The following is a 141605-nucleotide window of genomic DNA, read 5'->3' as shown; positions in this document are numbered from 1 at the left end:
CCATTCACAAGGTAAAACCACAGATATATATTTAAAACAAAAGCAAAAAATTGGCCTCCTGTAATACACTGTGGCTTCGTTGTAATGCGCATGTAGTCGTCCATTTGCTAAGCAGAAACAGCCCTGGTCTGTATCTGGATGGGTGCCTACATGGGAGTGCAATGTGTCGCATAAATATTAGGGACGCGGGTGGCGCTGTGGGTAAAACCTCAGCATCTAGGACTTGCCGATCGTCAGGTCGGTGGTTCGAATCCCCGCGGCGGGGTGCGCTCCCGTTGTTCGGTCCCAGCGCCTGCCAACCTAGCAGTTCGAAAGCACCCCCGGGTGCAAGTAGATAAATAGGGACCGCTTACTAGCGGGAAGGTAAACGGCGTTCCGTGTGCTGCGCTGGCTCGCCAGATGCAGCTTGTCACGCTGGCCACGTGACCCGGAAGTGTTTCCGGACAGCGCTGGCCCCCGGCCTCTTGAGTGAGATGGGCGCACAACCCTAGAGTCTGTCAAGACTGGCCCGTACGGGCAGAGGTACCTTTACCTTTACAGTCGTACCTCGGGTTAAAGTTGCTTCAGGTTGAGCGCTTTTGGGTTGCGCTCCACGGCGACCCGGAATGCGTTACTTCTGGGTTTCGCCGCTCGCGCATGCGCAGATGGTCAAAATGATGTCATGCGTAGAAGCGTTGAATTGCGACCCATGCAGACACGGGTTGCGTTCGCTTCAGGATGCGAACGGGGCTCCAGAACGGATCCCGTTCGCATCCAGAGGTACCACTGTAGTGTCCCAGGCCAGTCGGTTTAACTCATTTCTAGGTTGCAAAATTGACCAGAATTCTGACATGGTGCAACCAGTTCCCTTTACTCTGAAACACGGACTCCCAAAAAATTTACTTCGGTTTCCATTGTGGCTCTTCGAACTCTGAAAGGCCAGGGCTCGATTTCTCTCGCATCACCTCAGCTGCTTTCTTTTTAATATTGTTCTTGTTCTTGTTTTTTATTTATTTGCATTTCTGATATAATTCCCTATCGACAAAAGATAAAGAAAAACGATGCGGAAGGAAAAGAATCTCTGAAATAAAATAAGAAGTAGCGTTTTCGGATATCAAAGAATAGACAGAAAAGAGACTTCCCACCCTCTCCTTCCATGATTCTCTTTTTCCTGCCTTTTCTTGCCCCCCCCCCCCCCGTCTATCGCAACTCCTTTTTTAAACTTTAGTTATTTCTTACACTGCTGAAACTCTTACCATCTGGCCAGGCCACCTCATCTGTTTTCAGACAGAATCCTAGAATTGTCCGACCAAAGTGGGATGGCTTCTAAAATGGATGGATTATGCAAAATCGGCTGTAAAACTAAGAGATCGAAATGATGAACTGTGGAAAATTGTAGGCATCCCCCCCCCCCCCGTTTCCATCAGGAAAATGTCGGAGGGTATGCGATATGAAATTGCAAGCAGGGTTTGAGATACGAGCGGCGGAGCCAAAACGATAAGGTGGAGTTAGCGGGGTTAGCGACGAGTTGAATGCAGCAATAAAGGATAAGGAAAAAAATGTCAGGGTGGGAAGTAAGAAAGCATCATGGAAGCATGGAATTGTAGCGTTGGAAGGGACCCCAGCGGTCATCTAGTCCAACCCTCTGCAATGCAGGAATCTCAGCTTAAAGCGTCCATGACAGATGGCCGCACGACCTCTGCATAGAAACCGCCAAGGAAGGCGAGTCCACAAATGTGTGAATGATATACTGTAGGTGAAGTCAATTTGTTAAAACCTTTGAATAATCTAATAAACAATAGTAAAGGTAAAGGGACCCCTGACCATTAGGTCCAGTCATGGCCGACTCTGGGGTTGCGGCGCTCATCTCGCTTTACTGGCCGAGGGAGCCGGCGTACAGCTTCCGGGTCATGTGGCCAGCAGGACTAAGCCGCTTCTGGCGAACCAGAACAGCGCACGGAAATGCCGTTTACCTTCCTGCCAGAGCGGTACCTATTTATCTACTTTCACTGGCATGCTTTCGAACTGCTAGGTTGGCAGGAGCAGGGACCGAGCAACGGGAGCTCACCCCGCCCTGGGGATTCGAACCGCCGACCTTCTGATCGGCAAGCCCTGTGGTTTAACTCACAGCGCCACCCCTTATGATATACTGCAGGTGAAGTCAATTTGTTAAAACCTTTGAATAATCTAATAAACAATAATATTCCTTTAAAAAAGAACCGTAGAGTTGGGAGGGAATTGCGAAGGTAAACCAGTCCAACCCCTTTGCAGTGCAGGAATATTTTTGCCCCATGCGGGGCTTGAACCCACGAACCTGAGATGAAGCATGCTCTATTGACCGAGCTATCCCACTTGGGACGTTACAACGCACACTGGCCTGCAGGTTCAGCAGAGGCTTGGGTATAGGCCAGGGCACAAGGCGTTGTTCTGGAACTTGATATGTCCCCCTGGTTTTCCTTTTGAAGAGCAGAATGGGCACATTCGTAGGTGCGTTTGTTGTCCCAAGGACCGGAATGGTGCAAGGCCAGTGAACGTTTCCCTTGAGTCAGCAGGGTTTGCTAAAAAAAATTTTGCTGTATAAGACTCGCTTTTCCTCTCCTAAAAAGTAAGGGGAAATGTGTGTGCGTCTTATGGAGCGAATGCAGGCTGCGCAGCTATCCCAGAAGCCAGAACAGCAAGAGGGATTGCTGCTTTCACTGCACAGCGATCCCTCTTGCTGTTCTGGCTTCTGAGATTCAGAATATTTTTTTCCTTGTTTTCCTTTTCCAAAAACTAGGTGCGTCTTGTGGTCTGGTGCGTCTTATAGAGTGAAAAATACGGTATACATTTCAAGGGTTGAAAACATGCTTCAGACACCGTCGTTTTCATCCTTACAACAGCCTGGGAAAGCAGAACAGGCTATGTGGTCCCCTGCCATGGCAGGTGGAAGGGAAACAGGACAATCGCAGGTTGCGAGAACAGATGTTCTCAGCTAAGGCGTGACAGCAATCTCTCCTGGGTTGATGTTATCACAGTCTCAGTGAGGCAAGGGAGGGGCGGATCTGTCAATCCCCATTTCTGATTCCCTCCCCCTCCCCCGTCTTAAACCCAGTACTCCACACTTCCACATCAAACTGAGATTTTATTTCCCCTCGTGAAAATTCATCAGCACCGTTTTCTCCAAACCGTTGCAATTTTGCTCCGTGTAAACGTTTTTGCAAAGCATAAGGCAATGGAGCTACTATGTTGTCATTTCCACCCGCGCTTTCACCCCAGAATATGCCTTTTTTAGATGCATCCCTTTGGCAGGATAATTGCACGGCAAAATTCGGAGAAGGGCGGATTTTGAAAGAGGGCTGTGTTCGGATTTGTGTATCATTCTGCAGAGCAGTTGCCTTTAAACGTGGACGGAATCGAATTCCTTCCCCATCCATCTTTGACAGTGTGAACTCTGCCCTGCTCTCCTAAGCACCTTGCAATTGGCCTGATGAAACCGACTGCTTGGCAGTAAAATGTGAATTGCCACCAATTTGCGATTAGCTAGCTCTACAAAACTCGTTTACAGCCACCCCTGTCCACCGCCTTCATTCTTGTGGAGAGGGAGGCGTGGGAGAATCTCTTATCTCAATGCAGAGAGAGAGAGAGAGAGAGAGAGAGAGAGAGAGAGAGAGAGAGACTCTTGCATAATTCCAGGAATATGTAATCTGAAACAACAGCTTGTCTTTTCCTTCGCCGATCCCAGGTGTAAGGGAACTGCAGGCTGCAAACCTTTTCCCCAAACCATGCCCACCCACCAGGAGTTCCAGCTTGGCCCCGCAACTGTGGGTGCCCGGAGGCACGGGTGCCATGCAGCATGCATGGCCCTGGCACCAAAATTTGTGGGTGCCTGGCCCCTTCATGGGGATTTTATGGGTGCTTGGACCCCAAGGGAGTTGGCACCTATGCCCCTCACCCAGCTTATCGCAGCAAACGTGATGCCCGGCATCGTTGTTGCTTAGTCGTTCAGTCGTGTCCGCCTCTTCGTGACCCCCTGGACCAGAGCACGCCAGGCCCTCCTGTCTTCCACTGCCTCCCGCAGTTTGGTCAAACTCATGCTGGTAGCTTCGAGAACACTGTCCCACCATCTCGTCCTCTGTCGTCCCCTTCTCCTTGTGCCCTCCATCTTTCCCAACATCAGGGTCTTTCCCAGGGAGTCTTCTCTTCTCATGAGGTGGCCAAAGTCTTGGAGCCTCGGCTTCAGGATCTGTCCTTCCAGTGAGCCCTCAGGGCTGATTTCCTTCAGAATGGAGAGGTTTGATCTTCTTGCAGTCCATGGGACTCTCAAGAGTCTCCTCCAGCACCAGAATTCAAAAGCATCCATTCTTCGGCGATCAGCCTTCTTTATGGTCCAGCTCTCACTGACAGGAGTCAGATGGGTCCAAATTGAGGAAGGGCCATAGCTCAGCGGGACAGCACCTTCCTTGTAAGCGGAAGGTGGAAGAGACTTCTCCCCAAAATCATGGAGAGCCTCTGTCAGTCAGTGTAGACAACCCTGAACTAGGTGGACCAGATGTTCAGCCTCTGCATAACACAGCTTCCTAATAGTCTCACTCAGGAGGTGGCAGGCTCTCCTTCGTTGGAGATTTTTAAGCAGAGGTTCAGTGGCCATCTGCCAGGGATGCTTTAGCTGAGATCCCTGCATTGCAGGGGGTTAGGATAGAGGACCTCTGGGGATCCCATTCCAACTCTACCATTCTATGATTCTACATTCCTACAGGTAAAGATTCCAAGGGACAACCGGGAGCTCACTTTGAGCTCCTGGTCATTCTTTTGCTCGTTCCCACTGGTCCAATCATCTCTTTCTTCCCCTCTGCCTGATCCGAGACCGGCCAGGTCCATGGGACCCACCCTCTCGCACAGATTCTCTTTCTCTCCTTGCCTGCTGCCACTTCCGTCCGTCAAATTTCTCTGTCCCTATGGGCAGTTGCATGGCTTTTGCCTGGGATGCTTCCAGATCCGTGCATTAAAGATCTGTGCTGGATACCAGTCTATTGCTAAGCTAATTTCAAGGCGTTACTGTTCAGGTCTTAAACCGCCTGCGACCTGCCTTGCCCCTCGTAAACCGGCCAAACCGCTGCACTCCTCTTCTGACCATCTCCTGGTCCCGTGTCCCTATGGAGGTTAAAAAGGTAAAGGTAAAGGACCCCTGAGGGACGTGGGTGGCGCTCTTTTGTTTTCATTTTGGATGCTTATCGTTAAAATGCCTAATAAAAAAGCTTCAGGTTTCTTTAGGAATGTATGTTTTAGCATTTATTTTTATTAGTGCCTCATAAATCATGTCCCAATTTTTTTTTATTCCGGGACCAGTCCACCACATGTGGAATAAGGATTCCTTCATTTTGCTTGCATCTTTTAGGCAGATTCTTGTACACCAGCTCAGATCCGTCGCCAGGCACAAAAGTGTGCGCTGCAATATTTCAGAGGGAAGAAGATAATGGAAAATCTGGATAGGCAGGTTCTTTTTCTCCACTGCAGGTACTAAGGTGTTGTGTTCTTCCTTTTTGAAAGGTGTTGCCAGCATGCCTAGTATATTTGCCTACCAAAGCGCTGAAGTAGACTGGTGCGAAGAGAATTTTGCACAGTCAGAGTACATTGCAGAATACTACAACACGGTAAGCCGCCTTCCTGCCTGCCCTTGTTTATTTCATCTTATTTATTTATTCAATAAACAAAATGTACTTGTTCACCAGGACCTGGCGAGGATGTGCTGAGAACCTTGGCTATGGTCTAGTCAAGGAGATCCGAATTTTCAGATGCTCCCTTGCAAATGAAATAAAAAAATATCAGGGTTCCATCGAGGCATCAGAGTTGCTTTTGTGGTCTGGGCGAGGAGGAACCAAGGCCGCGAAGCAGCTCTCAGAAGCTGTACATGTTTTCTTCCAGACAATACAGTGGTACCTCGGGTTAAGTACGCAACTCGTTCCGGAGGTCCGTTCTTAACCTGAAACTGTTCTTAACCTGAAGCACCACTTTAGCTAATGGGGCCTCCTGATGCTGCTGCTGCGCCACCGGAGCACGATTTCTGTCCTCATCCTGAAGCAAAGTTCTTAACCAGAGGTAATACTTCTGGGTTAGCGGAGTCTGTAACCTGAAGCGTATGTAACCTGAAGCACATGTAATCCGAGGTACCACTGTATTTCAATTTCAGAAAGGCTTTTGACAAAGTGCCCCATGGTATTCTTGCGAGGAAGCTGGTAAAATATGGGTTGAACGAGGCAACGGTTAGGTGATTGACTGACCAAACTGAAATATACTCAGAGTTGAGTGTTGATTTTGTGCTCTTCATTTCAGCTCATGGTAAACAGTGGGTGACTGCTTTCCCCCAAAACCTCTGGCTAAATATACATTATTTTCACAATGGGTCCGGTGTGATTGGCTGATTCAACTCCACTCCTGGAGCCTGATTGGACTGTTCCTGCAGGCCAATCAGGTTGCTGGTTCACTTCCTCCTGGAGCCGGATTGGGCTGCTCCTGCAGACCAATCAGGTTGCTGCCTTCTAGGATCCCACCTGTCTATTGTTCTAGGATCCAAGCATAACACAAACCCAAAGTTTTCTTTGTCATCCTGGGAAAAAGTGACAAGTGAGGTGCCACAGGGTTCTGTCCTGGGCCCGTTGTTGTTCAACGTCTTTATAAATGACTTGGATGAAGAATTGAGGGGATGCTGGTCAAATTTGCAGATGACACCAAACTGGGAGGGGTAGCTAATGGCGCAGAAGACAGAATCAGGATTCAAAATGACCTTAATGGATCGGAGAACTGGGCGCAAGCTAACAAAATGAATTTCGATAGGGACAAATGTAAGCTACTGCGCTTAGGCAGGAAAAACCAGATGCACAAATATAGAATGGAGGAACCTGGCTTTCTAGCAGTAGATGTGAAAAGGATATAGGGGTCTTGGTGGACCACAAGCCGAACATGGGTCCACAGTGTGATGCAGCAGCGAAAAAAGTGAATGCTATTCTAGGCTGCATCAACAGAAGTCTAGTGTCCAGATTAAGGGAAGTCACAGTCCCGCTCTATTCTGCCTTGGTCAAACCACACCTGGGATACTGTGTCCAATTCTGGGCACCGCAATTTAAGGAGGATGTTGACAAGCTGGAAGGTGTGCAGAGGAGGGTGACTGAGATGATCAAGGGTCTGGAAGCCAAGCCTGATGAGGAACGGTTGAAGGAGTTGGGCATGTTTAGCCTGGAGATGGGGAGATATGATATCTCTTCTTCAAATATCTCAAGGGAAATGGGAGCAAGCTTGTTTTCTCTTGCTCAGGAGGGGAGGACTTCAAGTTACAAGCAAGGAGATTTCGACTAAACTGAAGGTTCAAGCCAGGCATAGGCAAACTCCGGTCCTCCAGATGTTTGGGACTACAATTCCCATCATCCCTGACCCCTGGTCCTGTTAGCTAGGGGTGATGGGGATTGTAGTCCCAAACATCTGGAGAAGAAGAAGAAGAGTTTGGATTTGATATCCCGCTTTATCACTACCTGAAGGAGTCTCAAAGCGGCTAACATTCTCCTTTCCCTTCCTCTCCCACAACAAACACTCTGTGAGGTGAGTGGGGCTGAGAGACTTCAGAGAAGTGTGACTAGCCCAAGGTCACCCAGCAGCTGCATGTGGAGGAGCGGGGAAGCGAACCCGGTTCCCCAGATTACGAGACTACCGCTCTTAACCACTACACCACACTGGCTCTCAAGGATATATTGTTTATTAATATCCTTCCTAACTTGCGCTAGCAAGTTCCTTTTTCGTAGCAGAGTTACATTCCCCCTTCTTACCTGCACAGCAGATAGCTGGTCGCAGGCTCGTGTGAGCCTCTCGCTATTATACAATTCACTCTGTCTCAGACTGTCTCACCCAGCAGCTGCATGTGGAGGAGCGGGGAAGCGAACCCGGTTCCCCAGATTACGAGTCCACCGCTCTTAACCACTATACCACACTGGCTTTCTAGAGGGCTGGAGTTTGCCTATGACTGGTTTGAGCCGAAGGTTTCCTGGGCCCGAGTCGCCGCGGCCATTTGCACCTCGAATCCGGACCGGTAGCATATTGCACCAGCCACACACGGACCGCTCCCTGCAGAGACTGAATATTCCGACTGCAAATTCCACGCCACGCCGAGGGATGGGAAATATTGCAAAGGTGCATCCCAGGTGAAGAAGCTCCCCTCTCCCTCAGTCCCGAAGCTCCAAATTCTGGCTCGAGGCCAAAAAAGGAAGGAGGGTGTGGTGTTTGCCTCAGAAGTGCTTCTCCTGGCACAGAGAAAGTGGGGCGCCCATTTAAGCAGCTGAGCACCCACACACCTTCACAGAGATCCAGAAAATAAACCAGCTTTACCTGCTCAGCTTCTGGAGCTGGCTGGCGTCTGCCCCTCGGCAAGGCTTGGGGAGGCGTGAAGAGGGCAGGGTCTCCGGGAGCCCCTGACTTCACCTCCTCCTCGCTGCGATCTCGCGTTTAGGCTGCAGGCGCACTGCGGAGCACATCTGAAAGCATCTCCACCACAGCTCCCCCAACCCCCGCCTCCAAGCAGATAACAGGGAACTGTGATGCGCTGACATGTCAGGTGAAGCATTTACTAAAGACCGGGGAAAGAAAACGACGCTTGCATCACTTGGCTTGAGGAGCGACGGTAACGTTGCTTGAGAGAAAGAGTTTTCGCTGGGTGTTATCTTGGAGTGGGTGGGTGGGTGAAATAACATTTACCGTATTTTTTGCTCTATAAGACTGTTTTTCCCTCCTAAAAAGTAAGGGGAAATGTGTGCGCGTCTTATGGAGCGGATGCAGGCTGCGCAGCTATCCCAGAAGCCAGAACAGCAAGAGGGATTGCTGCTTTCACTGCGCAGCGATCCCTCTTGCTGTTCTGGCTTCTGAGATTCAGAATATTTTTTTTCTTGTTTTCCTCCTCCAAAAACTAGGTGCGTCTTGTGGTCTGGTGTGTCTTATAGAGCAAAAAACACGGTATATCGAGCTGACGGACAAAGAATTGGAAGTTCTCTATATTTCTTCTTTCTCTGTTTCCTCTCTTATGTTCCCCCTTGTACATTCTATCTTTCTAGCTCCCTCATCTCTTCTCTCTTTTTGTTTTTTGTGCTTTTGTTTAGATTAACATTTTTGTTTTGATTTTTTTTTTTAAAAAGTTTGATAATAATCTTGACATCCCTTTCCCCCCTAATTCTAATGAGATCTATTTTTGAAAAGGAGCTGGGATGGGTTAAAGGTGCTGGGAAATGGAGCTTTGTGAGGGATGCGGGTGGCGCTGTGGGTTAAACCACAGAGCCTAGGGCTTGCCGATCAGAAGGTCGGCGGTTCGAATCCCCACGACGGGGTGAGCTGCCATTGCTCGGTCTCTGCTCCTGCCCACCTAGCAGTTCGAAAGCACGTCAAAGTGCAAGTAGATCAATAGGTACCTCTCTGGCAGGAAGGTAAACGGCGTTTCCATGCGCTGCTCTGGTTTGCCAGAAGCGGCTTAGTCCTGCTGGCCACATGACCCGGAAGCTGTACGGCCAGGAAAGTGAGTTGAGCGCCGCAACCCCAGAGTCGGCCACGACTGGACCTAAAGGTCAGGGGTCCCTTTACCATGTTTACTAAGGGGTAAACATGGCTAAAATATACTCGGCGTTGAGTGTTTATTTCATGCTCTTTATTTCAGTTCATGGTAAACAGTGAGCGAGTGCTTTCCCCCAAACCCCTTGCTATATATACATTATTTTCACAATGGGTCTCGTGTGATTGGCTGATTCAACTCCCCTCCTGGAGCCTGATTGGACTGTTCCTGCAGGCCAATCAGGTTGCTGATTCACTTCCTCCTGGAGCCGGATTGGGCAGCTCCTGCAGACCAATCAGGTTGCTTCCTTCTAGGATCCTACCTGCCTATTGTTCTAGGATCCAAGCTCAGTACATAGCAGTGGCATAGCGGGGTTGCCAGGACCCGGGGCTGCACAGAGGGTTGGTGGGGTGGGATCAGACAGCATACGCATGCGCATACAACCGCTTCACTGCGTCCGCATCACCGAGAAGATCACAGCCACAGAGATAAGAAGAGTCATTCCATTGTTTGGAGAGGTCACTTCCTGGTTCGCATGGAGAATCCATTTTGAATGGAGCCTAGCTTTATTGTAATATGGTCTGAAGCTCAACATCAAAAAAACGAAGATCATGGCCACTGTTCCCATCACCTCCTGGCAAATAGAATGGGAAGAAATGGAGGCAGTGAGAGATTTTACTTTCTTGGGCTCCATGATCACTGTCTCCTTTCCAATTTGAAACCATACCGGACCCTGCTTAGCTTTGTAAACGTGCTAGCACTTTTATGGCTGTGCCACTGGGAGAACAAAAAAAAACCCCAACGCTCCTCAAAAGTTGATTGTGAACTGATCTTAATATACATAATAAAGAACTAATTGTCCGATTTCGGATGGCCGCTGGAGCCACAATGGCTTGCTTCTGGAGACAGACCTTAGCAGAGCCCAATTTTCTTCTAGATATTCCCAGGGTTTGGGAACCGACTTTACTAGAAAAGATGACCCAAAAACGATGTGTTTCTGGGGGACAAATAAAAAAATGGATAGATTTGTAGAGGTCATGTTTGATTTTATTACACATGCCAGAATGTGGCCTGTCCCCTGCTTATCAGTGGATTTGGTTAATTCACAAATATTCTCTTTAATTCGCTTTTCTTTCTTTATTCTTAACAATGCTTTTTTCCCCTGGAGGTACGCATGACCCTAAACATTTTGCAAATCTTTGTACTTTTGTCCATTCACTGTATTTATCCCCCCCCCCCCGGTTCGAACTATAAAATGGCGATTTTCCTGAATCAAAATGAGAGTACCCCCTAAACATTTTTTTAAAGGGAAAAAAAGCACTGATTCTTAATAAGGGGGTTTGTTGTTTTTTGTTTGCTTGTTTTTTTGAAGTTGATGGTTGCAACCCAGCGATTCAAAGTGTGGAACGTTCCAAATTGCACGTTAAAAACGAGAATGACAAGAAAACTCTCTGTTTGCTGCTGTTTTGCAGATCAGCAATGTTGGTTTCTTCATCCTGCCGCCGATCATGATGTTCCTGAACCCCCAGTACATCCAGTACCGACCAGTTCCCATCCCGGGTCTTACTATCATGTCAACATTGATTGGTACGTTCCCTGGGGGGAATCAGAAGGGAAGGGACGCCCCCTCCAGATCAAAAGAATTTATTTCTTTACGCAATCACGGCATCCCGAATTATACATGCCCAGAAACGGAGAGACGGAACAATGCCAGCAAGAGGAGGAATTGCAAGTGAAATGGTAGAATTAGCAAACATAGCTTATAGAATAGGTAGCGCTGTGGTCTAAACCACTGAGCCTAGGACTTGCCGATCAGAAGGTCGGCGGTTCGAATCCCCGCAATGACGGGGTGAGCTCCCGTTGCTCGGTCCCTGCTCCTGCCAACCTAGCAGTTCGAAAGCACGTCAAAGTGCAAGTAGATTAATAGGTACCGCTCCGGCGGGAAGGTAAACGGCGTTACCGTGCGCTGCTCTGGTTTTGCCAGAAGCAGCTTAGTCATGCTGGCCACATGACCCAGAAAAACTGTCTGCGGACAAACGCCGGCTCCCTCGGCCAGTAAAGCGAGATGAGCGCCGCAACCCCAGAGTCGTTCACGACTGGACTTAACTGTCAGGGGTCCTTTATCTTTTTTTATATTGATATTGAATTTGGGGGGGGCAGGGCCAAGTGTGGGGGGCCCTAAGCTATAGCTTGTTTAGGTAAAGGTAAAGGGACCCCTGACCATTAGGTCCAGTCGTGGCCGACTCTGGGGTTGCGGCGCTCATCTCGCATTCTTGGCCGAGGGAGCCGGCGTACAGCTTCCGGGTCATGTGGCCAGCAGGACTAAGCCGCTTCTGGCGAACCAGAGCAGCGCACGGAAACGCCGTTTACCTTCCCGCTGGAGCGGTACCTATTTATCTACTTGCACTTTTGACGTGCTTTCGAACTGGTGGGTTGGCAGGAGCAGGGACCGAGCAACGGGAGCTCACCCCGTTGTCACAGGGATTCGAACCACCGACTTTCTGATTGGCAAGTCCTAGGCTCTGTGGTTTAACCCACAGCGCCACCCGCGTCCCTAGATAGCTTGTTTAGCTTATACGTAAATCCGGCGCTGATTCAGACTAAACATCAGAAGGAACTTTCTGGCAGTAAGAGCCTTTCAACAGTGGGAACTGTCTCTCTCGGAAGCTGCCGGGCTCTCCCTCCTTGGAGGTTTTTAAAGAGAGTTTGGATGGTCACCTGTCAGCGATGCTGCAGCCAGGATTCCTGCCTTGCAGAGGGTTAGAATCCTAGAACTGTAGAGTTTGAAGGGAACTCCAAGGGTCATCTAGTCCAACCCCATGCAATGCAGGAATCTCAGCTAAAGCATCCATGGCGTTTAACCCTCGGGGTCCCTTCTAACTCTACCATTCTGATGAAGGTGATGGACTACATGGAATTGGCAGAAATGACTGGTAGAATCCGAGACCAGGGAGAAGAGTCGGTGGAAGAAGAATGGAAGAAATTTAAAGATTATCTACAGAAATATTGCAAAATTAATGAATGTTAGAATGATGTTGGATTGAAATTAAGTGGTTTCTAGCTGTAATGGTATAAAAGAATATGAAAAAATGGTTTTTTATAAGTAAAGAGTTAATGTCATAATAATTTAAGATTAAAGATCAGGGTAAAATAAAGAGGGAAAGAAACTGCTGAACTAATAAATTGAACTGGAATACAAAAAAGGGAGGTATGGGAAACAAGTAAATGAAAAATAATGTGATGAAAAGATTGATTGTTTTTAACTACTTTATTTTGTATTTTTTCCTTTTCCTTTTTCTACTTTGTAATGTAAAAACCCTAATAAATTTTTTTATAAAAATAATAATAAATACAATTCTGTGGTTCTACTATTCTTCTGGGAGCCCAAAGTTCTGGACTCACAGAACTGTAGAGTTGCATGGGACCTTGTGGGCCATCTAGTCTGACCCCCTAAAGAAAGGACCAGCCGCAGCCCCGTGGGAGAGAACCTGCTTTGAGTGCAGAAGGCGCCAAGCTAGATTCCCCCTATTTTCATCCTGCAGGTCTGTTCTCCGGCTACTTCCACATGACTCTCAGCTACGCAGGGCAAATGCTGGACGAGCTCTCCATCCTCTGGGCAATCGCGCTCTGCTACGCTTTCTGGTTGCCTGTTCACTATTACCCACCGTTCATCAAAAACAGGTAAGTGGGGGGAATAAGGAACTGCTGGGGCAGCTGGAGAACCAGGCAGAGGGCCTTCTCGGTGGTGGCGCCCTCCCTGTGGAATGCCCTCCCATCATCAGATGTCAAAGGAAATAAACAACTATCTGACTTTTAGAAGACATCTGAAGGCAGCCCTGTATAGGGAAGTTTTGATGTTTTATTGTATTTTTAACATTCTGTTGGAAACCGCCCAGGGTGGCTGGGGAAACCCAGCCAGATGATGATGATGATGATGATGATGATTTATTGGTACCCCGCCCATCTGGCTGGGTTTCCCCAGCCACTCTGGGCGGCTTCCACAAAGACCAAACATACACTAAGATATCACACATTAAAAACTTCCCCGAACAGGGCTGCCTTAAGATGTCTTCTGAATGTCAGGTAGTTGTTTATCTCTTTGACATCTGATGGGAAGGCGTTCCGCAGGGCGGGCGCCACCACCAATAAGGCCCTCTTCCTGGTTCCCTGTAACTTTGCTTCTTGCAATGAGGGAACTGCCAGAAGGCCTTCAGCGCTGGACCTCAGCATCCGGGCTGAACAATGGGGGTGGAGACGCTCCATCAGGTATACTGGGCTAAGGCCGTTTAGGGCTTTAAAGGTCAGCACCAACACTTTGAATTGAATGATGAGCAGGTTATAAATTATTATTATTATTATTATTATTATTATTATTATTATTATTATGTCTCTGCAGCCCTCCAGATTGCAAATAGAACTTTTTCAAACACACTTTCTATTCCTACGAAAACAAACAAACCCCAAACCCCACATGCATAAACATTCCAACGGCTGCAGAGAGATCCTGGACTATTAAGAGCAACGGGTGTCCTGGTTCAATAAAGACTGGCTGATCTTTGCTAACTCATTCTGTCAGATCCACAGTGACTTCTCCACACACTTGGCTTCATTTCTTCCTGCCCACGAGGAGAGGGCTCATGGAAATCTTCCCGTCTGTTCTGTAAAGGACACCTGAGCTCTTCAGCGCTCAAACTGTGTCTTTTGTTTTTCTTCTCTTTTGACCTACTCAGAGATCAGTTCATGTGGCTGGTGGGCATCGTGACCGTCTTGAGCACCCTGATGTCCTTTGTGAAGCCGACCCTGAACGCTTACGCCCTCAACTCCGTCGCCTTGCACCTTTTATACTTGAGTAACCTGGAATTCAGAAAGTAAGTTGTGGGCAGAGAACCCTGAAAGCGTTGAACAGGCAATTCTAAGGGCCCCCGAGTGCAGAGTCTGCCTCCCGCTTCAGTAGCTTCACAGATAAGAATTAGCAAGCAGTTTCTATTTTAGGTAAAGGTAAAGAGACCCCTGACCGTTAGGTCCAGTCGTGGCCGACTCTGGGGTTGCGGCGCTCATCTCGCTTTATTGGCCGAGGGAGCCGGCGTACAGCTTCCGGGTCATGTGGCCAGCAGGACTAAGCCGCTTCTGGCGAACCAGAGCAGCGCACGGAAACGCCGTTTACCTTCCCACTGGAGCAGTACCTATTTATCTACTTGCACTTTGACGTGCTTTCGAACTGCTAGGTTGGCAGGAGCAGGGACCGAGCAACGGGTGCTCACCCCGTCATTGCAGGGATTCAAACCGCCAGCATTCTAATCGGCAAGTTCTAGGCTTGGCAAGGCCAAAGCTCTGTGGTTTAACCCACAGCGCCACCTGTAGCACCTTAGAGACCAACTAAGTTTGTTCTTGGTATGAGCTTTCGTGTGCATGCACACTTTTTCAGATACACTGAAACAGAAGTTGCCAGACCCTTATATATAGTGGGAGGGTGGGGTGGGGTATTTCTCAGGAGGGTAGTGGGAGATGGGTGATTGACTCAATGGGTATTGTAAACCTGTTGACGACTGTTAATGAGTGCAGGTTTACCATACCCATTGAGTCAATGCAGTCATTAACCGTAGTCAACAGGTTTTTATTCTTATCCTTAATTGCTGCATTGTACTTGACGCGGGTGGCGCTGTGGGTTAAACCACAGAGCCTAGGACTTGCCGATCAGAAGGTCGGAGGTTCGAATCCCTGCGATGGGGTGAGCTTCCATTGCTCGGTCCCAGCTCCTGCCAACCTAGCAGTTCGAAAGCACATCACAGTGCAAGTAGTTATATAGGTACCACTCCGGCGGGAAGGTAAACAGTGTTTCCATGCGCTGCTCTGGTTCGCCAGAAGCAGCTTAGTCATGCTGGCCACATGACCCAGAAGCTGTACACCGGCTCCCTCAGCCAATAAAGCGAGATGAGCGCTGCAACCCCAGAGTCGGCCACGACTGGACCTAATGGTCAGGGGTCCCTTTACCTTTAGCTTTACTTGATGCTAAAAATCCAGCTCCATTTTATTCCCCCCAGGCCTTTGGTTGATCTTATTGAAATTCGACACCCTTTTAGAATGTGGCTTTTTTTGTGGGGGGGTGTATTGAGTTACCTCTTTCGGTTTGATTTTATATGTTGTGGTCTTCTTGTGAACTGCCCCAAGACCTCCCGGTCTAGGGCGGTGTATAAGTTAAATTAATAATAATAATAATAGGTAAAAGATAAAGGTAAAGGACCCCAGACGGTTAAGTCCAGTCAAAAGTGACTATGGGGTTGCAGCGCTCATCTCGCTTTCAGGCCGAGGGAGCCGGCGTTTGTCCACAGACAGCTTTCCGGGTCATGCGGCCAGCAGGACTAAACCACTTCTGGCACAATGGGACACCGTGATGGAAACCAGAGTGCACGGAAGTGCCGTTTACCTTCCCGCCATAGTGGTACCTATTTATCTACTTGCACTGGTGTGCTTTCGAACTGCTAGGTTGGCAGGAGCTGGGACGGAGCAATGGGAGCTTACCCCGTTGTGATCATAGTTATAATGCCCATTTTGTCAATGTAACCCCTCCAGCCTCAGGCGAGTGCGCCAACTATTCCTGATTGCAACCTTTTCCGCAGGTGCAAAAACGTCCGCGTTCACCGTCTCATCAGGACCATGGTCGTGTGGTGGTGCATCGCCATCACCTGTTGGCTGACGGATAAGTTTTTGTGTGGCCTCTGTCAGAAGGCCAATTTCGCCTACCTTCACAGCATCTGGTAAGAAGGACCTGCTCTTGGCTGCCCTGGAGGGCTAGACGAGATGGAATGGTCTTCATTTATTGGGTAGTGGTGTCAGAAGCCAGCTGAACGTTGGCAAAAGCTTTGAGGTGGTAAGCACTGCTGGGACAAGGGAGCCCATAACCTAGCCATCTCGGCCATCTCACAATGAAGCAGTTGCGTCAGGCGGCAAACGAAGAAGAATCTTTATTTGCTTTGGCCACTAGACATAAAAAGGTAAGGGTAAAGAGACCCCTGACCATTAGGTCCGACTCTGGGGTTGCAGCGCTCATCTCGCTTTACTGGCCGAGGGAGCCGGCGTACAGCTTCCGGGTCATGTGGCCAGCAGGACGAAGCCGCTTCTGGCGAACCAGAGCAGCGCACGGAAACGCCGTATACCTTCCCGCTGGAGCGGTACCTATTTATCTACTTGCACTTTGCCGTGCTTTCGAACTGCTAGGTTGGCAGGAGCAGGGACCGAGCAACGGGAGCTCACCCCGTCGTGGGGATTCGAACCACCGACCTTCCGATCAGCAAGCCCTAGGCTCTGTGGTTTACATAGCAATAAAATAAAATGTACTGAAGATTCAGTGGTACCTCTGCATACGCACACCTCTAGTTGCGCATCCTTCGGGTTATGCATGCGGCAAACCCAGAAGTATTTTTCTGGGTTTCGCCACATGCGCAGAAGCACTCTATGTGCAGCACATGTGCAGAACAGGCACCTCCGGTTGCAAATTCCTCGGGATCTGACCAGAGCTCCGGAACGGATCCCATGCGCAACTGGAGGTACCACTGCAGAGGTAACAACTTAACTGTAGAAAATACATTTTGGGGGCTTCATCAAATGCTTCTCAGTGGCAGCAAATTCTTCTCAGAGGTTGCTCCCAGTCTTGGGAACTCTCTCCCTGGAGAAGCCAGACAGGCTCCTTCCTTGATGTCCTTCTGCCAGGGCCTTCTCGGTGGTGGCTCCCTCCCTGTGGAACGCCCTCCCATCAGATGTCAAGGAAATAAACAACTATCTGACTTTCAGAAGACATCTGAAGGCAGCCTAGTTTAGTGAAGTTCTTAGTGTTTGATGTTTTATCGCTTTATTATTATAGCCGTACCTTGGTTCTCGAACGCCTTGGTACTCGTACATTTTGGCTCCCAAATGCCGGAAGCCCGGAAGTAAGTGTTCCAGTTTTCAAACGTTCTTCGGAAGCTGAACGTCCGACGCGGCTTCTGCTTGAGCTCAGGAATCTCCTGCAGCGGATCGGAAGCTGCGCCTCTGTTGTCGAACATTTTCTGAAGTCTGGCAGACTTCTGGAACGGATTACTTCCAAAGTACAACTGTATTTTCTGCTGGAAGCTGCCCAGAGTGGCTGGGGAAGCCCAGGCAGATGGGCGGGGTATAAATTATAAATGATGATGATTATTATTACAGTGGTACCTCAGGTTACATACGCTTCAGGTTACAGACTCCACTAACTCATAAATAGTGCTTCAGGTTAAGAACTTTGCTTCAGGATGTGAACAGAAATCGTGCTCCGGCGGCGCGGCAGGCCCCATTAGCTAAAGTGGTGCTTCAGGTTAAGAACAGTTTCAGGTTAAGAATGGACCTCCGGAACGAATTAAGTACTTAACCCAAGGTACCACTGTATTATACAGTCATACCTCGGGTTAAAGTTGCTTCAGGTTGAGCCTTTTCGGGTTGCGCTCCATGGCGACCCGGAAGTAACGGAACGTGTTACTTCCGGGTTTCGCCGTTTGCGCATGTGCATTCGCTCAAAATGATGCCACGCGCATGCGCAGAGAATCGCAACCCGCGCACACACAGACGCACAGACGCATTTTGCGTTCGCTTCAGGATGCGAACGGGGTTCCGGAACAGATCCCGTTCGCATCCAGAGGTACCACTGTATTTCAAAAAGCAAGACACCCCTGGCAGCCCTAGACAACATTCTCTCCTTTTTAAAAAAACTCACAGGCATCTTTGTATCGTCGTTACCATTTTCTACTGCGCCACCACGGTCGTCTACTTCGATGTCTTCTACGAACTCCCTAGCTCCGAGCCCGATGTGGTTTACTGGCCCAGCGAGGGTAGCTTCTTTTCGCTGCCGTACATCAACCTTCCAAAATTCAAGAAGCAGTGCTAAGGGACTGCGAGACCGCTGAGGATAACAGGAGCCCGGCACTGATCCGACGGGTTCGACCCATCGCGACGACTGAGCCCTATGCTTGTTTGGCCGGCGAAAGGCTTCGCGCCGCCAAACCCTTGTTGCCTGGGAGACCGCGCATGCAGGTCGCTTTGTCGCATGGCTTGTCGCCCAACCCTGTTGCGCAGCGAGTTTTCCCGCCAGCCCGGCCATACTGAACGGGATGCCTCCGTTATGCAACACTGAAACTTGCCCGTTCCCCAGAGAATGGCGGACACCGTATTTAAGCTATTTATAGAGGACGTGTGGAGGGAATGAGAGAACGAATGGATCTCTCGCTTTATGGACATTCTGCGCATGTTCACCACTGCCTTGCTCCGACCTGTATTAAACTGCACTTTGAAAGAAAGAAATCGGCACGTTCCTTTGTACCGAAATGTTGTTTGCTCTCAAAACGATGCGTTTTAAAACACAACTTAGTCTCCAAAAAAGGAGAGGGCATTTGGATACTTTTTCAGTTTTTCAGCACCAGACCATCCACAGATATGCAAAATCCGATGTATAGTTCTGGTTCGGTCTGGACATTAATCTGAGAGATGTAGATCATTGGTGCTGCAGGGCTGGTGTTTCACAACCTGGTGTTTTGACACAATAATTGCACGGAATAAATCCATGATGGGTTTGTTCTGCTTTGTTCATTGTTATAACAACAACAACAACAACAACAAAAATTTATGATTTATACCCCACCTGTCTGATTGGGCTTCCCCAGCCACTCTGTTGGCGGCTCCCAACAGAATATTAAAAACACAGTAAAGGTAAAGGTACCCCTGCCCGTACGGGCCAGTCTTGCCAGACTCTAGGGTTGTGCGCTCATCTCACTCTATAGGCCGGGAGCCAGCGCTGTCTGGAGACACTTCCGGGTCACGTGGCCAGCGTGACAAGCTGCATCTGGCGAACCAGCACAGCACACGGAACGCCGTTTACCTTCCCGCTGGAGCGGTCCCTATTTATCTACTTGCACCCGGGGGTGCTTTCAAACTGCTAGGTTGGCAGGCGCTGGGACCGAGCGACGGGAGCACACCCCGCCGTGGGGATTCGAACCGCCGACCATGTGATCGGCAAGTCCTAGGCGCTGAGGTTTTACCCACAGCGCCACCCGCGTCCCACATTAAAAACACAACACATCAAACATTAAAAAGTTCCCTAAACTTTTCCCAACTCACCTGCCTTACTTTACCTATACAGACAATCAGTGGCGTAGCGTGGGTTGTCAGCACCCGGGGCAAGGCAAGTAATTTGCGCCCCCTAACCCGTGGATTTGCGCCCCCTAACCTGTGGATTTGCCCTAATCCCAGATGTTGCGCCCGGTGCGGCCGGCACCCCCTGCACCCCCCACGCTACGCCACTGCAGACAATACCATCCCAAGGTGGAACAATGACCAGATGGTTTCCTGTACAACTTAAGAAAAGAACACTTCACATGCTCAGAGGCACTTTGCCCAAAGTTGCTGTTGTTGTTGCTTTAAATAAAATATAATGACTTCTTCCTATTCAAGAAAAAACAACACAACAAATTCTGACTTAGGTACAGTGGTACCTCGGGTTACATACGCTTCAGGTTACAGACTCCACTAACCCAGAAATAGCACCTCAGGTTAAGAACTTTGCTTCAGGATGAGAACAGAAATCGTGCTCCGGCGTAGCGGCAGCAGCAGGAGGCCCCATTAGCTAAAGTGGTGCTTCAGGTTAAGAACAGTTTCAGGTTAAGAACGGACCTCCGGAATGAATTAAGTACTTAACCCGAGGTACCACTGTATCAGAATTCTGCAAAGGTAAAGGGAACAAGCTCGCGCTCATTTTTATTTCCATCCCCCACCACCATACTCATTCCCAACTCTCCCTCTCGCATCTCTGAAGGAAAGCTCAGTCGGGAAAAGTGAGAGACTCTTCGTGCCGGCGAGGTTGCGGGTTCGATTCCTGCATCGCAGCGGGTGGGACTAGATGACCGTGGGGACCCCCCCTCCACCTCTACAATTCCAATGCCCCTTTCTCTGCCTCAGAACTTGAGTGGGCCAACCTGGAACGCTTTCCCGAGTAACCATCCAAACAGAACTTTTTCTCCGTGGCGACGGCTCCAGGAAGTCAGTCCTCGGGCAGGTGCCCCTAGGCAAAAGGGGTCCAGATGGGCAGACTGCCCTTCAGCTCAACGGACGGATTATGCAGCAACCGAAACTGTTTTACCCCCAACATGAGACGTACACCCCTCGGCCTTTAGAGAGACCCGACGGACAGTCAAACCGGCCCTTCCCGGCTTTTGTCCTCCCTGAAAACCTTGCCTCCGTAGGTAGGATCGGTTTACGCCAGTGGGGTTTTCTTACCGCGTTTTTTTCTGGGATGAGGCCAACCCCACATCTAAGGACGACAGCCCGTATGGCAAGTCCCCGGGGGGGTGCTTGGCTTGTTGGCTCAACAGCATATTACGGGAGGACAGGTTTCCTCCTTACAACTAATTTTACACCCCATATTATTGCAAGGGCAGGGACATGGGTGGCGCTGTGGGTTAAACCACAGAGCCTAGGACTTGCCGATCAGAAGGTCGGCGGTTTGAATCCCCGCGGCGGGTGAGCTCCCGTTGCTCGGTCCCTGCTCCCGCCAACCTAGCAGTTCGAAAGCACACCAAAAAGTGCAAGTAGATAAATAGGTACCGCTCTGGTGGGAAAGTAAATGGCGTTTCTGTGCACTGCTCTGGTTCGCCAGAAGCGGCTTAGTCCTGCTGGCCACATGACCCGGAAGCTGTACGCCGGCTCCCTCAGCCAATAAAACAAGATGAGTGCCGCAACCCCAGAGTCGGTCACGACTGGACCTGATGGTCAGGGGTCCCTTTACCTTTATTATTGCAAGGAGGTAACCTGTCCTTCGGTCGCGGCCTCCCCATCCCAAGCCAACCTCAGTCCCTATTTTCCTTTCCCTTCTCTCACATCGCTAGCAATGGCTCCTGTGCCCTCGCAGGCCTCTTTTCCCCTTGGCGTTCATATTTTGAGGATAAGTGTTCTCGCACATGGGTGGAGCACCGTTGCTGAAACATGCGCCATCTTGGTACGGAAGGAAGTGTGCCGCCGCTGCCGCCGCAGCACATTCCTTCAGACCCATGGCTTTTTGAATTATATTCTGATCTTTGGGGTGAGGAATCAGGATTGTGTGTGTGTGTGTGTGTGTGTGTGTGTGTGTGTGAAATTCCACGCGGAATAGAGCCCTGATATCTAGCTGTTGCTGAAATTCGGTCGAGCAGCACAGCTACTACGAAGCGCACAGCAAAATTGTGCACAGATGCTCAGCAGCTTTCGGGTGCACAGAGCGTCCGAGAGCAAGGGGCAGTGGACTCGCCTCTGAGCTGTTGCAGAACTCATGGAAGGAAAAAGAAGGAACCCTCAATGCAAAACACACACGCACACGCACACACACACACACACAGAGAGAGAGAGAGAGAGAGAGAGAGAGAGAGAGAGAGAGAGAGAGAAGGGCCCACAGAAAAAGCACAATGGATTTGAGTTTCCGGAAGGCAGACTACAAAAGGTACAGTCAAACCTCGGTTGTCAAACGGAATCCGTTCCGGAAGACTGTTTGCCTTCTGAAACGTTTGACAACCAAGGCACGGCTTCCGATTGGTTGCAAGAGCTTCTTGCACTCAAGCGGAAGCCACGTCAGACGTTCGGCTTCTGGAAAGCGTCTGAAAACCAGAGCATTTACTTCCTGGTTTTCGGCATTCAGGAACCGAAATATTCCAAAACGGAGCCATTCGAGAACTGAGGTTTTGACTGTACAGTATAGCAAACTGACTCGGGTGGCGCTGTGAGTTCAACCACAGAGCCTAGGGCTTGCCGATCAGAATCGGAAGCCGCGATTTGGTTTCCGAACGTTCGACTTCCGTTCAACCTCTGAGGTACGGCTGTACAGTGGTGCCTCGCAAGACGAAATTAATCCGTTCCGCGAGTCTCTTCGTCTTGCGGTTTTTTCGTCTTGTGAAGCACGGCTATTAACGGCTTAGCGGCTATTAACGGCTTAGCGGCTATTAACGGCTTAGCGGCTATTAGAGGCTTAGCGGCTTTAAGAAAAAGGAAACAAACTTGCAAGAACTCGCAAGACGTTTTGTCTTGCAAAGCAAGCCCATAGGGAAATTCGTCTTGCGAAGCACCTCAAAAAACGGAAAACTCTTTCGTCTAGCGAGTTTTTCGTCTTGCGAGGCATTCGTCTTGCGGGGCACCACTGTATTTTCATCCGAGGAATGTTGGAGGGCATGGCATCGTTGCTAAGGGGCGAAACCCAAAGGGGTTGCTCAGCCCTTTGGAGCCCAACCGGAAGTAGAGGAGGAAATTCCTGGGAGACAGAACGAGAGAACGACGCAGCTGGCAAAAGCAGAGGGTAGAGCATGAATTTTTTTCTGTGTGTTGACGTTACAGGGACACCCAGTTTGTACCACGCCCCCAGCCAAGAGAAAGAGCTATTTGCAACACCCCCGGCAGGTAACGCTTACGTGGTGCGTAGAAAGGAGCAACTCTCGCGGGTGTGTGGGTGGGCCTTCGCGGATTGTGGCCTGTTAATCTCGACTCGGGACAGGGCGGGACGATGCCTGGCTAGGTTTCTGACGGACTAGAGCTGAGATTTGGTCGGCAGCTATTGCTATAAGAAAACTGAGCCAATTGACGTTCCGCCACCTGCTGCCAAGTAATGGAATTCATCACTTCAAAGTACACGAGCATGATTAGCTTTGATTTTGCTTGCCGTTGGGATGGGACACAGAAGCCCATCTGCTGCACACACAGGGATAATAATAATAATAATAATAATAATAATAATAATAATAATATAGTTATATCCCGCCCTCCGCAGCCGAAGCCGGGCTCAGAGCAGCTAACAACAGTAAAACGATACAACATTCTAAAATCATTTCATTATAAAATCAGTTCAAATCAGATTAATAGCAACCATTGGGCTAGAGTTCTGTGGGGATTACAAAGGAGGGGGTCAGGCTGTGTCAAAGGCCTGGTGGAACAGCTCTGTCTTGCAGGCCCTGCGGAAAGATGTCAAGTCCTGCAGGGCCCTAGTCTCTTGTGACAGAGCGTTCCACCAGATCGGGGCCACAGCCGAAAAAGCCCTGGCTCTGGTTGAGGCCAGCCTAACCTCCCTGTGGCCCGGGACCTCCAAGATGTTTTTGTTTGAAGACTGTAAGGTCCTCCGTGGGACATACCAGGAGAGGCGGTCCCGTAGGTACGAGGGTCCTAGGCCGTATAGGGCTTTAAAAGAAGCTCCGGGTTCGAGTTTCTCGAGGTAGGGAACAGACTCCTTCCCTGAAACCCTGCAAAGCTGTTACCAGACAGTGAAGACAAATACTACGCTAGCTGGACTAAAGGCCTGGCTCGGAAAAAGGCTATTTCCCAGTGTTAGAAACTCAGATATATAAGCTATGCGCCAAATGGCTCCTTAAACCAAGGTTGCAGTCACCAAGATGGAACACCCAGAGTTGCCATTTTGGGGCAAGATGGCTCAAAAGCAGCGGTTCTCAACTTGTGGGTCCCCAGATGTTGTTGGACTACAATTCCCATCATCCCTGAGCTCTGGCCTTGCTAGCTAGGGGGGATGGGAGTTGTAGTTCAACAACATCTGGGGCCCCACAGCTTGAGAAAGGCGGCTCTAAAGTCTTATTTTTCAAAGGCTGTGATTGATTCTCAGATAAACATCTGGCCAGTTCAGCTGACAAACCTAGACAGCATCATAAAAAGCAGAGACATCACCTTGCCAACAAAGGTCCGTATAGTTAAAGCTCTGGTTTTCCCAGTAGTGATGTATGGAAGTGAGAGCTGGACCATAAAGAAGGCTGATCGCCCAAGAATGGATGCTTTTGAATTCTGGTGCTGGAGGAGACTCTTGAGAGTCCCATGGACTGCAAGAAGATCAAACCTCTCCATTCTGAAGGAAATCAGCCCTGAGGGCTCACTGGAAGGACAGATCCTGAAGCTGAGGCTCCAAGACTTTGGCCGCCTCATGAGAAGAGAAGACTCCCTGGAAAAGACCCTGATGTTGGGAAAGATGGAGGGCACAAGGAGAAGGGGACGACGGAGGACGAGATGGTGGGACAGTGATCTCGAAGCTACCAGCATGAGTTTGACCAAACTGTGGGAGGCAGTGGAAGACAGGAGGGCCTGGCGTGCTCTGGTCCAGGGGGTCACGAAGAGTCGGACACGACTAAATGACTAAACAACAACAACAACCAAAGTTCAGATGACAGCCTTGAGCTAGGTTAAGAACTTTGAGAACTTAAAGAAGAAAAGTCACTTGATGCAGGGACAGTCTATATATATATTGGCCCATTCCGACCTCTTTTTCTTAATGGTGACACGGAACATTCATAACGTAAGAATAATCTTCACAACTGTGAGCAGGGCATTGTTCACTGCTTCTGCAGTTTGGAAGAGAGATTCTCGCAGCAGAGTTAGCACAATGGTGACTGCACCAAGCACATTAAAACTTGACTAGATTTTTACATCTTCCCTCCTCCACCTTTAGGCAAGCATTCCACACAAAAATACTTAGGCTAGAATAAATCACAGACACTTAGCTTTGCAAATAAGTGAGTATTTTACACGCAGAGTTTCAGAAGTTACAGAAAACAAGTCTCCGTCCGCTGGCAGTAAAATAAGGAAGAAAAAGGTTCCAAATGGCTTTAAAAGAAAGAACTTGTTTCTTTCAAAAGAATAATGCGGGCTTTGTGTTATGCAGGCTGTAAAAATCTCCTTTAGAGAGATTTTATTCACGTGGTTATCCTTCAGCTGGGAGCCATTCTGCATGGCTCCTTTCTTCCAGGAAGACACAGAAAGAGAGGGAGGGAGGGAGAGAGGATGCAAAGGCTGCTACCCACGCACTGGCAACTTGAGCTCAGGGCTCAGCTTAACCCTTTCATGCATGCAAGTGTGAGTCAATAGCCGTATATTACAACAGGAATTACTCTTTGAGCTCCTCCTCCTGATCTGGCCCCTCCAGGGCACCTCCATGGGACTCGTGACCATGGCTATGTTGTGATCACCAGTGTGGATACAACATAAGAAGATGCACACAGACACTCTGCACACAACGTACAGAAAATCACTGCATGCAAATAGTGCTTAGAGCTGAAGAGCCAGGATTGGGTAGCCCTATTTGCTGCCCACCTGAAAATGCCCCAAGATTCTAGGTTTTTTCTTGATTTCATCTTCGTAAAACATCTTCAGTAACTTAGCCCAATACCGCAGTTGGCGGGTTTTTGCACAGAAACCATAGGATATCAGCCTTGATAGAAGCTAGTTCCATATAGCTTAGTATTGTTCACACTGACTGGCAGAGACTCTCTGGGGTTTCAGGCATGGGATGCCCCTGGGTGGGATTTGGGAAGGTGGCAGGAGGGCTCTTGGACCCGTCAGAGCAAAGTGCCCCCCTCCCTAAGCCCGGCAGAAGCTTCCTGGGCTTTGCGAAGGGGGCGCCAGGCTTCAATACTTGAATACAATGGTACCTTGGTTCTCAAACTTAATCCGTTCCAGAATTCTGTTCCAAAACCAAATTGTTCCAAAACCAAGGCACGCTTTCCCATAGAAAGTAATGCAAAATGGATTAATCCGTTCCAGACTTTAAAAACACCCCCCCTAAAACAGCAATTTAATGAGATTTTTACTATCTAACGAGACCATTGATCCATAAAATGAAAGCAATAAACAATGTACTGCAGTCACACAATCAATCACTAGCTGAACTGAGTTCCACACAGTCACAAAAACAAAAAAGAGCCGCTGAAACAAAAACGCAAAATAAATAGCAAAAACAGACAGACTTCAGCGTAACACTTAAAAATGGAAGTGTGGCACTCAAATTGGAAGCATAGCACTCAAATCAGAAGTGTGACACTCAAGCATAACACTCAAAATACTGGCCAACGGATCATCAACTCTTCTCAGTTGCGGGTTTTTATATACAGTGGTACCTAGGTTCTCAAACTTAATCCGTTCCGTAAGTCCGCTCCAAAACCAAAGCGTTCCAAAACCGAGGCGCGCTTTCCCATAGAAAGTAATGCAAAACGGATTAATCCGTGCCAGACTTTTAAAAACAATTTGACGTGAATTTTACTATCTAACAAGACCGCTGATCCATAAAATGAAATCAATAAACAATGTGCTGCAGCCACACAATCAATCAGTCAATCAGTAGCTGAACTGGGTTCCACACAGTCCCGAAAACAAAACAAAAAGAGCCAGAAAAACACAAAATAAATAGCAAAAACGGACAGACCTCAGCGTAACACTCAAAATGGAGCACTTTCGGCTTCCGAAAAAAGTTCGCAAACTGGAACACTTACTTCCGGGTTTGCAGTGTTTGGGTTCCATGTTGCCTGAGTACCAAGGCGTCTGAGAACCAAGGTACCACTGTAATTCAGTGTTCCCCAACCTTGGGCCTCCAGCTGTTTTTGGACTACAACTCCCATCATCCCTCACTAGCAAGACCAGTGGTCAAGGATGATGGGAATTGTAGTCCAAAACAGCTGGAGGCCCAAGGTTGGGGAACACTGCTCTAATTTATCGGGAATATTTAGAGGAGTAGCCTAGTCCCTCTAGGCCACTGACTGCACACCACTTCTGGGGATTGTGTCTCAGGGAGTGGGAGCTGGGGGGGCGGGTCTCAGCAGCACCCTTAACACTTTTCCCAGGAGCATTTTGTGGGGGGTGTAGGGGAGCGCCATGGCCATTTACCTTTCCCGCCCCGACCTGGCCACAGTGATCCATGCGACGGTCACCTCCAGGCTTGACTACTGTAATTCGCTCTACGTGGGGCTGCCCTTGAAGCTGTCCCAGAAACTCCAGCGGGTACAGAATGCAGCAGCGAGGCTCCTCACGGGGTCTCTGCCATGGGAGCATATTTACCCAGTGCTTTTCCAGCTGCACTGGCTCCCGGTGGAGTACAGGGTCAGGTTCAAGGTGCTGCTTTTGACCTTTAAAGCCCTTCACGGCCTAGGACCCTCGTACCTACGGGACCGCCTCTCCCGGTATGCCCCACGGAGAGCCTCAAGGTCCATAAATAGCAATACCCTAGTGGTCCCGGGCCCTAAGGAAGTTAGATTGGCTTCAACCAGAGCCAGGGCCTTTTCAACACTGGCCCCAACTTGGTGGAACGCTCTGCCTCATGAGACCAGGGCCCTGCAGGATCTGATTTCTTTCCGCAGGGCCTGTAAGACAGAGTTGTTCTGCCTGGCCTTTGGCTTGGAGCCAATTTGATCCCCTCCCTCTTTCTTTTTTCTTTTCCTTTCTCCTCCTGCGATGAGGCTACATTTCAGTGTTTTAATGTTGTATATTAATCTTGTTTTTTAAGTTGTATTTCAATCAACTTGTTCTTATTATTGCTTGTTAGCCGCCCTGAGCCCGGCCTTGGCTGGGGAGGGGAGGGTATAAATAAAAATTATTATTGTTATTATTGTTATTATTATTTGAAGTGAGATGATGGAGTGCAAGAAGGAGCCAGGCACTGCTCTCCATTCTCCATCCAGACAAGCAGGAGGCATCACAAGAGCTCAAGGGCGCCTTCTAGTGGTGAAGCCCTGGGGGAGGGTGTGTGGCCTGGACAGAGCCCCTAGGGCCATAGAGAGAGGGCTTGGGGGGCTGCGCCAAGGTTCAGCTCCTTAACTAATTAGTAATAATAATAATAATTTATTATTTATACCCCGCCCATCTGGTTGGGTTTCCCCAGCCACTCTGGGCGGCTCCCAACAGAATATTAAAAACACATTAAAACCTCAAACTTTAAAAACTTCCCTGAACAGGGCTGCCTTCAAATGTCTTCTAAAAGTCAGGTAGTTGTTTATTTCCCTGACATCTGATGGGAGGGTGTTCCACAGGGCAGGCGCCACCACCGAGAAGGCCCTCTGCCTGGTTCCCTGTAACCTCACTTCTTGCAGGGAGGGAACGGTCAGAAGGCCCTCAGAGCTGGACCTCAGTGTCCGGGCTGAACGATGCGGGTGGAGACGCTCCTTCAGGGATTCTGGGCCGAGGCTGTTTAGGGATTGAAAGGTCAGCACCAACATTTGGAATTGTGCTCGGAAAGGTACTGGGAGCTAATGTAGGCTTTTCTGGGTGGGTGTTAAATGGTCTCAGCAGCCGCTCCCAGTCGCCAGTCTAAAAGCCACATTCTGGGTTAGTTGTAGTTTCCGGGTCACCTTCAAAGGTAGCCCCACGTAGAGCGCATGTCAGTAGTCCAAGCGAGAGATAACCAGAGCATGCACCACTCTGGCCAGACAGTTCATGGGCAGGGAGGGTCTCAGCCTGCGTATCAGATGGAGCTGGTACACAGCTGCCCTGGACACGGATTTAACCTGTGCCTCCATGGACAGCTGTGAGTCCAAAATGACTCCCAGGCTGCGCACCTGGTCCTTCAGGGCACAGTGACCCCATTCAGGACCAGGGAGTCCCCCACACCTGCCCGCTGCAGTCAAAGCAAGTGGCAGCCAGCCTTGCCTTGGTAGATTTGAGCAGGACACACGTTGGAGGGTCTCCTCGTCCGCCCCTCATTTTCCTCTCTCCTCGCCCCCTGCCAGGCTTCCACATGGCTCCGTGCGGGTGCTTCTTCGACCCCCGGATCTACCGCATTGAGTGGGCTACGGCCAACTTCGTCCAGCCCTCCGTGTACAAACTCTCTGGTGCGCCGGGCCCGCAAAACACCTACCTGCTGGACGGCCAGAAATACCTCAAGAGCCCTGTCCAGCCGGTCGCATACCCGCCCTACCAGCCGGTCGCCAGCAACCCCCCGTTCGTCTTGCCCTTCTTCAAGCCCGAGGGGCCCTCGAGCCACTTGGCGGACCACATGGGCTTCGTGGGGAGCCCTGCCCACAGCTCCCCCTTTGCAGAGGTGGTCTCTCTCCACAGCGAGGGCCCGGGGCAGAGCAAGGAGCGCAAGCTTCTCTCCACGCTTCCTGGGTTGAACCCGAGCGAGCGGCCAGCCCTGGCAGCGGCCTATGAACCCCTGAAAGACTGCCACAACTTGGCCTTCCAAGCTTTCAAGGACTTCCAAGCGGACGAGGCAGACGACGTCCGGAACCCAGATTTCGCAGAGGACCCTCCAGCCCTGCCGAACGTCTCTCCTGAAGACCACCAGGCCATCCTCGGTGCGCCGACTGCAGACATCATGCCCGAAGCGGAGTCTTGCATGGACCTGGAGAGCATCATCGCGGCCGGGAACGCATTGATAGAGGAGGAGGAGGCGTCCTTCAACCTTCCGGAAAAGGTCCTCTTAGAAGACGCCATGAAGTTGTTTGACTGCTCCCCGGTGAACTCAGACACCGAGGCCTCGTTGGACGGCTTGGGCAACGGACGCCACAGCCGGCACTGCGGAGACAGCCTGAGGGACAGTTGCTTCTCCGGCGAAGATTCAACCAGCGACATCCGGTCCCTCAACTTGCCCGACGAGCTGTTATCTTTCGATTACAGCGTGCCGGAAATCCTCAGCGCGGTGACCAGCCTGGACTACCTCTACGACGTGAACGCTTTCGGGGAGGAGTCGCAGTGGGAGGCCCGGCCGCCCTCGCAGCCCCCCCTGCAGCACGAGTCCCACATGGGCCTCGAGGAGAAAGCGAAGAGCGGTGTTGCCAAGAAAAACAAGCCTGCGGCCGGCCAGTCCAAGGCGGCGTCCGTGCAGGGAGGCGACGGTGAACCCCAGGGACAGGATTCCACCTCACTGGCAATCTGACCAGTGCATCTAACTGGACAGGGGTTTGTGCCACTAGATCAAGGATGGGGACAGAGTTCCTGCCATTTTGTCTATTAAAAAGAGAGAGAGAGCTTTTTAGAACTCGAACTGTGTGCCTGTCTCTCCAGGAGGACTCGCTATGTATCTTTGCAAAGTTAAAACTGCATGTGTGCTGGTCCTGGGGGGAGGTTACCGTGGGGCGAGGTCCAGGACCTGAGTCGAGGGTCGGCAGATAGTCCTCCACGGGCGAAGCGGGGTCCACAGCTAGGAGCCGGGCAAGGACAGGAACACTGGAGGAACAGGACTGGATGCTGGCCGAAACAGCTCTTCAATGACGACGTTGCTCCCGCAACCTGGGACCGGGCTGACTGGCCTTTATCTTCTCTAAGGCCAGGGGCTGTCCCGGCCCCCAGGAGCCCCGCCTCTCCTGGCCTTAAGGCGAGCACTCCTCCTGGGAGAAACCAGTTCCCTTCACCTCTCTGCCCTGAGCCTCTGCAGTTCAGGAGAGGCTGAAGGGTTACTGGGCCCAGGGGGAGACTCACCTGTAGGCACTGAGTCCTCAAGCACCTCTGGAGCCAGAATGGATTCACCTGGTGCCTGCTCCTGAGGATCCAGCACAGGTGCAGGCACCTCAGAATCAAGGCCCTGCCCCAGTTCAGCCGGCCCTGGAGGCGGGGACTCCTGTGCCGGCTGGGATTCCTCCGGTTCACTCTCTGAATCGGATTCCCAGGTCATCACAGCATGGAAACCTGGTTTTAGGTCACACAGGTAGAACTGTAGTTGGTGGGGGGAGTCTTCGTCGTGCTCGGACTGCAGTGGTACCTTGGTTGTCAAACGGTTTGGTTCCCAAACAAATCAGCTCCCGGACGCCGCAAACCTCACTGGGTGTTCCAGTTTGCAAACATTTTTTGGAAGCCAAACGTCTGATGTGACTTCCGATTGAGTACCGGAAGCTCCTGCAGCCAATTGGAAGCCACGCCTTGGTTTTTGAACGGTTTTGGGAGTCGAATGGACTCCTGGAACGGATTGAGTTTGACAACCAAGGTACCACTGTATGTGTGAAGTTGGGACTTGGGAATAACTCACAAGGTGTCAAGAAAAGTTAACTCTTTATTCAAAGAATCCAAAACAGTGCAGGCCTAGTGGTCCCAGCAACATTTCCCAGTAGATCTTTTCCCAATGAGGCAGTTGCGAGGACTGCCGCTCTCTAAGGCTCCTCCTCATCCCATTCCTTCCCAAGCAATCTGAGACGTCTCCATCTTGCCTGCCTCTGCTCTGCGCTTTTCATACCTCTTCTGGTTCTGGGAAACCATGAGGAGGGGAGCTGGTTGCAGCAGGAGAGGGAGACCCCCTGGCTTCTTCAGCAACCTGCCTCATCTCTGCCTCTGGGCCTCCCTCCTGTTTCAGCTTCTGCCGCCGAGTCTGGACTTCTGTCTGCCATTTTAAGCTTAAGTTACAGCAGGAGTAGCGGCAGCTAAAAAAGCCAATGCAATTCTGGGCTGCCTCAATAGGAGTATAGCATCTAGATCAAGGGAAGTAATAGTGCCACTGTATTCTGCTCTGGTCAGACCTCACCTGGAGTACTGTGTCCAGTTCTGGGCACCACAGTTCAAGAAGGACACTGACAAACTGGAACGTGTCCAGAGGAGGGCAACCAAAATGGCCAAAGGCCTGGAAACGATGCCTTCTGAGGAACGGCTAAGGGAGCTGGGCATGTTTAGCCTGGAGAAGAGGAGGTTAAGGGGCGATATGATAGCCATGTTCAAATATATAAAAGGATGTCATATAGAGAAGGGAGAAAGGTTGTTTTCTGCTGCTCCAGAGAAGCGGACACGGAGCAATGGATCCAAACTACAAGAAAGAAGATTCCACCTAAACATTAGGAAGAACTTCCTGACAGTAAGAGCTGTTGGACAGTGGAATTTGCTGCCAAGGAGTGTGGTGGAGTCTCCTTCTTTGGAGGTCTTTAAGCAGAGGCTTGACAGCCATATGTCAGGAGTGCTCTGATGGTGTTTCCTGCTTGGCAGGGGGTTGGACTCGATGGCCCTTGTGGTCTATTCCAACTCTATGATTCTAGGAGCAGGCTGGAGCACCTCCTACCACATCCGCCCTGAAATCTACGGGGAATAGGGCAGCATATACCGGTAAATTGAATAATCTCAGTTGTCATAGCTAATGGCTAGGGACGACGGGAGCGGTATTATGACTTCAGGAGGACCACATATACCCTAGCTTCACACTTTGTTGTTGTCGTTTAGTCGTGTCCGTCTCTTCGTGACCCCCTGGACCAGAGCACGCCAGGCACTCCTGTCTTCCACCGCCTCCCGCAGTTTGGTCAAACTCATGATGGTAGCTTCGAGAACACTGTCCAGACATCTCGTCCTCCGTCGTCCCCTTCTCCTTGTGCCCTCCATCTTTCCCAACACTAGGCATTGGTATTTAGTGCACAGGTCGGTTGTGTATGTAGAAAAGGCTCCATTTTTATTTCATTCACTTTCTAGTTAACTGTGCAAGTTATGGTTCCTAGCCGAAATGCATGAATTAGGAGGTTATATTGGGACGCGGGTGGTGCTGTGGGTTAAACCACAGACTAGGTCTTGCCAATCAGAAGGTTGGCGGTTCGAATCCCCGTGACGGGGTGAGCTCCCGTTGCCCGGTCCCTGCTCCTGCCAACCTAGCAGTTCTAAAGCACGTCAAAGTGCAAGTAGATAAATAGGTACCACTCCAGTGGGAAGGTAAATGGTGTTTCTGTGTGCTGCTCTGGTTCGCCAGAAGCGGCTTAGTCCTGCTGGCCACATGACCTGGAAGCTGTACGCCGGCTCCCTCAGCCAGTAAAGCGAGATGAGCACTGCAACACCAGAGTCGGCCACGACTGGACCTAATGGTCAGGGGTCCCTTTACCTTTATTGGCATCAAAACTTTCCCCAGAAACTGTCTTTACCCGACGGTGGCCTGCTCCCCAACCCTTCCTGCTCCCTCAGTGAGAAATGTCTCAATGCCTTCGGAAGAAGAAGAAAAAGAAGAGTTTGGATTTGATATCCCGCTTTATCACTACCCGAAGGAGTCTCAAAGCAGCCAACAATCTCCTTTCCCTTCCTTCCTCACAACAAACACTCTGTGAGGTATGTGGGGCTGAGAGACTTCAGAGAAATGGGACTGGCCCAAGGTCACCCAGCAGCTGCATGTGGAGGAGCGGAGACGCGAACCCAGTTCCCCAGATTACGAGTCCACCGCTCTTAACCACTACACCACACTGGCTCTCTTCGGAATGTGGTTTCGGAAGAAGCCCACACTTCATGCCGGCCAATGGCTCAACAGGGGCCATGAAGGAAAACTGGCACTGTGCAAGATCTGTGGGAAACAGAAGAGGCCACAGTTTTTAAGTCCCAGCTTCTCACATGGCCCGCCTGCAGCCAGAAGCAGCTTAGGTCCATGCCCAAAAAAGTGCTTCATGGAAGGGGAAAAGATTTCCCATCAGCCACAGGGGCACATTTCATTGGGGCAACATTTCATTTGTGTGTGAGGGGTGGGGTGGGAAGAGGACAAGAGGCAGAAGTGGCCAGACTTCTGTAAGTTTTACTTTCTTACGTTGGGTCACACCTGCATCATGCATTTAAAGCACATGGCATCGCCCACCCCCCCAAAAATCCTGGGGACCGCAGTTTAAGAGTGCTGGGAATTGTAGCTCTGCAAGGATCCTTTGTGGTTCATAGTGCAGGTGTAATAATAATAATTTATTATTGATACCCCGCCCATCTGGTTGGGTTTCCCCAGCCACACTGGGTGGCTCCCAACAGAATAAAAAGGCAATAAAACATAAAACTTTAAAAACTTCCCTAAGCAGGGCTGCCTTCAGATGTCTTCTAAAAGTCAGGTAGTTGTTTATTTCCTTGAAATCTGATGGGAGGGCGTTCCACAGGGCGGGAGCCACCACCGAGAAGGCCCTCTGCCTGGTTCCCTGTAACCTCACTTCTTGCAGTGAGGGAACCGCCAGAAGGCCCTCGGAGCTGGACCTCAGCGTCTGGGCTGGACGATGGGGGTGGAGACGCTCCTTCAGGTATACTGGGCCATTTAGGACTTTAAAGGTCAGCACCAACACTTTGAATTGTGCTCAGAAACGTACTGGGAGCCAATGTAGGTCTTTCAAGACTGGTGTTATATGGTCTCGGTGGCTGCTCCCAGTCCCCAGTCTAGCTGCCGCATTCTGGATTAGTTGTAGTTTCCGGGTCACCTTCAAAGGTAGCCGCACGTAGAGCGCATGGCAGTAGTCCAAGCGGGAGATAACCAGAGCATGCACCACTCTGGCCAGACAGTCTGCGGGCAGGGAGGGTCTCATCCTGCGTACCAGATGGAGCTGGGAGACAGCTGCCCTGGACACAGAACTGACCTGCTCCTCCATGGACAGCTGTGAGTCCAGAATGACTCCCAGGCTGCGCACCTGGTCCTTCAGGGGAACAGTTGCCCCATTCAGGACCAGGGCGTCCTCCACACCTGCCCGCCTCCTGTCCCCCCAAAACAGCACTTCTGTCTTGTCAGGATTCAACCTCAATCTGTTGCCGCCATCCATCCTCCAACCACCTTTCTCTTCAATCTCTCCTCTCTTCTAATGTGCATCTCTCTCCCCCTGATACCTTCAAGACAGGACTAGCCACAACCAAAGAGTGCCCTGCCCTCTGCTCAGCTGCCAAGACCCTCACTTTAAAAACCGCACAATTCCCAGCTTTGATGGGTTCAGCCCGAGCTGGTTGTGGGACCACCGAGAACGACACCTGTCTCGCTTGTAGCCCCTCGATGCGCAGAATGGGGGCGCAATGCACATCTGGCCAGCGGGGCGGGCGAAATCCCTTCCACCACGGAGCAATTGAAAAGAAGAACCACAACAGGCTATGTGCCACATTGTAAATTTATTTGGCAAGTAGGGGGAAGCACGGGGGGGCAGACCAGAGGCCCCCCCCCCAACTTCTGCCTCCCCACGAGGCGCAGTGGAAAGGAAAGGGGTCTTTCAGGGAGGCAAGCAGAGCTTCATCACAGTGGTAATCTAGGGAGCCCTAGAGGAGATGGCTGGGTTTGGGGCTGTCACGGCCAACCAAGCACCCGGTCTCCGCGGGTTCCGCAATCCATTCAAAGAGTCAGTTAAGGCCAAGAGCACGAGGATACGAGGGAGAGGGGAATTGAGAGAGAGACAGACAAGACAGACAGAAAGCTCCACGTTCAGGGCAGAAGGGGCCAGGCACCCCCCCCCCCATCGGAAGGGAAGAGCTGGCCGCTGATTCCCTTTGCCGCAACTGGGCCAGCTTCTGCCCGCGCAGCTGACCGGGCAGCCGCCAGGGACCCCGTCTGTGAAGACAAGTAAACGTTAAGAGGAGCTAAGAGGCACTCGGATTGTGGAGGAGGTGGAAACCCAGCCTTTGGGGGTTTCCAGAAAGCTTTGGAAACTTTTGCTTCCGGAGCTGGAACGCGACGGGAGTTGGGCGCCTCCCGCCGTGCCAACTCTTATTAGATCTCTTGCAGCGAGGGGCCGGGATCGCTGCGTTCGCGCTTCACGAGGGGCTCGCCGGCGCATCGGGAGTCCGCCTCCGCCTCGCTGCCCAGGTCGCTGATGTCGTCTGCGGGGAGAGAGGAGAGACAGAAGTCACAGGGCTGTGTCCAGCAGGAGTCACGACTCGGAGCAGACCCACTGGAAGGACTGGGCATGGCTGACTTCGGTCCACTCATTCTAGCAGGTTCACTCCAAGTTGAGCGTAGCTGAATACAAGCCGCAGGGTCCGGGTTGCAAGACCCTGCAGCTGCCAACCCCCCCCCCCCTTTTCTCCAACCAGCCACCAATGACCCAACGGCCCCCCAAACGGTTTATCAACGTATTGTTTTTCTGCAAGTGTCTATAATCCATGTACTGTGAATTGAGAAGCAACGCATTGGAGAACCAACAGCTAATCCACTTTCTGTTGTGTCCGGGAAGCATCCTGCCAATAGTTACTATGACTTGCATTAATTGCTTTGATGGATTGGTTGTTCGTCCAGCAATTGCTGAGGGTTGGACTCTACAACCCCATGATTCCATATGCTATTGTGCCTGACATTACGGTGGTTGTCCGTCAAGGGCACCGCAGTTCTCGTGAGCTGCTTCGAGCTCAGCCTTTGTTGCTGGAGAAGCGGGATAAAAAGGTAAAGGGGCCCCTGACCATTAGGTCCAGTCGTGGCCGACTCTGGGGTTGCGGCGCTCATCTCGCTTTACTGGCCGAGGGAGCCAGCGTACAGCTTCCGGGTCATGTGGCCAGCATGGCTAAGCTGCTTCTGGAGAACCAGAGCAGCGCACGGAAACGCTGTTTACCTTCCCGCCGGAGTGGTACCTATTTATCTACTTGCACTTTTACGTGCTTTCGAACTGCTAGGTTGGCAGAAGCAGGGACTGAGCAACGGGAGCTCACCCCGTCATTGCGGGGATTCGAACCGCTGACCTTCTGATCGGCAAGTCCTAGGCACTGTGGTTTAACCCACAGCGCCACCCGCAAATATTTAATCGACTCAGCCCCAACCCCCTCCCTACCTGGCCCATGACCAGAAGGAGCAAAGAGAAGAGGAGATCTGAGGCAAGAAATACCTTTATCGAGCAAGGCTGGAGACATGGAGGCGAGGTCGCTGAACTGCAAGAGAAAATGGGCGGGGGGCATTTGGTTGTGAGCGAATCTGGAGACACACACACACACACCCGCTTTGCTCATCAATTCCCCACTGCTCCCTTGTTAACCCCCCCCCCAACTGTGGAGCGTCCAAAGCTGCTCGTGCGTTAAAGCTCTTGTTCTGATGCACAAACGCCCTGAGCGATTCGGGTCCGGTGTACTTTCTCGACTGCCTGAGGCCAAGCAGCTTGATCTCTGAGACCAGTGCCGGATTAAACCCTTTGGCGGTCAAAATCACGGGGGGCTCCCTCGCAAGTTATCTCCCAGTACTTTTTATTTTATTTTACTGACTGACAATTCTAATAAGCCAATTTTATTACACAAAACGAACAGCACTTATTTTGATCTGTTGTCGGAGTGGGAGGGCCCTAGGTAAAGGTAAAGGACCCCTGGAGGGTTAAGTCCAGTCAGAGGTGACTCTGGGGTTGCGGCGCTCATCTCGCTTTCGAGGGAGCCGGCGTTTGTCCGCAGACGGCTTTCCAGGTCATGTGGCCAGCAGGAGTAAACCGCTTCTGGCGCAGTGGAAACCAGAGTGCACAAAAACACCGTTTACCTTCCGACCAGAGTGGTACCTATTTATCTACTTGCACTGGCGTGCTTTTGAATTGCTAGGTTGGCAGGAGCTGGGACAGAGCAAAGGGGATTCAAACCACCGACCTTCTGATCAGCAAGCCCAAGAGGCTCGGTGGTTTAGACCACAGCACCACCCGCTCCTAAGCTAAACCCATATAACTCGTAGCAAACTCATTCTTTTCTCAGGCGGTTTAGAAACTTCAGCTGGTGCAGGATTCAGCGGGCAGACTGCTCACCGGGGCAAGGCAGTTCAAGCTTGACATGAGCCAACAGTGTGACGCGGCAGCTAAAAAAGCCAATGCAATTCTGGGCTGCATCAATAGGAGTATAGCATCTAGATCAAGGGAAGTAATAGTGCCACTGTATTCTGCTCTGGTCAGACCTCACCTGGAGTACTGTGTCCAGTTCTGGGCACCACAGTTCAAGAAGGACACTGACAAACTGGAACGTGTCCAGAGGAGGGCAACCAAAATGGTCAAAGGCCTGGAAACGATGCCTTATGAGGAACGGCTAAGGGAGCTGGGCATGTTTAGCCTGGAGAAGAGGAGGTTAAGGGGTGATATGATAGCCATGTTCAAATATATAAAAGGATGTCACATAGAGGAGGGAGAAAGGTTGTTTTCTGCTGCTCCAGAGAAGCGGACACGGAGCAATGGATCCAAACTACAAGAAAGAAGATTCCACCTAAACATTAGGAAGAACTTCCTGACAGTAAGAGCTGTTCGACAGTGGAATTTGCTGCCAAGGAGTGTGGTGGAGTCTCCGTCTTTGGAGGTCTTTAAGCAGAGGCTTGACAACCATATGTCAGGAGTGCTCTGATGGTGTTTCCTGCTTGGCCGGGGGTTGGACTCGATGGCCCTTGTGGTCTATTCCAACTCTATGATTCTATGATTCTAAGCCTATTGCAACAACCCTCTGGGTTTGTGCAGCCCTGTGGGTGCACCAAGGGGCAGCTTCCTAGTCTTTGTCTCCTCTCGGAGGAGGCTCAACCCACCCTCACCTCTCCCATCACGGCGATGGGCGTCTCCCCCGTCGCTTGAGCCACGCGATGCTCCACCAGGTAGAACATGTACTCGTCGTAGAGCAGGCGGATCAGGTGAAAGGAGCCGAAGCTGGCAGCGCTGCGCAGGGTGAGGTCTCGGATCACCATGGAGCTGTCGAGGGACAACACACACACACACAAAACCCGCTATCAACGCGATGCAGAGTTAACTTGCCGCAGCACGCAGGGGGTCGGAAGGAAAGCGGCCGGGGGTTTGACCCCGGGTGGCAACAGGGCCTGACCTGTAGAAGGACCACTTCAGCAAGAACTGCCGGGCTGCCTTTGGGAAGCCGGCCCCTCCTTCGTGGTGCTTCAGGACCTGGGTCACCACGTTGTCCAGCCAGCTGGCCCACTGGTCCAAAGAGCTCTGCTGCTGGAGGGTCAGCTTGAAATCATGCTCCAGTTTCTGCACCAGGCCCTCCTCGCACTGGCACACCCATGAGGCTTGCTCCTGGACCGGCGAAAGAAAGAAAGAAAGAAAGAAAGAAAGAAAGAAAGAAAGAAAGAAAGAAAGAAAGAAAGAAAGAAAGAAAGAAAGAAAGGTGTACATATACAGTCATACCTCGGGTTTAAGTTGTTTCAGGTTGAGCGTTTTCGGGTTGTGCTCCGCAGCGACCCGGAAGTAACGGAACACGTTACTTCCGGGTTTCGCCGCTCGCACATGCGCAGGCGGTCAAAACGACGCCACGCGCATGCGCAGAAGCGGCAAATTGCGACCCACACGGACGCGGGTTGCGTTTGCTTCAGGATGCGAACGGGGCTCCAGAACGGATCCCGTTCGTATCCAGAGGTACCACTGTAATAAATAATAAAACTTTTACTTGTATCCCGCACTCCCCAGCCGAGACCGGGCTCAGGGTGGCGAACATCAAATATAAACATTGATTTAAAACCAAACAATACTTAAATCACCTCTTAAAAGCAAGTCAGGGTAAAAGTTAAAATCTGAATTAGATGGGTTTCCGCAGGATTTGGGTTGAGTAAGTGCTCACTGGCCCAACTGTTTACGCTGATTTTAGATGGGCCTGTGAGAATGCTGGGAGGCCTCTTTCGTACTAGTTCTTATACAAAAAGGGGAGTCTGGCTGAGCCCAGACCAAAGGCCTGGGCAGAACAACTCCGCCACAGGCCCTGCGGAAACATGTCAAACCCTGCAGGGCCCTGATCTCTTGTGGCAGAGCGTTCCACCAGGCCGGGGCCAACGCCGAAAAGGCCTTGGCTCTGGTCGAGGCCAGCCTAATCTCCCTGAGGCCCGGGATCCCCAGGATGTTATTATTTGCAGACCGTAAGGTCCTCCGTGGGGCATACCAGGAAAGGCGGTCCCGCAGGTACGAGGGTCCTATGCTCATGCACGGGTGCTCAGCTCTGCCAGCATGGGGGAGCCTCAGTGATGGAGCATAAAAACAAAAGGGGAAAAGGAGGAACAAAATAATAAAAATTCCTTCCAGTAGCACCTTAAAGGTAAAGGTAAAGGTACCCCTGCCCGTACGGGCCAGTCTTGCCAGACTCTAGGGTTGTGTGCCCATCTCACTCAAGAGGCCGGGGGCCAGTGCTGTCCGGAGACACTTCCGGGTCACGTGGCCAGCGTGACATCGCTGCTCTGGCTAGCCAGAGCCGCACACGGAAACGCCGTTTACCTTCCCGCTTGTAAGCGGTCCCTATTTATCTACTTGCACTTTGAAGTGCTTTTGAACTGCTAGGTTGGCAGGCGCTGGGACCGAACGACGGGAGCGCACCCCGCCGTGGGGATTCGAACCGCCGATCTTTCGATCGGCAAGCCCTAGGCGCTGAGGCTTTGACCCACAGCGCCACCTGCGTCCCAATAGCACCTTAGAGACCAACTAAGTTTGCTCTGGGTATAAGCTTTCGTGTGCATGCACACTTCTTCAGATACACTGAAACAGAAGTTACCAGACCTTTATATATAGTGGGAGGGTGGGGAGGGGTATTACTCAGAAGGGTGGTGGCAATGGATGATTCTATGAGGCGTCCACAAAGTAAAGGAAGGATTGAACTCTGATTAATAAGAATACACACAGAGGCTTGAACCAGCAAGACTCTGGGAAGGGTGCGTATAATAATCTCTCTGTGTCTCTCTACCCCTCGGCCCAGGTCGTTTTATTCACAAAAGAACTTTTTACAGAGTGTCCATAAGAACCAATCAGATTTCTTCTGAGCTTTTCAACAAACCCCACGTGGGGACAAAGTTAAACTACAAACACTAGTTAGGCATGCATACTTTTGGGTAAATGAATGAAAACTACAAAGGACTGTACAGTGGTACCTCGCAAAACGAATGCCTCGCAAGATGAAAAACTCACAAGACGAAAGGGTTTTTGGTTTTTTGAGTTGCTTCGCAAGACGATTTTCCCTATGGGCTTGCTTCGCAAGACGAAAACGTCTTGCAAGTTTGTTTCCTTTTTCTTAAAACCATTAATACAGTTGCGACTTGACTTTGAGGAGCAACTCATAGCACGCGGTGTGGTAGCCTTTTTTGAGGTTTTTGAAGCCTTTCGTGATTTTTGAAGCTTTTCCAAAACTTTTCCGAAACCGTGCTTCGCAAGACAAAAAAATCGCAAGACGAAAAAACTCGCGGAACGAATTAATTTCGTCTTGCGAGGCACCACTGTATTCAGCAACCCGGAAGGTCATAAACAATCAATACACATGATAAGAAGGATGTCCAGGAGGACAGCGATCATTATCACCTTTATGTGAAACCTGTTCCCTAAGATTAACATCCTAAGATTAACATATCAGAAAAGCTACAGCAAAGAAACTGCCCACTGTCTTTGATGACCTAGGAGCCTGCCTGTCTAAGTGTGTACGTGACTTGTGAAGAAAGAGAAATGGAACAGGGATGCAGAGGTGTGGACTGATCAAGAATCAAATCAAAATAGTTTAAACCCAGTCAACGCAATGCTTTCATTGCTGACACAGAAGGCTTACTCTATGTTTGTTATAATTCCTCATAGCAATCCCACCCGATCACTACAGTTCTATGATGCTGCGATGCTTTGGCTCACCTGGACGTTAGCAAAATCCACCCGGTTGAGGTCGCTGAGCATCTGGTTGATCTGCGAGGTGTTCTGGAGGACGGCGCGAGCCGCCTGCGCCAGGTGGTTGAGGGAGGTGTACCTGCGGAGAGTCTGTGCAAAGGCGCTCACCACACCCACCTGGTGTGTTTGGGAGGTGGTGACAGGGATTGGGGATGAGAGAGAGAGAGAAAAACGAAAAGTGAGGCCAAACTCGGAGAACGCGAAGCAGAGAGCGGATGAAATGCAAGAGATGTGGGGTTGTGCTTCGTTTATTTATTAAATTTATACAAAGGCAAATATAAAAATGGGACGCGGGTGGAGCTGTGGGTTAAACCACAGAGCCTAGGACTTGCAGATCGGAAGGTCGGTGGTTCAAATCCCCGGGACGGGGTGAGCTCCCGTTACTCGGTCCCTGCTCCTGCCAACCTAGCAGTTCGAAAGCACGTCAAAGTGCAAGTAGATAAATAGGTACCACTTTGGCGGGAAGGTAAACGGCATTTCCGTGCGCTGCTCTGGTTCGCCAGAAGCGGCTTAGTCATGCTGGCCACATGACCCGGAAGCTGTACGCCGGCTCCCTCGGCCAATAAAGTGAGATGAGCGCCGCAACCCCAGAGTCGGCCACGACTGGACCTAATGGTCAGGGGTCCCTTTACCTTTACCTTAAATATAAAAATATTGGGGGGGACACGCAGGTGGTGCTGTGGTCTAAACCACAGAGCCTCTTGGGCTTGCTGATCAGAAGGTCGGCGGTTCGAATCCCCGCGACGGGGTGAGCTCCCATTGCTCAGTCCCTGCTCCTGCCAACCTAGCAGTTCAAAAGCACGCCAAAAGTGCAAGCAGATAAATAGACACTGCTGTGGCAGGAAGGTAAACGGTTTTCTCTTTTTGAGACTTTGAAAAAAAGTTTTTCTTAAAAAAGGAAATTTGTGCTGCTGGAAAATCCGCTTTCAAAAACTCTAGTCAATTGCCAGGGGTTTGGATAACAGAGGCTAGGCTCTGAGGACCCAGGGACTGGTTCCAAACGCAGCTGCCCCAAAGCTGTTCAGACTGTAATAATAATAATGATAATTTATTATTTGTACCCCGCCCATCTGGCTGGGTTTCCCCAGCCACTCTGGGTGGCTTCCACAGAGACCAAAAATACACTAAAATGTCACACATTAAAAACTTCCCTGAGCAGGGCTGCCTTAAGATGTCTTCTGAATGTCAGGTAGTTGTTTATCTCTTTGACATCTGATGGGAGGGCGTTCCACAGGGCAGGCGCCACTACCGAGAAGGCCCTCTGCCTGGTTCCCTGTAACCTCACTTCTCGCAATGAGGGAACTGCCAGAAGGCTCTCAGCGCTGGACCTCAGCATCCGGGCAGAACGATGGGGGTGGAGACGCTACTTCAGATATACAGGACTGAGGCCGTTTAGGGCTTTAAAGGTCAGCACCAACACTTTGAATTGTGCTCGGAAACATACTGGGAGCCAATGTAGGTCTTTCAAGACCGGTGTTATGTGGTCTCGGCGGCCAGTCCCAGTCCCCAGTCTAGCTGCCACATTCTGGATTAGTTGTAGTTCCCGGGTCACCTTCAAAGGTAGCCCCACATAGAGCGCATGGCAGTAGTCGAAGCGGGAGATAACTAGAGCAGGAAGGAAAGGGATGCAACTCGCCGCACCCGCTGCTTACCTTTGTCTGGACGATCTGCTGGGGGAAGTCGCTCATGGCGTTTATTAGCCAGCCTTCCAAACTTTTGGCGAAGTTGCGGATGGCCTGAGTCAGCGTGCCTGCAGGGACAAAGCGAGATTTAAACAGAGCAGCCTCGTCAGGCTGGCAAAACCTTCACAGCACCCCACATTCCCCCCTCCCTCTTTAAATTCTAAGGTTTCGCCCAAGAAAGCAAAATCTGCAGAAGATCAACGATTAGCAAGGGAGGAAACGAGGCCAGGGTGCTGCCAGTGAAGTCACAAGAGAAGAAGAAGAGATATAGAATCCTTCTGAATAATGCAGGGCCTGGGGGGGGGGGGCGGTGAACTTTAATCCAGCCGAAGAATATGAAAATGCAATCCAAGTAGATACTAAGGTAAAGGTAAGGGGACCCCTGACCATTAGGTCCAGTCGTGACCGACTCTGGGGTTGCGGCGCTCATCTCGCTTTATTGGCCAAGGGAGCCAGCGTACAGCTTCCGGGTCATGCGGCCAGCATGACTGAGCCGCTTCTGGCGAACCAGAGCAGCGCACGGAAACGCCGTTTACCTTCCCGCCGGAGCGGTACCTATTTATCTACTTGCACTCTGACGTGCTTTCGAACTTCTAGGTTGGCAGGAGCAGGGACCGAGCAACGGGAGCTCACCCCGTGGCGGGGATTCGAACCTCCGACCTTCTGATCGGCAAGTCCTAGGCTCTGTGGTTTAACTCACAGCGCCACCTGCGTCCCTTAGTAACACCTTAGAGACCAACTGAGTTTGTTATTGGTATGAGTTTTCATGTGCATGGTATCTGAAGAAGTGTGCATGCACATGAAAGATAATAATAATAATAATAATAATAATAATAATAATAATAATGATGATGATGATGCAAGGCTGATGCTCTGCCCCCTTAAGGAGCCAGAAATGTCCCTTGCACAGGGTGAAAATAATTTAGGCACTTTAAGCAGATGAAAAGAGCAAGAAGGAGTCTTGAGAGAGAGAGGGAGGGAAGGAGGGAGACACAGAGAGAGAAATCGATTTAGCGGCATCCTCCCCATTCTGTACTCACTGGGAACAGGCCGGAGAACATCTGGGATGAGGATCTCCACAAGCGTCTGGTACAAGATGTGGTCGCAGCCCCGCATCCATTTCATGATGGGGACGTATTTGCACATGGCGATCAGCTTGTGCCTCGGGACGAGGGCGTCGCAGGGCTCTTCGCTGCACGAAAAGGAACAAGGGTGAGGGTCAGCAGCCCCTCGGCTTCCGAAAATTGAAACACGGGGGGCAGTCGGGGTGGAGGAAGGTCAGTAAAGGACCCCAGGGTGGTTAAGTCCAGTCAAAGGCGACTATGGGGTTGCGGCGCTCATCTCACTTTCAGGCCGAGGGAGCCGGCGTTTGTCCACAGATGGGTTTCTGGGTCATGTGGGCAGCAGGACTAAACCGCTTCTGGCGCAACGGGACACTGTGATGGAAGCCAGAGCGCACAGAAACGCCATTTACCTTCCTGCCACAGCAGTGCCTATTTAAACCCAAATAGGTTGTAACCCAAGGCGTGCTTTTGCCAATGGGGCCTTCAAAACAAATTTGTTCATAATCCAAAAAATAAATAAAAATGGGTTGTAATCCAAAAAAAGGTTGCATGTGTTTGTAATCCAAAACGTATGCAAACCAGACTGTTGCAAACCAAGGTACAACTGTATATGTAACTGGATGGAAATGACTTCAAGAACTTGTCAGAAATATTGAAACCATACGCAACCTTGATTTATTCTAAGCCATAAAAAGTGATGTACTATGTGGAAACATTGGCAGCATTAAGATAAATTCAACAGTGCAAATAAGTTTTGATGGGTGCAAGAATGGAATACTGAATGGTTTAGATTTTGTAAAATACGCAGGGATTTATGATATGCAAAATGAACCATGGAAAGAGAAGAGGGGAAGTCACTGATATCTTAAAGATGTTTAAGTTAGTATTTTAAATTATAAAACTGAAAATTTAATTAACAAATTAAATATTATGTCACATGTACAAAGTGTCGTACGTGTCTTAGAAAATCTGCAAGCTCCGTTTTTCCTGTACACAATTATGATTATCGTGCATAATTACATGATGCATTATGCAGTTACATATACAAAAATCGATTCATTGATTTCGGGGTGACCTTTCCCCCCAAGAAAGATTTGGAAACGACAGTTCATTCCTTTGTTTTCAGGCCAAAGTTCGTCTAACTAAGCTGCAGGAACATGAGGTTGCAAAAAAAAGAAGTTATAACCGTATTGCACAAAGCGGCAATGTAACGATTCACTCATTCCGCCAACACACTTTTAAGGCCAAGGGCGGGGAATTCTCATGGCCAGCCGAGGTCATGGCTGCCAGGACACCTAATGCAAAATACAAGCATTTTGCAAACTTCAGCCGGGAAGCTTCAGTTTCATTATTTATTGAGGGGGTGAGGAGATGATAAACTGCTTATCGATCGAGTTCTTACAGACACGGTGTCGGGTTTCCCTTTGCTCAGGAGACACACAATCCCTAGAAATGGCCGCCAGTTTTTGACTGTGAGATGAAGTAGGGAATCTACTCTTCTTTAATATGTAGAATTTTCAACGAAATTGTTCTTGTTGTGGGAGGGCAGGTTGCGCAGCGTGGTGATTTACCTGGAAGGGACGGCAGCAGAGGCCGATTCGCTCGAGTGGGACTCCGAGTTCCAGAAAGACTGCCATAGCTTCTCGATGTAAGGGAACTGTAGGCTCATCACAACGTCCACGTTCGCCTGGGGAGAGAGAGGGAAATGTAGCGCGGCAAAGCCCAGAAATGGAAGCAAGAAGAGATTACGACGAAAGGAGAATGGCAAACAAAAATTAATGGAGTACGCAGATAAAACGACAGGAAGGATTCGAAACCTGCGGGACCAGAGATTTACAGAAGATTGGAAGAAATATACATTGGTACCTCGGGTTAAATACGGGTCCGTTCTTAACCTGAAACTGTTCTTAACCTGAAGCGCCACTTTAGCTAATGGGGCCTCCCACTGCTGCCGCGCCGCTGGAGCACGATTTCTGTTCTCATCCTGAAGCAAAGTTCTTAACCCGAGGTACTATTTCTGGGTTAGTGGAGTCTGTAAACTGAAGCGCCCGTAATCTGAAGCGTCTGTAACCCGAGGTACCACTGTATAGTCGTACCTTGGATCTCAAACGCCTTGGGTACTTGGAACGTTTTGGCTCCTGAACAACGCAAACCTGGAAGTGAGTGTTCCGGTTTGCGAACGGTTTTTGGCAGCCGAACGTCCGACGCAACTTCCACAGCTCCAGATTGAGTGCAGGAATTTCCTGCAGCCAATTGGAAGCCACACCTCGGTTTCAGAGCATTTCCGGAAGTCGAACAGATTTCCGGAACGGATTCGGTTCGAGAACCAAGGTACGACTGTACACAAAGGCGGTATACAAATTAAAAGTAAAATGAAACCTGCATTGAATAATACAAATTACCGTATCTTTCCGTGTATAAGGCTAGGTTTTTAAACAAAACAAAAGGTTTAAAATTGGGTCTCGTCTTATAGTGCCGAGGGGTGTTTTCTTAGTTTGGAGTCCCCAAAAACAGGGGACGTCTTATGCACAGAAAAATACGGTACGTAGATGGTTTTTGTTGAAATACGGCACCCTTTTATAAAACACTTTACTAAGAACCCTGAAGAATGGCAACCGCCTTTGGCAAACTTAACCAGATTGATCAGTCTTGGGCGCCGAGCTATGATTTTCGTTTTTGCATCCTTTTCTCTCTCTCTTTGTAAGTGTCATTCACTGGAGATCGATAAACCTGCTTTAAAATCACCTCGCAATGCCGCCTGTAGAGGACCTGAAGAGTCTTGACGTCGCTCGCGTCAATTCCCTCCTGCAGGAGCACGTTTTCCAGATCGAGGGCTGGGAATGCAGGGAGGATGTGGGTGACGTCTGCAGGGGAGGGAGAAAATCAGAAATCAGAAAGACCAAAACTTTAAAAAGGAATGGGGGGGGTGGATTATAATCCGGGCACAGGCAAACTCGGCCCTCCAGATGTTTTGGGACTACAGTTCCCATCATCCCTGACCACTGGTCCTGTTAGCTAGGGATGATGGGAGTTGTAGTCCCAAAACATCTGGAGGGCCGAGTTTGCCTGTGCCTGTTTTCGGGAGCAGGCTAGCAGGCCGGGCACATGACTTACATCATAGGAACCTACACAACACAAAACACTGTTGCTGTATGTAGGTTTTATTTTATTCGTTTTTTATCTTCTATTTTGGAAATGTACATCCTTTAAATTTTCCGGGGGCCCCCCAAGAGAGTGGGGCCCTAAGCTATAGCTTGTTTAGCTTATACGTAAATCCGACACTGTATATACCCACATGAGCTCCCGTTGCTCGGTCCCTGCTCCTGCCCACCTAGCAGTTCGAAAGCACATCAAAGTGCAAGGAGATAAATAGGTACCACTCCTGCGGGAAGGTAAACGGCATTTCCGTGTGCTGCTCTGGTTCGCCAGAAGTGGCTTAGTCATGCTGGCCACATGACCCAGAAACTGTACGCCGGCTCCCTCGGCCACAAAAGCGAGATGAGCGCCGCAACCCCAGAGTCGGTCACGACTGGACCTAATGGTCAGGGGTCCCTTTACCTTTACATACGCACATATCTTTATTTATACAGACACACACACACCATTATTGATTCCCTAATCACAGAATTATGGAGTTGGAAAGGACCCGCAAGGATCATCGAGTCTGACTCCCCACAATGCACGAATTCGCAGCCGCCCCATACAGGGATCGAACCTGCAACCCTGGCATTAGATAGCTCCTCACCAATGAACTGCTGGTGGTGCTGGCTCTGCGCGGCAACGGATTGTTCGGGCGTGGAGTGAAGGCTGCTGTTCGAACCGGCCTCCGCCAGGCCGTCCAACTTCTGCGAAGGTCTGTACCTGCAGTCGGGAGGGACGAAAGCGTCAAACTGAGACTTCCATTTCTTCAACACCGCTCCAAATCTCCTCATCGCTTTGGATTATTTCTCTCCTTTTTTAAAGGATCTGATTTCTTTCCGCAGGGCCTGTAAGACAGAGTTCTTCCGCCTGGCCTTTGGCTTGGAGCCAATTTGATTCCCTCCCCCTCTGTCTTTTTTCTTTTTCCTCCTGTGATGAGGCTGCATTTCAATATTTTAATGTTGTATTTTAATCTTGTTTTTAAGTTGTATTCATTCAACTTGTTTTTATTATTGCTTGCTAGCCGCCCTGAGCCCGGCCTTGGCTGGGGAGGGCGGAATACAAAATTATTATTATTATTATTATTATTATTATTATTATTATTATTGAAGTCACGGCAGACATCTGTTGAGGCATAGCTGGCATCTCTCCTAATGACACACACTTCTTTTTTTGCAAGCATCGCTAGCGCAGCGCATTCCTGCATGCAGTTTTCGCTAACGCACACGTTTTTAGACACCTCAAGCACGTGTTGTTCGGTTGGGGAAACACACATTCAAAGTGTGTATTTCGAACGACGGCTGCATCTTGGTTTGAGCGCTGCTCCTGAGCAAAAGCAAGGTTCTGGTTAAAATGTGAGCTCAGGCGGCCTTCTTGGCCAGTGGCTACAACCAGGAACACTCAAAAAACCCCAGAGTTTTGTTATGTTTCTTCTAAGGAATGGAGAAGACAAGAAATTTTAAAAAGAATGGGAAATCTTTTTTGTGTGGGAGGGTGGAGAGAGGGAGGAAAAATATGGGGGGGGGGGAATAAGGATGATATGTTTCTGGATAATATCTTTTGTTTTAATTTTGAATTAAAAAAAGTTAAAAAAATATATTAGCAGGATTTTAAACACACTTGTAATGTTAACAGAAAGGGACACGGGTGTCGCTGTGGGTTAAACCACAGAGCCTAGGACTTGCCGATCAGAAGGTCGGTGGTTCGCATCCCCGCAATGACGGGGTGAGCTGCCATTGCTCGGTCCCTGCTCCTGCCAACCTAGCAGTTTGAAAGCACACCAGTGCAAGTAGATAAATAGGTACCGCTCCAGCGGGAAGGGAAACGGCGTTTCAGTGCGCTGCTCTGGTTCGCCAGAAGCGGCTTAGTCCTGCTGGCCACATGACCCGGAAGCTGTACGCCGGCTCCCTTGGCCAATAAAGCGAGATGAGCGCCGCAACCCCAGAGTCGGTCACGACTGGACCTAACGGTCAGGGGTCCCTTTACCTTTAATGTTAACAGAATATATAGATAATCTAGGAAGATGGAAAATTGGAGAAGTATCGATATGCAGTTGAAAACAGGACCCCTGGAAGGGATGGGGGCAAGTCAGGAGATTCAGAGTAATCTCAGTAATTGGATTTGGAAATGGTTTTGTTGTATGTTTATATTTTTGGGAAATCAAATACCTTTGTTTCTGGTGGATGGGCTGCTGCCTCATCGCCATATACTGAGCATCTTCCTGCAAGCGGTTGAGTGGGGAGTCTGGCTTGAGGCGGATCCCGTAGTAATGGTATTTGGAATTTCCTCTGAGAGGGAGAAGATCGGTTAAGTCAAAACAACAACAACCTACCGTATTTTTCGCTCCATAGGGCGCACCGGACCATAGGGCGCACCTAGTTTTTTTTTTGGGGGGGGGGGATAAAGAAAAAAAATATATCCCCCCCCCAGCCCCAAAGAGCAAAGAAGCCAAGACAGCGAGCAGGATCCATCCCACTGGCTGTCTTGGCTTCCTCTTTAGCTGCGCACAACCTCTCCAGCCGGGAGAGTCTGCGCGCGGCTATGGCAGAAGCCAAGACAGAGAGGGATGGATCCTGCTCGCTGTCTTGGCTTCGTTTTTAGCTCCCGGAGCTTGCTGCTATCCGCAAGCCTTCTGAGCCCGACGGGAACCTGCAGGCTGCAAACTGCAAGCCTTCAGAGCTCGGCGGGAACTCCTGCCGCGCTCCGAAGGCTTGCGGATAGTTGCCCGAAGCCCGGGGTGCGCAGCGCTGCGCTCCCCGGGATTCAGGCTGCTATCCGCAATCCTTCTGAGCCCGGCGGGAACTCCCGTCGCGCTCCGAAGGCTTGCGGATAGCTTCCTGAAGCCTGGAGAGCGAGAGGGGTCGGTGCTCACCGACCCCTCTCGCTCTCTAGGCTTCAGTGAAAGCCTGCATTCGCTCCATAGGACGCACACACATTTCCCCTTCATTTTTGGGAGGGGAAAAAGTGCGTCCTATAGAGCGAAAAACCAGCAACTTGCAAGTCTAGGGTTTTCATGTCGCCGGGTTCTGCGTTTGAAGTCTCCGAGCACCCTTCGTAGAAAGTTCTGCTATACCAAGTCAGACCCCTTGGCCCATGTTGACTGGCATTGCTTTCACTGGCTGGCAGGCGCTCTCCGGAATTTCAATCAGGACGGAGTTTCCAGCGCTACCTGGCAGCGGCTCTGTGGTGTTTCAGACATGAGAGGCAGAACAAGTGCTTTCTCCCATTGTATTATTATTACAATGGTTGCTATCAATTTGATTTCAACTGATTTTATAACGAATTGATTTTAGAATGCTGTATTATTTTACTGTTGCTAGCCGCTCGGAGCCCAGCTTCGGCTGGGGAGGGCGGGATATCAATAAAATTTTATTATTATTATTTTATTATATGCTGGCTGAGAGCCTCCCTGCCCGCGGACTGTCTCTCCAGAGTGGCGCATGCCCTGGTTATCTCCCGCTTGGACTACTGCAGTGTGCTCTGCGTGGGGCTACCTTTGAAGGTGACCCGGAAACTGCAACTAATCCAGAATGTGGCAGCTAGACTGGGGACTGGGAGCGGCTGCTGAGACCACATAACACCTGTCTTGAAAGACCTACATTGGCTCCCAGGACGTTTCCAGGCACAACTGAAAGTGTTGCTGTTGACCTTTATAGCCCTAAACGGCCTCGGCCCAGGATACCTGAAGGAGCGTCTCCACCCCCATCGTTCACTGAGGTCCAGCTCTGAGGGCCTTTTGGCGGTTCCCTCCCTGCAAGAAGCGAGGTTACAGGGAACCAGGCAGAGGGCCTTCTTGGTAGTGGCACCCGCCCTCTGGAACGCCCTCCCACCAGATGTCAAGGAAATAAACATCTATCTGACTTTTGGAAGACATGTGAAGGCAGCCCTGTTAAGGGAAGCTTTTAATGTTTGATGTTTTATCACTTTATTATTATTATTAGTAATATTCTGTTGGGAGCCGTCCAGAGTGGCTGGGGAAACCCAGCCAGATGGGTGGTGTATAAATAACAAATTATTATCATCATCATCATCATCATCATCATCATTAGCAATTGTCCTTCCTTAACCCTCCCCACCCCAGCAGGATTCTAGTCCTCAGGCTCAAAAAACAAAGGGCTGGCTTTAAATAATGAAGGAATAGGTTTCTGTGCAGTCAGTTTGAAACGGGACCCAAAATCCACTTTCATTTCCTTTTCCAAGGGAACATTTCTATAATGCTTTAACTTGAGCTCTTGAGCCAAAACCCAGCTGCATAAACAAGTGCTCAAAGCTCTCTCCCTTATCAGTCCATGAAGGCCGGTAATGACGGATGGCCTTGTCCGTTCCAAAGTGGAACAGGGATGACACGTCTGGGCCTTATCTTACATCCTGACCACAGACCTAGTCCAGGAACAGCGCCAGGAGTTGGTGACCTTCTTACCCCAAAACAAGAGTGCCGGAACAGGAATACCCTTATATGGTCAAGAGCATAGGAAGGAACACCCTTTTATGGTTAAAAGTACCGGAGCAGGAACATCTGTGATGTCAACCTGCGTGCACAAGCTGACGTGGCTGGATTCCTGGGGGAGAGGGTCCCTGGAGGATATATATACTGCATGAAATTTCTCATTTCTTTGGACTTGCTGTGGACTGACCACGCAAGTGCCTTTCTGCTGCTCCAGAGAGCAGAAATAAAGAACTCTTTCTCTGAACGAACCCTCGGTGTCATTTGACTTCCTTCCTCCCGTCCGGGAGCAACGCAGAGCCCACCAATCGGTAAAGTCTAATAAGGCTACAATCAGAACGCTGGAAGAGGCCTTAAGCCAAGTCAGATAACTGGATCCATTTAGCTGGGCACTGCAGCTCTCATGGGGTCTTTTGCGGCCCTGCCTAGAGACAATGGGGGTTGCACAGGTTTGGAGAGTTTGCCCTCCAGCGCTGAGCTGCAGTCCCTAGAAATAAAGCTAAGTTTCCGGTCCTCAGGCTTTTGAAGGGAGATGGGGCCCCAGTGTACGCAGAGGCCTCTTAAGCCCCCTCTGCCGCAACCCTGCCTGCCCTGCAAACCTTGTGCCAAGCCGGCGGGTCCTCAGTCCCATGAAGACGGAGCGGATCAGCTTCCCGAAGGACGCGGCGTTCACGGGGTCCAGCTTGTGCTCTTGGCAGTGGCGCAGGTAATGGTTATAGAGAGAGCTGCGGGGCAGGCTGACCCCTTCGGCCGTCTCGTAGTTGTCCAGCAGCCACTGAAGCTGCAGGTTTTATTTTTTAAAGGGAGAGAAGGGGGAAGAGAGAATTTAAGAGGGTTTTGCATGCTGGGTCCCGCTCGTTCGCACGCGCACAGCTCCCACAGAGGACGCAATTGGAACCAAACATAAAAGAGAGCACTAGGGTAGCTCGGTTGGTTGGAGCGTGGTGCTGACGACCCCAAGGTTGCGGGTTCGATTCCCGTATGGGGCAGATAATATTCCTGCATTGCAGGGGGTTGGGATAGATGATCCACAGGGGCCCTTCCAGCTCTACAAATCTATGATTCGATTCTATGTACCTCTCCCCCTACCACCAAGCAAACGCGCAAAAGGCAGCTGGCATCTTTTGCAAACCGCTTTGAGGGGTGTATAAATTTCATGTTGGAGAACAGCCTTTACCAAAGGTGTCGTGGGCCTTGAAGACGCTCGAACTCAGGACGCAAGGGAGAAACGTGCTAAGAGGAAGGCACGCTTGGCAAATCCACACCGTGATCAGCTCCCGCCCGGAAACTTACGTCCCCACTGCGGAAGGACGTGGGGATCCAGAAGTGGCCTCCACAGTCACTTACGGACTCACTGTTAAAACCGTGTTTAGGGAAGGCAATCTTCCTCGGCTACGAGGGATCGCCGAAGAAATTTCATGCAATAAAATAAATTCTACTACGGTCTGATCGCAGGCCCCCAAAATGGTTGGACAGGCCAATTTTTTCCACTGTTGCAAGGGACGAAACCTGAATTTGTCGTGGGAAAATGGCAGCTTAGCGGTGGAGCAAGTGGACCCACAAAACTATTCAGGGCCAGACTAAAACTTCAGGCGCCCCCCGCCTGAAGCAATGAAGCAGAGAACCTCATCCCTGCCAGTGTTTCATGCAGGAAACATGCTGGCGAGGGGCTGGCCTCTCTACCCACTGTTCAACTTTGCCAGGTTGGCGGCGGGGCCCACCTGCAGGGACGGAGGAAGGGAGATGAAGATCTGGGCTGCCAGGCCAAAAACAGTTCCCTGACCCTGGCCTAACATGCTATAGGATGGCTTCAGATAGATCTAAGTTCAGAGTCTGCTCGATAACACACACGCTGCAATACACCGAAGCTCTTTCCTGCCCCGCAACTGTTGTGTTGCTCCCTGCTCTTCCTCCCCTGAACCCAACAACTGAGAGAAGCTACCAAGAGCTCTGTGAAGGGTGAAGGAGCATGCAGTTAACTTGGCAGGTAGCAAGAAGAGGCACCACTTTAGGATAGGACAGAAAGAGGAGCCAAGCAGAGGACGTTCTGCTGTGACGGAAGACAGGGAAGGCTGCGGATAAGGGGGGCATTTCTGGAAGGAGCGGTGAACCAGAAGCAAAGCTTTGAAGGTGACTCGGAAGCTACAACTAATCCAGAATGCGGCAGCTAGACTGGGGACTGGGAGTGGCCTCTGAGACCATATAACACCAGTCCTGAAAGACCTGCATTGGCTCCCAGTACATTTCGGAGCACAATTCAAAGTGTTGGTGCTGACCTTTCAATCCCTAAACGGCCTCGGCCCAGTAGACCTGAAGGAGCGTCTCCACCCCCATCGTTCTGCCCGGACACTGAGGTCCAGCTCCGAGGGCCTTCTGGTGGTTCCCTCCCTGCGGGACGTGAGGTTGCAGGGAACCAGGCAGAGGGCCTTCTTGGTGGTGGCGCCCGCCCTGTGGAACGCCCTCCGGTCATATGTCAAAGGAGATAAACAGCTACGCGACCTTCAGGAGATATCTGAAGGCAGCCAGGAAGTTTTAAATGTTTGATATTTGCTGTTTCTCCATTATGTTGGAAACCGCCCAGAGTGGCTGGGGAATAAATAAGAATATTATTATTATTTGCTGTGTTTTTATTATGTTGGAAGCCGTCCAAAGGTGCTAGGGCAACCCTGTCAGATGGGCGGGGTACAAGTAATTTTTAAAAAAGGTAAAGGTAAAGGACCCCTGGGTGGTTAAGTCCAGTCAAAGGCGACTATGGAGTTACGGCGCTCATCTCACTTTCAGGCCGAGGGAGCCGGCGTTTGTCCACAGACAGCTTTCCGGGTCATGTAGCCAGCGGGACTAAACCGCTTGTGGCATAACGGGACACTGTGACGGAAACCACAGCGCACGGAAACGCCATTTACCTTCCCGCTGGAGCGGTAACTATTTATCTACTTGCACTCGCGTGTTTTCGAACTGCTAGGTTGGCAGGAGCTGGGACAGAGCAAGGGGAGCTCACCCCGTCGCGGGGATTCGAACCGCCGACCTTCTGATCAGCAAGCCCTAGGCTCAGTGGTTTAGACCACAGCGCTCCCAGTACAAGTAATTGATCGGTACCCAGCAGCACATACAAAGCAGTTAATATGCCACACAGGCTTAATGTTCGTGGGCGTCACAGTTTGGCCATTGCTGTGTCTTAGGCGGCCTGCCATCACGCATGCAGAAGGTCCAGGATTTCAACCCTTGGGATCCCCGGTAGGGTTGAGAGGGAGACCCCTACATGGAACCCCGGAGAGCTGCTGCCAGCCAGTGCGGGAAAACACTGAACTAAATGATTCAACAGCCTGGCTTGTCCATAGTAGCACCCCACCACTTCCTTTCAAATCAGCCCTTCATTTGGAAGCACAGGGGCTAAAACGGGGCTTAGTTTATAGGGAGGAAACGGCAGCTCAGTGGCCAAGTTCACACATGAAAGGTCCTTGGCATCTCTACAATTCTACGATTGTATGACCCACTCTGCCCGAAACTGAGGTCCAGCGCCGAGGGCCTTCTGGTGGTTCCCTCACTGCGAGAAGCCAAGTTACAGGGAACCAGGCAGAGGGCCTTCTCGGTGGTGGTGCCCGCCCTGTGGAACGCCCTCCCACCAGATGTCAAAGAGAAAAATAACTACCAAACTTTTAGAAGACATCTGAAGGCAGCCCTGTTTAGGGAAGCTTTTAATGTTTAATAGGTTATTGTATTTTAGTGTTTTGTTAGAAGCCGCCCAGAGTGGCTGGGGAAACCCAGCCAGATGGGCGGAGTATAAATAATAAATTATTATTATTATTATTATTATTATTATTATTATTATTAACCCTGCAGAGCGGCTGCCAGTCAGTGCAGACAATACTGAGGTAGATGGATTTGATTAGGTACAAGGTTCCTATATTGCATTTCGGGAATGGGGAAGCTTCCCAGCAGATGGCGTGGTCCTTTTTGACCACCTGCGGTCTATCTGTCTCTGCTGCCATCCAAAAAACCCTCGCCTTGCCTCGTCATGTGTGCGCCTCACAAGCTCAAAACCGGGGAGCACATTTACCGTATTTTTTGCTCTATTAGACGCACTTTCCCCCTCCTAAAAAGGGGAAATGTGTGTGCGTCTTATGGAGCGAATGCAGGCTGCGCAGCTATCCCAGAAGCCAGAACAGCAAGAGGGATTGCTGCGTTCACTGCACAGCGATCCCTCTTGCTGTTCTGGCTCCTGAGATTCAGAATATATTTTTTCTTGTTTTCCTCCTCCACAAACTAGGTGCGTCTTGTGGTCTGGTGCGTCTTAGAGAGCGGAAAATACGGTGATTGGTGGATCTGCGGATGCCAGGGGTTCTGTTGCACCATTCGCGCAACAAAAGCTACCCTAGAAACGTCAAAAGCAGGGGGTGCACGGCTTGGCTTTTGGAAAAGAGCGGGGTCCGCAGTACTTCGCTAATTGGGAACCACTGATTTAATGAATTGTTTGCAGGGCTGAGGTTTGCTCCCGGCAACCGGCGGGGGGGGGGGGGGGGAGGAGAGATACGTGCTTACTTTTCAAGTGCCACAAGATGCTCGGCTTGTGCTTCGCTGCAGTTAATATGGGGTTCTGAAAAGCGCACAGAAGCTGGGAAACAGGGCGCCGGGGGGCGGGGGGGAGGGGGTTGGTCTACGGAGGAGCCAGGCAGGCGGGAGGCAAACTTACATGGCTGTTCAGCAAGCTGCTTTTGTGCGACGTTATGCCTTCATTTTTTTGGAGGTTTTCAATCGCCATTTCAAGCTGGAAAAGGGGCGGCAGCGAGGCCAGAGAGAGAGAGAGAGAAAAGAAGGGAAATCAGACATTCGGCAAACAGCCGGGGGGGGGGGGGACACCCGCTTGAGCCACCGTGAACCCCTTCCCTCAAACAGGCGAAGTGGGGCGTGGGATCAGGCGCAGGAAAGCACGAATGTTACATTAGAAGGCATGCTAAAGAAGCCACACGGTGCAGGTGGTATTTTTTTGGGGGGAGCGGGTGCGAAAGAGAAAGAAGCAGCCCCTTGCGCTGCAAAGATAGGTTTATCAGGCGTTTATCATTGATTTAGAAGTCACATATCAAAACAGGAAGGCAGTGACGACTTGGGAGGTTGAAAGCAGAAAGGGTTTACTCGGACCCATTGGAATGAATGGGCCCAAATTGGCCAGGCTCACTCATTTCAATGGGTCCATCTAAAACCAGCATTGGATACTAGTCTTTCGGTCTCTGCCCTTTTTCACGCGAAAAAGGAATCTGCCATCACCCCCCGCCCCCTTAAGTCTTCTCTTCTTCAGTATCGCTCAGCTCCTTCAACTTTTCCTCAAAGCAGTCCGATCATAGCTGTCAAGCGTCCCTTATTTGGCGGGACAGTCCCTTATCCCAGCACAGTGTCCCGCTGCTGTCCCTTATTGATGATGTCCCTTAAATTTCATGGGTTTAAAAGGAAGCAGCTCCTCTCCCTCCTTCCCTGCCGGCCAGGGAGGAGGGAGCCTCCAGCTGTGTTGCTTGGTTGTGTTGCTCACCCAATAAGGAGTCTAAGAATGACTGAGCCTAAGAACCTTCTGATCGGCAAGCCCAAGAGGCTCAGTGGTTTAGACCACAGCGCCACCCACGTCCCTGCCCTCCTATTACTCAGCAGTGACACAGATGGGGAAGAACCCTAGACCAGGGGTAGGCAAACTAAGGCCCGGGGGCCGGATGCGGCCCAAATCGCCTTCTCAATCCAGCCCGTGGACAGTCCGGGAATCAGCGTGTTTTTACATGAGTAGAATGTGTGCTTTTATTTAAAATGCATCTCTGGGTTATTTGTGGGGCGTAGAAATTCATTCATATTTTTTTCCTCCAAAATATAGTCCGGCCCACCACATGGTCTGAGGGACGGTGGACCGGCCCACGGCTGAAAAACGTTGCTGACCCCTGCCCTAGACTGAGTTGACTCCACCTGCCACCAGCTCTGGCTCTAGCTACGGGTTCCGCCCTGCTAGTCCCAATGTCCAACAATCACCGCCACCTTCCCAAGTACGTTTCCGAGTGTTGGTGCTGGCCTTTAAAGCCCTAAACGTCCCAGTATACCTGAAGGAGCGTCTCCACCCCCATCGTTCAGCCCGGACACTGAGGTCCAGCTCCAAGGGCCTTCTGGTGGTTCTCTCATTGCGAGAAGTGAGGCTACAGGGAACCAGACGGAGGGCCTTCTTGGTAGTGGCTCCTGCCCTGTGGAACGCCCTCCCATCAGATGTCAAAGAGATAAACAACTACCTGACATTCAGAAGACATCTTAAGGCAGCCCTGTTCAGGGAAGTTTTTAATATGTAACGCTGTACTGTTTTTAACACTTGATTGGGAGCCGCCCAGAGTGGCTGGGGAAACTCAGCCAGATGGGCGGGGTATAAATAATAAATTATTATTATTATTATTATTATTATTATTATTATTATTATTATTATTATTATTCGCTTGCAGGTGCCTGAAACCCACACACCCTTCTCAGAATGCACCTCAATGTGACTTCAGGGAGGCGGCGGCGGCAAGCCCCGACGTACCGTGGCTGGGGAGGAGCGCGAGGTGTGCGAGAGGGCGTGCCTGGCGCTCTCCATTCCGCTGTGGATGAGGTAGGCTCCCGAGCTGGACACGATCTGGCTTCCCCCGATGTCCATCGCGATGCCCACCATGCCGTGCGAGGGGATGGTGGTGGGCGACGAGGGCCCCGTGCCCCCCTGAGAGCTGCCTCCCTGCGCTTCGAAGTAGGAGGAGGCGCTGCTGGGGGCGTAGATCTGAGCTTCCGTGTTGTAGGAATAAGCGGCACGTCTGCCGGAAGACCGTGGTTGGCGGGGGGGAGAGACAGGAGACAAAGTGACAAGGGGTTTAGTTACGAACACACGCAGGAGGGCCTTCCGAGAGGGTCCGTGAAGACCTAAGGGTTTGAAAGTACAGTGGTGCCACGCAAGACGAATGCCTCGCAAGACGAAAAACCCGCTAGACGAAAGGGTTTTCCGTTTTTGAGTTGCTTCGCAAGACGATTTTCCCTATGGGCTTCCTTTGCAAGAAGAAAACGTCTTGCGAGTCTTGCGATTTTTTTTTTGCCCCCCCCCCCTTTTCTAAGCCGCTAAGCCGCTAATAGCCTTTTAGCCGCTAAGCCGCTAAGCCTTTAATAGCCGCTAAACCGCTAATAGCCCTAATCCGCTAATAGGGTTGCTTCGCAAGACGAAAAAACCGCTAGATGAAGAGACTCGCAGAGCGGATTATTTTCGTCTTGCGAGGCACCACTGTACAGTCATACCTCGGGTTGCAAACACTGCGGGTTACGTCTTTTCAGGTTGCGTCCCGCAGCGACCCAGAAGTACAGGAAAGGGCTACTTCCGGGTTTCGCCGATCGCACATGCACAGACATGCAAAATGATGTCACGCGCATGAGCAGAAGTTTTTGGGTTGTTTTTTTTACTGTTTTATTAAATTTGCTTAGTAACATAACATTATTATATGTATTCTATAAAACAAAGAAGACAAAACAAAATTCATTCGTACTACAATGCATAGCTACATAACATTAATATATATGGTTTCTGAAAAAAGGCTTACATAACAAAATCAATTCAAAATACCATCCGGTTTACTTCCCCCCCCTTCCCTTCCCCCTCCAGCCCTCCCCCCCAGTCAGGCCTTCCTTCTTCATATCTTTATCCATGTACGCAGTCTGTTCATTCGAGCTTGTATGTTAGGCTTGGCTTCCCCTCTTTCTATCCAGTCCCTGTAAAATGCCCATTTATTTGTAATTCTTTGGCATTTATTTTCCTATCTATCCTCTGCCACTATTTGCGCGAATATTTCTGATTGTACGTATTCAAAAACATAATCATTCCATTTTTCCATATTCCATTTGGTCTTTCCTTTCCACCCCCAAGCAATAACTGCCATTCCACGCAAGAGCAGAAGTGGCGAATTGCCGCCCGCGCGTACGCAGACATCGGTTGCGTTCCATTCAGGTTGCGAACGGGGCTCTGGAATGGATCGCAACCAGCAGTACCACTGTACTTGCCCCAAAATAACAGAGCCCTTTCTGTTGGGGATAATTCAATTATCTCAATATACCATCCAAAGTCCCTATCATGATCTTGCTTCCATAATTTTTGACCTGGCACTATATTGCAAATCAGGGTGGGTGTTTGTGTGTGCTATGCAAAAATCACGATACTGGGGAGAAAAACCATGAAGCATGTACATAGTTTCATCCTTGCTCCAGACATTGTGATATATCGTATATTGTGATGTTAAGCTGGTGATAATATCACAAAGTTGAAAACCAAATACAGTGGTGCCCCGCAAGACAAATGCCTCGCAAGACGAAAAACCCGCTAGACGAAAGGGTTTTCCATTTTTGAGTTGCTTCGCAAGACGATTTTTCCTATGGGCTTGCTTCGCAAGACGAAAACGTCTTGCGAGTCTTGCGATTTTTTTCGCTCCCCCCCCCTTTTCTAAGCCGCTAAGCCGCTAATAGCCTTTTAGCCGCTAAGCCTTTAATAGCCGCTAAGCCGCTAAACCGCTAATAGCGCTAATCCGCTAATAGGGTTGCTTCGCAAGACGAAAAAAACGCTAGACGAAGAGACTCGCGGACCTGATTATTTTCGTCTTGCGAGGCACCACTGTATTGCCCTGGGAAATGATCTATAATGAATTGAAAAAAATGTTTAAAAGTACTCCCCCCCATTCTCTCTGTGAAGAAGCACTTTCTTTTATCTGTCCTGAATTCTCCCACCCCTCATTCATTATTTTATACGCCTGGATCGTGTCTCCTCCGGGGGGGGGGGGGGGGAGGAAAAAGCCAAACATAAGCCGCTCCCTTAAAATTCCACAGGCACTCACACCCGTTCCGTCCTACCGGATGTCTTACCGTATGTCTGTCCCAGCAGCGATATCGTAAAAGCCAGTTTTTGTAAGGTCGCGAATTTAAGCCGCCTTTTAACTTTTCACGGTTGGAATTTGGTGAAAACAGCGAGGCTTATATTCAGGCCAATACGGTAACTGGGAAGGGAGGGGAGGGAAGGGATACTTACATGGTCCCATTGGTATAGACAGCTTCTCCTCCTTCGACGTACTGGACTTGAGCCGGATAGACATGCTGTACTGTTTGCACCTAAGAGAAAGGCACAGAGATGGGAGCAGCCATGAAATCTTGCCACTGCGCCTCTACAACAGCCTCAGCATCCCGCCAGCTCCCTGGGCTGCGAGGCGCAACGGAGGGGAAAACAGTGTCATGTCCCTGCACCCAAGCTGAGCAAAAGCCTCTCCCATGACACATTTCTAAGACCAGCAAAGCAACTGAGAAGGTGGAAGAGGAGTTCAGGGACCAGGGGGAAACTTTTAACAATTCTATGCTATGTGGAAAGAACCTTCTATTGAGGGTGAAAGAGGAGAGTGCAAAATATGGTCTGAAGCTCAATATCAAAAAAATGATCATGGCCACTGGGCCCATCACCTCCTGGCAAATAGAAGGGGAAGAAATGGAGACAGTGAGAGATTTTACTTTCTTGGGCTCCATGATCACTGCAGATGGTGACAGCAGCCACGAAATTAAAAGACGCCTGCTTCTTGGGAGAAAAGCGATGACAAACCTGGACAGCATCTTAAAAAGCAAAGACATCACCTTGCTGACAAAGGTCCGTATAGTAAAAGCTATGGTTTTCCCAGTAGTGATGTATGGAAGTGAGAGCTGGACCATAAAGAAGGCTGATCGCCGAAGAATGGATGCTTTTGAATTATGGTGCTGGAGGAGACTCTTGAGAGTCCCATGGACTGCAAGAAGATCAAACCTCTCCATTCTTAAGGAAATCAGCCCTGAGTGCTCACTGGAAGGACAGATCCTGAAGCTGAGGCTCCCAGACTTTGGCCACCTCATGAGAAGAGAAGACTCCCTGGAAAAGACCCTGATGCTGGGAAAGATGGAGGGCGCAAGGAGAAGCGGGCGACAGAGGACAAGGTGGTGGGACAGTGTTCTCGAAGCTACCAGCATGAGTTTGACCAAACTGCGGGAGGCAGTGGAAGACAGGAGTGCCTGGCGTGCTCTGGTCCAGGGGGTCACGAAGAGTCGGACACGACTAAGCGACTAAACAACAACAACAACATGCTATTATCCCAAAACCAAGACATTTGATGGTGCAATATGGTCTATTCTTTTCCGTTTGACTTTTTTCTGAAGCCAGCACAGGGTTCAGCTGAAGTCTGGGAGCAACCTGGTCTCCGTTGCAAAATGGACATTACCTGCTGTGGAACCTGCTGGACTCTGGGGACGGACAGCTGCTGCATTTGCGCCCCTTTCGGAGTGGAGCCTGTCGCCTGCACCAAAACCCTCTGGAAGACAAACAAATAAACACGGAATCACCCTTTCTGATGCCTTTACATTTACAAAAGCACCTCTCTGCTGACATCCCTCGAGGCAGTGTTCAACACGCATATAAACCCTACCAGGAAACACATCGGAATCTAGCAATAAGCCAAAAATTAAAACAGCCTGCGAGCAGCTTGCTGTATCCACTGAACACTTGGCAAACACTGAAGAATACACACGAAACCCTGGTTCTTTCCAGACATCACCAGTAAACTATGGTTTTAAAACCATCGCTTGTGCTTTCATACATAAAAGCCAGGCCATGGTTTAGAACTGGCCGTTTCCCATCCACACCCTGCTCCCATTTCTATAGGGCAGGGGCCTCTGGAAGCAGAGTTAGGGTTATAACCGTGGCTTGTCAAATGAGAAAGCACACTAAACCATGGTTTGCAAACTCATTTCACGCCATGTACAGTGGTACCCCGCAAGACGAACGCCTCGCGAGACGAAAAACTCGCAAAACGAAAGGTTTTTTCGTTTTCGAGTTGCCTCGCAAGACGAATTTCCCTATGGGCTTGCTTCGCAAAACGAAGCTTGCCCCGGGGACAGCGGGTCTTCTCTTTTGAAGCAAGGGGCGGCGGGGAGATCGCTTCTCCCCACCGCCCCTTGCTTCAAAAGAGGTCTGCCCCCGGACCTCTTTTGAAGCAAGGGGCTGCGGGGAGATCGCTTCTCCCGGTGCTCCGAAGCGGGGTGGGGGGGGGCAGGAAGACCTGCCCCAGCCGCCGGGCTTCGTAGCGCTGCTGCGAAGCCGGGCGGGGGGCGGGAACACCTGCCCCAGCCACCCCGCTTCGGAACGCTGCTCCGAAGCGGGGGGGGGGGCGGGAACACCTGCCCCAGCCACCCCGCTTCGGAACGCTGCTCCGAAGCGGGGGGGGGGCGGGAACACCTGCCCCAGCCACCGGGCTTCGTAGCGCTGCTGCGAAGCCGGGCGGGGGGCGGGAACACCTGCCCCAGCCACCCCGCTTCGGAACGCTGCTCCGAAGCGGGGGGGGAACACCTGCCCCAGCCGCCGGGCTTTTTAGCGCTGCTGCGAAGCCGGGCGGGGGGCGGAAACACCTGCCCCAGCCACCCCGCTTCGGAACGCTGCTCCGAAGCGGGGGGGGGGGGGCGGGAACACTTGCCCCAGCCACCGGGCTTCGTAGCGCTGCTGCGAAGCCGGGCGGGGGGCGGGAACACCTGCCCCAGCCACCCCGCTTCGGAACGCTGCTCCGAAGCGGGGGGGGGGGGGCGGGAACACTTGCCCCAGCCACCGGGCTTCGTAGCGCTGCTGCGAAGCCGGGCGGGGGGCGGGAACACCTGCCCCAGCCACCCCGCTTCGGAAGGCTGCTCCGAAGCGGGGGGGGGGGGCGGGAACACTTGCCCCAGCCACCGGGCTTCGTAGCGCTGCTGCGAAGCCGGGCGGGGGGCGGGAACACCTGCCCCAGCCACCCCGCTTCGGAACGCTGCTCCGAAGTGGGGTGGGGGGGCGGGAACACTTGCCCCAGCCACCGGGCTTCGTAGCGCTGCTGCGAAGCCGGGCGGGGGGCGGGAACACCTGCCCCAGCCACCCCGCTTCGGAACGCTGCTCCGAAGCGGGGTGGGGGGGCGGGAACACCTGCCCCAGCCACCGGGCTTCGTAGCGCTGCTGCGAAGTCGGGCGGGGGGCGGGAACACCTGCCCCAGCCACCCCGCTTCGGAACGCTGCTCCGAAGCGGGGTGGGGGGCGGGAACACTTGCCCCAGCCACCGGGCTTCGTAGCGCTGCTGCGAAGCCGGGCGGGGGGCGGGAACACCTGCCCCAGCCACCCCGCTTCGGAACGCTGCTCCGAAGCGGGGTGGGGGGGCGGGAACACTTGCCCCAGCCACCGGGCTTCGTAGCGCTGCTGCGAAGCCGGGCGGGGGGCGGGAACACCTGCCCCAGCCACCCCGCTTCGGAACGCTGCTCCGAAGCGGGGTGGGGGGGCGGGAACACCTGCCCCAGCCACCGGGCTTCGTAGCGCTGCTGCGAAGCCGGGCGGGGGGCGGGAACACCTGCCCCAGCCGCCCGGCTTCGTAGCGCTGCTGCGAAGCCGGGCGGGGGGGGGGCGGGAACACCTTCTGAAGGCGGGCGGGGGGCGAAAGTCTTTGTCCCCCCTGCCTGCCTTCCCAGGGGCTTTTAAATCGCCCCGGACAGCGGAGAAGTCCTCCACTGTCCCGGGGCGATTTTAAAATGCCGCCCGCCAGCATTTGAAGATCGCCCGGACAGCGGAGAAGTCCTCCGCTGTCCCAGGGTTTTTTAAAATGCTGGGGGTGGGAAGAAAAGCCCTTGTCGTCCCCCCCCAGCCTTCAGAAGAGGTCCGGGGACAGTCTGTCCCCGGACCTGGTCTGAAGGCGGTTTCCCTAGGAACGCATTAATTGATTTTCAATGCATTCCTATGGGAAACCGTGCATCGCAAGACAAAAAAACCGCAAGACGAAGAGACTTGCGGAACAAATTAATTTCGTCTTGCGAGGCACCACTGTACTGCACATCGGAGGTACAGCCATGCCACGAGAAAACTATTTTGGTGTTTTTGGATGCCAGAAGACAATAGCGGACAGCCACATCGGACGTTCGGCTTCCGAAAAGTGTTTGAAAACCGGAACACTCACTTCCAGGTTTTCAGCGTTTGGGAGCCAATTTGTTTGTCGACTGAGCCGTTCAAGAACCAAGGTTCCACCATCACTGCAAATTTCGAAGGACGGCTGTGTTCAGTTTGTGCGTTTCTTCCAGGAAGCGCAAATTCAATAGGCTTGCTATGAATGTGAACATGAATCTAATTTCTCCTCCACCCTTTGTCCCGCCTACTGCAGGCCCTGCAACTTGCCCCATCCATATAGACCAGGGGTTGTCAACGTGGTCCCTACCGCCCACTAGTGGGAGTTTCAGGATTCTAGGTGGGCGATGTGGGGTTCTACGGCACAAGCTGAATCCTCCTTCCATCGAGCATTGGAGGGCGGTAAGGAAATTTTACCATCAAGAAAGATGCATTAGTGGGCGGTAGGTATAAAAAGGTTGACTACCCTCCTCAGTGATGGCTCCGACCTGGTGGAAAGCTCTGTCCCATGAGACCAGGGCCCTGCAGGATTTAGCTTCCTTCCGCAGGGCCTGTAAGACAGAGCTATTCCGCCTGGCTTTCAATTTGAACTTAGCCTGATCTTTTATTCCCCTTCCTTCCCTCCCCCTCCCCTTTTTCTGAAGATTCCCCGCTCTGGGATCCCACAGCTAATTCTCCCCTGGTCTCCTCGCTGGCCCAAACAGGACTAATTTAGCCAGCTAGCCCTGGTGATCATCTAATGTTTATTGGGTGGATTTCCCCCCAAATTAAAACACTTCACATTTTATACTGTATTTTACACTGGTTTTTTGTTGCATCAATTAAGTGTTTTAAATTTGTTGTCAGCCGCCCTGAGCCCGGTTTTCTGAACCGGGAAGGGCGGGGTATAAAGAAAAATTTATTATTTGTTTATTATTACCCCTGGTATAAGGGACGCGGGTGGCGCTGTGGGTAAAAGCCTCAGCGCCTAGGGCTTGCCAATCGAAAGGTCGGCGGTTTGAATCCCCGCGGCGGGGTGCGCTCCCGTTGCTCGGTCCCAGCGCCTGCCAACCTAGCAGTTCGAAAGCACCCCCGGGTGCAAGTAGATAAATAGGGACCGCTTACTGGCGGGAAGGTAAACGGCGTTTCCGTGTGCTGCGCTGGCTCGCCAGATGCAGCTTTGTCACGCTGGCCACGTGACCCGGAAGTGTCTGTGGACAGCGCTGGCCCCCGGCCTCTTGAGTGAGATGGGCGCACAACCCTAGAGTCTGTCAAGACTGGCCCATACGGGCAGGGGGTACCTTTACCTTTACCCCTGGTATAGACGGTTCGTGAGGTTTGCGAACACAGAGGGACAGGTGAACAGACAAGAGACAGACTGCATAGGGGACTGTGGACCTCAACAGATGCCCTGTGGTGCCCATTCCTGATGCGAGTTTGGTGGTGATAGGAGGCAGCAAGCAGATAAGACACCCCCCCCCCGCCACCCAAAGTCTCGGAGTTAAAGGAAGCAAGAAAGCATCGCTTGGGAGAGGAGAGCGGATGGAGGGCTCCTTACCTGCTGGGATGCTGGCACCGGCTGGACCACAGGGGCCTGGACCGATGCCGACGTTCGCAGCGCCACAGGAGTTGTGGAATCTGAGCCGCCCTCGGACTCCTGCATGCCTGGCACTAGGAGAGAGAGGATGATGGGGTTGGGGAGGGAACAAAGACACAGTTTTTAATTAACGGCAGAAGCTAAGGGTGCATGCTGGTTTCTCGGTGGGCCGGTGGCCGCGGCAAGTGATTTCTATTACATTCGGCACAACAAGGGGAAGTTCGGCCGCAAGTTTCTTGCGTTCGAGTTCCGCCCTGGCGGGAAACAGAGATATGCAAACAACGGCAATTATAAAAAAATTATGTCGTGGTCAGAAAAGAAGCCTACGTACACAAATGTGTGATGGAAGAGATCGACGACAGGGAAATCACGAAAGAAGATGATGCCTATGCCATGGGTAGGCAAACTAAGGCCCGGGGGCCGGATGCGGCCCAATCACCTTCTCAATCCGGCCTGCAGACGGTTCCCGAATCAGCATGTTTTTACATGAGTAGAATGCGTCCTTTTATTTAAAATGCATCTCTGGATAATAAATAATAAATAATAATAATAATAATAATAATAATAATAATACCACCTTTATTGTCAATGTACAACCTGTGTACAATGAAATTAACAATTAATTACAATGGAATTATTTGTGGGGCATAGGAATTCGTTCATTCCCCCCCCCCAATATAGTCTGCCCCCCCCACAAGGCCTGAGGGACAGTGGACCGGCCCCCTGCTGAAAAATTTGCTGACCCCTGCGGCTTATGCCCTCCGCTAGGCAAGAGTTGGCCGGCAGGAGCTTGGAATTGTAACTGGTGCTGAACACATCTCTTTTACCGGATCAAAAATTGGTTCTCTTATTGATGTAAATCAGTCCAAGGATCCAGAAGGTCTTTTACTGCCTTGTCCAGGACCTCACGTGTCTCGTCTTCAGTCTCATTGGATTACACTTCAAGATCAAGCCAATTTCAATTGTACGGATTTAAATTTGTACCGTCAAGTTACTTTCGGCGGAGTCCCTTTCCATTCCTTATCTCTCATTGGTTTTATGTGTGTCAGATTTTTTTACAGAGTGAATTTAAAGGTAAAGGGACCCCTGACCATTAGGTCCAGTCATGACCGACTCTGGGGTTGTGGCGCTCATCTCGCTTTACTGGCCGAGGGAGCCGGCGTACAGCTTCCGGGTCACGTGGCCAGCATGACTAAGCCGCTTCTGGCGAACCAGAGCAGCGCACGGAAATGCCGTTTACCTTCCCGCTGGAGTGGTACCTATTTATCTACTTGTAGTTTTGGTGTGCTTTTGAACTGCTAGGTGGGCAGGAGCAGGGACCGAGCTACGGGAGCTCACCCCGTCGCGGGGATTCGAATCGCCGACCTTCTGATTGGCAAGTCCTAGGCTCTGTGGTTTAACCCACAGCACCACCCGTGTCCCTAGAGTGAATTTAATAAATGATTGAAATCTAAAACAAACAAACATCAGAAGCTAATTCCATCCAGTGGCACATTGTCAGTGGACTAGGGGGCTAAGCTAGCCCCCTCTATGTTCCCCTGGCACCTCCTTCCGAAAGCCTAGGAAGCTTCTGTCCAGCTTAGGGAGGGAGGTGCAATGCTCACACACGCGACGTCACACCATCATGTACCGTACACGCCATTCCCCCAATTGCCCTTGAAAGCTGGTGCCTCTGGCCCTAACAGTTTGCCTATGCAAAATTTCACCGCATGCAGAAATGGTGGAGAAACTGCCCCAGCAAAGTCCATGGACGCACAGAACCAGTAGGCACGCCAGAGCCTTCTATCCAAAGTTCAACATTTTCACAATAAGCCTGTCTACCCCAGATTCAGCAAGGCTCCCCCTTAGATGGATAAGTTTCAAATCCATCCACTGAACTGTTTTCTAACTACAAGATGTGGCACGTACTCTACTTTCTCGTTGTAGTGGCAAGATGCAGATCACCCAACTTACCTTTAATGTATAGCCACGACTGTGGTCCTACAACTTATATATCCTATTTTGCAGCTGAGCCTGAGATAGACAGTAACAGTGATAATAATAATAATAATAATAATATTTTTCACCATCTATACCCCGCCCATCTGACTGTGTTGCCCCAGCCACTCTAGGAGGCTTTCCAACGTATATAAAAACATAATAAAACATTAATTAAACATTGTACGATGAAAATACAAACTTTTTATAAAAGAATGGAAACGGTTTATTGAATATTTACAGATAAATTCTAAGCAAACAGAAACAATGGCAGGATTGTTGTCATAACCTGCAGTTTCGTAAGAGTATATATTTGAAGAAGATGAATAAATGAACCAGTTAAATTAATTTGGATATGCAGAAGATACTGAAAATAAATTTAAGGAACCGCAGAAAGAGGGGGAAGGAAGTCAAGCTTTGAAAGGTCAAAGTGATTGTAAAATCAGAGAATGTATAAATCTGAAAAGTATAAAAATAAAAATAAATAAAATAAAAATACGGATGCCCTAAGGAAAAACGGGACATTCCGGGATCGAATCAGAAACTGGGATGGCTTCTGCACATCCGGGATTGTCCCTGGAAAATAGGGACACTTGATCTAGAATAGTTAAGTCCAGATCCTTTTACCCACTTATAGTGCTTCTCTGTGTAAACTAGAGTTGTACCTTGGATCCCGAACACCTTGCGAGTTGAACGTTTTGGCTCCCGAACGCCGCAAACCTGGAAGTAAGTGTTCCCGTTTGCGAACGTTCTTTGGAACCCGAATGTCCGACGGGGCTTCCGATTGGCTGCAGGAGCTTCCTGCAGCCAATCGGAAGCTGCGCTTTGGTTTCTGAACGTTTTGGAAGTTGAACGGACTTCTGGAACGGATTCCATTCGACTTCCAAGGTACGACTGTATGTTCAGCCTCCGCTGTTTCCAATGTCCCCCCCCCCCCATCGTCGGAGGCTAGAAACCACAGGAGGAGATACAGTTTGCACTCTTCTCATCTAGTTGGCCCTGTGAGAATGGGATGATGGACTAGAGCATGGGTAGGCAAACTAAGGCCAGGACAGCTGTCTACCAGCTCCATCTGGTACGCAGGATGAGACCCTATTTGCCCGCAGACTGTCTCGCCAGAGTGGTGCATGCTCTAGTTATCTCCCGCTTGGACTACTGCAATGCGCTCTACGTGGGGCTACCTTTGAAGGCGACCCGGAAACTGCAATTAATCCAGAATGCGGCAGCTAGACTGGTGACTGGGAGTGGCCGCCGGGACCACATAACACCGGTTCTGAGAGATCTGCATTGGCTCCCAGTACGTTTCCGAACACGATTCAAAGTGTTGGTGCTGACCTTGAAAGCCCTAAACGGCCTCGGTCCTGTATACCTGAAGGAGCGTCTCCACCCCCATCGTCCAGCCCGGACACTGAGGTCCAGCGCCAAGGGCCTTCTGGCGGTTCCCTCATTGCGAGAAGTGAGGTTACAGGGAACCAGGCAGAGGGCCTTCTCGGTGGTGGCGCCCGCCCTGTGGAACACCCTCCCTTCAGATGTGAAGGAAATAAGCAGCTATCCTATCTTTAACAGACATCTGAAGGCAGCCCTGTTCAGGGAAGTTTTTAATATTTAACACTGTACTGTTTTTAACACTTGATTGGGAGCCGCCCAGAGTGGCTTGGGAAACTCAGCCAGATGGGCGGGGTATGTATAAATAAATAAATAAATAAATAAATAAATAAATAAATAAATAAATTATTATTATTATTATTATTATTATTATTAAATCCAGCCTGTGCACGGTCTGGGAATCAGCGTGTTTTCACATGAGTAGAATGTGCCCTTTTATTTAAAATGCATCTCTGGGTTATTTGTGGGGCATAGGAATTCATTCATTCCCCCCCCCCCAAAAAAATAATATAGTCCGGCCCCCCACAAGGTATGAGGGACAGTGGACTGGCCCCCTGTTGAAAAAGTTTGCTGACCCCTGGGCTAGATGGACCTCATTCGGCAGAGAAATTCTGCTCTTCTTAACTGAAGCCACGCGGGAGCACTTGCCAATCGAAAACAAAACGTAACCACTTCCCCCACCCCAATTTTTTTCTTTTAGCCATCCCACGGAGTTATACTAAAGTGGGTTTCCATAATGCAGGAATGCTGATGGAAAGAGAGTCGCAAATAGACGCCGCCTCTTGCGTCACCGACGAGCAAACTCTGACTCGCAAGCAAACTAGGCAGACGCTCCGGACAGATGGAGTCCCTAGAAACCGTCTCTATTTACCCTGCGCTGGGCTCGGTATCCAGGCAGAGAGCATGCAACAGGAAAAGGAACTATTTGGAAAGAAGGGAGGGGGGGGCAGAGAAGCAAGGAACCAACTTCTGGGTTCTATTTGTGGGGTAAATGTGTGCCGTGACCCTGGAGAAGCCAAAGAGCGTTTAGAAAACGGGCTCTTGTCCCCCTGTCCCCCGGATCGCTGGTGTTTTCGGAACCAAAGAGTGGGTCACAAGCGTGGTTTGGGTTGCTCCGTGTTTTTAGAAGGAAAGGCAGAAAGAGAAGGGAGGGAAACAGAGAAAAAGGGGAAGTAGGATCGGATCTAAAGGATCATAGAATCATAGAGTTGGAAGAGACCACAAGGGCCATCGAGTCCAACCCCCTGCCAAGCAGGAAATACCATCAGAGCAATCCTGACATATGGTTGTCAAGCCTCTGCTTAAAGACCTCCAAAGACGGAGACTCCACCACACTCCTTGGCAGCAAATTCCACCGTCGAACAGCTCTTACTGTCAGGAAGTTCTTCCTAAAGTTTAGGTGGAATCTTCTTTCTTGTAGTTTGGATCCATTGCTCCGTGTCCGCTTCTCTGGAGCAGCAGAAAACAACCTTTCTCCCTCCTCTATGTGACATCCTTTTATATATTTGAACATGGCTATCATATCACCCCTTAACCTCCTCTTCTCCAGGCTAAACATGCCCAGCTCCCTTAGCCGTTCCTCATAAGGCATCGTTTCCAGGCCTTTGACCATTTGGGTTGCCCTCCTCTGGACACGCTCCAGTTTGTCAGTGTCCTTCTTGAACTGTGGTGCCCAGAACTGGACACAGTACTCCAGGTGAGGTCTGACCAGAGCAGAATACAGTGGCACTATTACTTCCCTTGATCTAGATGCTATACTCCTATTGATGCAGCCCAGAATTGCATTGGCTTTTTTAGCTGCCGCATCACACTGTTGGAGGAGGGGCACAGCTTTCTTTTCAAGCGGCGCCAAGGTAGAGGTTTTGAAAGGTCTGCCACATGAATAAAGAAATCGCAGATGATTAATTCAAGTAGATTCCTGCCATCATCCGCCCCCACAAGTCAAGGAGATAAGTCACTATACAACCTTTGGATGGGGTGAGCTCCCATTGCTCGGTCCCTGCTCCTGCCAACCTAGCAGTTCGAAAGCACGTCAAAGTGCAAGTAAATAAATAGGTACCGCTCTGGCAGGAAGGTAAACAGCGTTTCCGTGCACTGCTCTGGTTTGCCAGAAGTGGCTTAGTCCTGCTGGCCACATGACCAGCTGTACGCCGGCTCCCTCGGCCAATAAAGCCAGATGAGTGCCACAACCCCAGAGTTGGACACGACTGGACCTAACGGTCAGGGGTCCCTTTACCTTTATCGGCCACTAGCGACGCAATGAAGATGTCTCCACCATTTGCATGCCTGGGGGTACTTGGATCTCGACTGTTTTCACACACTAGCAACACACCCTGTAGCTGCACAATCAGAATGAATTTAAGAAACCAGAAAGCCGCATTGAAAAATACAACTTCCGAGCCCCAAAATGGCAACTAGGCATTCTGTTCTGGCGACTCCTGGTTTAAGGAGTCATTAGGCACCACCTAGCTTATACACCTGAGTTTCTGATACTACTTTGCAGAGGTCTTGTGAAGATCACAACAAGATTATGCCCCCGAAGCAGTTGGAACACTTGGAAGCACTGTATGAATGCTCATTATTATTATTCATTATTCATTATTGCTGCCCCAAACTTCCGGCTGCATTACAGCCACTTCCAGGAAAACGGGGTTGCCAAACTATGTCTGTGTACACACCATATTCCTGCCAACCTAGCAGTTCGAAAGCATGTCAAAGTGCATAGGTACCGCTCCGGCGGGAAGGTGAACGGCGTTTCCGTGCGCTGCTCTGGTTCGCCAGAAGCGACTTAGTCATGCTGGCCACATGACCCGGAAGCTGTACGCCGGCTCCCTTGGCCAATAAAGCCAGATGAGCGCCGCAACCCCAGAGTTGTCCACGACTGGACCTAATGGTCAGGGGTCCCTTTACCTTTACCTAAGTAACACCAGAGTGTCAGATAGACTGTCTCACATAGCTCCTTTTCTCTGATTTCCTATGGTCAATGATGCCTCCAAGACAAAGAAAGTGGTCATGTGGCCAGCAGGACTAAACCGCCTCTGGCGCAAAGGGACACCGTGACGGAAACCAGAGTGCACGGAAACACCGTTTACCTTCCCGCTGCAGTGGTACCTATTTATCTACTTGCGCTAGTGTGCTTTCGAACTGCTAGGTTGGCAGGAGCTGGGACAGAGCAACGGGAGCTCGCTCCATCGTGGGGATTTGAACCACCGACTTTCTGATTGGCAAGCCAAACAGTGTTTCTGTGCGCTCTGGTTTCCGTCACGGTGTCCCATTGTGCCAGAAGCGGTTTAGTCCTGCTGGCCGCATGACCCGGAAGCTGTCTGCGGACAACCGCTGGCTCCCTCGGCCTATAGAGCGAGATGAGCTCGCAACCCAGAGTCGGTCACGACTGGACCTAATGGTCAGGGGTCCCTTTACCTTTACACACCATATGCTTTTACAGCTTATGGCTTCCTCAAAGAGGTATCCTGGGAACTATAGAGAGCCAGTGTGGTGTAGTGGTTAAGAGCGGTAGTCTGCTAATCTGGGGAACCGGGTTCGCATCTCCGCTCCTCCACTTGCAGCTGCTGGGTGACCTTGGGCCAGTCACGCTTCCTTGAAGTCTCTCAGCCCCACTCACCTCACAGAGGGTTTGTTGTGGGGGAGGAAGGGAAAGGAGAATGTTAGCTGCTTTGAGACTCCTTAAAGGGAGTGAAAGGCGGGATATCAAATCCAAACTCTTCTATAGTTTGCAGAGCAGCAATTCCCGGCTCCCAGGATTCTTCGGAGGAAAACGTGAGCTTTAAATGCAGGGTGTGCATACAACTCTATTTCTCAGGGGCCTAACGAGTCTTTATTTTTATTTTTTAAATTAAAAACAAGCTGGGAGCAGCCCATTTTCAGCCCACCTGCCTATCGTAAGCAATTTGGCGCTGCTTTCCTCTGCCCTGCCCACCATTCCTTTTGTGTCGTGTCTTTTGGGGGGGGGTTAAAAGACCAGGGGCAGGGACTGTCATTTGTAAGACGCTCTGGAGCAGGGGTCTGCGACCTTTAAGACAAAAAGAGCCACTTGGACCCGTTTCCGAAGGGGGAAAAAACTGGGAGCCGCAAAACCATTGCGACATTTAAAACAAATATATCTCCGGAGCCTCGATCTGACAGCGCGCGGGAAGGTGACGTCGGGACGGTGTGTGACTAACGCATGTACCGCCCCCATGCGACGTCACAGCCAGTACAGCGCCCGCCACAGTGGGGAGTGTCGGGGCGCACAGTGCGCCTCCTCCCCTCGCTAGTATCTGCCCCGGAGCCACGGCAAAGGTGTAAAAGAGCCACATGCGGCTCCGGAGCCTCGGGTTGCAGACCCCTGCTCTGGAGCATTCTGGCTGATGGACAAGACAGAAATGCTTTGAATAAATAAATACGTACACCGATTATTGCTATTGTGATCATTGTTATTATTATTTCCAGCCTCCACAAACTCTGCCTGCCCCTCGCCTGCCACTTCACGGCCCTGCTAGCGCAAAGGTTTTGCTAAGTGAGGCACGAAGCCCGGCTCATAACGACAATGAAAGCACAACTCTTGACAATCCCGAAAGATGTCACGTTGCAGGTGGCTTTTAAAGTCTCATTGCGGAACTCAAAAACATTTCCTCTGTTTTCCATTCAGCAAAAGTCTCCCCCCGCCGGCACATATACACACACGTTCATACACACAAACCGCCGCCAAAGAGGGGGCTTTGCAAGGCACTTTTCACTTAGCAAGAAATCAAGTAAGGGCCAGTGGAAGGGAGGCAGGGAGAAGCCCCCTTGCAGAACGGCTGCTGTCGGCTCCAAGAAAGAACAGGCAAACCCTGAGCTTAAGAGCAGACCCAGAGAAAAAAAAATCAATTTTATTTTAGGGGCCCCAAAGTGGCTTGCACGCTTCTCCGCCTCCTCCTTTAAGCCCCACAACCACCCTGCGGGGTAGGTTAGGCTGAGGGAGGCAGTGACCGCCCCCCCCCCAAGTTCAGGCCCAGTGAGCTTTGTGGCCAAGTGAGGGAATTCGAACCCTGGTCTCTCCCCCCCCCCAAGGATCTAGTCCAGCGCTCTAACCACTGCACCACGCTGCCTCTGGTCATTTGCCCCGGGTCAGCCCTGCCCATCAACTTCGTCGGGTCCACTCTTGAGTATGACCAATGTTGGACGCAACTCTTTTTTCTTTTAAACAGCCCCCAACCCCAAATTTCCTGGACATTGGTTTCTAAGGAAAATCAGATCCACGGGGTGCTTAACTTGCATCTACTGCTCTTCTCGAAAAACAAGCAGCATTTTTAAAAATAAATAAAATAAAACAGCTCCATTTCAATTACTATAGAGAAGAAATGGTTGTTTGCCTTCTCCCTCTCTCTGCAACCCTCTCCTCTCTCCCCCCCCCCCCCGCCATCCGCCCTGGAACGATTGACAAATCAGCCTGACATATTTAGTGTGTTTTTAATGGGCGGAGGGAGGAGGGAGAGTCGTGGTGAGGAGGGGGGGCGGCATTGTTTAGTTTGGGAAGCATTCTATCCGTTGCCAGGCAACCGGGCCCCTGGAAACGGGAGTGGACTGCGGTCGCCCGGGGCAACCGTTGTTACTCAATAAACAATGCGGGGACCGGTGCAAACTCAGCCAGCGCTCCCGTTATTAATTGAACATCTGCATGTGCTTCTATCTCTCTCTCCCCAAACACACCCCCACGATTAAAACTGGAGGAAAGCAGATAGGACTTTGAGGCTGGAGTTCGGGAGCGATTATCTCGGTGCCCGGGCGGCTGGCTCAAATTGATAATATTGTTGAATCCTCAAATGCAGAAGTTCTCGTGTTATTGTTTTTTCGAGGGATGGGGGGGGGGCTTAATCTCCACCACCACCCCGTAATCCTGGGTGCCACGGGTGTGTGTGTGTGTGTGTGTGGAGATTAAGGCCCTTCCACGAGAGATTGCTGCTTTCGTCCCGTCCCCCCCCTCCAGAGGCGGTTTCAAAACTGCTCCAAAACAAAACTTTCGCTCTGCCCGAATCTTTCCAGAGAAAGCCCCTGCGAAAAGATGGGCAGGCCTGACCTGCAAGAACGGCAGCTGCGATGCAAGAAATCTACCAGCCCCTCCCCAAAAAAGCCAAATCTGAAGCGACCTGCAAGAATTTCACCAACAGCCTCTTCTCAGAAGCATAACTACCAGGGAGCTGGGGCAGGAGGCGACGGAAAAGGACGTAATGGTGCAGCACAAAAAGGGGGTGTGTGTAGTTACATCCAAGTGATCATTATTTATAGAATAATAATATGGGACGCGGGTGGCGCTGTGGGTTAAACCACAGAGCCTAGGGCTTGCCGATCAGAAGGTCGGCGGTTCGAATCCCCGCCACGGGGTGAGCTCCCGTTGCTCGGTCCCTGCTCCCGCCAACCTAGCAATTCGAAAGCACGTCAAAGTGCAAGTAGATAAATAGGTACCGCTCTGGTGGGAAGGTAAACGGCATTTCCATGCGCTGCTCTGGTTTCGCCAGAAGCGGCTTAGTCCTGCAGGCCACATGACCCGGAAGCTGTACGCCGGCTCCCTCGGCCAGTAAAGCGAGATGAGCGCCGCAACGTGCTGCCGCTGCACTGCCAGAGCACGATTTCTGTTCTCATCCTGAAGCAAAGTTCTTAACCCGAGGTACTATTTCTGGGTTAGCGGAGTCTGTAACCTGAAGCGTATGTAACCCGAAGTACCACTGTATTCCCACTGAGTGATGACTGTTTTCTGCTTCATTGGAGAAATCCGTCCTTCATGGGTGGTTTTTAAGCAACTGCTAAGATATGTTGGTGGGATGTGGGTGGTACTGTGGGTTAAATCACAGAGCCTAGGGCTTGCTGATCGGAAGGCTGTCAGTTCAAATCCCTGCGACGGGGTGAGCTCCTGTTGCTCGGTCCCTGCTCCTGCCAACCTAGCAGTTTGAAAGCACGTCAAAGTGCAAGTAGATAAATAGGTACCACTCTGGCGGGAAGGTAAACGGCGTTTCCGTGCACTGCTCTGGTTCGCCAGAAGTGGCTTAGTCCTGCTGGCCACATGACCCGGAAGCTGTACGCCGGCTCCCTCGGCCAGTAAAGCGAGATGAGCGCCGCAACCCCAGAGTCGGCCACGACTGGACCTAATGGTCAGGGGTCCCTTTACCTTTAAGATACAGTGGTACCTCAAGTTACATATGCTTCAGGTTACATACGCTTCAGGTTACAGAGTCCGCTAACCCAGAAATATTACCTCGGGTTAAGAACTTTGCTTCAGGATGAGAACAGAAATCGTGCTCCGGCAGTGCAGTGGCAGCAGGAGGCCCCGTTAGCTAAAGTGGTGCTTCAGGTTAAGAACAGTTTCAAGTTAAGAACGGACCTCCGGAACGAATTAAGTACTTAACCCGAGGCACCACTGTATAACCCTGTCTAACATGGGACCACATCCCATTTTGCACCCCTCCAAAGTACATTCCAAGCCTGCCTTACACGTTGCAAATTATTTCCATGAATGAACACCACACAGTGGGCTTTTAGATATGTGCTCAAGTCTCTTAAATGCATTTCCCCTCAAAACATACAACTGGGCGCCTTCGTCTGCCCCGGCTGCAGCAAAACATGTCTCTCCTGTATCGGTCTTGACAGCCACAGTTGGCACACTGCTGCTGTCCAGCAGCTACACCTCACCCCCCGCAAAACCGTGCTCCTCCGTTGTCTCCTAAGACGGGTGCCAAACGACGACTTGCATCTAAACGTTTGAGACCCGTGTCCCTGGGTTGGAGAAATTGCTGAATCTGGCAGAAATCTAATCTGCTCATTACCCGAGAGGTGAGGATCGGTTTGTTTGCACCGGGATTCGCAGAGGTCCAAGTCTTTCTGGCAACTCCGGAAAGAGGAGTGGCGCTCCTGCGTTCAAATCCTAGCTCAAGCAACATTTGGGTGGGATGGCAAAGGGCCCCCACAAACCTACGTCAGAGGCTCTGTGCTTAAAGGCTAAACCGAGGAGAGGATACAAAGAGCGAGAGAAGGCCAAGGGATGTAATCCGAACCCGCCCTTCCACAGCCAGACGCAAGCCGCCCACTCCCATCTCCCGGCCGAAAACCTTGATGATTCGAGCGAGCCTGCTGCCTGGGTGGAAAGGAAATCTCCACCATCTCTCGTTGAAGCCCTGTGACACATTTCACCTCCACCAAGGGAGAAAAAGTCTGTAAAGCAAGGATGGCTAACCCACAGTTCACATTTTCATCTAACCGAAAACTGAGCTGTCTCCATCTTGAGTGGGGAGCTGGTGTTACTAAAGGAGTTTTTGCACCACAGAGAATCGCGACAGGTCCTACAAAGGCCACTTCACAGGTGGCAGAAAAGGTTATTTACCGTATTTTTCGCTCTATAAGACGCACCAGACCATAAGACGCACCTAGTTTTTGGAGGAGGAAAACAAGAGAGAGAGAAATCTGAATTCTAGAAGCCAGAACAGCAAGAGGGATCACTGTGCAGCGAAAGCAGCAATCCCTCTTGCTGGTCTGGCTTCTGGGATAGCTGCGCAGCCTGCACTCGCTCCATAAGACGCACACACATTTCCCCTTACTTTTTAGGAGGGATAAAGTGAGTCTTATAGAGCAAAAAGTACGGTATGTAAGCCACGACTGTGGCCCGTGTTCTGTTAGTGCCCCAAATGGCAAACGAGCGAGGTCCCAACTAAAGAAGAGTGGCAGCTTCAACGGACGGAATATGCGCAGCTTGCGGACGTAACGCACAGAATAAGAGAACAAGAAGAACATACATTTAAAGAAGATTGGGAAATGTTTAAGGGGGGGGGGATTGAAAACGTTGGCAACTTTATGATAAATTCAGCAGTGTAAATAAGTTTTGATGGATGCAGTAATGGAATACTGAATGGTTTAGTTGATATAAAATTTGCGGGGGTTTATGTTATGCAAAATGAACCATGGAAAGAGAAGGAGGGAAGTTTTTGATATTTTAAGATTGTTTAAATGAATATTCTAAATTGTAGAACAGAAAATTTAATTATATACAGTGGTACCTCGGGTTACATACACTTCAGGTTACAGACTCCGCTAACCCAGAAATAGTGCTTCAGGTTAAGAACTTTGCTTCAGGATGAGAACAGAAATCGTGCTCCGGCGGCGCGGCGGCAGCAGGAGGCCCCATTAGCTAAAGTGGTGCTTCAGGTTAAGAACAGTTTCAGGTTAAGTACGGACCTCCGGAACTAATTAAGTACTTAACCCGAAGTACCACTGTGTATAGAAAAGCTGCTTCAGCGGCAGCCAAGAGACACGTCACGTAGGACGTGTTTCAAAGTCGCAGAGACTCCCCACTCCTGGCAGAGAAAAGCTCTGGGTATCAACCCGCGATGCGCTGGCAAAGCGGCAACTGTCTGTGACTTCTGTGAGTTTTGTATACAAAGCAGAAAATACACACAAACACAAACACGTGCACAGACCACGAGGAGGAAAAATGCCTTCCTTAGTCCCGATTGTCATAGCTCAGCCTGTGTGTCCAAAATAAACACAACGCCCCAACTCCCTGTGTCCCCATTTCCCTTCCCTCCCTCTGCTTCCCCCATGCCAAATTTTTAACTGGAAGCACCTCGGGGCAGAGATCTGCTCTACAGCATTCTGCAAAGCAGAAGTTGTTCCGCCTGGCCTTTGGCTTGGAGTCAATTTGATTCCCTCCCCCTCTTTCTCCCCCCCCCCTTTCTCCTCCTGTGATGAGGCTGCATTTTAATGTTTCAATGTTTTGATGTTGTACTTTAACCTTGTTTTTAAGTTGTATTCATTCAGCTTGTTCTTATTACAGTGGTACCTCGCAAGACGAATGCCTCGCAAGACAAAAAACTCGCTAGACGAAAGGTTTTTCCGTTTGCGAGTTGCCTCGCAAGACGAATTTCCCTATGGGTTTGCTTCGCAAGACAAAAACGTCTCGTGACTTTGTTTCCTTTGTCTAAATAATAATTCGCAAGACGAAAAATTCGCTAGACGACAAAACTTGCGGAACGAATTAATTTCGTCTTGCGGGGCACCACTGTATTGCTTGTTAGCCGCCCTGAGCCCGGCCTTGGCTGGGGAGGGCGGGGTATAAATAGAATTGATTATTATTATATTATTAAAGCATCATGCAGCAAGGATGGTGCCGTGTAAAGCAAGAACTACAAATCACTGCACGTCACAATCCACGCAAAGGTTCCCCGCAATGCATGCGCTCAGTGGGAACGAGAGTTTGCCGCACATCAGACGCACAGGAAGACGGAAGCCAAATCCACATTTCCTTCTGAGTTTGGTAACAACAGACACACCATACATTTATGGTTGAATCCTGACAAGGTTGAATCCTGACAAGACAGAAGTACTGTTTTTGGGGGACAGGAGGCGGGCAGGTGTGGAGGATTCCCTGGTCCTGAATGGGGTAATTGTGCCCCTGAAGGACCAGGTGCGCAGCCTGGGAGTCATTTTGGACTCACTGCTGTCCATGGAGGCACAGGTCAATTCTGTGTCCAGGGCAGCTGTTTACCAGCTCCATCTGGTACGAAGGCTGAGACCCTACCTGCCCACGGACTGTCTCGCCAGAGTGGTGCTTGCTCAGGTTATCTCCCGCTTGGACTACTGCAATGCACTCTACGTGGGGCTACCTTTGAAGGTGACCCGGAAACTACAACTAATCCAGAATGCGGCAGTGTGACTGGTGACTGGGGGCGGCCGCCGAGACCATATAACACCGGTCTTGAAAGACCTACACTGGCTCCCAGTATGTTTCCGAGCACAATTCAAAGTGTTGGTGCTGACCTTTAAAGCCCTAAACGGCCTCGGTCCAGTATACCTGAAGGAGCGTCTCCACCCCCATCATTCTGCCCGGACGCTGAGGTCCAGCGCCGAGGGCCTTCTGGCGGTTCCCTCATTGCGAGAAGCAAAGCTACAGGGAACCAGGCAGAGGGCCTTCTCGGTAGTGGCGCCCGCCCTGTGGAACGCCCTTCCAGCAGATGTCAAAGCGATAAACAACTACCTGACATTCAGAAGACATCTGAAGGCAGCCCTGTTCAGGGAAGTTTTTAACGTGTGATATTTTACTGTATTTTTGGTTTCTATGGAAGCCGCCCAGAGTGACTGGGGAGGCCCAGCCAGATGGGCGGGGTATAAATAATAAATTATTATTATTATTATTATTATTATTATTATTATTATTATTATTATTATTTAGAGCATAGGTGCCAACTCCCTGGGGCCCTGGGTGTCCAAGCACCCACAAAATTCCCCACGACAACAAATTTCAGTGCCATGATCATGCAAGCTGCATGGCACCCATAGCCGCAGGCGCCCATGGTTGTGGGGCGAAGCTGGCACTCCTGCTCCAAAGCACCCTGGGAACTGTAGCTTGCTCCTTACAAAGCTACAACTCCCAGCACCTTTAACAAATGATGGTTCCCCCAGGGGAAGCTTTAAATGGAAGCTGTGGATGTAACTGATCACCGATCTTCCGGGAAGCACTCCAATGCCTGGGTTAAAGAGGTAAAGGGACCCCTGACCGTTAGGTCCAGCTTCATCTAATTTGGTAGGAAAAAAGCCAGTCACAAAATCGAGAAATTACACAAAACAAATGAAATACCGTGAAAATCCCTGGTAATCGACTAGAAATATTATCTCATAGAATTACCGTATTTTTCGCCCTATAGGACGCACTTTTCCCCCTCCAAAAATGAAGGGGAAATCTGTGTGCGTCCTATGGGGCAAATGCAGGCTTTCACTGAAGCGTGGAGAGCGAGAGGGGTCGGTGCGCACCAACCCCTCTCGCTCTCCAGGCTTCAGGAAGCTATCCGCAAGCCTGGGGAGCCCGCGGGAGTTCCCGCAGGGCTCCCTAGGCTGCGGATAGCAGCCTGCTTGCCCGGAGCGCGGGTCGCGCTGAAGCAGAGCGCCCCGCGCCTCGGGCAGATATCCATGGCTGGGGGGGGGGGGAATAACATTTCCCCCCTTTATTTCCCCCTCAAAAAGTAGGTGCATCCTGTGGGCCAGTGCATCCTATAGGGCGAAAAATGCGGTAAACTAAATAACAAAAAATAGTTCGGTGAAACGAGGTTTGTAGCTGGCAGCCCATTAAGGCTTTGTTCAATTCTAAGTTTAAGGCTTTGCTCAATTCTAGGTTTTTCTAATTTTTTCCTTAAACTTTTTGATTTTTGTTATTTAGTTCAATTCTATAAGATAGTATTTCTAGTCCACTGCTTCTCGTTTCAGGGATTTTAACGGTATTTCATTTGTTTTGTGTAATTCATCTAATTTAGTGGCACAAGCTGGACCAGGCACAGCCAGAGAGGCAGGGATGGAACCTCACAAAGCCAGGGCTTGGCGACTGAGAAAGTGAACACAGTATGTTTGTTTTGTTTTTAATAAGGCGGAGACCTAAAAGATTGTGAACACACGTCAGTCAGCAAGCTCCAGGTCAAGGACTCGGGGAGGGATGGAGATGCTACTGGAACACAAATCCTGCCATCCCTGACCTGAGATTGGGGGCTGATGGGAGTTGGGGTCCAATATCACGATGGAGAGGGACGCGGGTGGCGCTGTGGGTAAAAGCCTCAGCGCCTAGGGCTTGCCGATCGAAAGGTCGGCGGTTTGAATCCCCGCGGCGGGGTGCGCTCCCGCTGCTCGGTCCCAGCGCCTGCCAACCTAGCAGTTCGAAAGCACCCCCGGGTGCAAGTAGATAAATAGGGACCGCTTACTGGCGGGAAGGTAAATGGCGTTTCCGTGTGCTGCGCTGGCTCGCCAGATGCAGCTTGTCACGCTGGCCACGTGACCCGGAAGTGTCTCCGGACAGCGCTGGCCCCCGGCCTCTTGAGTGAGATGGGCGCACAACCCTAGAGTCTGTCAAGACTGGCCCGTACGGGCAGGGGTACCTTTACCTTTACCTTTATCACGATGGGGGGGGGGGACATCCGGTTCCCCATCCCTGACTTACAAGTCCATTTACTTTACACAGGTTTGTTTTGTTTTAATGTTCAGACAATGAAAGGAGACGGGGGATACTGAAAATGGCAATTATGACTGCTTTACTAATTGAAAAGTCAGTACTGTAGATTCAGGGGATCTAGGAACCCACAGAGGACAGTATGTTTGAGCCCCATTATAATGTGAATCCTCTAGCCTTCTGTAGTCAAGAAATGCTGTCAGACAGTTGCATAACTATGATAGATAGAAGGCAGCAAACTATGGCAAGTTCTTAAAGAAATGGGAGTGCCTGATCACCTCCTCTGTCTCCTGAGAAATCTCTATGTGGGACAAGAAGCTACAGTTAGAACTGGATGTGGAACAACTAATTGGTTCAAAATTGGGAAAGGAGTACGACAAGGCTGTATATTGTCTCCCTGCTTATTTAACTTATATGCAGAATTCATCATGCGAAAGGCTGGGCTGGATGAATCCCAAACCAGGATTAAGATTGCTGGAAGAAAGTTCAACAACCTCAGATATGCAGATGATTCAACTTTGATGGCAAAAAGTGAGGAGGAATTAAAGAACCTTTTATTGAGGGTGAAAGAGGAGAGCGCAAAATATGGTCTGAAGCTCAACATCAAAAAAACGAAGATCATGGCCACTGGTCCCATCACCTCCTGGCAAATAGAAGGGGAAGAAATGGAGGCAGTGAGAGATTTTACTTTCTTGGGCTCCATGATCACTGCAGATGGTGACAGCAGTCACGAAATTAAAAGACGCCTGCTTCTTGGGAGAAAAGCGATGACAAACCTAGACAGCATCTTAAAAAGCAGAGACATCGCCTTGCCAGCAAAGGTCCGTATAGTTAAACCTATGGTTATCCCAGTAGTGATGTATGGAAGTGAGAGCTGGACTATAAAGAAGGCTGATCGCCGAAGAATTGATGCTTTTGACTTATGGTGCTGGAGGAAACTCTTGAGAGTCCCATGGACTGCAAGAAGATCAAACCTATCCATTCTTAGGGAATTCAGCCCTGAGTGCTCACTGGAAGGACAGATCCTGAAGCTGAGGCCCCAATACTTTGGCCACCTCATGAGATGAGAAGACTCCCTGGAAAAGACCCTGATGTTGGGAAAGATGGAGGGCGCAAGGAGAAGGCGACGACAGAGGACGAGATGGTGGAACAGTGTTCTCGAAGCTACTAACATGAGTTTGACCAAACTGCGGGAGGCAGTGGAAGACAGGAGTGCCTGGCGTGCTCTGGTCCAGGGGGTCACGAAGAGGCGGACACGACTAAACGACTCAACAACAAACATTGAGGGCACAGGCTGAATGAAGTACAGTGTCCTGGGGGCTTAGAATTTTTGGCTAAAACCTTATTGAGGATTCATATCTCTTACTCATGATCTTGAGACGGGCTCAGTCTCTCAGCATGACCTACACCATAAGGTTGCTGTGCAGGTAAAATGGGAGGCAAACATTACACTCACCACCGCCTTGAGCTCTTTTGGAAGGGCAAGATAAAGGCATAATTTAATCAACGACATTTTCAGGCGTCTCATGCCTGGCATGCAATGATACCAACTTTATATCGTGAACGGATTGAGAAAGAAACCGAAGGAGGAGATTGAAGGAAAGTGGCTTAAGTGTTAACAATGGACACTAGGTCTTTAATATATCAGCAATATGATTAACTATCACTGTTTATATTTCTTAATCGCTTTCCTCACAGAGTTACCCAAAGCAACTTACGTTAAAACCAATTAAGCACACCCAGCAGCAATGTAAAAACGCAGATAAACAGGAAAAAACAAAAACAAATCCAGGACTTAATAGATCCCACCCCACGAAAAATGGTGACAATGCAGCTCTTCAAATTAAGGAGTCTTTGCCTGGTTCCTCAAAACTGATGACAACGAAACTGGGTGCGCCTCCCTGGGGAAAGCGTTCCACAAGTGTCGGGGGGGGGGGGAGGGCACTGAAAAGGCCTGAATCTGAATGAAATGAGAATTACAAGATCCTATGAAAGAGCAAAGGCTGTCAAGACAGCTCCGGAACCTGTTTCTAAAGAGGAGTGCTTTTTGCATGTTGCACATGCAAAGAAACCCTAACGATAGGTGTGCGCGGGGCCATGCGCAGAAAGCCTCCCCGTGAAGAAAACTGCACACACACAGGATTCAAAGGCTGCTCTCATTTCGGAAGTTCGCTTGCGACCCAAAGAGCACTCGCAGGCTCCCGGTTTTCCAAACTGGCCCACCAAGGCAGAGATCAGTTCTCTCTGGCAATTTTTTCCTTTTCCATTTATAGATCTGTGCTTTGGTGCCCCTACGAAACAGGGCAGGGCTGCCTGCGCCCCGCCAGGTGTCGGTGAGGGCCGGTGCAAGTTGAAATCCTGGAGAGTAACCGGTTCCTCATCCGTGATGAGGAAAGGAACGATGAGAAGAACGAACCCCCTTTTCCTTTTCATTCCTGCTCCTCTCCAAAACAAAATCCAAACTATGTTTCCCTCGCTTTCCCTCCGTCCCGCTATAAGTTTTTGAAGGGGGAAAACAATGTCGGGGAGGATGATGCTTCGGGAGGGAGCGCAAGCGAGGTAAATTAGGTCGTTTCTTAATAAAATGCAAGCAGAATCTATTTCCTACCCACCCTGCCCTTGGAGGTCCCATTCCTAATAAATAATGATATGTAAAATCAAGAAGATGATGGAGACTCTTAGCAATTGCGGAGAGATGAGCGCCGCAACTCCAGATCGGTCACGACCGGACCTAATGGTCAGGGGTCCCGTTACCCTTTAACATCCTTGGAAAATAAGCAGCCCCCCCCCCCCCGTAATGGCACAGAGGCCTGCCACACAAGCTTAGAACTCCTTTAAACTGGCTCGGTCCATGTGAAAACCATGGCAGCAGACTCTTTAACAGCCTGGGGTCCAAATGGAAAGACGTTTCACCAGGGCAAGGAAGGCGCCGACTTCCTTTCCCGCACGTCCCGGCATCGCGAAACCAGCAAGCTGGCCCCCACCGTCACAGGAAACCGCACAGAGGAACTGCCCCCACAGCCTTCCTTGCAGAGAGAGAAATGTCACCAGAAAAAGGATGGGGGACGGGCTGGGCGGAAATGTTTTCAGCGGCTCCTAATCCGTTTCTGAGCCTTCCTCGGCTCCCCTGGTTCGGTGGGGGTTTCAGTTGCCGCGCGCTGAAAGCAGGATCAGGGCCGCTGGGGAAGAGAGGCACCCGCCGAAACTTCTCCCAAACTCCGGCGCAAACTTGAGAGAGAATCTCTCCTTTCAAATCTCTCAAAGGCTAGGGAACCTCCTGCTGTGTATTCATAAATGATCTCTCATATGCAAACAAGGACTCGCCCAACACAACATCCTGCCTTATATTTACGGCACAAACCCCTTAGCCAAGAAACCTGAGAAATGCAGTTTACCCCTCAGGGAGGTACAGTTCCACAGAGGCAAAACACCTTTAACTACAGATCTCAAGATTATTGAGGTGCGATGGGGAGATGTGCTTTAAATGTACACAAACCCCATTTCCAACAGCAGTCCATCACGGGCTTAAATGCTACTTATTTTTAATAACAGGGGCGCGGGTGGCGCTGTGGGTTAAACCACAGAGCCTAGGACTTGCCGATCAGAAGGTCGGCGGTTCGAATCCCCGCGACAGGGTGAGCTCCCGTTGTTCGGTCCCTGCTCCTGCCAACCTAGCAGTTCGAAAGCACAAAGTGCAAGTAGATAAATAGGTACCGCTCCGGTGTTTCCGTGTGCTGCTCTGGTTTGCCAGAAGCGGCTTAGTCCTGCTGGCCACATGACCCGGAAGCTGTCTGCGGACAAACGCCGGCTCCCTAGGCCAATAAAGCGAGATGAGTGCCGCAACCCCAGAGTCGGTCACAACTGGACCTAATGGTCAGGGGTCCCTTTACCTTTACCTTTATTTTTAATAACATGCTGTTCTAGAAGAGAACATGCAAGTTTACCTAAATGCATTTGGCAGCAAATGTTCCTTTAACTGGGCAACATCCCTGCTGAAATCTCTTCCGTTTATGCAACTTGATAAAGGCACGGAGGCAACCGTCTGCTCCTCAGCAACTCATTAGAAACGGGCTGCCTCTGGACTTGGGAGATTCCATTTCACCATCATGGCTAAAATGCCATCGATAGATCTGATACCTCGGTTGGTTGAAGCGTGGTGCTGCAAACACCCAAGGTTGCAGGTTCGATTCCGGCCTTCGTATGTGTGTTTCTGAAACTATTTATTTCTACCTTGCTTTCCATTTAAAAATAAGACCTTCTGCTGCAGTACTTAATTCGTTCTGGAGGTCCGTACTTAACCTGAAACTGTTCTTAACCTGAAGCACCACTTTAGCTAATGGGGCCTCCTGCTGCCGCCGCGCCGCTGGAGCACGATTTCTGTTCTCATCCTGAAGCAAAGTTCTTAACCTGAAGCACTATTTCTGGGTTAGCGGAGTCTGTAACCTGAAGCGTATGTAACCTGAGGTACCACTGTACTGGAAGATTGACCCTTCAAGTCATGCAGTATGGCATCACTTCATAAAGATGTACGCAGCTCATGAAAATGGCATGGAGATTCGGCTTCACTCTCAGTGACCAACTTGGGCCTGGCCTGTTTGCAGGTGAGGGCCAAGATGCTATCAAACTCTCTGGATCAGGCAGACTGGAAGACATTAAGTCCCGCCCATGAGGTTTATGAACTGGGAAGTTCAGATTACTTAGCATCATTCTGCCCGAAAGACTTTAGATCTGAGCTCTGCGACAGCTCAGATAACTTGTCAATGTTCTGCTTGCATTACCTTAGATCTGAGCAACAGCAGCTCAGATTATTTAAGCCACGTTTGCATTTATGAAGGGAACAGAAATCTCATCAAGGATTCTGATTTAACGTAGAAACCAAAGCTCTGTATTTATTTGATTTCCCGCCAGCCCTTTTGACATAAAATCTCAGGGTGAGTTACAACGATATATCATGCCGATCGATCCAGGGCAGCCCAAACTTGAAAAAGCCAGTTGCTTCGCTGATGTGAATTTGGGCTAAGGTCCACTCCAAGTCGAAGCGCCGAGAGATACGGCAGAACAATCAGGGTGTCCCAGCACAAGGACGGAAAGGAAGACATGGTTTTGCGTATCCGAAATACAATCTCAAGTCAGGAGAGGTTCTGCTCTCCGAGCAGCAAGCCCTGGCACGCCAACCAAACTGAAATCAACTCCAGAAGGAATGTTAGCCAGACTTTAACTGCGCTGGCATTTGAGACTTGAGAGGGGAGTGGACGTTTTAAATATATCTTGGCAGCCATCGGAAAGAAACCCTTCGCTGAATAGGAAGATAAAGCCAGCCCACCCCGCTGCATATCTCGCCCCTTGTAAAAGGCCGTTTGGTCTGGAGTACATTTGACGACGGAGGAGCCTGAAGACCGAAATGTTTAATCAATGACTTCTGAAAGGAGGGCAGAGCTATTAAAGTTTTGTAAATTCCGCCCCCGCGATCCCTCTCCCGCCCTGCAAACGGCAGCAAAAGAAAGTGGTTTTATCTACCGTATTTTTCGCTCTATAAGACGCACCAGACTGTAAGACGCACCTAGTTTTTGGAGGAGGAAAACAAGAAAAACAATATTCTGAATCTCAGAAGCCAGAACAGCAAGAGGGATCACTGCGCAGTGAAAGCAGCAATCCCTCTTGCTGTTCTGGCTTCTGGGATAGCTGCGCAGCCTGCATTCGCTCCATAATACGCACACACACTTCCCCTTACTTTGTAAGAGGGGAAAAGTGAGTCTTATAGAGCAAAAAATATGGTATTTCACACACGCAGGTTTGGCCTCTGATGCAAACTCCAAAATCCGCACCAAGGAAGCAGTTTTATGCTCGCTGAATAATTCATCGTGTTTCTATGGTTTGTGACTTTTAGAAGGAAATGGCATTTTCTGGCAAGCAGCACCGGATGCTGACAATAGCTACTAACACAATTTGTAATCCAGGGTATAGCAGGCTGCAAATGTCTCAGTCAAGTAGACCCTGCAAGTTGCTTCATATCCCTTAAAAGCAGGGATGGGGAGATAAATTCTAATAATTTGAAGCAGCCACCCAGGAATTTGAAGCATTCATTCAGGCCTGCAGCTTGGAAATCTGGCGATGGCGCCTAGGAATTTGAAAGGTTTTTTTCTCTTCCCTCTTCCCCATTCGTCCCTGATGAAGGAGAACGATAATTGGACATTTTGTGCGATGCTTATATCTGTGTAAGTCGATTGCCATGGAAACGACCTGGCCCTTACCCTGTTACTGCAAAAGGTTTAAACTCCATGACGCTAACTAGAATTTCTCTTGGATTGTGCTTAGCCTTATCTCGCCTTGCATTAAAACTGTCACAATGTTTTGAGAAGCAGGAATCAGATCTGCAAAGGAACTTAAACATATAAGCAAGAGAACCAGTTTGTGGGGGGGACTGATTCAGCCTGATCTTTAATATATATTTAATAAAACTTTAATATTCAACAAGGAATTATAAATCGGTAAACGGAACACAATCTCCGCTCCCAATCCTATACACCTCCAGTTCAGCCACGACCCCTGATTCCCGCAAGCAAAGAGCAACGAGAGGAGATAACTCGAGGCAAGTGAGCCAAGCCACACACAATTTTGTGGAAATAAAGCTGTTCTTCTGGATCGCTCCAGCTGGAATTAACTACACAAGACACACAGACATGAGAGCATTGCGATTCCAGACCTGCAAAAGTCTGGGTTGTCGCGGCCGTTGCTTTTGTAAACGACAGAGCAATTTTTAGGCTGTTTATAAATAAACGGGTGGAAAGTTTATCGGAGGATTATTGGAGAAAGCGAGGGGAAAAGGCTGAAAGTAAAAGTTAAAGGAACACAACTCTTCCTTTAGTTTTTCCTTTTCGGTAGTTGCTGGCTTTGAAGCTCTTTTCAACATTTTGCAAACCACTTTGGGAAACCTTAGACCTGAAAAGCAGGGGTGGCAAAGATTTAAAATAGAGATGGATAACGGCGCAGAGGCTGCTGTAAAGAACGGGACAGAATAGAAGATGAGATCAAAGAGAAATCGCAGTGGCCGACATACACGGAGGAGCAATTTTTTTTTGCAATGCTGGTTGCGGAACTGTTGTTGCGAAGGAAAAGCAATCACTGACAGGTGTGGGGTGTGTGGGGAACGCATGTCTAGCCTTGCCAAAGAGTGGCCTTCCCATAGCTCACAACTCAGGCAGGTCTGGAGCCAAAGGATGATAGAGCAGACCCTCACTTAATCTGGATTTCGTGGGGCCACCATTTATTTATTGCAGTTTCCTGGGGCTTCACGTCTCTGCCGCCTTCGCCCTCGCTCCTCCAAAGAATAAATAAATAAAATAAAAGTACAGCCAACTTCTTACTGCACTCATCTGGAAGTGCCTAAGAGTCCACACACACACACACCAATCCGGAGTCACACCAAATCGGAGTCGTCGCTGCAGAAGCGGGTTGCTCTGGAGCGCCGCCGAACCTGAATCGCTCTCTTTCCTCTCGCAGTTCGGTGGCCGAGCGCACGGACTGCATGCAGGAGGTTCCAGGTTCGAGTCCAGGACGCTGCCAGCCAGTGCAGGCAATTCTGAGCCTCAGGTGGAGAAATGGAGCTCTTGTTCTGCACCGATCGTTGCAAACCGCACCTTCCTGCCCTTTTCTTTGAGTCCAGAGTTGCCTGGGGCAACCGGGCTCCCGTTAGCGCTCCGTTTCGCCCCTCACTCTGCCCTCCCCCCCGAATCCGGAGTCACTCCGAATTAAAAGCCCATCTTTACAACAGAACAGAGCGCCACTCCGCCCGCCCTCATCCGAAACCAGGCTCACTCCAGTTTCCATTCCCCCCCCCCCCGGAAGGAACGAAAAGAATAAAAAAACTTTCCCCGAAGTTCCCAGCCCTCCAAACTCGACGTCACTCCGGATTCGCTGCAAAGGCGACCCTTTCCCCCCCCACACACTTTCCCTTTCTCTCAAGCGCGCACACGCCCACCCCCAGCTCCCCTCTAGGCACCCCCACCCCTCTCCTCTTCCCGCCCGCCCCCGATCCGGAGTCACTCCGGATTCCCTCCGCCGCTCGCCTCCTCCTCGCGAAACTCGTCACCGCGGCGTCACTCCGGCTCCTCCTTCCCGTCCGGGGAGCGGGGAGAGCATTCCCCCCACCCACCCCACCCCGCTAATCCGGAGTGACTCCGGAGTAGATCCGGAGCGAGGGGGAAAAGGGGCTCCCCCCCCCCGGGAGGCTTACCTGGCTGGCTCCCCGGCGCCTCCAGGCTCCCCTCAGGGCTGCGCGGGGCTCCGGCGGCGGTCGGGGCTGCGTGAGGCGGCGGCGGCGGCGGCTCCCGTTGGCAAGTAACCGTCTCCAGGGCTACAGTCACTATGGCGCCTCCTCGCGCGGGGTTTCGAGGCAACTGTTGCTAAGCCTCCCGCGTGACGTCGGCGCCCGGGCCACGCCCACGCCTGCCCGCGCCCCGCCCCCTCGAGGCCGCGGAGGGAGGAGCTATCCTTCCCCCTCCCTTTCCCTCTCTCTCTCTCTCTCTCGCTCGAAGCCTACCCTGGCGCTGATTGGCCAGCCGCGGCGGCCAATGGGAGCGGCGCTGCTCGGGGAGGAGGGGCGGCGGGCTTCTGAGCGCGTGCAGAGCGCCAACCGCTCCCACGCTATTTATCTCGTTTCCTTTTCTCCACCTACCCTCCCGCCCCTTCCAGGCTTTTTGCTTTATTTTATTTCCTCCCCTACTTTCCATGCCATTTATTTTATTTTATTTTATTTTTATTTTTATTTTATTTTATCTTATCTTAATTTTATTTTCCACCCTCTCCTACCTTCCATGCTACTTATTTTAGTTCCTCTCCCACCCTCCCCCTACCTCCCATGCTACTTATACATTTATTTTATCTTATCTTTTTAAAACCATATTTTTTATTAATTTTTATTAAGTACAAAACAGAAAAAAATATACAAAGAAATAAAGAAAATACATGCAACCACGGGAAAAATAGAAAACATTTTACCTCTTCTCATGCTTATAATTATTTACACCTCTATAAATCAATTTTATCTTATCTTATGGCCTCTCCCCACAATCCCGTACCTTCCATGCTTTTATTTTATTTTATTTATCTTATCTTAATTTTATTTTCCACCCTCCCCTACCTACCATGCTACTTATTTTATTTTATGGCCTCTCCCACCCTTCCCTACCTTCCATGCTTTTTATTTTATTTTATTTTATTTATGTCCTCTACCACTTCCATAGGAATGCGGGTGGCGCTGTGGGTTAAACCACAGAGCCTAGGGCTTGCCGATCAGAAGGTCGGTGGTTCGAATCCCCACAATGGGGTGAGCTCCCGTTGCTCAGTCCCAGCTCCTGTCAACCTAGCAGTTCGAAAGCATATCAAAGTGCAAGTAGATAAATAGGTACCGTTCTGGCGGGAAGGTAAACGGTGTTTCCGTGCACTGCTCTGGTTCGCTTAGTCCTGCTGGCCACATGACCCGGAAGCTGGACGCCGGCTCCCTCGGCCGATAAAGCGAGATGAGCGCCGCAACCCCAGAGTCGGTCACGACTGGACCTAATGGTCAGGGGTCCCTTTACCTTTACCACTTCCATGCTATTTATTTTGTTTTGTTTTATTTTAGTTCCTCTCCCACCCTCTCCTACCTTCCATGCTATTTATTCATTTTATTTTAGTTCCTCTCCCACCCTCCCCCTACCTCCCATGCTACTTATACATTTATTTTATCTTATCTTTTTAAAACAATATTTTTTATTAAATTTTATTAAGTACAAAACAGAAAAAAATATACAAAGAAATAAAGAAAATGCATGTGACCAAGGGGAAAATAGAAAACATTTTACCACTTCTCATGCTTATAATTATTTACACCTCTATAAAGCAATTTTATCTTATCTTATGGCCTCTCCAACTCTCCCCTACCTTCCATGCTTTTTATATTTTATTTTATTTTATTTCCTCTCCCACCTTCCCCTACCTTCCACGCTATTTATTTGTGTTATTTCCAGAATACTGAAAAAGGTAGCCCCACCGTGTGCCGAACAACCCACAATAAATGAGATAAATGAGACAAAGGCCATTGGCTACAACAGTTATATAGAGAGAGCCTCCACATTCAGAGGCACTCTACCCCTGTAAGCCATAGGAGAGGGGGATGAATGCAAGGATAAAGGGGAAAAACCTGGAGTTTTACAGGACATTTGCAAGAGGGGCTCCAAGCAACGTATTTAATTTCCTGTACAGAGTCCCAAGGCGTTGTGGGAATTAATGTCGCAGCTGGGCCAAGGTGCTTCGCGTTGCTCAGGGCATCGAGGCCACGAGGCTGGAGACTTGCGCATGAACAGGAAGGAAGGAAGGATGGATTAGTCAAGAGCGCAACTTGCTGAGCCTTGCATGTAGCTTACGGGGCAGACATTGTCAGCTGCAGCAAAAGCAAAATCCTCAAGTCCTCTTTAAAAAAACCATCAATGCATCTATTACAGCTTAAGCTTTGCAAATCAGAGCATTTGCCTTTATCTGTGGCCCTGGAAATAATTGCATTAAATCATCCCATGCGCTCTGCCATGGGTAGGCAAACTAAGGCCCAGGGGCCAGATCCGGCCCAATCACCGTCTAAATCCAGCCCGCGAACGGTCTGGGAATCAGCATGTTTTTACGTGGGTAGATTGTCCGTTTATTTCAAATGCATCTCTGGGTTATTTGTTGGGCCTAGGAATTCGTTCACCCCCCCCCCCAAAAAAAATACAGTCCAGCCCCCCACAAGGTCTGAAGGACAGTGGGCCAGCCCCCTGCTGAAAAGGTTTGCTGACCCCTGCTCTTTGTGCATCAAGACTGCGGGACGGCATCCCTGCACCCCGGTTGAAAGCGAGGGGCTTTTGTCTGCCAGTGTGTGTTCGGTAGATATATACAGGGATTTTTGTGCGTCTGTACTCACTGGTACACCACACGATGGGGTGAGCTCCCGTTGTTCAGCCCCAGCTCCTGCCCACCTAGCAGTTCGAAAGCACACCAGTGCAAGTAGATAAATAGGTACCGCTCTGGCAGGAAGGTAAACGGTGTTTCCGTGCGCTGCTCTGGTTCGCCAGAAGCGGCTTAGTCATGCTGGCCACATGACCCAGAAGCTGTACGCCGGCTCCCTCGGCCAATAAAGCGAGATGAGCGCCGCAACCCCAGAGTCGTCCGCGACTGGACCTAATGGTCAAGGGTCCCCTTACCTTTACTCACTGGTACAAAGTAAAGTCCCCTCTTTCTTCCGCAAATGGCAGCCATTTTGCATTGGCACCCATAGTATTTTTCTCCATTCATTATAGACGAGCACCAAAACAACAACAGAAAGGACTTGAGCGATTTACTATGCGTTTTTGGAAAGCAGCGCGCTGGGACATCTCTTGAAAAGCCACCACCAAACCTGGCGAGAGAACAGCAGCTGTCGTTTCAAACCAAGGTGCTAATCCGAAGCATGACTTGGATGCGACTTACGTCTGATTTTTGACACAACGGGTCCAAATTGCACCAATTTCGAACTCAGCAGGAGGTTCCTCCTGAAATTTGTGTCGACGTTGATCCAGTGGCCGCCATTTTGAATCAAGATGGCGGACCAAAACATGTGCTTGGTGCGAATTTCACCAGTTCTTGGCATGACAGGCCCCAACTGTGCCAACATGTAGGCCTCTAAAGATATCCCCGCACATTTTGACATCACCGCGCCCATTTTAGGTCCAAACTGCGCCGAATTGGAGCATTCTGAAGGTGTGGTTGCCCAGTTTGACACGATGGGTCGCAATTGTGTCGGTTTTGGATGCTTCTTAAGATATTGTTGCCCAAGTTGCCACAACGGCTCCCAAGATGGATCAGAGATCTACAACCTCTCCTGGACAATGACAGTTCTCTTTCTCAAGCTCTGGGAGGAAGACCTTTCATTGCCTACAGACAGCCACCCAATCTTAAACAACTCCTAACCTACAATAATACTACAACCAGACTTAACACGGACACTGGCACCAGAGCCTGCAATAAACCCAGATGCCAACTTTGCTGCCACATACACCCGGACAACACCATTACTGGCCCCAACAACATCACACATACCATCTCGGGACTATTTAATTGCTCATCGTCTAACATTGTGTATACCATCAAATGCCAACAGTGTCCTTCAGCTCTCTATATTGGACAAACAGGCCAAACCTTACGCCAAAGAATAAACGGACATAAATCTGACATCAAGAATCACAAGACAGAGAAACCAGTAGGAGAACACTTCAATCTCCCAGGACATTCTATACAAGATCTCAAAGTAGCTGTTTTACTACAAAGGAATTTCAGAAATAGACTGGAAAGAGAAGCTGCTGAATTGGAACTCATTACCAAACTTAAAACCACGGAGAGACCTGGCCTGAACAAAGACATTGGATTCTTATCTCATTATACATAACAAAGCCATTTTTCACCTTCTCACCCCTTGCTTTTTCCTGTAAGACCTACTGCAGTCGTTAAGAGTCGTCAACAGGCTCATCACAGCTATCTGCCAATCACCCATTCCCACCACCCTTCTGAGTAATACCCCTCCCCACCTTCTCACTATATAGAAGGATCTGGCAACTTCTGTTTCAGTGTATCTGAAGAAGTGTGCATGCACACGAAAGCTCATACCAAGAACTAACTTAGTTGGTCTTTAAGGTGCTACTGGAAGGAATTTTTTTGTTTTCCCAAGATGGAGGCAGTGGTCTTTGTCCACGTTTGGGTGCCATTTTGAATCAAGATGGCGGACCTAAAGATGACTTTGGCCCAGAAGCTATTTGCGTTCTGCCCTGCAACACAGAAGTTCTCTGTTCGGCTCAAGGGAAGTAAAGCTATTGAAATGCAAAGTACCGATAAAATAGCCAATTAAAACTCCACACCCACAATGCAGCAAATGCTTCATTTTTTTTTAAAAAATAATTCCCAGACAACTTAAGTCCAACGTGTTTGCCTACTAAGAAGCAGTACCCTTTAAAACCAGAGAACACACACTAAGGAGCAGTATTATTTAGGAGGAGAACAAAAGGGAAAAAACCAAGGCCAAGACTTGAGATATTCGGAAATTTTATTAAACACTCATTCCAACAGGGCAGGAGAGGCGTACATAAACCTTGGGCTCATAGCAAACATTGTCTTTTTTTTGAGGGGGTACAAAAGGACTCTCTCCTGCCCCGCTAATTTAACCCCAATACATTCAATTGCAAACATGATTTAACCACAACACCAAATACCCAGTGCAATTTACATTCCGGAAGTATTTTCTTTGGACGTCAACAGCTCCTCGCTTTACCCCCAAACACCTCCCTCTATCCCTGCACGGGCACAAGTCTCTCTCTCTAAAAAAACCCAAACACCCTACAACAATACCCCCATAAGGCTATTTCTCACCTCTGCAGCACGCCAGAACATATTGTGTCTCTCCATTACGAGGTTTAACAGCTTCAGCATAAACAAGAGGCATCGGGGAGCAAATATCTCCCAGAGTTATTTTGCTGTGGGTAGGTCTTACATCTGTAGTCAAGGTAGCAAGTACAGGAAAAAAAGGAGAGGGAAATAAAACTATAAAACAACAGGAAGCAGCCCCAGAAAGCTACACGGATGTTCTCCCAGCCTTGCAACGCTTGTGGCATGATTGAATGGGCACAACTTTCAGATAAGAGTTTTAGAGTCCGTTCTTGCATGCCAGGGAGTCCCATGTGCTCATTTCCCCCAGAGGGCAAAAAGCATGTTCACAGACAAGGTTTTTGCAAGAGCCCACCACCTTTCAACGTTCCCTCGGTGGTGCAGGAGGAACCGCTAAAATTCGGTTGCCAGGAGAAACATTCCTAAGAGTCGCTGCTGTCTGTGTTTCTGCGAAAAAGGCTCCACGCAAACGGATACTGCAGCCGAGCCTCACCAAGTGAACAGACTCCAAAGTATAAATAAAATAATAATAATAAGGATTATAGTGAGTGCACCGGATTTCCTTTTATCCACACGTGAAAGGCATATGTGGTTGTTTCTCGGTGGGTTGTGGGTCTCTGTGGGAGAGGGTGGGGGAAAACTCACACAACTATAAAGTTGTGCCGCGTTTCACCAAAGAAGAAAGGAAGTCGGTTCAGTGGAGGGATGGTTTCACTGCAACTCCCGCCAGCCGCTTGCTAGAATAGAATTTCTGTTTAGACCGTGGGGAGAGGAGATGCTGCCATTATTTGCACGTCTAAACCGCAGGGTTTTTCCCCCCTGCAAGGCACAGTTAGGGGACAAAAACCACACTTTCTGTACATTCAATTTCAAGAAAGGGTGAGGGTGGGTTGTGGAAGACACAGAGGTGGCAGAAAAGGCCGAGGGACCTTGCCCGGGTGCAAAGCCACAAGAGCAGGCTGGAGCCCTGTGCCAAAACAGGGTTCCAAAACCAAGCCCAGGAAGTGTGAAGGGAGAGACAGAAAAGCAACGAAGGCCGCTGGTGTTTTGCAGCCAAAATACTTGGCTTTGGAAAGGGTGGGTGGGGCAGGGAGCAACTGGCGAGGAGAGAAACCAAGCTGAATTCGGGGAGCTGCCTTTATTGAAACCTCGTTTTTCAATAAGGGTAGAGGAAAGAGGAGCGAGAGACGGCGGCGCTTCTCTTTCCATATGAAGACGGTCCGTGCAGCGAAGAGCGAAGATTGGACTTCTGATAGAGGCAGGCCGGTGGGTATGCATTCCTCCGGCGATCATTAGGTGCTCGTTTAGTCCGCGTAAAGCTGGTCTATTTGCTGTTTGTACATCTTGGCGACCACGGGCCTCTTTAGTTTCATCGTGGGGCCTGGAAACAAGAGAAAGAGTGTTAGGATCTGTCCAGAAAGGCTGGAGAAAACACGAGGCTTCTCCGAAGGAAGTCCAGGTTCGATTCCTGGAACCGTCTCCAAGGAGCTTCCTGAATAGCTCAGGTGGTACAAATTGTTGCTGATAAGGCCAAGGTTGCAAAGGGACGCGGGTGGCGCTGTGGGTTGAACCACAGAGCCTAGGACTTGCTGATCAGAAGGTCGGCGGTTTGAATCCCCGCAACGGGGTGAGCTCCCGTTGCTCGGTCCCTGCTCCTGCCAACCTAGCAGTCCGAAAGCACGTCAAAGTGCAAGTAGATAAATAGGTACCGCTCTGGCAGGAAGGTAAACGGCGTTTCCGTGCGCTGCTCTGGTTCGCCAGAAGCGGCTTAGTCCTGCTGGCCACATGACCCAGAAGCTGTACGCCGGCTCCCTCGGCCAGTAAAGCGAGATGAGCGCCGCAACCCCAGAGTCGGCCACGACTGGACCTAATGGTCAGGGGTCCCTTTACCTTTAAGAAAACTACAGAGCATAAATAAGAAACCAACACGATGGACTACGCATGGAAGAATGAAAGCCCCTTTTGGAATATCTGAAAAAATACCGTAATCAGATGAAATCGCGAGCAGGATTTGAAATAGTGATAACATATGAAATAGAGGGATATGTCTTAGGGGAAATGTTTACAAGAAGGCAGGATGTAAATGGGATGGGAGGTAAAAGGTAAAAAAGGTAAAGGACCCCTGGATGGTTCAATCCAGTCCAAGGTGACTTTGGGGTTGCGGAGCTCATTTCGCTTGCAGGCCGAGGAAGCCGGCGTTTGTCCGCAGACAGCTTTCCAGGTCATGTGTCCAGCAGGACTAAACTGCATCTGGCGCAACGGGACACCATGACGGAAACCAGAGCGCATGGAAATGCTGTTTACCTTCCTGCCACAGCAGTACCTATTTATCTACTTGCACTGGCGTGCTTTCAAACTGCTCAGGGGTCAGCAAACTTTTTCAGCAGGGGGCCTGTCCACTGTCCCTCAGACCTTGTGGGGGGCTGGACTATAATTTTTTTTGGGGGGGGGGGATGAACGAATTCCTATAGCCCACAAATAACCCAGAGATGCATTTTAAAATCAAAGGACACATTCTACTCATGTAAAAACACGCTGATTCCCGGACCGTTCGCGGGCCGGATTTAGAAGGCTATTGGGCCGGATCTGGCCCCCGGGCCTTAGGTTGCCTACTCCTGTGCTAGGTTGGCAGGAGCTGGAACAGAGCAACAGGAGCTCACTCCGTTGCGGGGACTTGAACCGCCGACCTTCTGATCGGCAAGCCCAAGAGGCTCAGTGGTTTAGACCAGTGTTCCCCAACCTTGGGCCTCCAGCTGTTTTGGGACTACAATTCCCATCATCCTTGACCACTGGTCTTGCTAGCGAGGGATGATGGGAGTTATAGTCCAAAAACAGCTGGAGGCCCAAGGTTGGGGAACACTGGTTTAGACCATAGGGCCATCTGCGTCAGGGATAGGAAGTAAGAACAGCCTGGAGTGCTGTTCTTAAGTTTAAAGAGAAACATAACAAATGTGGAACTTGGAATACGTATGGTAAGATTTTAAAGTTCAATAAAAACGCAACTGCTGGAGGAAAAGGACACCTGCTTCGCCCGCTCACCCAGTTCTCCGCCTGCGATGGAGAAGTCCTTGTCTAGAAGCATCCACTTTTGGATTTTCTGAGCGTTCGAAGTGGCTCGTTCGTTGACGGACGTGACCCCTTTCTGAATGGCGCTGTACACCGCCGGGTCTTTGCTGCTCACAATGTCGGACACTTTGGTGGCCTTGCTGCCCAGTTTATGGCAGAACTCGATGGCTTGAGGCGTCAGCGCATCTTCCGGCTCTCCGGTTTCTAGGTTCACCATGCACTGGAACGGGAGAATTCATAAGGAGCGGCGCGGGTGCGTCAGCCAACACAGGAGGCCGCAACGCGGACCAAGGTCCTTTCCACCCATCTTTCCAACCCAAGTTCTGCTGAATTACTGGCCTGAAGAAGTTAGGCCATATTCTCCCCCTCTCAGAGGGAGAAGACAAGGGAGCAGAATGAGGAGGAGGAAAGAGTGACAGGGCTTTGGGAGAAGGGAGAGTCTGTGGCAGAGAGCAGTGCAGAAATCAGGCTGGGAGCCAGGAGACCAGAGCTGAAGTCAGGCTGGCAAAGGAGCCAAGGGATCTCCCCCTCTTGCTCCCTTCCCTGCTAGTCTCCCAGAACCAGAAGAGGTGTGAAGAGGGTGTAGTACAGACAGACACGCTGGCAGAATCTCAGATCGCTTGGGAAGGACCCAGGATCGCTTGGGAAGCACAGCCAGTTGTGGGAAGACACAGTCCCTGCAACTTGTTAGGATTCCTGCTCTACGATTGCAGTCATGGGGTTCTTGTCTATCACATGACGGTGTATGTTTTGACTCCACAGAGTGGGAAGTGATGGAGACAGGATGTTTGTGTTACTGTGTTCCGTGAAGTGGGACTCTTGTCCTTTGTTCTTTTTCTCTTTGCTGTATGATGCTAGAGAGAGAGGAAGCCATGTTGCAGTGCTCCGTGTGTGTTTATATGTGAATAAAGTAGATTAGCCAAAATGCCGGGTTGCTGAGGTCTGTTACGCAAACTCTGCGGATCCCTAAGTGTGCCGGTCTCGGTTGGCATCGGTAGCTGTGATGTTCAGGCAGAAGAAAGCTTTTGAAGCTCCCGAACGATCGACCAGGAGGGAGAGAACATGCCAGTTGGGCATGTATCTCTGCAAGGGTCCTACTCGAGTGTAGGCTGAACTCCTGACACAACTGCCTTAGGGAGGGGGGAGGCAAGATCTACAGGAAAGAGTTGCTGTGCTCTCTCTGTCTGTGCTGAATAAAGAGTCAACTTCATGAACAGCTTGTTATAAGAATTTTGACTCTCCCAGTGGCGTCAAATATTCCTTTGAAGAAAGGGAGGCAAATGGGGAATGTCTTCCCATTGCTTTTCCGCTTGCAAATCCTGTCTTAAGGGTGTCTTTGTGAATGAATAGGGTGATGGAAGTCTAAAAAGACTGTATAAGTGATAAGTTTTGTGGTGCATTTTAGAATTTATATGTTAAAATCAATAAAAATTATTTTAAAAAAAAAGATTGGGGAAGGAGACAGGAAATAGCAGGACTTACCTTCAGAGTCATGAGCATCGCAAGGAATTTGGCCTTGTCCCCTATCAACATGACGTTGCTGAGGATGGGGATAGCTTCTTTGATGGCATCCTCAATAGGGACTGGAGGGATGTTTTCGCCACCGGCTGTGATGATTAGCTCTGGAAGGAGACGACACGGCATAAGCCATCAGGAACTTAAACACACACACACACACACTCTTCAACATGCTCTGCCCTGAGGTACAGTGGTACCTCGGGTTAAGTACTTACAGTGGTACCTCAGGTTACAGACGCTTCAGGTTACAGACTCCGCTAACCGAGAAATACCTCGGGTTAAGAACTTTGCTTCAGGATGAGAACAGAAATCGGGCTCCGGCGGCAGCAGGAGGCCCCATTAGCTAAAGTGGTGCTTCAGGTTAAGAATGGACCTCTGGAACACATTAAGTTCTTAACCCAAGGTACCACTGTAAAAAGGTAAAGGGACCCCTGACCATTAGGTCCAGTCGTGGCCGACTCTGGGGTTGCGGCACTCATCTCGCTTTACTGGCCGAGGGAGCCGGCGTACAGCTTCCGGGTCATGTGGCCAGCAGGACTAAGCCGCTCCTGGAAAAGTAGAGCAGCGCACGGAAACGCCGTTTACCTTCCCGCCGGAGCGGTACCTATTTATCTACTTGCACTTTGATGTGCTTTTGAGCTGCTAGGTTGGCAGGAGCAGGGACCGAGCAACGGGAGCTCACCCCGTTGCAGGGATTCGAACCGCCAACCTTCTGATCGGCATGATCAGCTCTGTAGTTTAACCCACAGCGCCACCGCGTCCAAGGTACCACTGTACCTAGAACCAAATGGTCTTTAGTTTGTGGGTGGGATTTACGTTGTTTTCAATTAATTTCGTTTATTTGTTATAGTAGTTCTGTGTATGTTTGTTTACTGACTGAGGGAAGCACAATTATATTTGCTTTCTTCCAACGATAACTTACTTTGCTTTATGTATTTGAAAACGTAATGAAAAATATTTAATCGTAACAATATAAATGTATTATTATTACTAATTGCTAGGAATTAAGTACTTAACCCGAGGTACCACTGTAATTCGTTCCGGAGGTCCGTTCTTAACCTGAAACTGTTCTTAACCTGAAGCACCACTCCTGCTGCTGCCACGCTGCTGCTGCGTGATTTCTGTTCTCATCCTGAAGCAAAGTTCTTAACCTGAAGCACTATTTCTGGGTTAGCAGAGTCTGTAACCTGAAGCGTATGTAACCTGAAGCGTATGTAACCTGAGGTACCACTGTATATAAAATTTGTATATAATTTTTGTATACATGTTGGACATTATATTAAAATCCTGTAATGTGACAATGTTTACCGATGTACAGTGGTGCCTCGCAATACGAAATTAATCCGTTCCGCGAGTCTCTTCGTCTTGTGAAGCACGGCTATTAGCGGCTTAACAGCTATTAACGGCTTAGCGGCTATTAACGGCTTAGCGGCTTTAAGAAAAAGGAAACAAACTCGCAAGAACTCGCAAGCCCATAGGGAAATTCGTCTTGCGGAACGACTCAAAAAACGGAAAACCCTTTTGTCTAGCGAGTTTTTCGTTTTGCGAGGCATTCGTCTTGCGGGGCACCACTGTAATATAAGAATGTTAACAAATAAATAAAATGCAAATCATATAAAAATAAGGATTCTGGTTCTTCCGAGGACTGTGAGAAGGGGGCCTTGTTTACCTTTGATTCTTCCCGTGATAAAGAGGAACCCGTCTGCGTCGTGTCTTCCAAGGTCCCCCGAATGCAGCCATCCCTCATCATCGATGGCCTCTTTGGTCTTGTCTTCCATGTTCAGGTAACCCATAAAGACATGGCGCCCAGCGAAGCAAATTTCACCGACGCCTTCGGAGTCCGGCCTGAAGAGCATCGTTTTGCAGCCTGTGATCTCTTTGCCGGAACTGGGGGAAATGGAGAAAAAGCGGCTTGTGAGCCTTTCCCGAAAGGAAAACAGCTCGCATGCTCTGTCTGATATGATGGGGCTGGCCTAATTGATTTCCATCCCCTTCCATCTTTACAAAACGAAGTAACATCAAATCGATTCACATCTAATACAGTGGTACCTCGGGTTAAGTACTTAATTCGTTCCGGAGGTCCGTTCTTAACCTGAAACTGTTCTTAACCTGAAGCACCGCTTTAGCTAATGGGGCCTCCTGCTGCTGCCACTGCGCCGCCAGAGCACGATTTCTGTTCTCATCCTGAAGCAAGGTTCTTAACCTGAAGCACTATTTCTGGGTTAGCGGAGTCTGTAACCTGAAGCATATGTAACCCGAGGTACCACTGTACAAATTTAAAAGCCGCCTTTTCAGACAGGATTGATGGAAGTCAAAAATTTGAATAAGATGTAAAAGTATGTTTAGTTACTGTTGGAAATGATACGTTAAAAAAAGTAATAAAAAATTATATACAAGGGGGGGAAAGTCGACTGCCTCGATGTTTCACTAACCACCCTTATTATTTACTGCTCATTTCCAAATTACATTTCACATTTTAGGCATTTTATCCTTTTTTTCTTTTTTCTCCCCCCCCCTTCTTGAAACGGCTTAAAGTCAAGTTTTCTTTTGTCCCTATAGCAGGGTTCCCCAGCTGTTTTCCAGACTACAATTCCCATCATCCCTGCTCGCTGGTCTTTGCTAGCTAGGGATGATGGGAGATGTAGTCCAAAAACAGCTGTTTGATAAACTTTGCCCTATAGGAAGATAGTAAATGAAAAAATTGAGCTGGGTCCTGGCTTGCGGGGTCCAGAGAAATCTGATTGGTCACTGCAAGAACAGGAAGCAGTAACGGAATAATCTTGTGCCTAAATCTTCTTGTGTTTTTAGGAGTCCCATGGCATCTTTGGGATTTATTCAGGGTGGAGTTGATTTAAATCAAATCAATTTTTTTCTGTCCCGTCCCCCCGCATTTTAAAGGTGCAAGGCTTTGTGGGTACAGCTTACAGGAAGCCTCCCCATCTACCGTATTTTCTGCTCTATAAGACGCACCTGGCCACAAGAGGCACCTAGTTTTTGGAGGAGGAAAACAAGAAAAAGAATATTCTGAATCTCAGAAGCCAGAACAGCAAGGGGATCGCTGCGCAGTGAAAGCAGCAATCCCTCTTGCTGTTCTGGCTTCTGGGAGAGCTGCGCAGCCTGCATTCGCTCCATAAGACGCACACACATTTCCCCTTACTTTTTAGGAGGGGAAAAGTGAGTCTTATAGAGCAAAAAAATACGGTATGTTTTGGTTGGTTTTCTCAAACTCCTCTTTCTTATTGTTTGCAAGTTTATTTTATTGCATTTAAAGTTTTTGAGGCGCTGCCCAAAATGGTCAGGGGTGTGTCCGCCTGTCCTTTCAAGGCCAAAAAGTTGCGTACGCATGCTTACATAAGTAATAATAATAAGAATAAATTTTTTATTTATACCCCGCCCTTCCCAGTTAAAAAACTGAGCTCAGGGTGGCTAACAACAAATTTAAAACACTTAATTATAAAAGCAGCAGAAAATACAATATAGAAACATGAACAACAATAAAATTCAAGAATCAAAAATCAATTTAGGGGAAATAAGCATTAGATAATCCCCAGGGCTAGCTGGCTGAATTGGTCCTACTTGGGCCAGCGAGGAGGCCGGGGGAGAATTAGCGGTGGGGGAAGATATTATTCTGGAGGTCCTCATTTTAAAGCAAACAAGACTTAGTTCAATTATTCTGGGTTTGCATGCAGATCCAAACAGAGGGGTCGGTCGGATTACGGGCTTCTCTGAATTCTGCAAAACGGTTTTGGTACGGGGCAGAGAACAGGCACGATTTAAAAGCAATCGGGGAGGGGGCTTGTCGTTTTTAAATCCACAAAACATAGGGCGGGCGCCACCACCGAGAAGGCCCTCTGCCTGGTTCCCTGTAACCTCACTTCTCGCAGGGAAGACTGGTGACTGGGAGCGGCCGCTGAGACCACCCTATCTGCGTAACCTAGGAATTCTAAAATATAGACATGCTTTTACTCTTGCAAGATTGAATGTACTGCCCTCGGCTGGACTTGAGGGACGATTCCAACAGATTCCACACGAAAAACGCTTATGTCCCTGTGGAGATGGCAGTCATGAATCGGTGGCGCATGCCCTTCTGGGTTGCACTCTTTATAAAGACTTGAGGAATGAGATTATCACCCCTCTTTTATTGCCCATTCCGGGTCGCCCAGCCACTGCCCCAGTGTCCATCCTCTTGGCAGATAAAGATGAAAAGGCGACAGCAAAGGTGGCAAGGTTTTTAGCGGGAGCAATCATAAAAACATCCACTATTTGACTATTGATTCCAACAAAATTTGCTGGATCACCCCCTCTCCCAAAATAAATACAAATTACGCCCCTACCTTCCCAGTTTGTACGAACTCGGGAACGAAGCCGTGTGAGGCCCTGAGCTCTCACTCATGCCGTATAGCTCATATATACAAATGTCGAGGCTCAAGAAATATTCCAGGGTGTCTCTTGTGATGGGAGCGGCTCCTGTGTAGCACTTGGTGCAGCGGTCCAGGCCCAACTGTTTACGCACTTTCTTGAAGACAAAGCTCCTGGCCAGGCGGAAATTCAGAGGGAGCTCGTCGGACCTAAGAAAATTAGACAGACAGCAATTTGCAGAAAAGAACCGACGTTCAGTACATGGCTAGAACTCTCTCAGTGAGTGTCAACAATTCGTTCTGCTTGCGTGGTTGTCTCGCGCCAGTCGAGACTTTTGATCTCAGGGTCTTGGATTCGAGCTCCACATCGGGTAAAAATATTCCTGCATTGCAGGTAGTTGGACTTCAGATGCCCCACAGAGCCTAGGACTTGCCGATCAGAAGGTCGGCAGTTTGAATCCCCGCGACGGGGTGAGCTCCCGTTGCTCGGTCCCAACTCCTGCCAACCTAGCAGTTCTAAAGCACGTCAAAGTGCAAGTAGATAAATAGGTACCGCTCCGGAGGGAAGGTAAATGGCGTTTCCGTGCGCTGCTCTGGTTCGCCAGAAGCAGCTTAGTCCTGCTGGCCACATGACCCGGAAGCTGTACGCCGGCTCCCTTGGCCAATAAAGCGAGATGAGCGCCGCAACCCCAGAGTCGGCCACGACTGGACTTAACAGTCAGGGGTCCCTTTACCTTTTACCAATGCTACAATTCTATGAAGGGAGATCAACCGCTCCCAATATATTATTACTGTTTCATTTATTTTTTATGAGTTTTTTTGAACAACATTTCAGATTTTGCAATCCATCATTCCACCTACCACTCCCCCTCCCTCCTTCCATGGTTCCCTCAAAATTTCAATTTCTGCTGCATATTAGAGTTACGCTATACCTTCACCTAGGGATGCGGGTGGCGCTGTGGGTTAAACCACAGAGCCTAGGACTTGCCGATCAGAAGGTTGGCGGTTTGAATCCCCGTGACGGGGTGAACTCCCATTGCACGATCCCTGCTCCTGCCAACCTAGAAGCTCTAAAGCACGTCAAAGTGCAAGTAGATAAATAGGTACCGCTCCGGCGGGAAGGTAGACGGCATTTCCATTCGCTGCTCTGGTTCGCCAGAAGCGGCTTAGTCCTGCTGGCCACATGACCCGGAAGCCGTACGCCGGCTCCCTCGGCCAGTAAAGCGAGACGAGCGCCGCAACCCCAGAGTCAGCTGCGACTGGACCTAATGGTTAGGGGTCCCTTTACCTTTTATACCTTTACCTAATCTCACAGGAAAAACGAAGATTTCACTCCCCGCTGCTGCTCTCACTTCAAATCCGATTTGCACCCTAACATTTTGACAGTGAGTTTTTAAGCAAGGGTTGCCAGACGTCCGGAAATTCCTAGACGTAGCTGGGATTTGGCAGTTTGGGAGGAAATCGCTAAAATGATTGCTTGGGGGGGGGGGGGACCAAAGCAACATGCTGCAAACATTTTCTTCTTTAAAATCTGTATTTCAATTGTTGAGTTTGCATCTTGTGCCCTTCCTCCCGGACTAGACCAGGGCAGCAACCAGCAAGTGGTGAAATAATCAGAAGAATTCGATCGTTGCAGGTTCGATCGACAACTGCACAGTCCAGCATTGCAGGGGGTTGGACTAGATGATTCTCAGGGTCCCCTTTCCAACTCTATTCTATGATTCTATATTAAAAATAGTTACAGCCTTTTACAGCAGGGCTTCAAACTCCTGTTGATAAAGAGGCACCACCACCACCACCACCACAACAACTGGTGTGTGTGTGTGTGCGCACGCTTCTCAACAGTGCAGGTTTAACCGTACAAACTTTTAAAAAAAGTTATACCTGTCTTCTTCCCTCAAGCGTTGTGAGCCTCCAGTTTTAAGTCTAAATGGGGGGAAGAAAGAAGAAGAAAAGGCCCCCTCATCTTATCAGGAGTTTCACAAGTCTGTGAAGCTCTTGAGTTTTGCAGGGTCCAAGCGGAACGCTGCCATACTATAATAATAATAATTATTATTATTATCATTATCATTATTACCATTATTTATACCCCGCCCATCTGGTTGGTGGCTTCCAACAAAAGATTAAAAATACATTAAAATATCAGTCATTAAAAACTTCCCTGAACAGGGCTGCCTTCAGATGTCTTCTAAACGTCAGATAGTTGTCTATTTCCTTGACATCTGATGGGAGGGCGTTCCACAGGGTGGGTGCCACCACCGAGAAGGCCCCCTGACTGGTTCCCTGTAACCTCACTTCTTGCAGGGAAGACTGGTGACTGGGAGCAGCCGCTGAGACCACCCTATCTGCATAACCTAGCAATTCTGAAATATAGAAGTGCCTGGACTACAATTGTCTATCACAAACTTCACTCTTGTGGCTTATCACCATGACAGCTACTCACTTTGGGTTTTAGCAAAGCAAACAGACTAATTTGTCAGCGCCTAAATGATAGCGAGCGTCGGAACAACTTGGCCACAATAAGGAGATTTTGACCATGGCATGACTATTTTCCACCTTCCCATTTCGACTCTCTCGCGCCCTCTCTGCATAACCTAGCAATTCTAAAACATAGACGCGCTTTTACTCTTGCAAGATTGAATGTACTGCCCTCGGCTGGACTTGAGGGACGATTCCAACAGATTCCAAACGGAAAACGCTTATGTCCCTGTGGAGATGGCAGTCCCGAATTGGTGGCGCATGCCCTTCTGGCTTGCACTCTTTATAAAGACTTGAGGAATGAGATTATCACCCCTCTTTTATTGTCCATTCCAGGTCGCCCAGCCACTGCCACAGCGTCCTTTCTCTTGGCAGATCAAGATGAGAAGGCGACAGCAAAGGTGGCAAGGTTTTTAGCTGGGGCCATCAGAATAAGAGCCACTATTTGACTATTGATTCAAAACCCTAAAATGTATTTTATATAATTGATTTTTTATTTCTATTCTTTGTATATTGTATTGTTGTTTTATTGCTATGGCCAATGGCTGACGCAAATAAAGATTCATTCATTCAGCAATGATACGTTGAGGAGGAGGAGAAAGAGGAGGAGAAGACGACGATGAAGACAACGAAGATTTTGGATTGATATCCCGCCTTTCACTCCCCTTCAGGAGTCTCAAAGCGGCTAACCTTCTCCTTTCCCTTCCTCCCCCACAACAAACACTCTGTGAGGTGAGTGGGGCTGAGAGACTTCAGTAGTGTGACTGGCCCAAGGTCACCCAGCAGCTGCAGGTGGAGGAGCGGGGAAGCGAACCCGGTTCACCAGATTACAAGTCTACCGCTCTTAACCACTACACCACGCTATAGGTCATAATATTGAAAAGGCAGCTCAGGAGAAATTATGGATCACAGATATGAAATTTATAGCACGCCACACATTAGGTCATGGGACGCGCTGTGGGTTAAACCACAGAGCCTACGACTTGCCGATCAGAAGGTTGGCGGTTCGAATCCCCACGACGGGCTGATCTCCCGTTGCTCAGTCCCTGCTCCTGCCAACCTAGCAGTTCGAAAGCACGTCAAAGTGCAAGTAGATAAATAGGTACCGCTCCGGCAGGAAGGTAGATGGCGTTTCCGTGCGCTGCTCTGGTTCGCCAGAAGCGGCTTAGTCCTGCTGGCCACATGACCCAGAAGCTGTACGCCGGCTCCCTCGGCCAGTAAAGCGAGATGAGCGCCGCAACCCCAGAGTCGGCCACGACTGGACCTAATGGTCAGGGGTCCCTTTACCTTTATACATTAGGTCCCTGCTATTCTACCCCCAGGGGTCTGGGACCCAATACAATGCCACCAGGTTCTTCCTACCCATTGATTCGTCTCAGGTTGGTCTCCAGACCGACGACTTTTGCCCAGGCGGCAATCCGCTTTTTCAAGGCGGAGAACTTCATCCCAGCGGCTTTCATCCTCTCCTGCATCTTCTCCCAGACGCGAGGGACCCCCAGGAACGCCGTAGGCCGCACTTCCTTAAGGGTCTCCACCAAAGTGCCCTGGCAGGACATAAAATTTCGAGAGAGGGAGTTGAAGGTCAGGTGGGAGCAAAGGGGTCCCAGGTTCATTCCCCAGGGGGAGACCTGGAGTTTAGATTAGTAAAAATGTATGTGCTGTAAACGGGACGAGGGTGGCGCTGTGGGTTAAACCACAGAGCCTAGGGCTTTCCGATCAGAAGGTCAGCGGTTCGAATCCCCACAACGGGGTGAGCTCCCGTTGCTTGGTCCCTGCTCCTGCCCACCTAGCAGTTCAAAAGCATGTCAAAGTGCAAGTAGATAAATAGGTACCACTCCGGCGGGAAGGTAAACGGCGTTTCCGTGCCCTGCTCTGGTTCGCCAGAAGCGGCTTAGTCCTGCTGGCCACATGACCCGGAAGCTGTATGCCGGCTCCCTCGGCCAGTAAAGCGAGATGAGCGCCGCAACCCCAGGCCATGACTGGACCTAACGGTCCCTTTACCTTTATTATGTGCTGTAAACACAGCTGTTAAAATAGGAAAAATCAGAAAAGGGAGGGTGGGAAGTCAAGAAGAAACTTTGTGGGACTGGGTGAGGATACGAGAATTCTGGGACATAATATACAACGAACTTAAAAAGGTTTTCAAATTCTCCTTCCCCAGAAAACCCCAGAAGCCTTTCTGTTAGGCATCATGTCCACTGATAGGACTGGAAGAAATCTAAATAATATTTAGGTAAATATTGTGGTATAAGATAAATATGGTATAAGATAAATATGTGGTATAAGGTAAGATAAATAGAAAATCCTTGGAAATATCAAATAGGCTTAGGGGTAGAATAGGAATAGGTTTTAGTAAGTATTAAGGATTAAAATAATAGTAAAGGAGAAGAGGTTAGTAAATGAAATGAGTTAGTATTATTAAAAATATGAATTTGGAGAACTGTTATAAAAGTGATATAATGAAATTCAGTTAGAGGGGATTTGAGGAAGTGACCTATTAATGTGAAGAAATTGGATACCAGAAGATATAATTTTCCCTGTGTTTAGTTTATTGCTGTGTTTTCTTTGTTGAGTGTTTTTAAGTTTTTATGTGTTTATGTGATGTTTTAAAGGTTGAAAATCAATAAAAATTTTGAGGGGGGGGAAAGGCATCATGTCCACTGAAATACAAAAAAAATATTAGAACCATCTTTATGTATGTGACTATGTCGGCTAGAATCCTAATAGCAAAAAACTGGAAAACTCTTGACAATTCCCAGAAAGCTTGACTAGCAGGTGAAGATGATTAAGATACCTGGAACTTGCAAAAATGAGTCAAGAATGGATAATTTTTAAAGAATATATAAAACAATTCTGTGAAAATGCAGATCTCCTGACAGGTTTAGATTGAATCTTGAATATTAAGGATTGCTAGAAACTTAATTTATTCGTGATATGTAATAGATAAAACAGGAAGTGTGTATAGGTTAAGAATGTGTAGAAAGCACAATAAGGTGATTCGGAAGTCAAAAGTGTGCGTGAAGTTAGACCATTTGTTGTTAGTGTGTGTGTAGTTGTTACTGAGGTACTGTGTTTATGTTTGTGTTGTTTTATGTAAATTGTTTTGCAATAAAAAATTATTTTAAAAAGAAGAAGAAACTGGGGGGTTTTTTAAAAAAAGAGATTGTGTATGATGATTAATTTTTGGGGAATCTTTTTGGAGATTTAATAAAAAATGACATGGGGAATGGGCTTCTGTGTGTTCTTGCAGGGCTGTGGGTTCTGGATTTTGGTTTTAAAATTTCCCCAAACATCACCTTCAAAGCATCCGGTTGCGCAAAGCAGGTGTGGACTCCAAACGTGATGGGCAGCCAGATGTCAATCATCTGCGCAGCCACGTGGCTGAGAGGCAGGTAGCTGACCACCACCTCTTGACGCTCCGTTGCTTTGCTCAAGCCGACGTAGTTGCCTCCTGCCCGGGCCGTCCAGGTGATCTGCAAAGGCACGACACTTCAGCAACAATGCAACACACACACACATAATTATTGTTTTTATTATTTATACCCTACTCATCTGGCTGGGTTTCCCCAGGCAGTCTGGGCGGCTTCCAGCAAAATATTGTGTCGGGCAACTGTGCCCCTGAAGGACCAGGAGCGCAGCCTGGGAGTCATTTTGGACTGTCCATGGAGGCACAGGTCAATTCTGTGTCCAGGGCAGCTCCATCTGGTACGCAGGATGAGACCCTCCCCGTCCGCAGACTGTCTGGCCAGAGTGGTCCATGCTCTGTTTATCTCCCGCTTGGACTACTGCAATGCGCTCTCCGTGGGGCTACCTTTGAAGGTGACCCGGAAACTACAACTAATCCAGAATGCGGCAGCTAGACTGGGAGCAGCTGCCAAGACCACATAACACCGGTCCTGAAAGACCTACATTGGCTCCCAGTACGTTTCCGAGCACAATTCAAAGTGTTGGTGCTGACCTTTAAAGCCCTAAATGTCCTCGGTCCAGTATACCTGAAGGAGCGTCTCCACCCCCATCGTTCTGCCCGGACACTGAGGTCCAGCTCCGAGGGCCTTCTGGTGGTTCCCTCACTGCGAGAAGTAAAGCTACAGGGAACCAGGCAGAGGGCCTTCTCGGTGGTGGCACCCTCCCTGTGGAACACCCTCCCATCAGATGTCAAAGAGATAAACAACTACCTGACATTTAGGAGACATCTGAAGGCAGACATGTTTAGGGGAGCTTTTAATGACTGATGTTTTAATGTATTTTTAATCTTGTTGGAAGCCGCCCACAGTGGCTGGGAAAACCCAGCCAGATGGGCGGGGTGCAAAGAAACTACTACTACTATTATTAATTATTATTATTATTATTATTATTATTATTATTATTATTATTATTATTATTATTTGCCCTTCCCCACCAGAGGCACCCACATGCCCCCAGTTTCAAAATGGGCTTAATTATAACTGCATTCCTCCTTTTTCACCCATGGCGATTTCTTGCACAATTCAAGCGGCTGGTATCTGATACGGGAGACCAGCTTGAGAGAGATAGGATTTCATCCCCCAGGGGCTGCGACTCTCCTGAAAGTTTCCCAAAGCGGCGACTCTCACTCACGTTGTCATGGCTCAACATGACTCCCTTGGGCTGACCCGTCGTCCCCGAGGTATAGATCAGGGTGCAACATTGGTTGGGCTTCTGGGACGCGATGATTTTGTCGAGCTGGTCATCCGAGACGCTGGCCCCAAGCGCCATGAACTCACTCCACTGCATGAACGAAAGAGACACAAGGGTAAAGGTAAAGGACCCCTGGACGGTTCTGTCCCGTCAAAGACGACTATGGAGTTGTGGCGCTCATCTCGCTTTCAGGCCGAGGGAGCCGGCGTTTGTCCGCACACAGCTTTCCGGGTCGTGTGGCCAGCAGGACTAAACCGCTTCTGGCGCAACGGGACACCGTGACGGAAACCAGAGCGCATGGAAACGCCGTTTACCTTCCCGCCACAGTGGTACCTATTTATCTACTTGCGCCGGTGTGCTTTCGAGCCGCTAGGTTGGCAGGAGCTGGGACAGAGCAACGGGAGCTCACCCCGTTGCGGGCATTCGAACCGCCAACCTTCTGATCGGCAAGCCCAAGAGGCTAGGTGGTTTAGGCAACAGCACTATCCATCCCCTTTCCTTTACCAAAAGACAGAACCACAGAAGGGAAGAACTTGATTAAGAAGGGTCTACATTTCTATTTATTCTATTTATTTAAACAAGATTTAAACAAGGTGATTTGAGCATGTAACACCAATTCCAGCCCAACTGCACTGGCTGCCAGCTAGTTTCTGGGTCCAGTCCGAAGTGCTGGTGTTGACCTATAAAGTCTTACACGCTCAGGACCCCATTAGGGCTGGGTGATATATCGATATATCATCCCAAACCGGTTTGAAGTCCATATCGTGATCTTGGTTTCTGAATTTTTGACCTGGCAGTATACCGTACTGGCCTGAATATAAGCCTCACTTTTATTTTTCCAAATTCCAACCGTGAAAAGTTAAAGCGCGGCTTAAATTCACGACCTGACAAAAATTGGCTTGTTTTGTGATCCCTGCAATGAAACACTCAGGGGAGGTTTAGAGGAGGAGGAGGTACTCACCGTGTACAGATTTGGCCTTTTCTCCTTGAGCTCTTCGCCATACTGGATGATTGCCTTCACAAGAGGCAACTGGCTCTTAACCTAGAGCAAGAAAGACAACAGGAACTGAGAGGGGGAACCTCAGAGGTCATCCACCCCAGCCCCCTAACTCAATGCAGCAATCCCGCAGCTTCGCAGTCATTTCCACGAGGAAATCCCTGTGCTCTGATGGCTTAATACACTACAGTGGTACCTTGGTTCTCAAACGCCAAAAACCCAGAAGTAAGTGTTCTGGTTTTCAAACGTTTTTCGGAAGCCGAACATCCGATGCGGCTGTCGGCTGTTTCCGGGGCGCCAGCACCAATCAGAAGCTACGCCTTGGTTTTTGAACATTTCGGAAGTCAAACGGACTTCTGGAATGGATTAAGTTTGGCGCTTTTGCTTTTGCTATTTTGCGTTTTTGAGGCTTTTTCAGTTCATTTGTCTTCGTGACTGTGTGGAATCCAGTTCATCTAATGATTGTGTGACTGTGGAAATGGATAAAAGCCCCCCATCCAAACCATGACTATCATCAGCTACAATACTGCCTTATTTATTTTATAATGCAGTACAGTGGTACCTCGGGTTAAGTACTTCATTTCGGAGGTCCGTACTTAACCTGAAACTGTTCTTAACCTGAAACACCACTTTAGCTAATGGGGCCTCCTGCTGCTGCTGCGCCACCGAAGCACGATTTCTGTTCTCATCCTGAAGCAGAGTTCTTCACCTGAAGCACTATTTCTGGGTTAGCGGAGTCTGTAACCTGAAGCGTATGCAACCCGAGGAACCACTGTACCTTGATTATTGCTTTCATTTTATGGATCAATGGTCTTGTTAGATAGTTAAATTCATATTAAATTGCAGTTTTAGGGGTTGTTTTCAAAAGTCTGGAATGGATCAATCTGTTTTGCATTGCTTTCTATGGGAAAGCACGCCTTGGGTTTTGGAACAGAATTCCGGAACAGGTTAAGTTTGAGAACCGAGGTACCACTGTAAATGCAACTTAATGTTGTGATCGCAGTTTCCCTCGACACGGCAGGGTTATAGGAGTCCGATTTCAACCTGGGTTACCGAATCTGGGTTTTCATAGAATCATAGAGTTGGAAGAGACCCCAAGGGCCATCGAGTCCAACCCCCTGCCAAGCAGGAAACACCATCAGAGCACTCCTGACATATGGTTGTCAAGCCTCTGCTTAAAGACCTCCAAAGAAGGAGACTCCACCACACTCCTTGGCAGCAAATTCCACTGTTGAACAGCTCTTACTGTCAGGAAGTTCTTCCTAATGTTTAGGTGGAATCTTCTTTCTTGTAGTTTGGATCCATTGCTCCGTGTCCGCTTCTCTGGAGGAGCAGAAAACAACCTTTCTCCCTCCTCTATATGACATCCTTTTATATACTTGAACATGGCTATCATATCACCCCTTAACCTCCTCTTCTCCAGGCTAAACATGCCCAGCTCCCTTAGCCGTTCCTCATAAGGCATCGTTTCCAGGCCTTTGACCATTTTGGTTGCCCTCCTCTGGACACGTTCCAGTTTGTCAGTGTCCTTCTTGAACTGTGGTGCCCAGAACTGGACACAGTACTCCAGGTGAGGTCTGACCAGAGCAGAATACAGTGCCACTATTACTTCCCTTGATCTAGATGCTATACTCCTATTGATGCAGCCCCCTTTAGGGCCCTAAAAGTATAATTCCGCAAGCTAGCGTACATCCGAACACTCAAATGCCCACGGGATTGCAGCAAGGCCAAGCGTGCCCAAGCCACAGCCCACGACCCCACGTCACCTCCAAGATTTTCTGAAGTTGCCGGTCGTTCTCCACCACGATGATATTGGCTCCGCAGTTCTCTGCGACGTATTGGCAGGCCTCTGGGGAGTTGGTTGTGTAAATGCCAACAGCAAAACCTCTGCGTGTGTGGGGAAAAAAGAGAGATCCTGTAATCCGGGTGCAACAGACATCTGAGATGTGGTTTGAACACAGAGGGACCAGGCTGTAAACTTTGACACAGACCACAGTCCTGGGCTCTCTTTTCTAGCCCTCCAAATGACGAGCAACAGGCAGTTTTGAAGATTTTTTAAAAAGTAAAGGTACCCCTGCCCATACGGGCCAGTCGTGTCCGACTCTAGGGTTGTGCGCCCATCTCACTCAAGAGGCCGGGGGTCAGTGCTGTCCGGAGACACTTCCGGGTCACGTGGGCAGCGTGACGAAGCTGCTCTGGTGAGCCAGAGCCGCACACCGAAACGCCGTTTACCTTCCCGCTATAAAGCGGTACCTATTTATCTACTTGCACTTAGGGGTGCTTTCGAACTGCTAGGTGGGCAGGAGCTGGGACCGAAAGACGGGAGCTCACCCCGTCGTGGGGATTCAAACCGCCGACCTTCTGATCGGCAAGTCCTAGGCACTGAGGTTTAACCCACAGCGCCACCCACGTCCCTGTGTGCAAGAGAAGAGAGTGCCAAATTTGCACAGCCAGAGAACGTTCATAAACGGACACGACTAAACGATTCAACAACAACAACAAAAGATGCAGGAGGAAGTGATTAACAATAGGACCCACAAAGGGGAAGAGGGAAGCTCTGGAGATTCTATGGTACCTTGTTTTTTTATTGCATGTTGATACAGTGGTGCCTCGCAAGACGAAATTAATTCGTCTTGCGATTTTTTTCGTCTTGCGAAGCACGGTGTCGGGAAAGTTTTGGAAAAGCTTCAAAAATCACCAAAGTCTTCAAAAACCTCAAAAAAGGCTACCACACCGCGTGCTATGAGTTGCTCCTCGAAGTCAAGTCGCAACTGTATTAACGGTGTTAAGAAAAAGGAAACAAACTTGCAAGACGTTTCCGTCTTGCGAAGCAAGCCCATAGGGAAAATCATCTTGCGAAGCAGCTCAAAAAACCAAAAACCCTTTCGTCTTGCGAGTTTTCCGTCTTGCGAGGCATTCGTCTTGCGAGGTACCACTGTACGAGACTTTCAAACTTCAATTTGAAAAACCAAATAAATAAATTTACAACAAAAGAAAAGAAACAGCGAGCGGGTTCCGGTCCCGTTTGGAGTTACGCTTCCTTTTTCGGAACGGCCAAACTCACCCAGCCAGAATCGCTCCGATGTCCGCTATGAACCATTCGGCAGAATTGAATCCCAGGATGCCAACGCCGTGAAAGCGTTCCAGACCCAACTGCAACACAAAGAGGAGAGACTCGGGTAAGAAGGCGTCTTCCAAAATGCACCCATTTTTGGGGCAAAGATGTTTAGGAAGGAAAGTAACAGTTGCTGGAGATGTAAGGAAAAGGAAGGAACATTTTGTCATATGTGGTGGGAATGCAAACGCATTAAAAAAATATTGGGAAATGATATACAATGAATTGAAAAAATTGTTTAAAATGAATTTTGTTCAACATCCTGAAACCTTTTTGTTAGGTATCTCAAATGAAGAGCTACCAAAAGGAAAATGGACATTATTTATGCTACATCAGTGGCAAGAATCTTGATTGCTCAATACTGGAAGACGGAAGAAATACCATCAAAGGAACAATGGCAAGATAAACTGATGAACTATGCGGAATTGGCTAAACTAACAGACAAACTACGAGAGAAGGACAAAATCGACTAAACAACAACAACAACAACAATAGTCCAAAGGCTATTCATCAGGAAATAAGGATTTGTTTTAAGTTTTTCATGTGTGCTAAAACTCAGTCTAAGGTTTTTTTGGGTTTTTTAAACCACATCAAAAGTTTAACCTTTGGACTATAATGTAACTTAAATAGAAAACTATCTTTAGAAAGATTTTTCCTTCCAAAGCATTTTATTTTAAAAATCCAATTTAAATTTTAAAAATCCATTTTTTTAAAAAATAATCATTGATTTTTATCCACCTTGCAATGAACTGGAAAAAAAAAATGTTTGAGATAACTTTTGTTAAAAAAAACAGAAGGCTTTTTGTTAGGAATTGTAGGTGCAGAGATACCGAAGGAACTGAAAAGACTATGTTTTCTACAACAGCTCCAAGGATGCTTCCTGCCCAGAGTTGGAAAGACGACAAAATATCTACTAGGACGGACTGGCAGATGAAATTAGTGGACTACGCAGAGATGGCAAGACTAACCAGGAAAACCAGAAACCAGGAAGATCAAAACTTCAATAAAGAATGGGACAAATTTATATTATATTTGAAAGACCACTGTAAACACTTGAACTTTTTGGCAGGTTTTAAGTAACTCTTGCAACGTTACACAGATTTCGGATACAGTGGAGGATTGTAAATTAGATGGACTAATAATACAGTTTTTGAAAAACAGTTATTCAAAGAACCAACAGAAGGGAGGAGGGATATCTTCAGATATGGAAGATTCTTGTGTAATTTCTCTTACTTGTGATTATGAGTGTGAACGGAGTTGTAAAATCAAATAAAAATTATACATAGAAAAGAGAATATACGGTTTCTGCCCTCAAAAGGGGCCGCCCGTTTGTGGTGGCTTAAATATGCTATAAGAGCAATTGTATTATTTATAAAATAAATTATAATATAGTATAGTATAGTATGGGACGCGGGTGGCGCTGTGGGTAAAACCTCAGCGCCTAGGGTTTGGCGATCGCATGGTCGGCGGTTCGAATCCCCGCGGCGGGGTGAGCTCCCGTCTTTCGGTCCCAGCTCCTGCCCACCTAGCAGTTCGAAAGCACACTTAAGTGCAAGTAGATAAATAGGTACCACTTCGGCGGGAAGGTAAACGGCGTTTCCGTGTGCTGCGCCGGTGCAGGCTTCGTCACGCTGGCCACGTGACCCGGAAGTGTCTCCGGACAGCACTGGCCCCCGGCCTCTTAAGTGAGATGGGCGCACAACCCTAGAGTCTGTCAAGACTGGCCTGTACAGGCAGGGGTACCTTTACCTTTTTTAGTTTATAGTATAGTATAGTATAGTATAGTATAGTATAGTATAGTATAGTATAGTATAGTATAGTATAGTAATAGTATAGTATAGTATAGTATAGTATAGTATAGTATAGTATAGTATAGTATAGTGTAGTATAGTATATAGTAATGTAATGTAATGTAATGTAATGTATATACAGTCATAGCTTTTGTTACGTTTGCTTCAGGTTAAATCTTTTCAGGTTGTGTCCTGCGGTGACCCAGAAGTACCGGAAAGGGTTACTTCCGGGTTTCGCCGCTCGCGCATCCGCAGATGTGGGTTGCATTCTGCTCATGTTGCGAACAGGGCTCCGGAACGGATCCCGTTCGCATCCAGAGGTACCACTGTATAATATATATATATATAATATAAGATATAAAATAATGTGGCTGGGTTTCCCCCAACAAATCCGAGACTGGGAAGCTCTAGGTCCCGGACTCCCGGAGAGTTGGGCAAGCCGGGGGCCACGTATCTATCTCTTAGACTGGCCTACCGCGCAGGGTCCCTGTGAAGGTAAGGGCAAGAAGATGGGGGTCAAAAAAGAGCTGCCTTGTCCCCACGGACCCCCGAACCTTTAGAAAGCTCTTGGCAGCTCCCCGGCACTCCTGGTAGTACTCCTTGAAAGTGAGTTTGGTCCACCTGCCGTCTTTCTTGGAAGACAGGGCCGGATAGTCGCCGAATTGACTGACGGAGTTCAGAAGAAGCTCGTGAACGGTGATGGGGGTCTCGCAACCGATTCCGCTTTCATCCATCCTCAGGAGGACTTCCCCATCCCTCTTCGAGGTCCAGAGTCCTACAGAAGGCTGAGCTGGGGTGTCCATGGGAGAGAGAACAAGATGGGGGGGGGGGGAACAGGGGCCATAAAAAAGTCTTAAATGGGCAGCCTAAATAAGTCCTTCAAGCATTAAAACAAGTATCGTAGAAATACCGGCCAACGGATCATCAACTTGCGGATTTTTATATACAGTGGTACCTTGGTTCTCAGACTTACCGTTTTTTTTGCTCTATAAGACTCACTTTTTCCCTCCTAAAAAGTAAGGGGAAATGTGTGTGTGTCTTATGGAGCGAATGCAGGCTGCGCAGCTATCCCAGAAGCCAGAACAGCAAGAGGGATCGCTGCTTTCACTGCGCAGCGATCCCTCTTGTTGTTCTGGCTTCTGAAATTCAGAATATATTTTTTTTCTTGTTCTCCTCCTCCAAAAACTAGGTGCGTCTTGTGGTCTGGTGCGTCTTATAGAGTGAAAAATACGGTAATCCGTTCCGGAAATCCGCTCCAAAACCAAAGCGTTCCAAAACAGAGGCACGCATTCCCATAGAAAGTAATGCAAAACGGATTACTCCGCTCCAGACTTTTAAAAACAACCCCTAAAGCAGCAATTTGACGTGAATTTTACTATCTCCACCCCCATCGTTCTGTCCAGACGCTGAGATCCAGCGCCGAGGGCCTTCTGGCGGTTCCCTTATTGCGAGAAGTGAGGTTACAGGGAACCAGGCAGAGGGCCTTCTCGGTGGTGGCGCCCTCCCTGTGGAACACCCTCCCTTCAGCTGTGAAGCAAATAAGCAGTTATCCTATCTTTAAAAGACATCTGAAGGCAGCCCTGTTCAGGGAAGTTTTTAATATTTAATGCTGTACTGTTTTTAACACTTGAGTGGCTGGGGAGACTCAGCTGGATGGGCAGGGTATAAATAATAAATTATTATTATTATTATTATTGGGATGATGCTTGAATGCTCCCCGGATGCCTGGATGCAGGAACTCAGCCCCGAAGCCTCGATAAGGGAGTCTGTCATGGGGGTGCCTGGTTGTGCCCCTCTCAGAATTCTGCACCCCAGTGGCGTAGCGTGGGTTGTCAGCACCCGGGGCAAGGCAAGTAATTTGCGCCTCCTAACCCGTGGATTTTAGCACTGCGAGTGCGAGCGCGTCCCCCCCCCAGATGTTGCGCCCGGTGCGGCCGGCCCCCCCTGCACCCCCCACGCTACGCCACTGCTGCACCCACGTCACTGTCTCAAACGCTCCCCAACATGCCAACAAAAACCACCAGCAACTTTTGACTACCTTTGGACCGGAACATCTCTGCCGCCGGCGAATCTGCTTCTTCCGCTGGTTCTGGGTGGTGGTTTTCAACGCTGCGGAGGGGACGAGAAAAAGACAGGTCACTGCAGCAATGCGACCCAAAGCAGATTAAGTTGTTTTTCACCGCAACCCCCAGACCAGGGGTCTGCAACCTTGAAGACAAAAAGAGCCTAACAGGATATTAAACACACCATAGAACATAATTAAAAACACAATAAAACATCATTTGCATGCATTGCAAAGCTACATACTGGCCGCCACGGCAGCTCAGCTTATGCAAAGCCACCCCTTTTGCATGACCTGAGGTGCACGTGTTGCAAAAGAAAAGCATCTTGCACAGACAACGATGCCTCAAACTGTGCAAGCAAAAGAAACCGGGGCGGGGGGAGAGAGAGAGAGACTGAGCACCGTGGTGCTTAGCCACAGACGCACCCTGCCTCCTCACTGCTCCCGACTCTCCAAAATGGAAGCTGGGTGATGTTCTGCCTTCAAGCGCTTTCTTCCCATGTCAATATGGCATTCTTATTTTTTCCTCTTTGAGGCTGCGGGGAGGGAACAAGTGCCGCGGGGGTATTTCCTCCCTCCGTTCTGGTCCTGGCACCGGCCTTTGCAAAACTTGTCCCCCCCCCCTGCCCGCTCCCCCCAGGGTGTTTCTCCGGCAGAGGTCTTCCTGCCACTGCAGGCCAAAGGGGAGGACCCCCCCCTTCTAGAACGCCACGCTTGTGATGTCGCCGCCAGAACTACAGCCTCATGCGCATCGCAGGGTTCCAGACTTTGTGGGTCCTGCGGCGAAGCCGACCTAGCGGTGTGGTCCAAAGCCACATGGCAACGCATTCGAGAGCAGGGACCGATCGGCGAAACGGCAGCATGCGTCGCCGGAGACAGGGTACCAACAAACGTAAGGTAGTCGTTGTTGGGATACTGCCAGGGAGACAAAGTCCATCATGGCCCCATGTCGATTCCAGACGTGCATCGATCTCCCGTAGGCACGTAGTACAGTGGTGCCTTGCAAGACGAAAAGAATCCGTTCCGCGATTCTCTTCGTCTAGCGGTTTTTTCGTCTTGCGAAGCAACCCTATTAGCGGATTAGCGCTATTAGCGGTTTAGCGGCTATTGAAGGCTTAGCGGCTTAGCTGCTAAAAGGCTATTAGCGGCTTAGCAAAAGGGGGGGAAGCGGGGAAAAAATCGCAAGACTTGCAAGACGTTTCCGTCTTGCGAAGCAAGCCCATAGGGAAAATCGTCTTGCGAAGCAACTAAAAAACGGAAAACCCTTTCGTCTAGCGGGTTTTCCGTCTTGCGAGGCATTCGTCTTGTGGGCCACCACTGTATCAGCAATTAGCGACACGAGCTTCAGAAATAGCTTGCCACATTCCAGAGCTGATGCACGCTCTTATCAGCAGATAATGCACAGCGAAAGATGCACGCAGGAGAGCATTCTTTAAGTTTATTCAGCGTTGGTCAGAACAAAGAAAAACATGACCGCCTGCTTCAGTGTTCAGGCACCGAGAGAGAAACGAAAGCAACAGACACAACAGAAACATCCTGTGAACAGGAAATACGCAGACACTGTGACTCACAAAGCCTGCTCCCTTTTAAGGTGGAACGGAAATATCCTAACAGTCGTGTCCTGACACAGCTCACGTCGGTAAACCACGAGCCTGTTATGTACTGAAGTTCTCACCATGGGCCAGCAGGGGGATACTGTAGATAGTTATGCAAATTAAGGGATCAAAAGTGACGTTCAGTGATTGGATAGTTTTAGAAAATTGTTACAGTTACGTTGTACTGGAGCTCTATATAAGCAGGCTGGCTGAACCCTTCAGTTCAGTTCTGTCCTGGCCTATGAATAAACAAGAGCTGTTGAAGAATCGCTGTGTCGTCCGATATGTTCACCCACAACTTAACAGAGCCACCCTCTGTCAGGGGCGAGGGTTCAAGACCCACGTTGTGCGAGGCGGTTGGAGGATGGATGGGGGCTAACAGATTGAGGTTGAATCCTGTCAAAACCAGGGGTCAGCAACCTTTTCCAGCCGTGGGCTGGTCCACCGTCCCTCAGACCACGTGGTGGGCCAGACTATATTTTGGGGGTGGGGAAAATGAACGAATTCCTATGCCCCACAAATAACCAAGAGATGCATTTTAAATAAAATTCTACTCTTGTAAAAACACGCTGATTCCCAGACCGTCTGCCGGCCGGATTCAGAAGGCGATTGGGCCGGATCTGGCCCCCGGGCCTTAGGTTGCCTACCCCTGGTCAAGACGGAACTATAGTGGATGCTTGGGTTGCGAACATAATGCACGTTCTCAACCTTCAGTGGCGCGATTTGGTTCTTCTGCGCATGCGCAAAGCATGATTTAGCACTTCTGCCGAAGTCATACCCAGAAGTAACCTGTTCCAGTACTTCTGGGTTTTGGCAGTCCGTAACCTGCCAGGTGGCACTGTAGGTTAAACCACAGAGCCTAGGACTTGCCGATCAAAAGGTTGGCGGTTTGAATCCCCGCAACGACGGAGTGAGCTCCCGTTGCTCGGTCCCTGCTCCTGCCAACCTAGCAGTTCGAAAGCACCTCAAAGTGCAAGTAGATAAATAGGTCCCGCTCCGGCGGGAAGGTAAACGGCGTTTCCGTGCGCTGCTCTGGTTCACCAGAAGCGGCTTAGTCCTGCTGGCCAAATGACCCGGAAGCTGTACGCCGGCTCCCTCGGCCAATAAAGCAAGATGAGCGCCGCAACCCCAGAGTAGGCTACGACTGGACCTAATGGTCAGGGGTCCCTTTACCTTTACCCTGAAAAAACGCAACTTGAAGCATCTGTAACCCGAGGTATGACTGTACTGTTTTTTTGGGTTGGAGTGGGCGGGTGTGGAGGACACCCTGGTCCTGAATGGGGCAACTGTGTCCCTGAAGGACCAGGTACGCAGCCTGGGGGTCATTTTGGACTCACAGCTGTCCATGGAGGTGCAGGTCAGTTCTGTGTCCAGGGCAGCTGTCTACCAGCTCCATCTGGTACGCAGGATGAAACCCTACCTGCCTGTGCACTGTCTTGCCAGAGTGGTGCATGCTCTGGTTATCTCCCGCTTGGACTACTGCAATGCGCTCTACGTGGGGCTGCCTTGGAAGGTGACCCAGAAATGACAACGAATCCAGAATGTGGCAGTAGTCCCAGGAAGAATGTATACAAAAACTTACGGAATATGCAGAAATGGCGAAACTTACCGGAAGAATAAGATATCAATATAAGCTTTTTATAAAAGAACGGAAATGGTTTTTTGAGTATTTACAGATAAATCGTAAGCAGATGAGAACATTGGCAGGATCACTGCTATAACCTGCAGTTTCGTAATATATATTTAAAGAACATGAATAAATGAGCAAATTAAGTTAATCTGGATATGCAGAAGAAATTGCAAATAAATTTAAGGAACCGCAGAAAGAGGGGGAAGAAAGTCCATTTTGAAATGTCAAAATGATTGTAGAATTAGTGAAACGTATAAACCTGAAAAGTATAAATCAAAAAATTATACATGTAAAAAAAGCGCTGGAGAACCAAGTTTGGGAAAATGAGCTAGGAGGAGCAATAGGCTTGACGTTCCACGAAGCAGCCTTCCTGTGTTCCGAAGTAAAACCATTATTCCCACCCACCCATTCTGTGCCTTTCCACCATCATCTGACAAATCGACCCGGTCCCACAAATAGCTCAAAGCCACAAAAATGTCGCTGAAGGTTTTCAAGTAGGACAAGATTCCTTTGTTGCCTTCATCAGTCCCTCAGATCTCAAGAGAAGGGAACATTGAGAAATTGAGCGGATTTATGGTGCGGTGAGGAGGAAAAAGGCTGGCTAACTTTTTCCAAGATGGCGCAGACACCAAGAGCACGCAAACTTCCTGGAAAATGTTGGTTGAACCCTAGCGGCACAAGAACGCAGTTAAGTCTTGCTTCTTGGGATTGAAAGAATTCTCTCCTCCTTAAAAGATGAATGGACCGTGTCACCATGAAGAAAAAGAGGTTGGAACAGGCCAATATGTCCTTGGATAAAGGGACTTTTCTTCTTTAAGTTCTCAAAGTTTTTAACCGAGCTCAAGGTTGTCCTCTGAACGCGCCCAATGTTTCACTGAAAATCGATCACCATCAGTCCATCCTTTGAAAAAATAAGACTTTAGAGCTGTCTTGCCCAGAAACGGCAACTAGACATTCCTTTTTGGTGACTGTAACCTTGTTTTAAGGAGACATTTGGTGTCTAGCTTATATATACAGTGGTACCTCAGGTTACAGATGCTTCTGGTTGCGTACGCTTTGGGTTACAGACTCCGCTAACCCAGAAATAGTGCTTCAGTTTAAGAACTTTGCTTCAGGATGAGAACAGAAATCGTGCTCCAGCGGCGAGGCGGCAGCAGGAGGCCCCACTAGCTAAAGTGGTGCTTCAGGTTAAGAACAGTTTCAGGTTAAGAACGGACCTCCGGAATGAATTAAGTACTTAACCTGAGGTACCACTGTATATAAGTTTCGAAAAGTAACAATAATTTATAATTCATACCCCACCCGTCTGGCTGGGCTTCCCCGGCCACTCTGGGCAGCTCCCAACAAAATATTAAAAATACAATACAACATCAAACATTAAAAGCTTCCCTAAACAGGGCTGCCTTCAGATGTCTTCTAAAAGTTAGATAGTTGTTTATTTCCTTGACATCTGATGGGAGGGCGTTCCACAGGGCGGGTGCCACCACCGAGAAGGCCCTCTGCCTGGTTCCCTGTAACCTCACATCTCGCAGGGAGGGGACCGCCAGAAGACCCTTGGAGCTGGACCTCAGTGTCTGGGCTAGAAAATGGGGGTGGAGATGCTCCTTCAGGTCTCCTGGACCGAGGCTGTTTAGGGCTTGAAAGGTCAACACCAACACTTTGAATTGTGCTCGGAAACGTCCTGGGAGCCAGTGTGGGTCTTTCAGGACCGGTGTTATGTGGTCTCAGCGGCCGCCCCCAGTCCCCAGTCTAGCTGCCGCATTCTGGATTAGTTGTAGTTTCTGGGTCACCTTCAAAGGTAGCCCCACGCAGAGCGCATGGCAGTAGTTCAAGCGAGAGATAACCAGAGCATGCACCACTCTGGTGAGACAGTCTGCGGGCAGGGAGGGTCTCATCCTGCGTACCAGATGGAGCTAACACAGGTTCCATGTCTCCTTTTGGGATTGAGGCACAGTGGAGAGAGTCTTATCTTTAGTATATATGGTTTCTTGACACATATATACAACCTGAGCCTAAGATAGAGGCGCTCACGGCATTAGCACCCCAAGAAGGTATTGCTTCTCCCATAGCCACAGCCTGGGATTCTCCCCAAAATCAGGCATGGCTCGGTTTCTTTGCTTCAACTCTGGCTTTTGTTTTTCCAAAGCACCTGCTCGCCAGGGGCTCCCAATTGACTTCTGGCCCAGAGCCCAGTTCCTTTGTTTCCTTAACGACCCATACCTAGGCCATTCCCAATTAACTTGTCTGATCGCTCCAGCGATTGGATCATTGTTTCGGGGAATTAAAAGGCACTCAGGCATAGAGACTAACCGCAACCCCCAGCCAGCAAACGTACAACAATATTTAAGATTGCTCGTTTGGAAACCCAGCTTCAGTAATCCGAGTACCGGGAGTTTGTCCTGAGTGCGCCATGGCTACGGACACTCGCTTAGAAGAAACTGTGATCATAGAATCACAGACTTGGGGGGTCATTCTAGTCGAACGCCCTGCAATACAGGAACGCCTCAGATAAAGCATCCATGACAGATGTCCAACTAACCTCTGCTTAAAAATCTCCAGGGAAGGAGAGTCCACAGCCTCCTGAGGGAGACCACTGTGATTGTGGAGGGCATGTGTGCCAAAAACCACACAAACCTGAGCTACGTACACTTCTTAAGCCAAGGGGGAAAACATCTCAAAGACCTCTCAACGAGAACCGAGCATGCTGAATTGTCACAGAACATTTATAGCTAAAGCCTCTCTAGATCACCTTCAGGGGCAGCCAAACTCTGGTAACCTCAAGGTTAGATTACTGCAATGCGTAGGGCTGCCTCGGAAGACTGTTTGGAAACTTCAGCCGGTGCAGAATTCAGCGGACAGGTTGCTCACTGGCCGGCAAGACGGTTTGGGCGTATTGCACCGATCCTGGTCCGACTGCACTGGCTACGAATTTGTTTTCGGGCCCAATTCAAAGTGCTGGTTCTGACCTATAAAGCCTTAAATGGATCACAATACCTCAAGCACTGTCTCTTTCTGTATGAACCTACCCAGACCCTGAGTTCATCTTCTGAGGCCCTCCTTCCTGTGCCTCCTCCCTGAGAGGTCCAGAGGGTGGCAACACGAGAACGGGGCCTTCTCTGCAGTGGCTCCCCGTCTGTGGAATGCTCTCCCCAAGGAAGTTCGCCTGACACCTTCATTATACATCTTTAGGCGCCAGGCAAAAACGTTCCATTTAAACAGGCCTTTGGTTGATCCAATTTACATCCTATGCCCTTTTAAAATGTGGTGGTTTTTTTAGGATAAAATATTCTCCAATTTGTTGATATCAGACAGAAGCAGAATCTCATTAGCGGCTGGAGAGGTGTTAAAAAACCTTGGACGGTTCCGTAGAATCCACGTGGGCGCTGTGTTGCACTTTTAATTTGGAAATCCACCCTGATGGAAGTCAAGACCGGGCTGTAAAACTACAAATAGTCTACAAAACTACAAATAGTTGTAAAACTACAAATAGTCATAGGGGGAGGTGAGCCTTAAATATGTCATTATATTTGTATTTCCTGTTTGATTCGGTAAATCTCCCCTGGAAAGGCTAACGTTTGATGCCACCGGTCTGGGAAAATTACTGAGCACACGCTTAGACTTGATTTCATCAGAACTGAGTGAAGATGGCAGCTGCCAGCAGCAAAAAGACCTTTGGATTGATTTGACAGAAACACCAGCGTGTGAGATGCTGTAAACTTATAGAGGGGAATAATATATACCTTCGGGTATATAAAACTCAAACAAAACAAAACTTGCATGCACAGACACGCAAGGGAGAGAAAGGGTTAACCAACCTGGGGGAAGTGGTCACAATGACATCATCGATGGACACACTGCAGGGCTGTTGGACAGGAGACTGCATGGAGACCCCAAGAGAGCCATTCGCCATCGCCACTTGAGCTGCCATCTTGCACAGCACCTCCCTGTAAGGAAAGTCGCCCATTTAGATTAAGGAGGACTCTTGTGGAACTGCAAGGGATGCGGGTGGCACTGTGGGTTAAACCACAGAGCCTAGGACTTGCCGATCAGAAGGTCGGCGGAGTGAGCTCCCGTTGCTCAGTTCCAGCTCCTGCCAACCTAGCAGTTCGAAAGCACGTCAAAGTGCAAGTAGATAAATAGGTACCGCTCCGGTGGAAAGGTAAACGGCATTTCCATGCGCTGCTCTGGTTCGCCAGAAGCGGCTTAGTCCTGCTGGCCACATGACCCGGAAGCTGTACGCCGGCTCCCTCGGCCAATAAAGCGAGATGAGCGCCGCAACCCCAGAGTCATCCACGACTGGACCTAATGGTCAGGGGTCCCTTTACCTTTACTTGTGGAACTGCAATGGTGCCCCCACCAGGGAGAGATGGCAGAAACTGGCTTCCACGTACATTTCCCGCCTTGCCGCCCTTGGCCGACCCTCCTCTATTCTCCCCCCCCCCCAACTTTTAAGGATGCAGAACTGCCCCCCTCCCCAGCTAATTTCATCTCCCAACTCAGCATTCAATGGAAGCAATTTCCATTAATGCAAAGAGAGTTGCAACACCAGAGAACCTCCTCTGCCTGTTGATGGGAAATTCAGTTGCGGCTGAGAAACTTCCCGGGCGGAACATGATGCAAAAATCCATACAAATAAAACTCTTTGCATATCAGGTCTGAGCAAAAAAAGAGAGAGAGAGACAGACAGACAGATCGGACACATTCAAGAAGGAATCATAGAATCATAGAATGATAGAGTTGGAATAGACCAGAAGGGCCATCGAATCCAACCCCCTGCCAAGCAGGAAACACCATCAGAGCACTCCTGACATATGGTTGTCAAGCCTCTGCTTAAAGACCTCCAAAGAAGGAGACTCCACCACACTCCTTGGCAGCAAATTCCACTGTCAAACAGCTCTTACTGTCAGGAAGTTCTTCCTAATGTTTAGGTGGAATCTCCTTTCTTGTAGTTTGGATCCATTGCTCCGTGTCCGCTTCTCTGGAGCAGCAGAAAACAACCTTTCTCCCTCCTCTATATCCTTTTATATATTTGAACATGGCTATCATATCACCCCTTCACCTCCTCTTCTCCAGGCTAAACATGCCCAGCTCCCTTAGCCGTTCCTCATAAGGCATCGTTTCCAGGCCTTTGACCATTTTGGTTGCCCTCCTCTGGACACGTTCCAGTTTGTCAGTGTCCTTCTTGAACTGTGGTGCCCAGAACTGGACACAGTACTCCAGGTGAGGTCTGACCAGAGCAGGAACATCAGAGTTCACACAGTCGCAGGAAGGCAGCAGTTTCAACAGTCCTGTTTGTCTAATTTGCTCACTTGTCTGATTATCTGGTTAAAAATTAAGGAGCACTTCCAGAGTTTGGGCAGGAGGTGGTTTGCGAGGGGGAGCAGACCTAAACCTGTCAGGACCCAAAATGCACAGACCCAAGTCACAACACGGTTCCGTTTTAAGATTTTGCAACCCACACAAAGCCAGCGCAAGAGATTTGCGCCCCCCCCCCCGCCGTCACAGTGAACCGTAGCTTTGGAAAGAAAGGGTTCGGATTAGCAATGCTCCCTTTCGCATCAGCAGACTTTGGGAAACTCCCGAGGCTTGCGGAAGTACAACAAAAATAACTTTAGAAGAAGAAACAGAAACACTACGTGTGGGGAAATCCCCCAAAACAGCCCAGTAAAGGGACCGCTTGAGTTTTGTGGCCACAAATTGCCACTGGTCTATTTCAGGGAACTGGAATGGAGTAACCTGGGACAGGGCACCCCGAGCGAGGATCACTCCGCGCTGCAACTTGGCCCATGTTTTTGTCTCGTTTCCGTGATGAGGATAAGAGCTGGCCAGTTAATGGACTACGCCGAAATGGCGGAAACTAACTGTGGAAAGCTCAGAAATCAAGATAAGATTTTTTTTTTAAAAAAAGTGGGAAATGTTTATTATGTATTTGCAAAAGTATAGTTAATAACATTGGCAGGATTTTAAGAGCACTTGTAATTTTAGAAACGGCCCAGGAAACTTGAGGTTAAAAATAATTTGGAGTAGAAACGATATGGAGATGAAAAAGGAAATTTGAGGGAGGGAAGTCACGGGATTTGGAATATCCCATTTTATGGATTTGATATTGGGATTTTTTTGTATCCTTTGTTGTTTATTTTTGTTACTTTTGTTGAAAATGTAATTTTAAAATATTATAAAAAAGGAGGAAACAAGGAGCTGGCCGCTTATTCGCAATTTATTAGCTTCTCAATCTTCCATTGAGAAGATTCCAGCTGGAGATGCAAAGCTCTTTCCCACATGAACTGCAGTATATAGAGTTTCTCTCTCCTTCCTTCCTAAGCTGACACTACAAGAGAGCGGAGGGGGAACCACATTGCTCAACACAGACATCGCTGCACCTGCTGCCTCCTCACTTCCAGCCACCCTACAGCTGCCAAAATCATCCAAGCTGTTTCAGCCAATGGGAGGGCTGCATAGCATCATCCCAGCTCCCGTCACGTGAAGTCGGGTCTCCAGACGCAGCGGCAAGCTGGGGTTACTACAGCGCATTCACCTACTAGCAGCAGTGAGCTCAGCAGCCGTGACTCCTCGCCTGAGCCACAGTCAGCAGATCTGACTCATTTTTGCACTTTGCACTGCAGTTGTTGTTGGCTTTGGTGCATGCATTCAATATAAGTAAAGGTAAAGGTACCCCTGCCCGTACGGGCCAGTCTTGACAGACTCTAGGGTTGTGCGCCCATCTCACTCAAGAGGCCGGGGGCCAGCGCTGTCCGCAGACACTTCCGGGTCACGTGGCCAGCGTGACATCGCTGCTCTGGCGAGCCAGAGCCGCACACGGAAACGCCGTTTACCTTCCCGCTAGTAAGCGGTCCCTATTTATCTACTTGCACCCGAGGGTGCTTTCGAACTGCTAGGTTGGCAGGCGCTGGGACTGAGCAACGGGAGCGCACCCTGCCGCGGGGATTCGAACCGCCGACCTTTCGATCGGCAAGCCCTAGGCGCTGAGGCTTTAACCCACAGCACCACCCACGTCCCTTACCTGCAAAATAGCACCTTCCAAAACACATACAGTGGTACCTCAGGTTGCAGACGCTTCAGGTTTCAGACTCCGCTAACCCAGAAATAGTACCTCGGGTTAAGAACTTTGCTTCAGGATGAGAACAGAAATTGTGCTCTGGCGGTGCGGCGGCAGCAGGAGGCCCCATTAGCTAAAGTGGCGCTCCAGGTTAAGAACAGTTTCAGGTTAAGAACGGACCTCCGGAACGAATTAAGTACTTAACCCGAGGTACCACTGTAAGTTCTTAACCCGAGGTACCACTATAATATCTACTTGGAACAGGTGCATTCCCACATTTGAAGCCCGCATAAAAACCTCAGCACCGTCACCACTGTGGAAATAAAATGTGCGTTTGCTTCTCCACATAATGAGGACTGCAAACTTGCTTTGTCAGCCTGCTTGCATACCTGTAATTCTTGTCACCTACAGCTAGCAGGTGGGCCAGTATGGAGCACCTGAATGCTGGAAGCTTCCCGAACCCCCTTAAAAGCTGAGACCTGTGACCCTGATGTTGTCGATACAGACAGCTCTGTCCCAGGGTTCCAGATGCAGGTTCTGGGTTGCCCTCTACCAGGCCTGACTCAGAACAGACCCATCAATGTTGCCACCAAGGGAGTCCTGCCAACCTGTTTCAGTGGGTTTACGCGGAGTAGGACCAGCACTGGCTACAAGCCATCTTTATTATTATTTATTAACTTCACAGGGACGCTGTGGGTTAAACCACAGAACCTTGGACTTGCCGATCAGAAGGTCGGCGGTTCGAATCCCCGCGACGGGGTGAGCTCCCGTTGCTCGGTCCCTGCTCCTGCCAACCTAGCAGTTCAAAAGCACACCAATGCAAGTAGATAAATAGGTACCGCTCTGGCGGGAAGGTAAACGGCGTTTCTGTGCGCTGTTCTGGTTCGCCAGAAGCGGCTTAGTCATGCTGGCCACATGACCCGGAAGCTGTACGCCGGCTCCCTTGGCCAATAAAGCGAGATGAGCGCCGCAACCCCAGAGTCGGTCACGACTGGACCTAATGGTCAGGGGTCCCTTTACCTATTAACTTCACATGCCACCCTTTCATCCAGAGATCACAGGGCAGTTTACAACATAAAAACACAGAACATAATGAAGCAATAATCCTCCACTTGATGGAATAACCAACAGAATGTTCTGTCTCCCTTTCAGTGACTAACGCGGTGGCAAGGGAATTCGTTGCAACCCAGTGACACATCAGAGATGAAAGCTTTGAAATCGTACATTAAACGCATGCTACCGTGTAATGGATTTAGATAAAGCCTATGTTATCCTGGCTGCCTTTCTTCCTTTCTTCTAAATAATTAGCTGCTTTCCCCCCTCGGCCTTAAATACCTCGCAGGGCAGTGCCGAGAGGGCAAAATGGGCAGAGGAAGGCGACGGGTGATGCTTGCCACCCTGAGCTCCTCAGAGGAATACAAAAGTGATGAACAAAAACTCTACAGTGTCATGTAAAGGTAAAGGGACCCCTGACCATTAGGTCCAGTCGTGACCGACTCTGGGGTTGCGGCGCTCATCTCGCTTTATTGGCCGAGGGAGCTGGCATCATGTGGCCAGCATGACTAAGCCGTTTCTGGCGAACCAGAGCAGCTCACGGAAATGCCGTTTACCTTCCCGCCGGAGTGGTACCTATTTATCTACTTGCACTTTGAGGTGCTTTCGAACTGCTAGGTTGGCAGGAGCAGGGACCGAGCAACGGGAGCTCACCCCGTTGCGGGGATTCGAACTGCCGACCTTCTGATCGGCAAGTCCTAGGCTCTGTGGTTTAACTCACAGCACCACCCGCGTCCCGCCTACAGTGCCATAAAACACGCCAATAATATAATGCATCTCTCAAGGGAGGGAATCCAGACTGGATGCTCCTTGCGGCAGAGTAATAATAATAATAATTTATTATTTATACCCCGCCCATCTGGCTGGGTTTCCCCAGCTACTCTGGGCAGCTTCCAACAGAACACTAAAATACAATAACCTATTAAACATTAAAAGCTTCCCTAAACAGGGCTGCCTTCAGATGTCTTCTACAAGTTTCGTAGTTGTTGTTCTCTTTGACATCTGCTGGAAGGGCGTTCCACAGGGCGGGCGCCACTACCGAGAAGGCCCTCTGCCTGGTTCCCTGTAACTTGGCTTCTCGCAATGAGGGAACTGCCAGAAGGCCCTCGGCGCTGGACCTCAGTGTCCGGGCTGAACGATGGGGGTGGAGACGCTCCTTCAGGTATACTGGGCCGAGGCCATTTAGGACTTTAAAGGTCAGCACCAACACTTTGAATTGTGCTTGGAAACGTACTGGGAGCCAATGTAGGTCTTTCAAGACCGGTGTTATGTGGTCTTGGTGGCCAACTTGGGGGGGGGAGGGTGTAAATTTTTGCATCTGCCAATGTAGATGCTTGACCACTGAGTGGTACCTCAGGTTACAGACGCTTCAGGTTACAGACTCCACTAACCCAGAAATAGTCCCTTGGGTTAAGAACTTTGCTTCAGGATGAGAACAGAAATCATGCTCCGGCGGTGTGGCAGCAGCCGGAGGCCCCATTAGCTAAAGTGGTGCTTCAAGTTAAGAACAGTTTCAGGTTAAGAACGGACCTCCAGAACGAATTATGTTCTTAACCTGAAGTACCACTGTACTGGTTTCTTATTTAAGAAGGGAGGTGGGGGAATTGATCCCATTTCTGCGTTTCCGCTTCCTTATGCAAATACTCAAACAATGCCGCAATTTGTCAACAGAGATGGCTTACGCAACTGCGGTCGGTCGCTAGGGTGTTTTGGAGAGTTTTCACCTGCAGTTGGGGGGGGGGGAATGCAGTGTATGGGGACACAAGAGTCCACGCTGCCCTTGCCAAACAGGTTAAAATAACAGATCTTTTGTCATGGCGCAAGACCGCTGCAACCTCCCATTGTTCCGAACAGCTTGCTCAAGGCCAACCTATCAGCGTTAGAAACTCAGAAAGATAATGGCACCTTAAACTTAGGTTATGGTCACCGCAACAGGGTGCTTGGGGGCCTTTTCCCCCCACAATAAAATTTATTTTTAATCTCATTTCTATACCGCTTTATATTTTAAAGAAGAAAAATATCAAAGTGGTTTACAACACATTGAAACGTCAAATAAATTCAAGCTTCCAGTGAAATACTTCACATCCTTCTATAAGGGGCATCTTGCTTTCTCCATACTTATTTGTCTACTTGATTTACAGAAATGCTGCATAGCAGAAGGACAGGGTGGTGCAGTGGTTAGAGCATGGGTAGGCAAACTAAGGCCTGGGGGCCGGATCTGGCCCAATTGCAATCTAAATCCGGCCCATGGACGGTCTGGGAATCAGCATGTTTTTACATGAGTAGAATGTGCCCTTTTATTTAAAATGCATCTCTGCGTTATTTATGGGGCCTGCCTGATGTTTTTACACGAATAGAAAGTGTGTTTTTATTGAAAATGCATCTCTGGGTTATTTGTGGGGCGTAGAAACCAGTTCATTCCCCCCCCAAAAAAATATAGTCCGGCCCCCCACAAGGTCTGAGGGACAGTGGACCGGCCCCCTGCTGAAAAAGTTTGCTGACTCCTGGGTTAGAGCATCGGACTAGGACCTGGGAGATCAGGATTTGATTCCCTACTCCATCATGTAGCCTTGGAATCAGTCGCAGCCTTTTCGCCTTCCTTGCAGGGTCGTTGTAGGGATTAACTGGGGGGTGGCTTCTTGGAGGAAAAGGCAGGAGATAAATGCAATGAATAAGCTCTTCTTGGACAAAGAAGGCTGATCGCCGAAGAATTGATGCTTTTGAATTCTGGTGCTGGAGGAGACTCTAGAGAGTCCCATGGAATGCAAGAAGATCAAGCGTATCCATTCTGAAGGAAATCAGCCCTGAGTGCTCACTGGAAGGACAGATCCTGAAGCTGAGGCTCCAGTACTTTGCGTTTGACCAAACTGCGGGAGGCAGTGGAAGACAGAAGTGCTCTGGTCCAGGGGGTCACAAAGAGTCGGACATGACTAAACAACAACATTCACCAGCCAGATGGAGAGGTCAGCTGCAAACCTGGCATCCAGAGATCTCCACAGGGTTCACAATTGGAACCTGCACCAGTCGCAAAATATGCCTGGTGCCTGGAGGACATTTTGCAAAGAGCTGTCTCGAGTCTCCGGGAGCCACAGTCAGTGCAGACTGTTCTGAACTGCGTAAGTTCAGAATACAGTGGTACGTCGGGTTACAGACGCTTCAGGTTACAGACTCCGCTAAGCCAGAAATAGTACCTTGGGTTAAGAACTTTGCTTCAGGATGAGAACAGAAATCATGCTCTGGCGGCGCGGCAGGAGCAGGAGGCCCCATTAGCTTCCGGTTAAGAACAGTTTCAGGTTAAGAACGGACCTCCAGAACGAATTAAGTATTTAACCCAAGGTACCACTGTAACTGCATGGCGCTGTCACCTACGTACCCAATTTTTAATGGGTCAGAACAAGTTTTAGAGGGTCTGTACACAGATCTGGGGCATTATTCCAAGGTGATAAAACTCCACTGGCTGATGAGATATCGAATGTTAACAGTAAGGCCAACATCTCTCTTGGGGAAAAATACCGCGCAAATACATCGTTACCAGAATTCTGGAGAGAACCCTAGTGAGGTCTCCAGGGCCATTTCTCTCCCTCTTCTTGGTTACATTTTTGGTCTTGCTTTGTTTACCGCTCCCGGGAACTGGGGGGAATTGCCGTGAAGCTTTTTCTTGGAAATGTACGGTTGGAAGGGTCTTCAAGTCCAGACTCCCTGCAAGACAGCGTTCTCAGCTCCACAATCCCTGGCAGGTGCCAATACAATCTCGACCCAAAAACTTCCAGTGAAGATCTCACCACCTTCCGAGGAAGCTGTCAAACAGCTCCAGCCCTTCTTCCTGATCTTCAGGGCCCCTTTCCAAGTCTACAAGCCTATGATTATACGACTCCCCTAGTTTAGCTGGAGAGTCCCATGGACTCTTGAGAGTCCCATGGACTGCAAGAAGATCAAACCTCTCCATTCTGAAGGAAATCAGCCATGAGTGCTCACTGGAAGGACAGATCCTGAAGCTGAGGCTCCAAGACTTTGGCCACCTCATGAGAAGACTCCCTGGAGAAGACCCTGATGTTGGGAAAGATGGAGGGCACAAGGAGAAGGGGACAGAGGACGAGATGGTGGGACGGTGTTCTCCAAGCTACCAGCATGAGTTTGACCAAACTGCGGGAGGCAGTGGAAGACAGGAGTGCCTGGCGTGCTCTGGTCCAGGGGGTCACAAAGAGGCGGACACGACTAAACAACTAAACAACAACAACAAAGTTTAGCTGGAATCCCTTTTGTAACTTGAAGCAATTGGCTCGGCGGGTCCTACCCTCTGGAGCTGCAGAAAACCAGCTTGGTCCATCTTCCATGATGTTTACAGCCCTTCAAGCGGAATCATAGAATCACAGAACTGTGGAGCTGGAAGGGACCCCGGGGTAATAATAATAATAATATTTATTATTTATACCTGCCCATCTGGCTGGGTTTCCCCAGCCACTCTGGGCGGCTTCCAACAAAATTTTAAAATACAGTGGTACCTCTGGTTGCAAACGGGATCCGTTCTGGAGGCCCATTTGCAACCTGAAAAAAACGCAACTCGTGTCTGTTCATGTGTGGGTCACGATTTGCCGCTTCTGCACATGACGTCATTTTGCGCGTCTGCGCATGCACGAGCAGGAAAACCCAGAAGTAACCCTTTCTGGTACTTCTGGGTCGTCGCGGGACGCAACCTGAAAACGTGCAACCTGAAGCAAACGTAACATGAGGTATGAATGTACAGCAATCCATCAAAACCCACAGCACCACCCACGTCCCCTTTTAGTGTAACAAAGCTATTAACTGAAATCAGCTGCGCTGAGCAAATTAAGATACAGGCACTGGGAACAAAAGGTGGGTTACAGCCTGGCCAACACCCACCAACCTTCAGATTAATTTTTTTTTAAGAATATGCTGTGCATTTGGAGTTCACCTTGTTGGAGACGCACCACTTATCAAAACAATCTTTCCACAAGCATCTACTTGGCCATACAGTGGTACCTCAGGTTACATACGCTTCAGGTTACAGACTCCGCTAACCCAGAAATAATACCTCGGGTTAAGAACTTTGCTTCAGGATGAGAACAGAAATCGTGCTCCGGCAGCGCAGTGGCAGCAGCAGGAGGCCCCGTTAGCTAAAGTGGTGCTTCAGATTAAGAACAGTTTCAGGTTAAGAACGGCCCTCCGGAACGAATTAAGTACTTAACCTGAGGTACCACTGTAGTGAGAACAGAATGCTGGACTATATGTGCTGCTGGCAAGCTTCTTATGCTAACCGACGAGTAGTAAGGAACTACTAGCAGATGAGCACAGGACGTGGGTGGCGCTGTGGTCTAAACCACAGAGCCTAGGGTTTGCTGATCAGAAGGTCGGCGGTTTGAATCCCCGTGATGGGGTGAGCTCCCGTTGCTTGGACCCTGCTGCCGCCAACCTAGCAGTTTGAAAGCATGCAGTGCAAGTAGATAAATAGGTACCACTCCAGTGGGAAGGTAAACAGTGTTTCCGCGCGCTGCTCTGGTTTCGCCAGAAGTTGCTTAGTCTTGCTGGCCACATGACTTGGAAAATCTGTCTGCGGACGAACGCCGGCTCCCTTGGCCAGTAAAGCGAGATGAGCGCCACAACCCCAGAGTCGTCTGCGACTGGACTTAACGGTCAGGGGTCCCTTTACCTTTTTACTAGCAGATGAATTGAGAAAAAGGAAGGCTTCCCTAGATCTGCATTTTTCTCTGCAAGAGAGCCAGTTCCCAAGAGAGGAAGAGAAAAAGCAAGTTGTATTTTTGCATCGACACCAACGACTTCTGCTTTGGAGACTAAAGCCAGCGACATCACAGAAGAGAGACACCCACACACCTCTCCCGGAGTTAAAAATGACAACATTTCCTGCTCTCTCGCAGCAAATGTGCTGAAGCAAAGGTAATTTTTCAAATTCCGGATGTCACACCCAAATGGCCCCTTCTTTAGCAAGTATTGCTTCAAAGTGTGGCACGTCGACTCTGGGCTGTCTCTGTCCCTCTCCCCAAAACACCCCAGCTGATTCTGCTGAAGGGAGACCTCAGACCCCAAATCTGACCCACCCCTCAAAATGGATGACATGGCAGAGGAAAGGGGCACAAAAAACGCTTTGCAAAAAGTGACCTCCTTTCTCAAATTAAGACGGCTAGCTCGTCTCTCAGCAGCCGTCTTTTTAAAAGGAGGATCAGAGGTTTACGATAAGAGCATCCTGTTCTGTGGGAGAGATAAAGACACGTAGGCTTCCATACAAAATACACATACAGTGGTACCTCGGGTTACATACGCTTCAGGTTACAGACTCCGCTAACCCAGAAATAGTGCTTCAGGTTAAGAACTTTGCTTCAGGATGAGAACAGAAATCGTGCTCCGGCGGCGCAGTGGCAGCAGCAGGAGGCCCCGTTAGCTAAAGTGGTGCTTCAGGTCAAGAACGGATCTCCGGAACGAATTAAGTACTTAACCCGAGGTACCACTGTATAGCAAGAGACAGTGGGTGGGGCATGGGAGAACGGGAGCCCAGAATTTCAGTTTTCACCCTGCCCTCGCTGTATGAGGGTTGTGGGAACCTGTGAACCCTTCAAATGTGACTTAACAACAGCTCTCACCCCCGCTTGAAATAAATGATAATACGAACACAGTAAAAACGGTGTGACAGACGAAAAATGCATATAGGAGCAGGAAAAATAAATAAAACGGAGGTACAATGGGGAAGAAAACCCAGAAAGGAATTGCGTTCAACGATTGCATATGAAAAGAAGGAAAGAGGGAGAGTCAATTAATTCACTTCCCAATAAAGCCCATCGTTCCTTGACGATTGATCGTGTTGGCTGCTGGGAACTGGAGTCCAATAACATGGGGGGGGGCACAGTTCTGCCATCCTAAAATGCTCAGGGGATAACTAATCTCTGTCTAAGCCTACCTCACAGGGGTGATAAAATTGGGAGGTTTAGCGGGGGGGCTGAACTCCTGCAAACCTGAACTCATTTCAGAGCATTATTTTAATGCCTTGCAGCTGCTTACAGTTCAATTTCCAGCTGTTCCCCCCTTTTCTTTAAGCGTTTAGGGTACAAGTGTCTACCAGGGCTGAACATCTGCCCCCAGCCACCCCCCCTTCCCACCCATTTCTCACAAAGCTTCAACTCACCCCCACCCAACCCAAAAGCCCACCCACCCAAAGTAACACTAGAACTGCGTAGACCCCTTTCTCTGTTAGGGACCCTTTTAAGGTACAGGCGCAGCCAGTTTCCTCAATGAGGGGTTTTTCAAGCCACCCCCCCCCAAAAAAATCCTGGAGCTCTTGAAAAAAAAGTTGCTATAAACCACGGTACACAGCCCCCCTCCCCACCCAGAAACCAGTTTAAAACCCAAGCCTCACATGCACCCCATTTAAATGCAATGTGCTCTTAATTTTTTACTACCACTCCCAGAAGCAGCTATATCATCCTATATATCATTAACTCAGATACCTTCACACCTATGGTCCAAGGGCGGGTTAATATTAAAACGCCAATATTTTAAAAACGGTTTATAATTAACCAAAAGTTTGTAAAACAAGAAAATCCTTAATAAAATATTAAAAAATAAATAAATAATAATTAACCAAAAGTTGAGAGGTGGGGGGGACGACGACATGTTTTACAACCCACTTTCCCCTACAATAAAACCCCAGGGCAGCTTCCTCAAGTATCAAGGACTGTACAATAAAGCTGAATTGCAACCAATCATATTTATGATTATGATTATTTTACAAATAATGTTTGTTGAATGGTTTTATGTTACAAAAAAATACAGCCATGCTACCACTAAATCTAATTACGAAAGAAAAATTACATACATCAATATTTAGTTTATTTGTTCTTTACAGTCTTGTTTCCTCCCAAACATTTATGATTATTAATTGAATTTGCTGAATTTTTAACCCCTCCTCCCATAGAGGCAAATGAAGCACACAAAATTGTCCCCAGCTCCAAAAAGTACGCATTGCACTCCGTAAACCTCCCCCACCCGCAAAAAAAGGAGGAAAAACTGAGCTAAATCTCCCTACCTCTTACCTGCCGTGTTGAGAATAGCTTGTGCCGCAGAACAAGCGGCGTGCGCGGCTCCTTTTAAAGGCTGGAGGCGTGGCCTGTAAAGCGGGGGGCGTGGCCTTCAGCTCCACATCTGCCGCTGCCTTTGCCATTGGCTGGCGCGCGAGGCAGGCGGCGCCATCTTGGGAGCGGGCGAGAGGCTCAGCTGCGCTTCATTCACCAGCCGGCTGCCACGCCCTCCTCCTGCGCACGCGCGAGCGCCTCTTTATGTATCGCTTGCCGAGTAACCCCCGGTCATTGACCTCCCCGCTTAGCTGAATGAATGAGTGAATGAATGGGCGAGCGGCTGGCGGCGGATGAATGGGAAGCCCGCCGCCACGTGTCTCTGGATTGTGGCTCCTGGACGAGGGGGGCGGGGGAATGAAGGGGGGTGAAAACCGGAGGAGGGGGACCAGTTTGAAGTATAAGGCGAGGGGCCCGCGGAACTCCTGGCTGCGTGATGCGGTGGTAGTGGTTGCTGCAAGCCTATTATTATTTATTATTATTATTATTATTATTATTATTATTATTATTATTATTATTATTATTATTATATTAATACCCCGCCCATCTGGCGGGGGTACTCTGGGCGGCTTCCAACAAAATATTAAAATGCACACTGCATAAAACATTAAAAGCTTCCCTGTATGCTACAAGTTGTTTATTTTGTGAGGTCTTTCTTTGTAGGAATGAAAAATCACAGGAGAAGCACACCTGTGGCAATGTTTGTAATATTCAATAAAAGAGGCTCCCAGGGTCCGCCCTGGAGAGACGCCTCATGTTACACCTGCCTCTCTCGTCTCCTGTGATTTTTCATTCCTACATTTCTTTAAATTGTATTTTAAATTGTATTTTAATCAACTGGTTTTTATTATTGGTTGTTAGCCGCCCTGAGCCCGGTCTTGGCTAGGGAGGGGGGGTATAAATAAAAAATTATTATTATTTATTATTATTATTACAAGACTCTTTCACAAAACGCCCGGAACTAACTAAAAAACAAACGAAAGCAGTAGCAGCTGAAGTTTTATTGATTTTTTTCCAAGTGCAGCGCAGTTCCTCCCCACCCGCCCCTCCAAGCTAAATGGTCTCATCCATGGGCGTGGCGGGGGGGGACTGCCCCCACTAGATAAAGTAACACGATAGAAATACTTAATATTTAAATACTTAACTGAGCAGTCATGTCGGTTCTGCCCCCCCCCCCCACCAACGAAATTCCTGCCTACGCCCATGGTCTCATTTACTATATGATATCCGTATTCAAACGATTCTTCAAGGTGGGAGGCGGCACCGGTTATGATTATTATTTTCCCCAGAAATACCTGTCATCTTCCAGCGAAATGATCTTAATAGGAAACCCGCTCCCCCAAGAAAAATAATGTTGTTATGGGCAAGGTAAGAGTCCCTGTTGTATCCTGTTGTGAAGGGCAATATAATTATATGAGGGGAGTTTTCTCTCGGAAACATTTATTGCACTGTATTTAATCACCTGCTGCTTTTTTAAAAAAGGTAAAAGGTAAAGGGACCCCTGACCATTAGGTCCAGTCATGACCGACTCTGGGGTTGCGGCGCTCATCTCGCTTTATTGGCCAAGGGAGCCGGCGTACAGCTTCCGGGTCATGTGGCCAGCATGACTAAGCCGCTTCTGGCGAACCAGAGCAGCGCATGGAAATGTCGTTTACCTTCCCGCTGGAGTGGTACCTATTTATCTACTTGCACTTTGACGTGCTTTTGAACTGCTAGGTTGGCAGGAGCAGGGGCCGAACAATGGGAGCTCACCCCGTCGCGGGGATTTGAACCGCCAACCTTCTGATTGGCAAGTCCTAGGCTCTGTGGTTTAACCCACAGCGCCACCCGCGTCCTTTTAAAAACAAAGCCCTTACTAAATGGTTTATTATTAAAAAAAACAAAAAACCATTTTGCAATTGTTATTTAAAAATATTTAACAATGTTGCTGTTTTAAAGAGCAGAGTACAGACTTTGGCTATCATTATTAACAGGCTACTTTGTGGATTAGTTAGAGCAAAACACCCACAAAGCCCCTTGTGGCT

At 49.5% G+C, this 141605-nt stretch overlaps 4 protein-coding genes and 1 pseudogene across 8 annotated transcripts in view; 3 read left to right on the top strand and 2 right to left on the bottom strand.

The window, feature by feature from the left end:
• Positions 1-18841, top strand: part of ACER1 (alkaline ceramidase 1) — a 23078-nt gene extending 4237 nt beyond the window's left edge. The window contains exons 2-7 of the mRNA XM_028714020.2: positions 5506-5609; positions 11008-11122; positions 13078-13216; positions 14266-14403; positions 16153-16290; positions 18260-18841. Coding sequence (XP_028569853.2) covers positions 5517-5609; positions 11008-11122; positions 13078-13216; positions 14266-14403; positions 16153-16290; positions 18260-18428 — 792 coding nt within the window. The 5' untranslated portion in view covers positions 5506-5516 and the 3' untranslated portion in view covers positions 18429-18841. The remainder of the gene's footprint in view (positions 1-5505; positions 5610-11007; positions 11123-13077; positions 13217-14265; positions 14404-16152; positions 16291-18259) is intronic.
• Positions 18842-22349: 3508 nt separating this feature from the next.
• PRR22 (proline rich 22) lies at positions 22350-30182 on the top strand. Its single transcript, XM_028714072.2, has 2 exons — positions 22350-22951; positions 29035-30182. The coding sequence occupies exons 1-2, from the start codon at positions 22858-22860 to the stop codon at positions 30180-30182; spliced, it is 1242 nt and encodes a 413-aa protein (XP_028569905.2). The 5' UTR covers positions 22350-22857.
• A 4885-nt stretch (positions 30183-35067) lies between these two features.
• RFX2 (regulatory factor X2) lies at positions 35068-91087 on the bottom strand. 3 transcript variants are annotated; one of them, XM_077921768.1, is made up of 19 exons: positions 90919-91087; positions 66702-66892; positions 66332-66444; positions 62114-62203; positions 60910-60989; positions 58402-58666; positions 56554-56628; positions 52463-52644; positions 49588-49707; positions 48027-48142; positions 47027-47145; positions 45853-45968; positions 44258-44409; positions 43188-43285; positions 41503-41652; positions 38720-38928; positions 38436-38589; positions 36784-36826; positions 35068-35788 (listed from the first exon to the last, which is right to left on the bottom strand). In XM_077921768.1, the coding sequence occupies exons 3-19, from the start codon at positions 66434-66436 to the stop codon at positions 35679-35681; spliced, it is 2184 nt and encodes a 727-aa protein (XP_077777894.1). In that variant the 5' UTR covers positions 66437-66444; positions 66702-66892; positions 90919-91087; the 3' UTR covers positions 35068-35678. The 3 variants fall into 3 exon arrangements, with proteins under 3 accessions (XP_077777894.1, XP_028569459.2, XP_077777895.1); XM_028713626.2 differs by lacking the exon at positions 66702-66892; XM_077921769.1 differs by lacking the exons at positions 56554-56628; positions 66702-66892.
• LOC144326105 (protein mago nashi homolog pseudogene) lies at positions 66521-67346 on the top strand (annotated as a pseudogene).
• A 6139-nt stretch (positions 91088-97226) lies between the features above and the next one.
• On the bottom strand, positions 97227-139685 carry ACSBG2 (acyl-CoA synthetase bubblegum family member 2). 3 transcript variants are annotated; one of them, XM_028713570.2, is made up of 16 exons: positions 139543-139685; positions 127188-127316; positions 120124-120194; positions 118640-118875; positions 116245-116333; positions 114947-115067; positions 113145-113225; positions 112124-112273; positions 110824-111000; positions 108890-109071; positions 106934-106975; positions 105026-105259; positions 102361-102578; positions 100656-100795; positions 99147-99393; positions 97227-97488 (listed from the first exon to the last, which is right to left on the bottom strand). In XM_028713570.2, the coding sequence occupies exons 1-16, from the start codon at positions 139668-139670 to the stop codon at positions 97412-97414; spliced, it is 2322 nt and encodes a 773-aa protein (XP_028569403.2). In that variant the 5' UTR covers positions 139671-139685; the 3' UTR covers positions 97227-97411. The 3 variants fall into 3 exon arrangements, with proteins under 3 accessions (XP_028569403.2, XP_028569404.2, XP_028569405.2); XM_028713571.2 differs by having other exon boundaries at positions 139536-139575; XM_028713572.2 differs by lacking the exon at positions 106934-106975.
• Positions 139686-141605: the final 1920 nt, after the last annotated feature.

Source organism: Podarcis muralis, chromosome 18, assembly GCF_964188315.1.
Source record: "Podarcis muralis chromosome 18, rPodMur119.hap1.1, whole genome shotgun sequence".
Classification (NCBI taxonomy): Eukaryota; Metazoa; Chordata; class Lepidosauria; order Squamata; family Lacertidae; genus Podarcis; species Podarcis muralis.
Note: the sequence above shows the minus strand (reverse complement) of the source record. Positions and strands in the feature narration are given on the sequence as shown.

Excerpts from the sequence above, each read along its gene's own strand:
- ACSBG2 (XM_028713570.2), bottom strand. The coding sequence starts at position 139,670 with ATGGCAAAGGCAGCGGCAGATGTGGAGCTGAAGGCCACGCCCCCCGCT. Across the intron at positions 127,317-139,542 it reads AGCTATTCTCAACACGGCAG|GGAGGTGCTGTGCAAGATGG; the intron begins GTAAGAGGTAGG and ends CTTTCCTTACAG. Across the intron at positions 99,394-100,655 it reads CGATGCTCATGACTCTGAAG|TGCATGGTGAACCTAGAAAC; the intron begins GTAAGTCCTGCT and ends CTCCCGTTCCAG.
- PRR22 (XM_028714072.2), top strand. The coding sequence starts at position 22,858 with ATGAATTTTTTTCTGTGTGTTGACGTTACAGGGACACCCAGTTTGTAC. Across the intron at positions 22,952-29,034 it reads ATTTGCAACACCCCCGGCAG|GCTTCCACATGGCTCCGTGC; the intron begins GTAACGCTTACG and ends GCCCCCTGCCAG.
- RFX2 (XM_077921768.1), bottom strand. The coding sequence starts at position 66,436 with ATGCAGGAGTCCGAGGGCGGCTCAGATTCCACAACTCCTGTGGCGCTG. Across the intron at positions 58,667-60,909 it reads GTCTATACCAATGGGACCAT|ACGTGCCGCTTATTCCTACA; the intron begins GTAAGTATCCCT and ends GTCTTCCGGCAG. Across the intron at positions 35,789-36,783 it reads TCCAGCCTTGCTCGATAAAG|ACGACATCAGCGACCTGGGC; the intron begins GTATTTCTTGCC and ends CTCTCCCCGCAG.